Here is a 130,915-nt window from a genome sequence, read left to right as displayed (position 1 = left end):
CAGTAGGCACTTGCAAAAAAAAAAACTGATCTCATCCAGAGAAGGTATTGGTATTTCTCCACCAAGAGTGTCTTTCACTTCAGTGATCTTTCACTATTGACTCCAGGGGAAGTCTGGATGACCAGTTTCAACCAGATCTCTAACTTTTGCATGGTTTTATTTATCTGAAATACATTCTCTGGTGAAGTTAGGGCTATAAAATCTATTTAAGTACATGTGACAGATTTTAATATAATCAGTTACAAGCCAATAAATGTTTGCTTCAAATGTTCGGGTTATAAAAACCATTTCAACATCTGTGACAGAAAAATATTTTAAAATGTTCAGTTACAGGCAAAAAAAATTTGGTATTACTCTGTGAACTCTCCGCATTATAATGGTCACAAGTCAATATTACAGCAATGATGAGAGAAAAAAGGGTCATAATTATGGTTCTTTATTTACCTCATGGTTTTTGTACCTATTGTCAGAGTTTTTCTAAATAACCATAATGGATAGAGATGGCCTAGAATTTGCCCTTCTGAATGAACATAGTTTCTCTCTTGATGAGGATACAGAGTCTACAAACAAACAAACAAACAAACAAACAAACAATGTTGCAATGCAGACTGAATGGAAAATGCAGTTCCTCTTCCAGATAAGCCCAAGTGGGTGATGGGGACCTTTCTTCCCCATGTCCTGATCCAGGTTCAGTAAGCTCCCAGCACCAAACCTCATGAAATTCAATGTGGCCATGTGCAAGATGCTGCACCTGGGCCAGGAAAACCCCTGGTATCAACCCAGAGAGTGGATTGAGAGCAGCCCTGCCGAGGAGGACTTGGGGGTGATGCTCAATGAAAAGGTGGGCAGGATTCAGCAATGACTGGTCACTTCTTGCACTTGCAGCCCAAAAAGCCAACTGTGACCTGGGCTGCATCAAAACCAGCCTGGGCAGTGGGTCAAGGGAGGGGATTCTCTCTCTCTCTCTCTCTCTCTCTGCTTTGCTCTTGGGATATTTCACCTGGAGTGCTGCATCCAGCTCTGGGGGCACCAACACAGAAAAGACAGGGACATGTTGGAGCAGGTCCATAGGGGGACACAAAGATGCTCCAAGGGCTGGAGCCAGGCTGGGAGAGCTGGGGATGTTCACCTGGAGAAGAGAAGGCTCTGGAAGACCTCAGAGCCCCTTCCAGTGCCTAAAGGGAGCTTCCAAGAAAGCCAAAAAGGGATTTTTTTAGAAGGGTATTTAGTGACAGGACAGGGAACAACAGCTTCAGACTGACAGGATTTATATTTGGGTTAAATATCAGGAAGAAATTCTTCCCTGTCAGGCCTTGGCACAGGGTGCCCAGAGAAGCTGTGGCTGCCCCATCCCTGGAAGCGTCCAAGGCCAGGTTGGACGGGGCTTGGAGCAACCTGAGATAGTGGAAGGTGTCCCTGCCCATGGCAGGGGCTGAAATGAAATGAGCTTCAAGGTTCCATCCAACTCAAACCATTCTGTTCCCATTAATGTGTGACAGTGATTTAGAGGATATCAAGAAGAAAGCTTTTATTTGCATCCATAGTTCATTCCTGGGGCATTAAAGCACAGAATGATTTAATCCCTGGCCAAAGAGCAGTGACAGGAAGACTGTGGCAAGGCAAAGATCTGAACCCAGAATGCCCCAGGGCCCTCACCACAAGCCTTTTTTTTCTGAGGGTACGTTCATCTCCATTTTTTCAGTGTAATTGAGTGCAGGAGGTATTCACAGTCACTGCTGCTGTTTTTGAGCACAGTCTATTAGAGAATAATATGAACCAGCCTCTAGAAACAAAACAATACTTTTCAGATGTACAGAAGATAACATGAGCAGCAAAGGAATTGATGTCATCCCTACCTGAGATGAAGGAGGATGGAGTGATGCTTTTCTGAGGCCCTTCCTTGTCTTATGAGTTTTTCACTGTAGAGTGGCCCTGGGAAGGCAAGCAGAGGGATAATTCAGTATTAGCAACACAAACTGGGCACTGTGTAAACATGGGGAAAGAGCTGGAAGTTTTTCTCTGTGAATGCAGGGAATGTTCACTAAATATGTAACTTACTCCCACTTTTGTTTCCTGTCAGGTATCAAGAGCAATGAGCAGAGGACCTGGCTGCAAGTCAATGACACTTGTGGGATTAATTTTTTGCAAGTTTAATGATCTCTTATATCCCTGCAAAGGGTGTTTCACACCACTTCAAAGGAATGAAGTGCAAAGAAGTAAAACCTAAAGCACTTTAGAAGGTGTGGAAAATGCTCTCTGAAAGCAACCTGTCGCTGCAGTTCAGTTAACCATGAAAACTCAAGCAATTAAGATGCTAGTGACTAAGAAATAATAATTTTGAGAAAGTAGTTTTTCTTCTTTCCCTCACAGTCCTGCTCTATGCCATATTTACAGCCGTCTTGAGCTGGCAGTTTTGTACAGGGGGAATTAATCTCTTCTTGGCTTAAAGGGTCAAAAGACCTCAGAAAGGAAATCAGGACAGAACAGCTATGACTTCTCTCACTCATATGATTATAATCTGAAGGCTGGAAAAGAGACCTGAACATGATTTGATGAAGAAAATGACAGAGGGTCGACATGAGGCTTCTGGTGCTCTCCCTGCTGCCAGGGACCTTTAAATTCCAAGCAATATCTTTCACTGGAAGTTAAAATCCAAAGAAGTTGCCTTAGCAGTAGGTTGCTGTGATGGTTGTCAGTCAGGCAGCTCTGCTCAGTGCTGTCCTCAGCAGGGTCATTGTCAAAGAGCTGCTGATGCCACCACAGTTTATTGCAGAGCAGAAGCTTTGTCTTCCCCATTCTACCAAATAAGAGATTTGTTATCATCAAGCCTCTGTTTTGCCCTTGTTTCCCAATCTTTTTTCTTTCTCCATTAAACTCTGTGTTCCAGATTGAATAAGCAAACCTGCTCTTTTCCATCCAAGAGAAGCATCTTCATGAATTTCCACTCTTATCTGCCTCTATTTTTTACAGGATTCAGTCTCAGCTATTTTTCTTTTCTCTAAATAATAAGTTGTAATCCTGGCATTTTTGAATTCCCAGCATGAGTCCATTTAGAAATTAGTAAGAGTAATTCTAATATGAAAGAAAATTGGCCTTTTAAAACTATTGTTGTGTCACAATGGTGCTGAGAGGCACAAACCAACAACGACACTGCTTTGTTATTGAAGTGAAGGGGAGAACGACCATCCTGGTAATGCATCGAAGTCCAACTTTATTGATCAATCAATCACCTTAAATAACAGTGCTAACGAACGCCATGAATATTCTGTAATCCAATGTCATGATAGGCTAACAGAGAAATTTCTAACCACTCCCTTTGTTTTAGAATACCTACAATTGTTTATTAAAGACAGAAACCAAAACAGAAACCAGAAACTAAAACAGAAACTAGTGTTCCCAAAACCTCTACATCTGTTCTCAGGATAACAGGCCTTCCCAAGGATGGTGTTCTGCTTGCCATGGGAAGACAAGCTGAGAACTTTATTGTTTATAGAATGATGCCTGAGAGAGTCTAATTGTTTATACAAATCAGAAGGCTGAGAACTGTTAGAAACGGCCTTACTTTTCCCTTATACTTTTCTCTCAATTTTATGTCTCATGGCCTTTTCTTTAGGTCATTCTCCGACATTTCCCCCGTTTTTTCTTTTTAAGAAAGGAGGTTAGTTTGCAGGTTTTTTCTATTATCTTACTATTTTTTGAATGCAACAAGGTAAGATAATGGTGAAGTTTTTCCTCATAGAAACTCTTGTGGAGGAGGCATTACCAGATGTCAAGAGAAGTGCAGACCCCACTCTGCCAGGGCTCAGCTGCACCAAAGGCCTGAGGATAAACAGGACACTCAGTGTCAGAAATGTGATCCTGTGGAGAAGGATCAGAACCAGTGCTCAGAGGTGGAATAATGATAACTTGCTTAAATAACAAGATCCACCCTGCGCCTGGGCTGGTATTCCATTCCAGGCTCTATCTCCACAAATTAAAAATATCTTAGGTGTCATAATAGTAGAGCCTTTACACTGGTTATAAAGCTGTTTGGACACTATTTCCAGGTTTAGAGATGAATCCAGAGTAGCCCATGTCTGTTTATGCTGACTCATCCTTTGGAAATTAGAGTAATCAAAGCTGAACTGCAATTATCTAATGCTTGATTGGGATCTCTTCTTATAGGGCCTACAACAGAATGTTGTGTTAAAGGCACCAGTTTTCTACACCTTATTGAGGCTATATATGAAGCACTTTGATCTTTAACCTTTTTCAAAATACACTGTACCTCCCATCGATAATAAGCTAAGATTTTTGCTCATGAGATTTATAAAGGTCTGAAGCTGAAGCAGTGTTTAGCCTTGTCTAATTCCGTAGTGCCTGCTCCCAATTATGTTCCCAGATGTGCCTATAATTACAGGTGTGGCACCATAAATGAAAAAGTAACAACTGATCACAACTCCCACAAAACAGTGCAACCCAAGCAGCACAATTTAGGCTGTGATATTCAAAACAGTCCTCTTTTGCCAGTCCTCGTATATGTAAAGATGATAATGATTCAATAATGTCAATCAGTTCTCTGGTCGTCCAGCAACGGCGTGTTAAGGCCTTATCAGGCATTGCACAACAGGTGGTAATTGGACTAAGAAAAGAAAGCTGTTAACTGTTTTCATTCATGCGAACCTGGAGAGAAGGTGAAAAAGCCTGAAAATGATTCTTTCTGTCCTTGAAGTTATCACATCCACCTTTTTTCATGAGCTTCCCAGAAATGTTCAAAGTCAGTTTTCAGTTTGTAATCCTTTAGTCATTTGGCTCAAATGGCATCAACTGGGTGATTCTCAGTCCTTTGTTAATTTGGAGTGGTGAAAAGATAGTATGCATTTAAGGCACTTAAAATATTTAACTTAACAGACTTATTTGCAAATCATGTAAAATCACTTAAATCTCATTCAAACTTAACAGAATCTAACTTAACTTACTTAATAATACTTAACAAAATTTAATTTTCTTTAAATCTCACACAACTCAAACCTATATATAATTTAAACTTAGCAGACCTCGAACCCAACCGAAAACAAGCTCAACAAACTTAACCTTAACATTTAATGGCACTTAATTGATAACTTAACTTAAACTACTTAATAACAGATAAAACTTACTATAGAAATAATATATAACATTTACTATCACTCACTCACAGGCCTGACTCCAAAACACTCAACCAAAACAACCTTTCTCACGTCTTTGCTGCAGCATTTATACCAAAAACACACTCACAACATCTCACTCATACAATCAATCCAACACATCTCAACATTTTTAAATTTTTCAAAACACAGCTTTAAAGTCTAATGTTCCACCGGCCCAGCCATCCGGGCTTCTAATGTTTAAAGTCTCTGGTAATACAGATGTTTCCAAGACAGCATAACCAATGCCGAGCCAAATCGGCCTTTACGCTGATTTCTGCTTTACAGTCTGTGCTGGGGAGAACAAAAGATCTCTCTAACTTAGGTGAAAAACATCCTGACAGCAATAGTCCTTGGTGTTGTTTGTTTAGTTTCACTAGTCTTTTAATTGCAATAGGAATCTTTTCTTTTGTTGACAAGAGTCACAGTTATTACGGCTGTTAGATCTTAAACTGTAGCTTTTGCCGGCTACGGGGCAGAGGGAGAAACGCTCCCGCTCGAAAAAGCACTCTGAAGTCGGAATCCGCTAAGGAGTGTGTAACTAGCCCTGAAAATGGATGGCGCTGGACACTCATCAGAGCCCAGAAAAGATGTTGGTCGATCTAAACAGCAGGACGAAAACTATCAATGCACAGCATGATTGCTCCTCCATCACCTGCTCTCTGATGTCCAGTCACTGTTCCCAAGCAGCAACTGGCCGCCCGTGGACATCTGGCCCCCAGTTCACACATGAGGGCGATGCGGCTCCGGTCGCTCCCCCCGCGATGCTCTTTGATCACTTCCGGCGCGGCTCTCGGGGTGGCACGGCTTGGTTTCTGCGGCAGCGGCTCCGCTCTCGGGGCGGCGCGGCCACTCCCGCGCGGCGGCTCCTGCGGCGGCGGCTTTTGATCTTCCCGCCGCTGCCTCCGGCGCGCCCATGCCGAGTTCGGAGTAGCACAGCACTGCAATTCTACCATAAATCACCGAATTCACACATTTCCATTAATCCGTAAACCATATGGAAAATCCCTTTACCGTAACTATAAGTCCAAAGTCCTGTTAAGTCCTTTTGCCAATTCATCTCTGCTTTGCGCTGCGGGTCACTCCCTTCGCGGCGGTTCTGCTTCTCCCGCGGCGGCTTCCTGTGGTGTCGGGTTGAAGGCTTCCTGTTGCGGGGGATTAGGGGCAGGAAAAGGTACCGATGATGCAGCGATGACTTCTGTTGGTGCTTGGCATTCCCGGCGCAAGCGGCCCGTGCCTTCGCAGCATTTCGTGCGGCCCTCTTTATTTGATGTTGCAAACGCAGCGGACGTTTGAAGAGGTGCAAAAGCGGCTAACACCTGACTCTGAGAGGACCTTGCCTGTTCTTGCAAACCTATTCCTATCTGTTTAAGTGCATCTACCACAAAAGCCTGCTGGCCAGTAGGAATGAGCGCCATTCTTTCTAATGCTTCCTCGATAGTCCAATTTGCACCTAAGGTGTTAAGTATGTTTCTAGTAGCAGAGTTACAGTTTTGAATACAACACTGTTTAAGGAGAGCCTCGCGCATAAATTCTGCTACTCCGGCTCTCTCAATTGCAGCCGCAGCTCTATCAACAAAAGCGCCAAAGGTCTCATCTTTGCCTTGCTTAATTCCCATATACACTGGTACCCCTCCTGGTTCCTTTACCTTATCTATCGCGAGTCTGACTAACCGCATTGCCTCCCGGCACTTTTCTTGGCCTATTAAGGCTTGTGCTTCAGTACGAAGAAAAGGCCCCAGCCCCATAAGCTCATTAATAGTGATACCATGCAAGGGATCCCCCGGCTGTCTTTGAACTGCCACACACTCATTAGCTAAAGCTTGCCAGTGGGCGTTAAACAGCAATTGTTGATGGTAGGTAAAAATTAATTTAACTATCCCACGACAATCATTAACAAGAAGGATACTGGTGTCAAAAATATAATCGAGCATTTGCTTAGCTGGTTCACTCTTAAAGCCAAACTGACTAACAGTAGCTCGCAACTGAGATAACAGCTTCCAGTCAAGAGCGCTAATTGTGGCTTGAAAACCTCCTCCAGGCTGGGGGTTAAAGACAACCGGACAAGCCAATTCTCGAGCCGAACTTATCAGCTCTTGATCTCCCTTGTCAATTGCATCTTTGGCCAGGGCAGCCCACGCGTCCCGTCTTTCCCTCGCAATCGCCGCCGCCAAGCCGATTTCCGACCCAGGGACCGGCTGATTGCTTGTCGGGAACGGAGTACACGTATCTGGCCCCAGCTGCTGAGACGCAGCAGGTACGGGAGAGTCAGAGGTGCTCTGTGTAGCCTGCGGCAAAGCAGACAACAGGGCACCCCGCGGAGCTTGGCTCGTTAGGGGGGGCTGCGCGGCGGGCAGCGAGGCGGACTGCGCCTGGCTCATAGTGTGACTCATAGCCTGGCTTTCCGAGGGAGGCGGTGAAGCAGGTAATAAAACTGTCCGCGTCGCGGGACCAAGAGGAATTCCCGCGTTCTTATCAAATTCCCTATCTTGATCGCATTCTTTGTTACGATCGTAAGCGGCAGTAGCCTGGTGAGCAGCCCTTTTTTCAGCTTGAATCCGCAACAGTTCGGTGTTAACGACCCGCCATAATTTACCCCACTTCTTAGCAGTTTTATCATCATCTAACGTAGCCTGCCACAATAAATCACCAAATTTACGCCACTCAGACAATTCGTGAACTGTGTGAGGATTTATAAAGATCCCCCTTTCTAGGCCATACGCTAAAAGACCCGGTAAATCTTTCTGTAAATCTATTCCCTTAATTTGCCGTTTTTGCAAAAGGGTAATAAAAAGTTCATATGCGGCTTGCCTTTCCATACCTATGTGCGCACGTTGCAGCTCTTCAAATCAAGGTCGCGGCCGCATGTCTCGGACGAGCCTATCTGTATAGTCGCTCGCAGCGCGGCGCGGGCCGGCGGGTTACCCTCCGCTTTGTCCTCCGCGCTTCTTCGCCGTTCCGGCTGCAGTTTCGATCTTACGGAACCCGAACCTGTCTTCACTTCGCGTGGCGTTCGCTTCCCCGTGGTGTTCGCTATCACGGTCGGAGGTCACCATATATTGAAGTGAAGGGGAGAACGACCATCCTGGTAATGCATCGAAGTCCAACTTTATTGATCAATCAATCACCTTAAATAACAGTGCTAACGAACGCCATGAATATTCTGTAATCCAATGTCATGATAGGCTAACAGAGAAATTTCTAACCACTCCCTTTGTTTTAGAATACCTACAATTGTTTATTAAAGACAGAAACCAAAACAGAAACCAGAAACTAAAACAGAAACTAGTGTTCCCAAAACCTCTACATCTGTTCTCAGGATAACAGGCCTTCCCAAGGATGGTGTTCTGCTTGCCATGGGAAGACAAGCTGAGAACTTTATTGTTTATAGAATGATGCCTGAGAGAGTCTAATTGTTTATACAAATCAGAAGGCTGAGAACTGTTAGAAACGGCCTTACTTTTCCCTTATACTTTTCTCTCAATTTTATGTCTCATGGCCTTTTCTTTAGGTCATTCTCCGACACTTTGTTACCAGGCACTGGGCAGAAATAGCTGGAGATCAGTCAGACCTTGGGAAATGTACAATTTCAGAGGGTCAATCAGAGGCAGCAAGAGGAAGGAAGTGACTTGAGGAGTGTCACACAGTAGGTAGCAGCAGAGCCAGGGCAGTGACACTGAGTCCATCTGTAATGCCATAGGATTGCACCCTTGAACATCCCCACTGTCTGTGTGGGATACACAGCCATGCCTACACTGGGATCACATCCCTGGGCTGCTCTATGCCTGCCTTGGCAGGGAAACTGGAACAGGGAATAGAGCTGGGTGCACCCAAACAGTGTTCAGAGAGCCCATGGTGTCAACACAACGGGGTTACACCATTGGGGTAAAGATTATCAGTATATAATCAACTCTGATCCAAAGGTTGTATAAACACCCTGATCTCATCTTCCACTCTGGTAACCTCTGACTACCTTTAAATAAATGTAAAAATTTTCCCTCAAAACAAATCCCCTTTCCCCTCTTCAGTGAAGCAAGGAACAACACCACCAGCTGCAGCCAGTGAGCTCTTTTAGAGGCAGCACTGGGAGGATTTCAGTGTCCTCATGCCAGTGTCCAGGAGGGCCCTGCAGTGTTTGCTGTCCCATGTCACCCTGCATCCCAAACATTCCATCACAGCCTGCTTTGTCCTGTCTCCATTCTGTGAGATCCTAGTCCTGCTATCAAAGTAAGGAGCAAAGAGAAGAACCAGTTTCACCTGTGCTGCTGGAGGGATGGTCCCTCAGCATGGTTATGGATTTCCTACAAAAAGGAGAGGATTGAGTTTTGTTATTCAAAAGAGAAAGGTGTGAGCACAAATCAGCACTAAGTCAAATGAAAAAAATGTGAAGGAGCAGAGCTGGGATTAGTCCTGGAGCTGGGCAGACTTCTGCAGAGCTGGCCTTGCTGCTCCGGTGCTGCTGGAGGAATCTGGGCAGGTTTGATCCCAACCCCACACACTATGATCCCTTGTCTCCCTGTCCTGTTTGCTGTTTTGCTGCTTCCAGAACACCTCTGATCTTAGGATCACAGACAAGCACATCCTTGTTGCCATCATGCTACAGTAACACAAAACTGGAGAATCTTAAATGATCCAATCTATTGAATCTGGCTTTTCAGAGGGTAGAGTGTGCTCCATTCTACAAATTGTGGGGTTTTTTTCCCATTGTTTGAATGACACAAATGAATCTTGAATAAATGGAGTGCAGGACCAAAATGCAAAGGAAAAGCCAGTGGAGCTTGCTACCAAAACCTACAAGGTCAATAAATGGTTGGAAAAAAACTGTAAGAGAGTGTCCCTGTGTGATTATTTGTGCAATATCCAGCATGTTCTGATAAACAGAGCATGGTTTTGTCTTTGAGCCCTTGAAAATGAGAGTTATTGCTGTTCATACCAATGTTAAACTGTGGTCTGGGAAAATGGTCATCATATTAAATATGAGCTGTTGGCAATGTCAAATTCCATACCATGGGCAATACATTTTATTCTTCTCTTTTCTTGACACAGTAGTAGCTTTCATTTTATTTTAGCACCTATGGTGCCATTTCCTTTCCACTCTTAGTGCATTAATGTCTGTCTTCTCACACCTCTGAAACAACTGTAGTGTGCTTCGTACTTTAATATTGAATTAACCTCCAATCTCTCCCTTCCCATCTCCTGCTGTGTTTCTCCTTTGCCTTGTTTACTCAAATTAGAACCTTTCATTACAAATTTGGGATGCTGGGGAGGAAAAAAAATTGTCCCTGAGAGGGCAGCCTATTTCCCAGTTGAAAAGAGCTGGTTTGTCACGTCAGGGACATCTTTACTCCATGTGTGACTTTCCTCACTGCATACCTGGTATTTTTTTCACCATTGCAGCATGAATATCATGGTTACAAGAAATAATGACTTTGTTTATTAAATGTGAGCTTCTGACTTCAGTTCCACAAGCTTTCCCCTGCTCCATTGCTCTTCCCTAGACACACTCCAGCCCGTCAATGTCTTTTCTGTCCTGAAGGGGCCCAAAATTGATCACAGCAATTGAGTTGTAGCCTCAGCAGTGCCCAGCACAGGGGACAATCCCTGCCCTGGCCCTGCTGCCACACCATGGCTGGTACAGCCCAGGTGCCTTTGGCCTTCTTGCCCACCTGGGCACACCTGGCTCATGTTCAGCTGCTGTCCCCAGCACCTTCAGGTCGTTTTCCAGCTTTCCAGACACTTTCTCCAGCCTGCAGCACTGCAGGAGTTGTTGTGACCCAGGTTACTCACTTGGACTGGGTTTACCAACACCCAAGTTTTATGTATTAAACTGGTTGTAGTAAAAGAGCAAAATGTATTGATCAAAGTGGATTCTTCAGGTCCTGCCAAGGGAAGTTAGGGAGTTTAGTGTCCCTAGGCTGAATTTAGACTTTGTAAATAACCCCTCAGGCAATAACATGCAAGTCAGCGCGGGCAGCCAGAAGAAAACAATTTAAAAATTACTGTGCTTGAGGTTGCAAATGCCAGCTTAAACAAGATTTAGTTGTTGAAAACATACAACTTCATCAGGAGACTGAGAATTCCACTTAAATGGTGTTCTGATTTTCATAAATAGAGGTGAAAGCTAGAGAAGCTCAGCTAAAGGTCTCAGCTCAAAGATGAGCTTCAGAGGTAAAACTGCAGAAATAAACAAATGTTTAAAAGGAAAGAAGTTGTAGGAATTCCTGGAGAATGCAATGAAGTTGTCCTCTCCAAGGAGTTTGGAAAAGATGGCATTTTTTAATCAAAAAGCCTGAGCTGTGCGCCATGGCAGATGTGTTGTGCAGCAAGGAGAGGGCACTCAAAAGGGCCTGTCCCCACAGACTGCACACTCTCTGCTCACTTGAGATCTCAGAGTCTTTGCAAAGACAAGATCTGGACAGAGCAGCCAGAGATAAACAGGAATAACAAAGTCACATCCTCCTCTGAATGATACAGGACTATTTTTGATAGACATTTCTGATAAGGACCCAGATTCGTAGCCCTCCCCACATGTCAGGAAATATCAGTAATTTTGGTATATGGTACCAAACACAACCCAGTATTCATGTCCCAAACAGCTCCACACATTGAGGCATTTTATCTTTCAAAATGAACCCCTACACAGTGGCAAACTGATAATTCAGAGCAATTCCCTTGTTCCTACAGATTCAGAATATTCTTTATGTTTTTCCCTGTGGAAAGTAAAAATAAACTCATAGGACATTCTCACTTGGAAGCATCAAGTAATTCCTCAACTCATACCCTGTTTTATGCCAACAATGGGAACTTATTTTAATATGTATGTCCATATTTACATCCAGGATGTATTATAGTTTCATGATGAGTTCATTTTTTGCTTGAAATTTCACATAACCTGTCAGAAAGGAGAAGGTATCAAATTCATCCTTCATCTGCCTCATTTCATGACTGCTTTATTAAATCAAAAGTTTCACAAAACAATTCTAAAATATGATCCCACCCCCAAATCTGGGTCTGTCAAGATGTATTAACTTGGGCTGTTGTGAACAGATCATATGGTTTGATCTGATGTGCAGGAAGATGGTGATGAGCACAACTTGCTATTGTTAAAGTACACATGAATAATGCACTGGGTTTGGGACCCGTCAGCTCTTCTGGTTTTAATCATTCATTTTCTTTTCTTCCATTTCGTAACTGGGCTGTTGATGTAATCCTACCCCATGTGAATGCTGAGCTGAGGGTTTCACAATAAATGAAATGCCATCTAAACCAGCGTGAAAGAGTCACACAGTGTAATCTAAGGTGCCCACAAGAGCTGGCAGAGGACCGGGCTCCTGATGTTGCCATTGGAGCCTCCAGTAATTAAATAATAATTAGCAATTAAATTATCAGCAGAACGTTTTAATCTTGCCCTTGGTCTCCTTGCTTGCCTGAAGAAAAGCAATATTTTATTTCAATAGAGAGAGGATGGACCATGAAACAAGTGGGAAAGCAGGAGATCTGGCTGGGACTGGGTGATATCAGGCTCCTTGAACTCAGCCCTCTGCCATGGTTTCACCGAAAAGACACATTAGGTGAGATGACTGCATAGGCCAGGAATTTTATCAAGAAAGGGTTTTATCAGAATTAAAAGCTCTATTTGAGAACTTTGAAACAGTCAGTCCTCATCCAATGGCTGCACCTTGACAATCTAAATGTTGACACTTAGGGTAAGAGCAAAACCCATGGACAACATCTGTGTCAGGGAACAAAACACTTTGTTTTCAAAGCTGATGATGTTACTGCTTGTGGGGAGCAATCCTGGGCTCATTTTAGCCAACCTGTGCCTGGGAAGGACAGGACAGTGCCTGGACAGTGCCAGCTGGCCCAGCCCAAATCAGTGCCAGGAGCTGTTCTGTGAATGTAGCAAGGTGAGCAGTCAGATTCCAGCCTCTTGTGGTGATCTGGCATTGTTTAATTTACCAATACCACGGGTTTGTATACTGGATTAAGGGACAGAATGTGGCAATTTTCTGCTTTCTGCCACAGGATTTGCATCTTTTGCTACACTAGCAGACATTTCTCCCTGTCCTGGTTCTGCCCAGGTGCTATGGAATCACCTCCAGGTCCTGGCCATGCCCCTCCTGGCCACTGTGAAATTCACCCTGTCCTGGTCAGAACCAGGACACTCCCTCAAAATGCTGTCAAATGCTAACCTCTCTTCCTTGCACAGACTGCACTGAATTGACCAAGCTGCTTGAAACTCTCCATTCTGAGCATGTTTTTGAGACATCACCTCTTCCCTTTCTTATTCCTTTTTGATAGAAGAACTTCCTGCTATGGTTAACACTGTATATATCCTGCTTTCCTAAATTGTGTCTTGCTTGTACACTCATGGCTCGAGAGCATTGCAGCAACCACCCACATTCTTTCAGCTGAATTTCCTCTGCTGAGGAATGCTCAGTGAAGGACACCTGCACTGAGCAGCTCGTGAGCAGCTGCTGGATTTCATGAGTTTGGTGGTGTCTTTGTTCCTGAACTGGGTGAGAATTAGAGCAAAAAGGAGCTGGAACAACTGTTGTGGAGTCTCCATTCTCAGAGATATACAAACCCTGCTGAAACTGAAGGCTTTTAAAGTCTCCCAGATTCCTAAATTTAGGCTGTTACCGCTATACTTGAGCACCTAAATTCCACCTAAATCACACCTGAGATGCCTCAATGCTCTTGTGAATTTTAAAATCCCTTATCACAGAATCACAGAATGGTTTGGGCTGGAAGGGACCTTAAAGGCCATCTCGTTCCAACCCCCTGCCATGGGCAGAGATGCCACCACTAAACCAGGTTGCTCATTATGACGATCTTAGGCTCAGATATTATAAGGAGAAGGAAAACACAGAGGTGAGGTGTTCCTGTGCCTGCTGGCCAAGTCAGATCTCTGGAGTGTCACAGAGTGACCTCAGAGGTTGCTTCTCTTCTGTTAGACTGCACTGGATGGAGCATCCTCTAGTTCTGCACTGGAGCAGCTCGGACATTCCTGCCTCCAGCAGACTTTGAGCCTGCTGAGCCCCTGCAGCAAACACCTTTCCTCTAACACTTCCACTCAGAGCCTCCTGCCCCAACCTCGTGCCTCCCACACTCAGCCATAAAGCTGGAAAACAAAACTTCCTTCCAACCTTCCTTCCCTTGCCTGCCTTCTCAGCCTGGCTTTATTTCCCAGGGCTGCTGATGGTTGAAGAACAATTGGGCTTTTGCTCATCTGAGGGGATTTGCATTGTGAATCTTCCCGACAAGCCAAGGAGCAAAAGGGTGGGAGAGAAGGGGTGGGAGGAGAGGTGCTCTGCCAGCCAGGCAGGCGGGGTCGCGCTGGCAGCAGCTCTGCCTGGCTCTCACTCTGCCTCCCGGCGAAAAACCCTTCCTGTCACTGCAGGCTGCTGCCCTGACACACCACAGGCAGGCAAGGAGGCAGCAGAAGGGTCCCTGCCCTGCCAGCACCCAGCACCAGCCCTCACCTGCAGCAGGCAAACCATGAGGACGAGCTCTGTGCTCCTGCAGCGCCTTCACCTTTGATGGAAAACCTTCAGCCACCTCCCCACGGGACCATGGAGGAGCAGTACATTTCCAAACTCCACCCAGTAGTGGATTATGGAGCTGGGGTCTTTCTTCTCATCATAGGTGAGTTCACAGCCTGCTGGTTTGCTTGGAGCCAGGGAAAAGGATACAGGGATTCCCTGTTTGTGCCATGGTCAGGCAGCAGAACCTGGAGGGAAATGGCAGCAATTATTTCCCCACAGGTTCTCCTGGAGTTAGTTAGCAGCCAGGATTCATCTCCGCTCTTGGATTTGGAATCTTGTTTTGATGCTGAAGAATGGCCAGCACAAATTTGCCTCTGTGGCATCACAAGTATTTGAAATAAGTTGTGTGTCACTTTCTGTGGCATCTGAGCCCTGAGAACTGAGCCAGAGCAGCTCAGTCCATGGGACTGCTCAGGAGAAGCAGCTGTGGGCTGGCCCTGGGTGGGAGAGGTGTCATTCTGCTGTGTCTGGGCAGGATGCACTGCTACAGAACAGCAAAGGGTGTCCAAATAGCAGTTCTGGGCTTTGCAGCAGCCTGTTTGCCCTGCTGCAGGCAGATTGAAAATGAAATAAAAGTGGGGATAGCTACCAGCCCATGGCTTCAGTTAAGTGTGTCCTTCCTTGTTTGCTTCTTGCATGTACACAGGCATTTGTTTTCTCCCTTCATAGATTTGGAGAGGAGTGCAACTTGTTTAGGCATGCCTTCCACCTGAATTTTTGCTAAGATTTCTTCCCTCAGCTCTCTTGAAAACTCAATTTGACATAAGAAAGTCAAGCCTATATTTTCATGTGCTTTAATACTGAGGCTCTGGCAGAAGTGCTTGACTTTAGCACTTCTTATTTCCTCTTGTTCTGCACAGCAGAGCACAACTCAGAGAGAGAAAATTCCTGTTTACAAAAAATGAAGGACTTTTTCAAGTCAGGGTGTCAGCTCCCATCACTCAGAAATGCAAATACACGGATGCAGTTAAGGCACAATGGGAAGGGGCAGCAAAGAAAGGCTGGGGGCTGTAGCTCCCCATGTTTGTGTTCCACCACGCTGCAGTCCCACACGTCTCCTAAAGGACTCTGAGGCACTGAAACGCCAGGCACAGCTTCCAGCAGGGATCCAGAGCCCTGTGAGGCAGCCAGGTTCACTGCATCCTGCAGGGACTCAGAAATAAAGCAGTGAGCTGAGCTGGAATCAGGTGCTGTATTTATCCATAGCTTTGCCACTCACTGGGGCTGCAGGTTTGTGCCCTGAAGTGATGTTTTTCATTAGGAACAAGGGCAGGGCATGGGTGGCAGCATTCACCACCAGCTGTTTGGTTACTGTCCCACGGTTATGGGTCTGCCCTGTGCCAGCCAGGCTGTGGGATGGAGGGGAAGAGCTCCCGTCAAGGGGAAGGAGAGGCTGGGCCTGGGTGTCACCTCTGAGGGCAAAGCTGCTTCCTGCATCTGGTACAAGGGCTGGGCTCTTACCAAAGAAAGTGAATTGGGTTCTTTTTCCCTCATGAAACCTGAGGATATTCTGTTTTGGGAGCCTCGCTGCAAGAAACAGAATGAGGGGCTGGAGTGACTCCAGGGAAGGGAACAGAGCTGGGGAAGGGGCTGGAGCACCAAGAGGGGCTGAGGGAGCTGGAAAGGGGCTCAGCCTGGAGAAAAGGAGGCTCAGGGGGACCTTGTGGCTCTGCACAACTCCTGACAGGAGGGGACAGCTGGGGGGATCGGGCTCTGCTCCCAGGGAACAAGTAACAGGACAAGAAGAAATTGCCTAGAGTTGCACCAGGGCAGCTTTAAATTGGATTTTAGGAGTCATTTCTTCATGGAAAGGACTGTGAAGTATAGGAACAGGCTGCCCAGGGCAGTGGTGGAGTCACCATCCCTGGGAGGATTTAAAAGCTGTGTGGATGTGGCATTTGGGGACGTGCTTTAGAGGTGGCCTGGTCAGTGCTGGGGAATGGCTGGACCTGATGATCTTAGAGGTGTTTTCCAATCCAAAGGATTCCATGGTTCCATGTTTCCATGTCCCAGCCTGTGGAGAGAGCTCTGCCCTCTGAGCCTCAGGTTGCTCTGCCCGCCAAGCCCCCATGGGCATCATCCCTGTGTGCAGACACAGAGATCTGAGAGCTCAGGAGCCCTTCAAGGGCATCCAGAAGTGGCAAGTGAAGGTGTGGGGTCAGAAAGGGAATGGAGGGACACAGGGCCTCAGATTTGTGTCCCCATTTCAGTTCAGCCTTCCTCTTGACACCTTTGAGGATTTTGTACTTATGCCAATAGATTTATTCCATTTTATTGCATGTGCCTCTATTAAGTCCTCTGTAGGCACTTTAAGTGGTACCTGTGAGCAAATGCAGCCTTCCTGCATTCACAGCCACAAGGGAACAGCACAGAATCTTTTCCTGTCTCCCTCTTCACATCTGACTTTAGAGAACTCCTTCTCAGGAAAACCTTTCATCAAAATGTTGCTCCAGCACCATGTTCACTCAAAAGAAGAGAGAAAATGAGTTGTTTGGTGAGTGTACTTCTGACACTGCTGTCACCAGCACTTTGAGGCCCTGTGGCACACCTGAATTATGTATGTGTGACAGCTCCTTTTGCAAAGCAAGCTCTGGGTCTGTTGCATGCCCCTGGCTAAACAACTCCCATGGTGCCACTTGTTGGAGCGTCGGGGTGGGATGGTCGGGATGGACAGAGATGAGAGATCTCTGCAGCCAGGTCAGGAACTTGGGGTTTAGTGCAAAGGGCCTGGGGGCAGGGCCCTGCTGGGAGCTGCCAGCCACAGCTCAGAGCAGGCCTGAGAGAAGAGAGGGGGAGAGAGGATGAGAGAGGGAGAGGGTAAGAGCATAAGGGAGTAAAATGGTAAGAGAGTAAAAAGGGTAAAGGCATAAAAGGGTAAGAGAGCGAGGTTCCTGTTACAATACCATAAATCTTCTTCTGTGCTGAATATTCTGATTCTCCCTAACCAGTCTAGTACAAGATACAAATCCTATAGCATTTACATACAGCCTATAAGAATCATTACATTACCATACAGTGTTACATTTTAAACCTTAAAAACTCCTCTTTGGGCCCCTTCTGGAAAGTTAGTAGGGTCTGCTCTGACCCTTGGGCCTGTCTGCAAGCAGAGGATGTTGTTTTATCAAAAGGGGATTACCTTCAGCTGGCCATGCCCTTGTTTTCCAGTTGTTCAGTAACTCAAAGCTTGCTTTCATTTCAATCTCGCTTATAATTTCTATATTCTCAAAATCTTTTGCCAGGCAATCATATTTATAAGGCTTTCCTGTTTCATCTCCCCCAACACCACTGCTCTCAGAGACCCCCAGAACAGCCATGCTAACTTTTAGGGACCAGCAAGGACTCTGAGCTGCCCAGGCAGCACCAGCCAGGCAGCTCAGAGCCCAGTGCTGGGGCTCCATTGGAGGTGAGGGAGGTCACACAGAGGCAAGGCTTTGGGAAGTGCAGGGGACAGGTGGCCAGGAAGGCTGGAGTGCTTCAGCAGAAAGGAGAAGGGAGGAGATTCTTTCTCAGTGCAAGAAATCCGTGGAGCTGCTAGAGTGGGTCCAGAGGAGGCCACAAAGATGCTCTGAGGGCTGAAGCACCTTTGCTCTGGAGACAGGCTGTGAGAGCTTGGGTGTTCTCTCTGGAAAAGGCTACAGGGAGACCTCATTTTGGCCTTCCAGCACTTAAAGGGAACTTATAAAAAAGACAGAAAGTGACTTTTCACATGGGCAGGCAGTGACAGGACATTCCAAACCCTGCCATGGGCAGAGACACCTTCCACTATCCCAGGTTGCTCCAAGCCTGTCCTCCTGGCCTTGGACACTTCCAGGGATGGAGAAGTCACAGCTTGTCTGGGCACCCTGTGCCAGGGCCTCCCCACCCTCACAGGGAAGAACACCTAATATCAAATCTAAACCTGCTCTCTTCCAGTTTAAAGCCATTCCCCCTTATCACTACATAATCTTGTAAGAGGTCCATCCTCAGCTCCGTTGTAGCCCCTCTCAGGCACTTCACATCCTTCCAGTGGATTTCCCAGGTCTGTTAACCGTGTGATATTCCTGTCTGTGCTGGTCCTTCCCTTTCAGCCATCCTGACAATCCTTGGGAATTCAGCCGTCCTTGCCACGGCTGTGAGACGCTCGTCCCTGCTGAAGCCGCCGGAGCTGCTCACAGTGAACCTGGCGGTGGCAGACATTGGCATGGCCCTCAGCATGTACCCCCTGGCCATTGCCTCTGCCTGGAGCCACGCCTGGCTGGGGGGAGACACCTCCTGTGTCTACTATGCCCTGATGGGTTTCCTCTTCGGGGTCTGCAGCATGATGACCCTGTGTGCCATGGCCGTGATTCGATTCCTCGTCACCAACTCATCCAAATCCAACAGTGAGTAAATCACCTGTTGTCCTGGTTTAGGGCAAATTTGGTAGAGAATCTCCAAACTGGGGCCCCTCCAGAAAGCAAACCCACTCAGCCCCTCCCCTCAACTGGTTCAGAAAGAATTCCTGGGGGAGAAGTGGAAAGAACCTGTTTATCTAACAGGCACAGTACCCCCAGCACACAAAATGAACAATATTGGATGACACCACTCTTTCACTGCTCTGAAAAGATGAAAAATTCAGAAATTCTCTCTGGGAGTGGTCACTCTGTTATCAGTCCCTCCTGTGTTGGGGCAGCTGCTGCAGCCACAGGGTGCAAACTCTCGGTGTTCCCAGGTCCCAGTCCAGAGCAGGTTCGAGTAGGGCCAAAAAAAGACAAAGGAGAAACACTTCAGGAAGAAATTTGGACTGTTTAGCTAAAGTAGCTTATTATCAGAAGCAAAAGCAAGAAGAAGCAAAGCAGAAGCGAAAGAGCAAAGTGAAAAGCAAAAGCAGCACTGTGTACTGCCCTGTCTGTGTGTTCTGCCAGGCTGATAAGAAAACCCAAACAAAACTTTCACTGTTCAGAGCCGGTCTTAAAGTCACAGAACATAATATCCAGCATAAAGAGAACACATGAATGGGAATACAAGCATCATAACGTCACCCTAGGACACCTATATTGTCACCTGGTGCTGCTGTATTCGGGCTGGGCTGCTCTGAGAGGTGCTTTGTGCAATGTGGCATCGATTATCAGGTATATAACAGCAGAATAAGCCTCAACTTTTAGTGTAGTATCAAATCCTGGTGTTCCCAGAAGGACCTGATTAAATTCTGTATGAAACAGTGAGGTTTTTCACTTCTCACTTTTACCAAGTGAAACTACCTGGAAATGGAGAGCACAAATGTTTCCTGGACCACACTGCCTTCCCTTCCTATTTGTATCCAAGCAGATACACTGGAATTTAAAAGGAAGGAATATTCTTCTGGCATTCCCGGGCTGGGACCACAGCACATTTAAGGTGAAATTGATCTGGTAAAGCTCCCTGCCTTACAAAGCTCCAGATGAGCATTGAGGGCTGTGTTCAGGTCTCACCCAATCCTCTGACACTGTTTCTCTAGATGCCCCAAGGTTAGGGACCTGCAGCAGCAGCCCAGGTGAGTCTGGAGCCACCATCCTTCTGTCTAAGGAGAATTATGACAAAATAACTTCCCTTGTGGCTGGGATGGGATCCATCCATGCTTGCTCTTCCTCTTTCTTGCAGGTAACAAAATCACCAAGAGCACTGTCTGCATCCTGATTGCTTTTATCTGGCTCTACTCCTTGCTCTGGGCCATCCTGCCCTTGGTGGGCTGGGGCTACTACGGCCCTGAGCCCTTTGGCATCTCCTGTACCATAGCCTGGAGCAAATTCCACAACTCCTCCAATGGTTTCTCCTTCATCCTGAGCATGTTCCTCCTGTGCACGGTGCTGCCTGCGCTGACCATCGTGGCCTGTTACCTGGGGATTGCCTGGAAGGTTCATAAGGCATACCAAGAGATCCAGAATATTGACAGGATCCCAAATGCAGCCAAACTGGAGAAGAAGCTGACCCTGGTGAGTTATCCCTGTGATGGGAAGAGTGTGCAGTAATCAGGAGCTGGCAGAGAGCTGGCTCTGCTCATGCACAGCTCACAGAATCATGGGATTAGCGACCTATGCAGAAATTCTGTGTGGAAACAGGATTTAAACCTATTAATATTAATATATTATTTCTTTTCCAAATATGGACTTTGAAATGAAGTTGTTAATTTCTTGTGGAAAAGCAGAATTGATCCAAGCTTTCTAGAGGCCAGTCATAGAATCACTGAATCATTATGGTTGGAAAAGGTTTCTGAGATCATCAGGTCCAACGATTAATTCAGCACTGACAGGTCCACCATTTAACCATGCCCCTAAGCACCACAGCAACACATTTTTTTTTAATATTGCTAATGACAGTGACTCCATCAATGCCCTGGGCAGTCTGTCCCAATGACTGCCAACTCCTCTTGTGAAGAAATGCTCCCTAATATCCAATCTAAACATCCCCTGGTGCAACCTGAGGGCATCTCCTCTTGCTCTAGCATCCAGGGAGTTGTAGGGAGTGATAAGGTCCTCCTGAGTCTCCTTTTCTCCAGGCTGAGCTCCCCCAGTGTAGGAGCATCAGGGCTAGGACAGTTGGGATGGACAGAGATGAGAGATCTCTGAAGCCAGGTCATGGAACTTGGGGTTTATTGCAAAGGGCCTGGGTGCAGGGCCCTGCTGGGAGCTGCCAGCCACAGCTCAGAGCAGGCCTGAGAGAAGAGAGGATGAGAGGGTGAGAGAGTGAGAGGGTAAGAGAGCAAAAAGTGTAAGAGAGGGAGCTCATTACAATACAATAAATCTTCTGTGTTGAATATTCTAATTCTCCCTAACCAATCTAGTACAAGATACAAATCCTATAGCATTTACATACAGGCTATAAGAATCATTATATTACCATACTGTGTTACATTTTAAACCCTAAAATCTCCTCTTTGGACCCCCTCTGCTAAGCTCTAGGGTCTGCTCTGACCCTTGGACCTGTCTACAAGCAGAGGATGTTGATTCATCAAAAGGGGATCACCTTCAGTCCGGCCACATCATTGTTTTCCTGTTGTTCAGTAACTGAGGGATCTCAAAGCTTGCTTTCATTTCAATCTCGCTTATAGTTTCTATATTCTCAAAATCCTTTGCCAGGCAATCATATTTATAAGGCTTTCCTGTTTCATCTTCCCCAACATCCCAGCTGCTCCTCATCAGACGTGTGCTCCAGACCCTTTCCCAGCTCAGTTCCCTTCCCTGGACACACTCCAGCCCCTCAATGTCTCTCTTGTCACGAGGGCCCAGCAAGCACAGCTTTGGCTGTTGCACTTCAGGTGTGTCCCACAGGCATCCAGCCCTGTCTGTCCAGCTGCAATGAGCTCTGTTCCCTTACAGATGGCCGTGCTCATCTCGGTGGGATTCCTGAGCTCCTGGACTCCCTATGCAGCCACCAGCTTCTGGTCCATCTTTAACTCCAGCGACTCCCTGCAGCCCGTGGTGACGCTGCTGCCCTGCCTGTTTGCCAAGTCCTCCACGGCCTACAACCCCTTCATCTACTACGTCTTCAGCAAGACGTTCCGCTGCGAGGTGAGGAAGCTGCAGTGCTGCTGTGCCTGGAGGGTTCCCTACTTCAGCTCTGACAACTCCATGGAGAATGCCGTGTCCACCATGTGGAGCGGGAGGGACAACGTCCGTCTGTCTGCGGCGCCGAGGGTGCAGAACCCGGCGGCTGCAGCTCCCTGAAGAGCAGCGGTGGGGTCAGCCTGGCCTCACCCCCAGGGATGCAGCAAATGAGGTTGTCACTGCCTATCTCATGTCATTGCAGAGGTTTAAGTACGTATTTTTAAGCAGCTCTCAAATATTGTCTGTAAGCCTCATAGAAAAAAAAAAATTAAAAAATCTATTTTTTCCCCAAGAAATTCCATTTTAGGGGAAATAGATTTATGTACCAAACATAAAATCATGTAAATTAAACTTATTTTCAGGTAAAAAGAGAATTATTATTTTTGTTGGCATTTTTTTCCTATAGTTTTGCCTTTTTTTAATGCAATCTATCTGCCAACTGTTGGCCTTACCAGTAAAACAGCCATCAGTGAAAACCATAGGTTGCACACAGTGTTACCAAATAAACACAGCTGAGTGTGTGGTTTTCCAGCAATTCAGACTGAAAACCATTTGGGGAGCAAGAAATGTTCACTGCCAGGAAAAGGTGGGAATGTGGCTACTCCCAAAATGATACGGAGATCTCAGGTTCCATGGAGATCTCAGGTTCCATAGAGATCTCAGGTTCCTTGTTGTCTCAGAGGTGCAGCTCCAACTCCTCCAAGCACAAGTCCAAGGAGCTGAGCAGCCTTGGTTGGATGAGGTTTGGTGAGGTGGCAGTGAGTGAAGGATGTGTGTCCCAAATGGCACAGGGAAGGGAAGGGAAGGGAAGGGAAGGGAAGGGAAGGGAAGGGAAGGGAAGGGAAGGGAAGGGAAGGGAAGGGAAGGGAAGGGAAGGGAAGGGAAGGGAAGGGAAAGGAGCTCTTCTGCCACAGAAGCTGTTGGAGCACTTTAGGATGGGAATTGTTAAGGTTGGAAAAGACCTTTTAAATCATGTCCAACCACCAACTCATCTCCACCGTATTCAGCACTAAACCATGTCCTCCAGTGCCACATCCACGTATTTTGGGAACACTTCCAGGGATGGTGAGTCCATCACTTCCCTGGGCAGCCTGTTCCAGTGCTTTACCCTTCCTCTGCAGCTGCTCTCTGTACAGGATGACACAGGGCATTCTCCAAGTGACCTTCCTAGCAGGGACACCCTGCAGATGTAGTCCTGGCTCTCATGGCTTCCAGGGAAGCTCCTGAGATCCCAAATTCCCCCCTGGCTAGAGCACTGACATGACTGCAACTGAGAACAGAGTTTGCTGATTCAGTACAACCATCACACCTGGCCTGTTTGGTTGTTGTTTTAAGTTTTGAGAAGGTAATTTATGATCACATTACAATTCCATGGTTATTTCCTACCCAGCCCTGGACTGTGCTGTCTTTTCAGGATGCAAGCACTGAGTTCAGGAGTGAGTCTGGGCACCTCATGTTTGCAATCACCACTGCAACCACCTCAATACAAACAGAAATTTGATCTCAAAACCCCAACAGGTCAGACCTCTCACATATTAGGAGTTATCTCACCACTCACACACGAGGTTTACAATGCAGACACTCAACCTGAGCCAGCCACCTTTGGCTTCTCTCTTTCCACTGAAGATAAATGGAGCTCCCTGGTTAGATGATGACATAAAGTTAGATAACACAACTAAAACTCTGATTTGTATTAAAATAAGTTCAATTTCAATGCCTTACTTTGAAAATCTTGTAGGCAGCCTCTGGCTATTGAGGCATAGGAATAACTTACAGATTTTTTAGAGAAAATTTCTGTTAATGGTCAATTTTCCATCTGTAAAATTAAATGTGACTCACTTCAGGACAAAGATCAATTATTTGAGAGAGATCATTATTCCAGAAGTTAGAGCACAAAGATAACACTGCAAAGGCTTGGATTCCACCCCATTGGTTTGCCAGTAACACTGTGCAACTTACTTGGGTTCTTCTCTCATCCACATAACAGATACAGTTTTGCTGCTCATGCATGTAAAACACAAATTGTTTGATGAACAACTTCATAAAATCACAAAACACCAAATCAGAGAGTGGTTTGGGCTGGAAGGGATCTGAAAGACCATCTTGTTCCAACTGCCTTCCACAATCCCAGGTTGCTCCAAGCCCCATCCAACCTGGCCTTGAACACTTCCAGGGATGGGGCAGCAATAATATAACTCTCTTTATAAAGCTATAGGTAGATAAACCATCACTTTTGAATTTCATGGCTGAGTAAGATACAAATGGTGTAGATGGCAGTAGCCTGTATAGGAGCACTGTGCACTGTGCCCTGTTCCCATCACTGCCCTTCCCTGAGAAGCCACCATTTCCCAAACCAAAGTGCTGCTGGGGTCAATCCCATCTCTGCTGAATAAGTGATCCTGCCTGAAGACTTCTTGATCTACTATAACAGCCAAAAAAATTCAAAACAAGTTCTCTGCATGCAAAAGAGATCAGGCAAAAGAGACCATCCAAAGAGCTGCAGCAGTTATTTTATTTATCAGTATATCTGGAAAAAAAACCCAAACACACTTATTTGAATTCCCTTCACTACCTGATATAATAGTTTTAGAGATAATTTTTTTTTTGTGGGTATCTACATAAATAATCCTCAAATAGAACAAGCAGAGAGTTTAGAACTTTCTTAGAAAGCACAAAACAAGAGGCCAGGGGGCAGTGGGAGCAGAGGTTTGTGGTTGGCCATCCCTTGCTGACAATCAAGTGGTCAGTGTAAGGCTGCTGAGCTGTGACATTTCAGAGTCACATGGATTGCTGCCTCTTCTCCAGGCACTTCTCAATGTCATCCAACACCTGCACTGCTGCTTTTGGAATGCGAGTGCCTGGACCAAACACATTGGCAACACCAGCTTCGTACAGGAAGTCATAATCCTGTTGGAAAAAAAATTAATAATTTAAATCTATAGTTTTAATTAATTTAAATCTATAGTTAATAGTGAAACAGAAAATTGGTAATTGATTTATAACTGGTGCATACTCTGTCCTCTGTGCTGGCCCTGAGAAAGCAACAAGTCCCAGACAGGGGCAGCACAGCTTCAAGGAAATGAGATATGGGTGGAAGTGAGAAGGTAGGAAAAAATTACTAATATACATAGGAAAGGGTTTATTTATTTAGAGTCAGACTAATGGCAGTCCTTGGAAAGTACTCAAAAGTCAACTGTATATGAGTCCGAATAACCCAACCTAAATTTGATCTAACTTCTAATTTTGAAAATACTACTTTAAACAAGGGCTTGGAGCAGATGACTGCCATTGGTCTCTTGCAATCTAGAGTAAATTGAATTTCATGACTGCCCTGAAATTTCAAAAAGACTTGGGAAGCAGCTCTGTATTCTCTCTTTCTTCTACATAGGATAAATTACACCTTTACCAACCACAGGGTAGTGGCATCCCATTGAGAGGTAATGGACAGAACACAAACTGTCTCCTAGAAAAATACTGTGATTTTTGTTTGCTCAGTTTAGAATTCTGTCATTCCCAAATAGTTACTTGACTGTCTAGAAAAGGGAGAGGTGTGGAAAAAGGGAATACCAGGAGATTTATGTGCAAAATCAGTTTGGATCACTATAGACAGGGGATGGCTGTAAGGTGGTGGAGACAGGCAGATTGTGCATGAGCTAAGGAACATTTAAAGATGAAAGCACAGATCTGGCTGCCAGGGAATTTAACAAACTGCTCAACAGTTTAGGAGAAAGAGAGGGAATGAGAAGCAACACCTGCCTGATGATGGGGAAGGTGAGGAAAGGCTAAAAAGTGAGTGAGATGTGCAGCCTAGGGGTGATGGGACCTGCCAAGGGCCTTTGTCACTGGCTGTGGCTCTTCCCAACCATTGCTGGAAGTCAAAAGGCCTCTTAAGACAGAATCCAGCCTGGTGGCCAGCAAGGACTGGTGATATGATACAACAGAGCATAAAGAACATCTCCCTGAAGCTCATCTTTTCACAACACAGCTCCATATTCCATCCCACAAGCACTCTAAGTTAAACCAGGGCATGCTGTACAGAAAATCAGATTGGGGGATCCCACCTTAAAGAACATAAGAAACAGCTCAGCAGCTCAGACAGAGATAAATCAGTCTCTTAGCTTGATGGAAATGTGTGGAGACCCTGGGGGGCATTCCCTGGTCTAGGGAGCCACAAGAAGCTTCCCTCAAAAAGCTGTTAGACCCCATTGGCTCCTTCCCCGGTTCCTATGTCCCTGAGCCACTCCCCCCCAGTTCCCTGATTGTCCCTCAGCTTTGTACTGCCCCGAGACCAGGGTCAGCCCCTAGGGTCGGGTAGAGAGAAAGTGTGGGTGTAGAGAGGGGGCTGGGACCTGATCATCTCACTGTGGTTGAATCAAACACCTGTGGATATTATGCAAAGATCCTTTTTCCTTCCTCACCCTGGGCGATGCCAGCAGCAATGAGATGCTGCCCGTACCTGAGGGGGGATGACTCCTCCACACATGACCAGGATGTCGGGCCGGCCCAGGGCACTGAGCTCCTTGATGAGTTCGGGCACCAGGGTTTTGTGTCCCGCGGCGAGCGTGCTCACCCCGACACAGTGCACGTCTGCGTCCACGGCCTGCTGCGCCACCTCCCGCGGGGTCTGTGAGTGACAGGGGAGGGACAGGGCGTGGGACACGGGCCTGACACGCCCCCAGGGAGAAGGGATGCAAAGGGAAGGAATGAATGAATGAATGCTGCTGGGTGCTGCTCAGCCCCACCTGGAAGAGAGGCCCTATGTCCACGTCGAAGCCGATGTCGGCGAATCCCGTAGCGATGACTTTGGCCCCTCTGTCGTGGCCATCCTGGCCCATCTTGGCAACGAGGATACGAGGCCGGCGGCCCTCACGGTCCATGAACTTGTCAACTCTGGTGGGAAACACACATTCTGTCAGTGCAAGTCCCTGAGAATCCTTGGAAGTATTTCCACACATAAAAAAAAAAAAAATTGCCGCAAGTGTAGTGTAATTTCATCAAATAAAAAGGTTTTCTAAGTCCTGGTTTGGCTGTGCAGCCTGCACACTATGTTAATATTCATGTTATGCTATTACTATCTCACTTCTTGTACTCATCAGATTCAAAAATAAAATATTCTTTATTTTAAAAAATCTTCCCTTATTCTTTTGTTTTCTGACAGGTAAAATACTGAATTCTCTGAGGGTTTAACAAGATGAATTACAACTCACCAAAACATATTTTTTAGTTTTTAAGAATAATTATGACCTATTATTTCAAAAGTACTTGCACAGAGATGGGTCCTGGACATCACATTGTGCATTATAATTCCACTGGGTAAAAATCTGTCCATGGAAGGATTATAGTATCTCCTATTTTGTGCACTCATTCCACTGCCTCTCTTTTTTTGGATACTGGCAGTTCATATTTCTGTTGTATTGATGCTACTGTGCAATCACAGCCTCACATATTAACCTGCTCATTATTCAAATTCCACCAGGATCTGTTTGTGGTTACAGGCTGGACTCACTGATCTTAAAAGTCTTTTCCAACCTAAATGATTCCGTGATTCTATGTAAGAAAGGGAGCTACATCTTGATTTTCAAGGGGTTAGTTCAGTTCTCTTTCACATAAAAGCATAACTAAAAATAGTTAAATTTAAATAGTTAAAAGAAAAGAACAGTGGTGACATTTCCTAGCACAACTAATTTCAAGACAGTCTAATCATCAAAACCATCAGTAATTCCCTCTCAGGAGAGCCTGAGCTCTGAAATGGGTAAACCCCAACACAGCAGGAACTGATTTGTGCTGCATCATCTCCCACAGCAGCAATTCAGGCTCTGTACCCCTGAGGGCAGCAGTAAAGGCAGAAGCTGAGAAAAGACCTAAAAGGCAACTGTTTTCACACATACCAACATCGTGGGATGCCTTCTCCACTGGGGTATGAGTAATACCCAAAGACTGGAGGCTGTATGTGGATATCCAGACAGATTTTAGCAAGTTTTAGCAACAGTGAGAGTGAAATTGCAGGAACAATTTATGGGTAGATCAAAACAAGGTTTTGTAGTGTGAACTGCTGGAATTATTTTAAAGATGACTATTACACAGCCTTTAAAAGAAGCAACCCAATGTACAGGGATTTCAGGCAATTTCTCAGCTCCTTAATCCTGTGACTTAGGCTATTTGAACAAAACCCTCAAATCATAACTCCACCTCAGTGAATTCTGTTTGTAAGCAAATACAATTTCAATTAAATTCTGACTTTGTCTTATTGTACTTAATCCTTGTTATTCTACTTCCCTGCTCACGAAGTGCTTTTGCAGGTGCAGGGATTCCCCAGGGATGTCACCCAGGTTTGGGAAATGTTTTTTTATGGCACAGTCAGTAGCACATGTACCTCCTGGGTTAAATGTGAGGCTATTACATGTTTGGCTATCTGGGAAGAGTTCTCACCTCTTGATGGCATGAAGGATTTCATCACTCTCCCCGAACTCCTGGCGATAAGCCCCGCTCACCATGCGGTCGCTGGCTTTGTGCTCCCCGAACACTTTCTTCATGGCATCTGTTATCTCCCCCACAGTGCACCTGAGACAGACAAAAACCGTCCTGTTATCAGCAGGCTGACATGAAAACAGGACACAGACATTGCTGGCACTGGCCATTTGCCTTACTGTTGGACAAATTTACTTACATTGGTTTCCCTTTCAGTGCTGCAACTCAGAAAATCCAGCTTACCCCACTGCCAGAACATGCAAAGGCGTTTTTAAGAAAATACTTTATTGCTCATGTGAGAATTGATTTACAATTGGCAAGGCAATAGAGAATGGCAAAATGCTTCAGAAGATTAAATCATATTTTCTGAATGGGGATTTTTTGGGGGGGGGGCTCAGACTGAAAGAACCTGCATTGGGATTCATGCCAAAATAAAAAATATAAATCAAGAGGGGACGAAAAAGGGAAGAACACACAGAAGAGACTGAAACCTAACATTTTAACATCTATTTGCCCTTCCCTTGATGCTTTTATTTTAGTGTTTGCTCTTCTCCTCTACTCCTGACACAGCTCCTTTGCCGACTAGATGCAGAAGGATCTGGGAAATTTATTTATGTGTAAGTTACAAGTTTTGTTTGTTACTGTTTACTGCTTGTGAAGGGTGAATGTATTAAGTTTGAAACCTTTTCCCATGTTGCCCCCAACAGGAAGGCTCCCTGTACATGTTCCCAGAGCTCACAATCCTCCTTCAAACACTCTGTATCAGATGCCACAACAGTTTCTTCCTGTGGTCACATCCCATATATAATTTTGGGGCAGAATTAAGTTCTGTGTTTGGAACTTACAAAGTGAATCTTCAGTCTATTAATGTTTTTACAATTAGCAAAAATGAGGTCACCAAGGAGAGAAACTAGGAGTTAACTGGTTAATTTTGATACAGAAGATATGAATCCCTTGTAAATCCAACACTGCCCTCCTGTGACCTCCCTAGTCCCAAGACAAATGTAACATACTGCTGGAGATTCCTGCCAGGCTCTGGCTAAATGGATTTAAAATACAGTTATTAAGTATTCTAAGAATGGGAATGAAGGAATTTGAGGTGTGGCAGTAAAACAGAGCAGCACCCCAATAAGGAGTGAATTTGGTTTGCTCATATTTGGGCCATTTAGTTAATTAAGGAACAGACAGACAGGATTTATTCTAGAGACTGATGCTGACCTTGAAACAGGAAAGAAAACAGCCTCAAAAGCACCTTGGCTGAAAAAAAGAACTGTTCCACTGGACTCTAAGGATGTCTCACACTGCTCAAGAACATTTCTTACAACTTTGCCTGACTAAGCAAACTGATTTCTCCTTCAGCCAAAAAATGTTTTCACACCAATCTGTGGTGCAAGGAGAGAGGAAGCAACAGAGCATGATAAGACTGTGAATATCCATTTTCACATCTCAGACACTTCTTAAACTCCTTCACCCATGAAACAGCTGAGTGACAGAGAAACTCAATTATGCCCTAGAACTGGTAAGAATATGAGTTGTAAACAGCAGAATGTGTACAAACAGCCTAATTTCATATCAGTTTCTTTATATCAGTAATGTTCCTTGTGAGAAATCAAAGCATAGCCTTAAGAAGCTGTAATATAATAATAGTGTGTCTTACAATGTGAAACTGCAGTCATTATTTACTTCTACTTCTAAAAAAACCCCCAAAACTCCAATCTTGCTGACACCACACCCAAGAAAAGTTAAAAGGTGAAAATGAACCATCAATTTTTAAATAAGAATTGGCTGTTCAACGCCACCCCCAGTACCTGGCACGTGCTGCTTCCACTGCCAGAGCAAGTAAGTTGCCTTCCCCAGTGGCAGCACATTGTGTGAGAGCAGCCAGGGACTGCTGGGCTGCTGCTTGGTCTCTGCTGGCTTTCACCTAAGGTGCAGGAGAGAGACATTCAGCTCAAGGAAATCACAAAGTGAAATGGGAAGTGTGGAAGACTAATTTCAAATATTTTATTCTGGATGTGGAATTGTCAATATCCACTTCCTATTTCAATGAGATTAGAAATCAAAAGGCAATGTGTACAAGTGTACAAGTCCATAACATAACACAAACCAATTTTATCTATGTTTTCACTGATTATGAAAGTGGATGTTGATTTCTGGTTCTGTAACCCTCAGCAGCACTGGACAAGAAGCCCCCAACAGTGAGTGATTAAGCAATGTCACAGGCTTTTAGAGCAAAACATTGCAGAGATGGTTTATATCTTATTTTCAGAACATGTAAAGCTCTCAATTTTTAAAGGTTGGACATACAGATATATATGCCAGTTTCTCCACTAATGACCAGAGTGGACTCTCAGAAATTGGAAGGTAAACTTCTTGAAAGCTGCCTTTTCTCAGTCTGTCTGCAGTTACAATGAGATTAATTTTTAAAGATTGTTCTCACCTTGTTGATTTTCTCAATCTGCTTGGCACGGACTACAGAGTTATCAATGGCCAGAACTTCCACTGTCTCCTCTTTCTCTAGCTGGTGCTTGTTCACTCCAACAATCACTTCAGACCCTATTTCCAGTGGAAACACCAGAAACTCAGAACACATTTGCAAACTACTGTGAAAAGACACAATGTTAACAGGACAAGAAGATTTTGAGCATTATTATGCATTGCTTTGCTTATATAACCACACAAATTTCAAACATGTAAAATCTGCTCTAATAGAATGGATTTAAGTCTGTATTTTCCAGATTTTATGATGGAAGATTAAATGCATAAAGATTCAACTCAGTGAATACTGCAGCAGAAAAAAAACTGAAATAGAACACTATTTATCTTGCAAAAATTTAGCAATGAGTCCCTAAAATAGATTGTCTATTTTTCTCTTTTTAAGCTTACATAAGTGTGTCTGACAGAACTAAGCAGAAGTGCTGGTCTCCTGCTCTGCATTTACTTTTCTGATTTAACAGATCAGAAAGTGAAGTTCCTACCTAAAACTACTCCATGTGCATAAAAGTTAATTATCATGTTGGAAAATTATATTTTAGGTTTGAATCGTTAAGGACTTATCAGATATTTTTATTTGCAGTGCCTAATAACATTAACACACTCTTTGTAGCAACATTAAGTAATTTACCTTATGAGAAAAAACCACAGAACTTTACTGATTACTCTTTATTGGTCTTAATTAAGATCTCCTTCAAATTTATCCTCCATAGACAGAAGTCCATATAACTTCTTTGGAGTTATCCCTAATTTCTGTTCCTGGATTACTACTGGAATGCAGATTACAAAAAGTGGAATAGAGTTTTAAGCACACATGTATAAACATCTCCACAAATACTTACTCTATGAGTACATACACATATGTGCAGCAAACAAGGAGCTGTATCATCCTCTGCTATGATCTGATCATTCAGGAAAAACGGGCAGCTCTCCAGAAAGCCCAGGAATTTGGCCAGCTACGGTGAGTATCGCCATCTGGTGGCATTTCTGCTTTTAGACTCAGGAATCACAGCTTAAAGCTCCTATCAGACATCAAGCCATTCACTACTGAAGGCTCCAAATACTCTTTTAAAATGCTGTTTCTACTGCTTTGTCTAACCTAATCTTGGGCATGTCAAGCAAGACTTTTCACACTGGTACTGTATTTTGTACACTCTGTCTCTTTCCAGAGCTTTCAGTGACATAAAACCATCACCATTTATTCTAGCACTCACAATCTGCTACTCCTAAACAGAGAAATAAAAAACCACAATGAACATGTGTGTAAAAAGCCTTTATACTGAAGTATTGTACTGGAAATTTTCCCTTCTATCATCCCCCTGCTCTTACCAGAGTCAATCCTGGCTTGTCTCCGGGCTGCACACTCTTCAATACGAAGTTTGGGGATCCCCTCAGCAACAGCTTTGGCCATTCCACCCATTTCTTCTATCTCCTCAATAAGCTGAGAAATGAAGAGGATTGAGACAGTGAGTAGTAGCAAGGTTTAAAAATTGAGCTTTGTACCTGTGCTACCACCCACATTTTCATTAAACTTTTATTATACAGTTTTGTGCTCTAAACTGTGTTTTGTAAAATTTATTTACAAAGACATCACTGAAGTGTAAAATAATTCCTTGATTAGAAGTTACCAATTTATCAAACAAAGAAGACATTAGAAGTTTTTCCTTTGAAAGACATTTCTAAAAACTCCTGTCCCTACAATTTTCCCAGAGAAGGTTTTGCAAACTGACCTTTAAAGCAGCATCATAGACTTCGTTGGTGAGGCACTCCATGAGGTAAGACCCCCCCCAGGGATCTGCCACTTTGGGGATCCCTGATTCCTCCTGGATTATGATCTGTGTGTTGCGGGCAATGCGAGCACTCTTCACCGTGGGCAGCCCCAAGGCCTCATCGTAGGAGTTGGTGTGCAGGGACTGCGTCCCCCCGAACACCGCGGCCATGGCCTCGATGGTGGTGCGGATCACGTTGTTGAAGGGATCCTGCAAGGAAAAGGGGAGCTCTGAGGCTCAGTGGTTCTGCCACGGGGCTGAGGCAGGTTAGTCATTATTGCAAAGAAACAAAAATCCCCACTGAAATACTGTAATCAGAACAAAAACTGAAAAAAACCCAAACTGATTTATCACTTGTCGGTATCTTAACAAAGAGATTAATCCATAAAGAAAGCCAAAACGATCACTGTGCCAGTAAACTGCTCACAGTAACAAATCAAAGCCTAATTTATATTTAGTGGTGTTTCTAAGAATTTAGTGAACTCAAATCAGAGAGGATGGAACAGTAGGCCTGATGTCTTCCATCCTCCAAATCCAGAATTCTTGGAGCAGTGAACAGTACATGTGCCAGACAAATTAATAGTCAAGATGTGTTTTGGAATTAAATGTGCTTAAATATTTTCATTGATGACAGCATCATATAAGGTAATTACAGAAAACTGTGATTTGGATAGGCAAGAATGTAAAACATAATTTATGAGTAGAAAGGCATGTTAAGTATATTTGCCCTCTGAAACCTACAAGGAGAAAATACTGCACACTGAGAAGCTACACTAAGATAAACTACATTGTTTAGACAAAGAATTATGATCTAGCCAGAAATATATTTACCCTGAACACTGGAAGACAATCGAATTGAAGTTTTGGTAATAATAACATTTTTGCACTCCCACAATACTTTTAATTGAAGGACGCACAAAGGTCACTGTTCAGAAAATTCCATTGTTTTAGTTGTAATGCAAGTAAACATTACATTGTGTTGTTGTAATGTAAGTAAACATTACATTTACTTCAAGACAAAACAAAAAAAAGCCCATGGCACAGAAGTCAACAATGCTTACAATCACAACCTAAAAATAACTCCTCTTACATGACTTTGATTAAGCAGCAGGCCTTGAGATCACACTGGAACCCAGCTCTGACCTCACTTGGGAAACTGTATGCACTCCATTGATTTATCTCCTTGCTGCAAGGTAAATCAGCAGGAGGAGCAGAGAGTGCACCCAGTTTCAAAGGATCAGATGAGCTGTAACCATTACACTGAATGTCAGGGGTGTGAAAGACTCCCTGGGCTGCTGAAATGAATTCTCAAGCCAGTGATCCTGAGAAAAAAGTGCCTCTACTTGCTGACTGCCCTGCATTTTGGAAGGATAACTCACAGGACAAATCGTAAGAGAGCTTCACCCTCAGAGTCCTGAATTGACATGAAGGTGTATCCAGTGCCACTGTGTGCATTTGTCAGTGACAGGACAGCTGCTGCACCTTTGTGAGTAGCACCAGCAGCTCCCTTTAAGACACACACCACAAGAACAGCCTTTAAGTAAGGAGGTTGATGAGAGTCCAATTTCTAACCTGCTCAGTGAGTGACCAGCCCGAAGTCTGACAATGAGCTCTCAGCAGAAGAGATTTGGAATTCTTGGGCTTAAACATTTTCTCAATCAAGTGAGCCCACAGCCGCCTCCCAGCTCTCATCTTCGCTATTTCCATATAGAAGTTCATGCCAATTCCCCAGAAGAAAGAGAGCCTGTAATAGGAGAACATGATTAGAATGTAACATTGAATCATTCAGATAACTCTGGATCAGTAATAGAAAAGCCTGACAGCAAGGTCTCTGATTAAGGTACTTTCACAGATGATGTGTAAAAATACTGAATTTGGTGTTAAACTCTATAGAAGTTTTACCAAAAGTGAGTTCTTGAGCTCACCTAGGTGCAAATTCATCAATAGTGAGGCCAGCTTTAAGGCCAGTTCTGCAGTACTCCAAGCCATCTGCTATGGTATAAGCTAATTCCAGGATGGCATCAGCTCCTGCCTCTTGCATGTGGTACCCGCTGATGGAAATGGAATTAAATTTTGGCATATACTGCAAAAAAAAAAAACAAAAAAAACCCCAAAAGATACAACAGGATATAACAGCAGAAGAGAGGATCAAATACTTGTTCTATCACATTAACACAGAATCACAGAATGGTTTGAGCTGGAAGGGAGTTAAAGGTCATCTGGTTTCAACATCCCCTGCCATGGGCAGGGACACCTTCCACTATCCCAGGTTGCTCCAAGCCCCTCCAACCTGGCCTTGGACACTTCCAGGGATGGGGCAGCCACAGCTTCTCTGGGCACCCTGTGCCAGGGTCTCCCCATCCTCACAGGGAAGGAAGTTGTCACTATTGGTGTAAAAGTTTGCTCTCAATCTATTTTATAAACCCCTCCTTAGGTACTGAAAGGCTACAATGAGGTTTTCCTGGAGCCTTCTCTGGGCTGAACACCCCCAGCTCTCTCAGCCTGTCTCCAGCCCATTCTCTGACTTCCTTGTTGACTGTAAATACATCTCTACAAAGATGTGTTTGAGTTGTGGTGCTTGAAATTTGAAGTTTGACTCAAACTTCAAATTTATATTTTAAATTATGTTGGATCTTAACTTTTACTGGGCCTTTCCACAACCCTATTACTCTTCTCTTGACATGCCTTCCAATCTTTTCTTTGTTCTCCAAAGTGCCTCATAAACACCCTAATAATAGAAGTTATATATTTAAACAATGCATACCTTTGAGGTGTACTGGAAGATGTCAGCAATGATCCTCATGGATGGTTCTGGGGGGAAAATGTAGGTGTTTCTGACCATGAACTCCTTCAGGATGTCATTCTGGATTGTCCCTGTCAGCTTGGCCTGAGGAACTCCCTGCTCTTCCCCAGTCACAATGAACGTAGCCAGCACAGGAATGACTGCCCCGTTCATTGTCATGGAAACTGACATTTTCTCCAAAGGAATTCCATCAAAAAGGATTTTGGTGTCTTCCACTGTGTCGATGGCAACTCCAGCCATTCCAACGTCTCCTCGAACCCGGGGATTGTCTGAATCATAACCACGGTGGGTGGCTAAATCAAAAGCAACTGATAATCCCTGCTGGCCAGCTACATGAAAAAGAAAGGAAAAACCCCAAAAAACAACAAAGAGGGATAGTTAGAGGTGTTGAACAGACTTGTATTAGGATGGGATTTAAATTTATTAACTCTATCATACCTGATTCAGGCTTGAATGGCAAACTAAATTTTGATGTTAAACATTGTTCCCTCCCCAAACCCGTTTAGTAGTTTAGGTTTAGTAGTCTTAAACTTCAAATGAAGAAGTTTTTAACCGGGAAAAAGACCACCCAAAAAAGGTAGACCTTACTGTGCTTTAAAAATTGCTAAATAACAGCTCACACACAAGTTAAAAATGCACCTAGATAGGCAGCATAAGAGCTTAAATCAGCTTGGCTTAGCTGGGAGCAGAAGCGTCATAAACTCTGTCACATTACCTTCTCTTTATCACAAACTAAACACCACAGACTGTTCCCTGGCTCTACTGACACATGTCGTTATTTGCAAAGCTGCAGTAAGAGAAAATTATTCATATAAAGCAGGGAACAGGATAGCCAGACCTCCTGTTGCTGCAACCTGAAAGCAGAACCCAAAACTCTGCTGTCCCCAGGCATTCCCCCCTCTGACCAGAGACTGGGCTGTGCTACCAGCTAAGCCAGGTAACCACTTCTGCTTCAGCTCCATGATCTCAGCTGCCTGAACCCTGGCATGGATGCAAATTATGTCTATGTGTTAAGGTGCAATAACTAAAATGAGCATTTAACATATTCATTCTCCACAGCAAAATGAAACAAAGGCACTTCCACAAACAATTCAATTTCCCAGTAATAAAGAAAGACAGTGCCACTGGGAAGACCTTATCAGAAATCCAGACTCACGGTGCAGAATAATCACATCTGCCATGTAACTGACTGAATTCATGTCCCCCATTGCCTCACAAGGCACTGTTGTTTCCCAGACCCCACCTTTGATGTTGTCCTTGTAGAACTTGTTGCTCTCCTCCACTGTACTGAACCCGGCGTACTGGCGGATGGTCCACGGCCTGTACGTGTACATGGTGGGGTAGGGCCCTCGAGTGAAAGGCTTCATCCCTGGCAGCTCCTCGGGGAACTCCTCCGTGTCCCTTCTGGAGTATAAAGGCTTGATGTCGATCCCCTCTGGGGTGTGCCAGATTAAATCCTGTGGGTTCTTGCCTTTCAGCTGCTTCTGGGCCAGGGCAGCCCACTCGGGGTGCAGGGGCTGCCTGTGCAGGGCGCGCCGGGCCAGGAGCGCGCAGCGGCGCGGCCGCAGCCGCAGGACGGCGTCCCCGGCCCTCAGCATGGCTCTGCTCACGGGCTGGGACACGCTGGACAAAACAAAAACGTGCACTTTGTGTTATCATGTGCACCTAACATAGCAGATGTGAGGATGGAGAGGTCATGCAGTTTGCTAAACCCAAAACAAACTCTCAGGAGAAAAATGAAAAGTGTTACGCACTGATTTAACAGACAGCCCTTCCTCTTGCCTTTCAACCAGGAAGAAAGGCAAAATTCAGGAAAAATCCTACATTTTCATCTAACCAAGGAAAACATTCCCTCAACTTATCTACATCCACATCTGAGATGTGTAACTTATCTCAGTCCCTCAGCATCGTCATCATTAATCAGTCACTGAAAAGCCAGTGTGAGGCATGAAGATGGCATGGCCAGCTACCCCCTCACCTTCACATCTCTCTCATATGGGAATTCCTTCATGTCAAAGAGTGATGCTCTTCCAGGGATGGGGCAGCTACAGCTTCTCTGAGCAACCTGTGCCAGTGCCTCACCAGTCTCACAGAATTTCTTCCCAGTATCCAACATCAAGGAGGCACTCTGCAGGAAGTGAGCTGTCAGAAAATTGCTGATATAAGCATACACTTTGGAAAAGATGGCTTGGGCTGGATGGAAACTAGAGATAGGTTGGAAAAGAAAGGAGAAGAAAAAATGTAGTATGTGAGAACACAGGGACAATACAAGCTGCAGAGCTTGGCCCACCATGCATGAGACTGACAGGGCAACAATGTGAACAATTCCCTGTGAGGGTGGTGAGGCCCTGGCACAGGCTGCCCAGAGATGCTGTGGCTGCCCAATCCCTGGAAGTGTCCAAGGACAGATTAGATGGGGTTTGGAGCACCCTGTGATAATGGAAGATGTCCCTGCCCATGGCGGGGGTTGGAATGAGATGATCTTTCAGGTCCTTTCCAACTCAAACCAGTCTGTGAGTTCAGTAACTCCTAAAAGCTGTAAACACCTTTGCTTCTGCTCTCCATACCCTATCCTTGCACTTACAAAAACAAAACCTTTACAGCTTAGCTCCAAGGGTCAGTCACTTCCTCACTCTCTCATCTCTTTCACAACTCCCAAGAAATACAAACTTCCCTGACAGCTTTATGAGAAACCCTCTACAAGATACAGGAAAGCACCTCTATCACTGCAGCAACACCGTCCAAACCTTTGCTTTAATAATATATATGTTGAGTGTGGTATAACCTGAGCGGCACAGAGGAGCTCCCGAGGAGCACTCATGCCCTGCGGGGATGTGATGCTGCAGCCAGGATGGAAGGCAATCTGTGCCCACACCCCTGCATGGGTCACAGGATGAGTCAGGCTGGAAAGGACCACAGTGGCTCATCTGATCCAACCTCCCTGCTCAAGCAGGGTCATCCCAGAGCACAGGGCACAGGATTGTGTACAGACAATTCTGGAATACCCCCAGAGAGGGAGACTCCACAGCCTCTCTGGTCTCTGTTCAGTGCTCAGTCACTGCACAGGAAAGAAGTTCTGCCTCCTGTCCAGGTGGAACTTGCTGGGCTCAGTCCGTGCCCGTGGCTCTGGTGCCATTGCTGGGCCCTGGAGCAGAGCCTGGGCCCTGCTCTGCCCCTCCCTGCACACAGGGACACCCAGGGCTGAGGGCCCCTCTCAGCTGTGCCTCCTCTCCAGGCTGAACAGCCCCAGCTCCCTCAGCCTTTCCCTGTCAGGGAGATGCTCCAGTCCCTCCATTACAGGAGCTCCATGTGTGTCTTGTCCTGAGGAGCCCAGAACTGCACACAGCACCCCAGATGTGCCTCAGCAGGGCGGAGCAGAGGGGCAGGATCCCCTTCCTCCTTGCAATGCTCTTCCTAACCCCGCCGGAATTATTCCTTTCCCTGAGCCGGACGCTGCATTTACCCGCGTTCAGTTTCAGACAATTCCTCTGTGCCCATCTCGCCCTGTCAGCCCCTCTCCACACCTCTTTCTCCTCAGCACCCACAGCCGGACACGAACACTCCGCTCTCCTCCGCCCCGGGACAGCGCCCGCCGCCACCGCCCGCCCCCAACACGCCCCTCAGGCGGCCAATGGGGACCGAGGGCCGGGCCGGGAGCTGGGACAGGGGATAAGGACAAGGACAGGGGCAGGGCTGGGGGCTGCGGACACGGACGGGGCCATGGAAAGGGATCGGGATGAGGACAGGGATGGAATCCCTCCCGTTACCTGCCACCGGCCCCTCCGTCGGCCGCGGCCCCCGCGCACGCGCGGTGGGCGGGAGCGGCGTTGCGCGTGCGCCGCGGCAAGCGCGGGTTTGGTAACGTCCCGGCGGGCTGAGGCGGGGCCGGCGGCAGCGCTGAGGCGGGGAAGGCTGCGCCGGGAAGGTGACGCTGCACCGAGAAGGTGAGGCTCGGGGCGACATGAGCCGGGAGGAGCGGAAGGAGTTTGTGGAGATGTTGTCCATGATGCTATCCGGCAGCACCGGGGAGCGAGCACTGGGGATGTGAGGATAAATGGGTGAGGACTACAACTCCCAGCATGCACCGCGATGGAGGAGAAGCTCCTAGGCTGCGGTGGGGAGCGATGCATGCTGGGAGCTGTAGTCCATACCTTACTTGCTGTCTGCTGTGAAAGCTGTCCCGCAACATGGGCAGTTATGGAGGAGGGGACATGCAGGGCTTATTTGCTTGTTTTAGGGCTTATTTAGCTGGTGTGGAGTTTGTTTACCTGGCATGTGGTTTATTTACCTGTTTTAGGCCTCAGTAACCCTGCCGGAGCCTATTTGTCTACTGTCAATTTCGATACTTGCCTGGCGAGAAGTGACAGGACCTGAGTGAGGAGAGAGTGGCCAGAGGGGGTGAGTGAAAAGCTGAATAAATCTGAGTCGTGGTGCTTGAGAGACGAGAAGGTTGGTGGCCTTTGTGGCTATTCCCTTCCTTGTGACAGCTTTTTCCTCTTTCTCTATAGTAAGAAAAACTGTGAATTTAAACTGCATCAGAGACCACTAGTACTTATGTGCTAAGGTAAAAAGTTCTGCTAATTGGATGACTGCGTTGAAAATTAGAAAAATGAATCACAGAATGGTTTGGGTTGGAAGAGACCTTAAAGATCATCTATTTCCAACTGCCTGCCATGGGCAGAGACATCTTCCTAATGGCGATGCTTTTTTAGTGGTTCTACATTTCTACATTTTGGTAAATTTATAGGATTTTGGCTCTAAGTTAGTAAATATGCAAACATTTTTTTCTCATTTAGGCTCATTTGGGGCTTATTGGGTTGAGCCCAATTTCCATTTTTTTTTAATAGGGTATGGTTTGCACTGTATGGGTTATAATTGCTGGATTTTAATTTTGTCTTTGTTTCCTCCTGTTCCCATTGGTTTACAGACAATGAAACCCTGCCACACACCTTCCAATAAAATGGGGAAGACAGCTGGTGGGAGATCAGCAAAAAATCCTTCTAAATCACAAAATCAACAAGGGCCTTCTAGCAAAAAAAGGGGAGCAGATGAACAAGGAAGAAAACAAGGTCAAAAAAGACAGGTATTAATTTTTTTGGAAGGGGAAGGGGAACGAGGTATTTTCTCCCATTTTTTAAATTAGAATTTATAGAGAATACTTCATTAGCTAAGAATAGTCCTCTTGAGGAAATGCCCAGTGTGAAGAGTTCTTTTGAGAAGTCTTCAATAAAGCTTTTTGGGGCTTTTTGTGCTCAAAGACTTTTGTCAGACACTGGCATAGTGAGTTCACAGGAATAGATGAATGATTGCACAGCTGAGGATGTCTCAAAATTGCCACATTTACTGTAAATTTTTCCCTTCAGCAGGTCCCTCAGAAAGGCAAAAGGGGAGTTAAGGAACTGAAGGACTCTTCCCCTGCAGGTAGGGTTCTGTTCTTTGCTGTTAAATCTGAGCTGTTTTACACCTTTGACTCCAGTGTGACTGAATTGAGTCACAAAGCTCTCTGTCCAGGTTTGACAAGTCATAGTTCCCTTTTTTCCTTTGTGACAACAGGAGAAAATGGTTCTTCAAAAACAATGAAGCTGTCCAGTGCTGCAATAAGATCTTGGCAGCCTCTCTCAGAGAACAGCAGGCTCTTCCTGGAAAATATAGTGGATTCAGTAGTACTGTAAGTGCCAAATACCCTGGTGGTTTTTCTTTATTTCCTCAATGAACAAGTAAAAATCATAGTATTACTTGAACTGGAAGTCAGTGTGGTTTTTGATGTGTTCTCTGTGCTTGCACTCTTTGTGATGGAAATTTTGCCTGTGTTTTCTTTCCAGATCTGTTTTGTCCCAACAGAGGGAGGGAAAAGATGATGTTCAGAAGCACCTCAATGTACTGAAAAACAGGTAAGAAATTATAAATTGAAAGGAAAGAGGGAGAGAAAAGATTTCTTCTACCCAGTTGTTTTGGATCGTACTTTGAGGGTGAACTAAAACTCTCCTCTGACATTTACCTATCTAAATATTTAGATTTAGATATATGGAGAAAGCTATATATTATGCTTCATAAAAGCATTTCCAGGTTTTACTAAAATGATCATCATTTGGAAGCAGTTAAAAATCCTCCTCTTAGAACTTAATTTGAAAAGCAGAAGGGTCAGAACTGGGAAAATATTAAGAAAATATTAATTAATGTCAGGTTATAGTCAGGAGTGTAGAGGTCTTGTGTGGAATATAAACCACACAAGGTCAGTGCAATAGCAAACATGGGAATTTTGGGATTGCTTGTTCCTGGTTCTTTCCTCGGACACCTACTCCACATGGTTTTAAAAACAATTCAAGGCAGTTTTCTTTCCCTCTGCTGCCATTTACTTCACTGGCAGCACTTAAGTTTAAAACCATAATGAGATTAGTTTTTCCCCAGAATTTTCTTTTTGCTTTGCGAAGAACTCCAAACAAGTCATACTTTCCTTTTTCTGTAATTAAAGGGTGCTGAAAAGTTTCAAGACTTTAAATGTGCCTCCAGGGAAGCTGGGCAACCTGAAGAATATCCTGGGCCTTCAAATGGCAGAGAAGCAAATGCTTGAGACAAATGAGGAGTCTTTGGTACAACTGCAGGTATGAAAAACAAGGAAGAGAAGAAATTACCTTACCACGCTGCTGATCAGGCCTGTGCTGTTGTGAAGGAGTGTCTAAGTGTTCATCATTGTCAGCCACCTTTGCTGCACAGCTCTGTCTCTTTTTGGATGTTTTTTCAGTGACTCATTGTGTTCTGTGGGAAAGATTCACCATTTCTAAAGCAAATTTTCTTCTGGTTTTGTCTTGGTTTTGTTTTAGGAAGAAATAAATGAAGCAGAGAGATCGGCAGAGCGCATTGAGGAAAATATACAGCAGCTGAAGTACAAAATCCAGGTGCTCAAAAACCAGTTAGAGAAAGATGAAAAAGAGGCCAGGAAGGTATAAAATAATAAATAAATATAAATAAATATATAAAATAATTACTTGTGTACTCCTATAATTTAGAGGAATGGGCTGACTTGAGAGCTTTTTCAAACAAGCTGTTTCTCAGGCAGTGCCATTTAAGGAAGACCTCGTGTGCTTTTGGGAATGGATTTTCTTAATCTTTCCAACTTAAGTTGCAGAATTAAGTTTGGTTTCAGAAGTTGGATAATGACAGTTTATTGTCATACTTGTGTGCCTGATATTTGGAGATTTGGATTGTTTGTTCATTCTCTTCTTCTTTCTCTAGGTATTCCAGGAAAACGGCAGTGGAGCGCTCCAGCTTCCAGAACTCCCCAAGCGCAGTTTTCAGGCACCCACTTTGCAGGTGAGTGTGGAATAAATATTTGTCTTTTCAGAGACACTTTGGTTATGAGGAAGAAGGCAACAGAATGTGCTATTACCCCTTAACCTCTGCCAGAGGGGGCAATTCTGAAAATTCAGAAAATTTGAATAGATTTTCATTTTCTGTGTTATATTTTTGTTCTTTTCATTGAGAACTAAATACTTCTGATTTAAAACCAGGACAAACCTCTAAAAACCCTCCTCATCCCTGGAAGTGTTCAAGGCCAGGGTGGATGGGGCTCTAAGCAGCCTGGGATAGTGGAACCTTGTGGGAGGTGGCCCTGCCCATGGCAGGGGCTTAGAACAAGCTGATCTTTGAGGTCTCTTCCAACCCAAATAATTCAGTGATCTTATGATTTAAAACATCACCTGTCTTTTCCTAGAAACTCTATGGCCCTAGGGAACTTGCAATTTGTGAAATATATCTATAATGGCTGGAGGGAAGACTCATTCTGTGACTTTGAATCATTTTTTGTTTAAGCTATAGCTGGGCTGCATGAAGGTGAAATTCCTGTTGGGCTAGAGAAAAGCTGGTTTTTTTAATTTGTTATCTATGATTCTTTCCTTCTTTAGGAGGAAATTTTGAAAGTAAAGAATCAGAAGGACCTTTTAAAGGATATGAATGCTATTCAGCAGTCAGCTGACTTGAAGAACTTGTTAACCCTTGCTGAAAAGGCCTATGAGAAAGTGGATTTGCTTTGAGAAATCAAAATATGTGGAGTCTCCATGCTGAGTTTGGATGGAATCTGCTTTCTCCCTAATGGCCTTCCTCTTGTGACTGCTGCATTTCTGTTAAAACATTTTCTATTAACATTGGTATATAAATTTGTAGATACATTTTGGAACTCAAGTGATTTAAGTCATCTCTCAAGATTTTTTGGGATTTTTTTGATCTGTGATGACTTCTAATGATGATATATCCTGTCATAGGAAAAGGGAGGGAAATGGATCCTGGGTTATTTGGGTGTTTTTACAGAATGAGGGAACTATTCCATTCTATTTGCACTCCTTTAGCTGTAAATCACTGAAGGCTGTGTCTTCTACCAAAGTAGTTTTTATTTGGGAGTTACAGCCTGAAACAGGTAGTAAAAATAAGCTTATCTAATACTCACTTATAAATCCCCTGTTCAACTTTCTTACTATTTTTTAACAAAAATCCTCAATTGAAGAAAATGGAATAATTTTAATCAAATTAAAAATTTTTTTTTACATTTTCATTACTCAATACGAAAACCAACATCAAACAACATGAAATACCTTCTCTGGTAAATTACCTGGTGAAAGATAGCAGTGCTCTTTACACTGACTTGCTTCATGAACTCTTGTTCTGCTGTTTACAAGCTGCTGCTACTCTTAATGAGACAAAAGCTAATTATCTCTCTTCTGTGAGGGCTTGAAGGCCTCTCTGGAGTTAGAATCATGGAATATCTCAAGTTGGAATGAACCTGTAAGGATCTCTGAGTCCAGCTTTCTACTCCTCACAGGATTACCTAAACCATGTAAGATCAGGAAAACCAGACTAAGTATTTGCTTTATACTGAACCATAGGGAAAGGAATATAATTATTTAGAAGTATTTCTCAAATTTGTGATCACTTGGCAAGGAGAGCATTTACTGATATAACCATTACCCCAAAATAATTGAATCCAGAGCATGGGTTAAAGATTTTCTTGCATGCTAGGAAAAGGTTAAGTAAAGATATACTCCTTTGCTTTCGTTAAGGGTGATTTATTATGTGGGTTTTGAACTTCCTGAACCACATAGAGACCTTTGCCTTTTTGAAAGCTTTTTATTTTTAAAAGAAAGTGTGGAGAAGGGCAGTGAGTAGGAGTCAAATTCAGCTTCCACACAAGGAAGTTGAAATAATAACTGAAGAATGAGCTGCTGCATTACAGTGCTGGATAGATACAGAGGCAAGCCATAATTAATTTAATTTTTTTCCCGAACACTGGGTGATTTCTGATAGGCTGGCTGTGGGTGTTGTTACTTTGGGGTTGTCATGCACACATAAACAGGGTAACATGAACCAGGGAACATAAATCCAGACATCTAGGAGATGGTCTTAGCTCTACTTGACGGTGGATGCTCTTGGACAGAGCTGCAGAATGATCAGATGGTTGGTTTTGATGAGATTTGAGGCCTCTTCCAGAAGGTTCACTGTTGATCTGTATGTGTGGAGCTGTGGCCACAGCTGTGGGATTTGACCTGGGAGCTCCTGAAACTTCAATTTCACAAACCTTGGCTTTAAGTAGGTAAGACATTTTCTTGTGTGTGTATGCTTTATGTACTGAGTTTATCCAGTTAAGGAATACTCAGGGAAAATCTTAAAGAACTTCTGGATTCAGGTCAGCTTGGTTGAAGGTTTTTCCTCAGAGGTGATCTACAAGTACAGAACTGTGATTTCTTTGCACATGGAACTGGAGTGGGGAGAAGAGCCAAGGGAAGAAGCTGCACTGGGGCACTGGGGGACATCAGGAAATCCAGTCCAGCTTCAAACCCAGCTGCCTGCCAAGGTCAAACATCCCTTCTGTTCTGACAGCCTCAAACTCTGAACATCCTGCATTTATCTCCTTGTACAACCTAAGCACAGCTTCATAGCCCATATGTCTTTGGGAAAGACCTGGACTTGGGAGCATTTTTTGAGATATGCTTTCAACAAACAGTGAACATGGCAGCAAGAATAGGAAAGCTGAAGACCTGTATTATTTAACCAAGATTAGGTGATCTAAGAGATTAATCCATGAGCCATCAGTTACTTCACACTTCTGGTCCATTTCTGCCCTCTCCCAAAAAATAAAAGAACACCACTTTGGTTTAGAAGTACTGGAAACTTAATTGAAATATGGATTATTATTTTGGTAAAAGAATTAAGAAGACAGATGCCATGGAAAAGTGATTTAAACATTTTAGCAACACAGTGGATTAGAGCTCTAGGAACGTGCTACAGCACACATTTTATAGGGTTTGGGGATGACATTAAATGAAACGGCAGGACTGAGGTCCAGGTCTGAGTTGGAAACTCCAGGTGGAGGGAGGAAGTTGAACCTCTGCAGGAGACTGGTGAAGAAGAGGAAGAGCTCCATTTTGGCAAGAGTCTCCCCAGCACAGATCCTCCGCCCTGGAACAAAAGGCAAAAGGACCACAAGAGAATCAGTGAGCTGCTTCTTCAGTATTGGAAGAAAAAAAACCCTTTTATCAGCTCTTGACCTGAAAAAGGTCAGTGGGAATCCAGAACATTTGAATGTTATGTCCTAGGTATGAATAAAGAACACAGATTTTAAAACTCTTTTGGGTACAAGTTAACAAAGAGGAATTTTGATCTTCAGAAGTACCGTACCAAAGCCAGCTGGTGATGGTTTTTATTTTCCTTTGTCTAAATGCTTGCATTTGGAGAGAAATGTATGAAAATGTAGTCTGAATTCCTTAACTCCAGTTTTCAATTAAATCTGAATTTTTACTTCATTTTCACAATTTTCTTCTAGTTGGCTGAATTTTTGCATTCCAAACCAACTGGTTTAGTCTAGACTTTAGGTCTATTAGTCAACTCATAGGCAATTTTTTATACGAAAATTTGTCAGCAAATTCCTTGAAGATTCACAAATGCTGGCCAGAGTGGGGTGAGGAGCCAGGTGGAGGAGATATTCTATGAATATTCAAAAGTGCTGTAAATATAAGTCCTGTGAAATCCAGTAGCTAGTAAGCTGCTTTATTCATAGCATGATGATTCAAGGCCAGAACTAACAAAAAGCTGAACTAAAATTTGGTTTTAACACCCTTGTGTGACTGAAAATGGCTGTGATATGAAATAAACTCTCCAGGGAATGCCCAGACCTGACATTCCCTGGATGTGCTTCAGCTGGGACATCTAGGCTTAAGTCTGGAAAAGAAGACCTGGGAACTGGAAGTGTCATAAGCTCTTCTAAAAAGAAAGAAGATAAAGAAAGAAAAAAATAAAATGTACTGGATGGTGAGTGTGACAAGAAAAAATCTTATTCAAAGATCATACAGAGTTGAAAATATACAAATAGGGTTGATTAAAAAAAATGGAGAGTGTTGTGGATATGACAGATAAATTAGCCAGAGACTGATGTATGGGAACTTGAGGAGAGCAATTACAGAGCTTGCAAAGCAGGAGAAATGCCAGAGAAGGAGCAGGATTGGAATCTCCCATGATTTGGGAAATCGTGTAGGTGTATAAATTCAGGTGAATGTCACACTGGGGAAGCCTCAAAGGGCAAGCCCCTTCTGTCCTTTGATTTTACACGGAATTTTGGGATTTTTTGTTGTCACACTTTATGAAAACTTGACCCAGCTGACATTTTTTGTGACTTTTTAAAAGGAACATGGAAAAAGGAAGCAGGAATGCACAGAATCATCTTTGCTGTGTGTTCTGTGTAAATGTAAAAGAGAAAGCACCTGCTGAGAAAGGTATGAAAGCATCTTTCTTCACAAATTTCCCATTGGCATCAAGGAAGTGCTCAGGGTAGAACATGTCTGGTTTCTCCCACTGTGACTCGTCTTTCAGGACTGAGGTCAGTAAAGGGATGATGTAGGTTCCCTGCAAAATAGGACAGTGGCATGAATTCGTGGACAAATTCAGAAAGAAGAGATGTTAAAAGAAGCAATCCTGTAGGCATCTCACCTTGGGGATGAAGTAGCCTTGGAGGGTGACATCTGCAGCAGTCTCATGAGGCAAATCCAGTGGCAGGATATTGGCAAACCTCTGAATTTCATGGATGACAGCGTCTGTGTATGGCATCTGAGCTCGGTGCTCGATCCGCGGGGGGTTGGATCCTATCACTTGCTCTATCTCGGCTTGGACCTTTTCTGAAGAAAGAATCAACTCTTAAGATGCAAGGACTCATTCACCCCTGAGACACAGTGTGCTTTACTGATGTAAAGTATAATAGATCTGGAGTTAAAATCATACATTCTCCAAAAACCTTTTTTTCCTTTCAGAAATAATGGGAGGTGAACAGGACGACAGTGTTTGATTGATTCTTTATCAACAAGAAACCTAAAGACTTTTTTTCTCTTCTGTCTAAAAATCTATTTTCTTCTGTCATCTCTTCTGTCTAAAGATCTATTGTCTGCCCAAGGGTTGTCTCAAAAACCCCATTTGACTCCAAACAACCCTGTGCCATCAGCTGGAATGGAGCTGCCAGACAAAGGCAATTCCATGAATCCTCTCAGGCCCCTAAAGCCTTAGTACAATTCATTTAACATCTGCACAGACCTTTGGTTTATTGACAGATCCTGAGGGAAACTTGGAATAGAATCATTGGCCAACACAGGACAACTCTTTACTTACTAATTAATGAGATTTCCCTAAGCAGAGGGCCTGGCCTGTATGAACTCTGCCCCACTGGGTCTGAACCAGAGGGCACAGAGACAATAATTGGCTAGAAATCTCAGCTTTTTGTAACTTGGCCTATTAACAGATGTGTTGATCCTCCAGGTTCCTGTTTGGTCACTAATTCCCTGAGTGTAACAGTATCTATCATTAAACCACTTACTCTGGATTTCAGGGTACTTTAGCATCAGCAGAAAGCCCCAGTTTAGTGTGGTGGAAATGGTCTCAACACCAGCAGTAAACAAATTGCTCACCAAGCTTAGCAAGTTGCCATTATGGAAATACCCATTGGTAGTGGATTTCTCCTGAAAAAAGTTGTTGAGATAAAAGGTTGAAAACTCAAATCTTTCCCATGTAAAAATGCAATTTATGTAGAGGAATATTTGCTAAGATATAAATCCTATATTTTAAAGAAGTGTGAAAGACAAGGAAGAGCTTTGGGCTTGTGCCTGGAGAAGAGTGCTGACATATCTTTGTATTTACTGGGACCATCTGCAAAGGGATCTGCCTTCCCCATGGGGAAGGTGACCCAGCCATATCAGTGACCCCAAATAAGTCCCACTAAAGCCCAGGTAGTGATTCCATTCTGTAATGTGTTATGTATTCAAAAGACCCAGAAGAACTTGGACAGCAGAGAGAGCAGATAAAAAGATGCAGCCTTGGTAAATATATTTATACAGTCTGAAGAAAATAAATAAGGATAAATGTTCACTGATTAAAAGAGGTTGGAATTTCAACAACATGAAGTATCTGTTCAACTCTACCACTTTGTCATATGTATTTTCTCAAAGACAGCTTCCCTAAAGAAATTCAGCTGTAATTGTAAGGACTGAAAGAAAATTCCAAATGTCTTCATAGAATCATAAGAGATGGAATCAACAATAAAATACTCAGTTACCTCCTGCTGTTTAACCAGGAAGGCATCAATAAAACTTCTTTGGTCATTTTTGTCCAGGTTTTTGAGGTACTCTACAAAAGTAACCCGTACAAAATCATGGAATTCATCTCTGTTTCGAAGGAGAGCCTTGTTTGCCCTTAGGAGGAATCCAAGGTATGGGAAGATATTGTATATCTACGAGAGTGGAAGTTGTTAGAGAGAGTTTATCAGCCAGAGCTCTGAAAACACTACAGAAACAAATTAACAACATTTGGCCTTCCTTGCAGATACAAAGTCAAAAACTTATGATTTATATTTTGTTTTTAGGAATGTGAAAAACTGAGTGGATGAATTGTGGTAGAAAATTCATCAAGGACCACCAAATAGATGTAAAAATCTTGTAAAATTACTATTTTTCTGGCGTAGCGCAGGTGTCAGGCTCAAACAGCTTCAAGCTGCCACCAGGCAGATGGAAATGTTGGCCAGCAACTTTTTTTATTGTTTTGGCCGCTCTTCCACTAACATTTTTTTTTTCTTTTTCAAGACCTAGATAAACATAAATCAATCCAGGGTGTGGCAGCATTGCATGCAAACATACAAAGGTATTTTTCACTCACTAGGACTCTTCAAACTCTATCTTGAATATGTTTTTGAGAGACTGGGGGCTTGATTGTTGACTTCATGATTCCCAAACTGTCTCTCAAAGGTTTTTTGTCTAAGAAAGTGCTTTGTAAACCAATTATCTCTCAAAGTCTCAGATTTTCCTGTTTAATAGAAGAAACTGATCACCAGTATTGCTATTGGCATGCAGTGGAACAGCAACATAAACATGTGAATCATTACCGTGACCAAAGGTTTCCCAGCAAGCCTCATGTTTTCATTGGTCATAGTTACAAGTCTCACAAATCTGGGGTCTTTGTAGTCAAATCGTTTTCCAAGCAATATTGACACAATTATATTAGCAACTGCTGCATTAATTATTTTGCTGGCATCAATGGGATTTCCTAGACAAGGAACAAGAGAATTTGTTACATTGTAATAAAGAGATGTAATTTGTAAATATAAATTTATTATTAAATATAGCTATTTGTTTATGATTGATTGCTAACACTGATTATTATCCAATGTCAGAATGCCATAGCAGGACACAAAAATGCCAGAGGAGCCAAATTCATCAAACTGGTGTACATTTCCTAAAAAGATCTGAACTTGAGAAGGCTCAAAAAGCCTTTGCATACTTGGACAAAACCTTAAAGGTACTGATGCCCTGGCACAGGCTGCCCAGAGAAGCTGTGGCTGCTTCACTCCTGGAGGTGTTCCAGGCCAGGCTGGACAGGGCTGGGAGCAGCCTAGGTAAGGGAAGGTGTCCCTGCGCATGGAAGGGGCTGGATGAGCTTTAAGGTCCCTTTGAACCCAAATCATTCTGTGATGCCATGGGTTTGCAGAATGAATAGCCCACCTGTTGGAACCCAGGAAGTTCCTCTGGCTGCCCTGGAGGACTCGAGACCCTGCCCGGGGGGCTCAGAGACCTTGGCACAGAGCCCAGGACACCTGTGCCTTTGATCTTGACCCATGGAAAAACAATTACTAACCTTTATATGAAGAATTACAAGACAAGAAAGTTTAAGTAGAATAATACTTAAGTTTGTCACGGGGTGAAAAACAGATTTTTGGGGTTTTTAGAATGGGGCTTCAGAAGCCAAGATGGAGGAATCTGGGCGTGTCCAGCCTTTCTCCTTCTTCTTCTTCTTGGCCTCCATCTTCTGCTGTGATGGTGACACTTCTGGGTTGGTTTAAGGTAGAAACTCACTGTCTAACATAGGTGATAGGGATTGGGAAGTTATGGTAAATAATGTACATGTAATTTTTTATATAAAATGTTAACACTGTCCCAAGGCAATCAGTGTGCCTCAACCCAACCTGCCAGACAGACCTCAGCGGGTCGGAGAAAGAATGTTATAGATAAAAAATAAAAATAATAAACAACCTTGAGAACGAGAACAAAAGAATCCTGACTGCTCCTTTGACAGCCATGCTGGGAAAGAGAAGCTTGTGCATATCTCAGAGTCGCTGTGACCAGCAGAGGTGCTGAGAGCCACCCACCTTCCTGGGAGGCAATGGACTCTGCCAGGTGCCCATACTCCTCCACGATCCGATCCTCAATGGCCTTTTTGCCCATCCCAAAGTCTCGCAGGGCTGTGAGGGTAAACCTTCTCATCACCTTCCAGTTTTCACCATGGGCAAAAACAACCCCTGAAACCAAGATAACATTTCAATAGAGCAGAAGATTTTAAATAATTTTGTAAGCATAGAATGGAGCTGTTTAGTCGCAGTCATTTTTAAAACAAATTGCATCCAGATGAGGAAAACCACACAACTGTGCCTTAAGTATTTTCAATCCTCAGCAATAGGTTCATTACACAAGCAAAGAATAAATATTTAAGGTTTATTTAATCAATCTTAAGAAGAATATATATCCTCAAAGACACTTGTCACTGAAAGAAAGCAGACATTGGAAATTCAAGTTCAAACTGCTGGTCATCATAGTTTGGAAGAGGAATTGAGCTAACATCTCTGATGATGGCAGGAAAAAAATTAAGTAGGAAAATATGTCTTAGAAAATTAGGTAATGTCTTAAAACCTCCACCATCAATTTTTTTCACTGTATTTTTTTCACACAATTTCTTTTCATTTAACTGATGGCCTCAACTATGTTTTTTTCCCAAATTAATAAAAAAAGTAAAAAGTAAGCTTCTATGCAATAATATGATCAAAAGATACAGCTGTTAAAATGTTCACAGAATTATTCCTGATTTTTTCCAAGGATCTTTGGAGACATAAATATGAAATTCTTATGCTAAATTAGAATGAAGTTTGGGTGTGAAATTCTTATTTTTGAAATCCAGCTCATTAGAGAGTATTTCCCTTTTTAAAATAAATCCACAGTTCTCTATGTGCTACATGCTGTCTATTGTCACATTCTGAATTTAAAAACACTATTTACCGCTGAAATGATGAGCAACAGTAGAATTTTAGTTTCAGAAAAGGTTTTTCTATGATAAGCCCAAAACCCCACGAGTTCAGAGCCATATCATGAGAGCTAGAAATGCTTTTCTGGCAAGGATGCCCTGTTCTGGACCCTGGAAGTGTGTCACTGTCCATTTTATGTTGCTGTAGTTATTTTTAAGGTTATGGTTGTTTTGTTGCCACTGTCAACACTGAATAAGTGTGCTAAAGTCAATGAAATTTCTCCCTATTTCCAATGCCTTTTGTGATCTCTGATCCAAAAACACATCTCTGATCTGTTGTTCCAGCTCCTGCTTTTTCTACAGGGGAAAAAAAAATAGGTCAAGTTGATTAGGAAGAATAAGACCAACTTACCATTTCCTTTAGTCAAATCTTCAAAGATTGGGATTTTAGGTCTCTCTGCAAATGCATCTGCTTGGTTTACAAGAGCTTCCTTCACTGTCTCATAGCCAGAAATCACTACAACTTTCCTGTGCCCCATCTGAACGCTGAAGACTGGACCATATTTTTTGGACAGCTGTCAGGAGAAGAGAACAGTGATTTACAACTTTTACAGGCTACAGAGAAATTCATCATCTGTTCCAGTGCTGCTTATTTTCCAGTCCTGCCTCTAGGTTACTCACATGGTGGATATTTTCCTAACTACAGGGAAAGGCACCAGGTTTAAATGATGGGAACGTGCCAGACATTGTGGTGGAACAGTTGGGAGAAGAGTTCCATTGTGCCAAACTGAGCAGAAGTATCAACAGCTGAAACCCCAAGTCAGCAAAGGATTGCACTGAGAGTTCTGTCTGCCCTCAGAAACCCTTGTAAATTCAATTTTCACACTTAGCTCCATGCTATTGTTTCTTTTGTGCACAGACTATGCTGAACAACCTGTTCAAGTGTTTGGTACCATTATTTTATTAAAAATAAATCCATTTGTTTCTTGGCCAGGATTTAGCATTAGATACATTCAAACTTTTTATACATGATTACATTCACCATGAATCTGTCTCAGAGACAATGTGGCAGTTTTTTAGCCAATACAGATAGATTTATTTTTATGTAACTTGGTGTTCCTGATTTTTCTGACAACTGGTGAGGGGTTTCCTGACTGCACTCATTTTCTAATGGGTTTGCAGAGAGAAACAGAAGGCATCTATTTAGCATCAAGATGCAAAATGTTCAGCAAGTGGTGAGCAGGTACAGCCAGCTGAAACAACAGGAGCAGTGACACATATCTGAATTGTGCTCAAGTCAGAGAGCCAGTATCCAGCACCAGAAAGGAATCACTGAATTACAGCAGATACATGTTGGTTCTGCTGGCCTGAAAACAGATGGAACTTGCTTTTGCCAACACGACTGGACTGTGTGGGAGAGCTGCAGTGATATTCCAGATATTGCATCCTAGCAGTCTTCTGATTTGTGGGTACAACATCCATATAGGTTTGTTGGTGCAAATATGCCTTTCAAAATCATCAGCAGGGAAGATGTGTAATTTTAATGTCTAAACAGAAAAAAACTCTAAGAAAAGGAGCAGGTTCATAGAACTCTTCTAACTCAAAGTCAGCAAAGCTCTGCAATAAGCTAAGTAAAGAAAGCACTAGAAGAAAACTGAAAGATTTAATATTTTGGCAAAGGTTGGCCCTGAATATTAAGAGTATATAGTTATATCATCAACTTTTGGGGAAGAAAAGAGGAAAGGGAGATGAGAATGCTGATAAATCAGTGAAGTCAAGATGCTGCAGTCACAGCTCCAGGTACATCAATCAGCTGAAGGCAGAGAGGGTTACACCACATATCAAAATCATTCCTTATTCTGTTATCTTTTTCTCAAAATTACCACCAAAATAAGGTGGATGCTTGCTATTAATTTGAAAGTTGTTGAAGGCTGAAACCTGGATAAAATATTACAGTCAAGAAACCATGCTGCATTCAACATTTTCTGCTCAAATAACCATCTCTGGGTCCCTTGCTGAAGGCTCATGCATGGATGCAATACATTGGGTGCAATAGGAGAAACTCTCTGACATCTTGGACTATGGGGCTTCCTTGATAGGACCAACAGAAAAGAAAATGAGTACCTCTAGATAAGTTCTGTAGGGTCTCTTCAAGTCAAACAAAAGAAGGTTTCCAATTATAGGTAATGGTCTTGGACCTGGAGGAAAGTTCTGTCTTCGGTCATTGTTCCAGAAACCTGCTGTTTTCAGAATGGAGAGAAAAGCCAGGATCAACACTAAAACAATGGAAGTGCTGCTGTTCCAGAAACCTGCTGTTTTCAGAATGGAGAGAAAAGCCAGGATGAACACAAAACCAATGGAAGTGCTGCTGTTCCAGCCCATCTCTATTCAGCCAAGTATTTGTCACAGAAAAGAGAAAATGTGGACTCTGGATCTCTGTCCTCCTGAAATAATTGTGCTTGAGAGGCTCTTGTGTTAGTCCATAAAACTTTTTCTATAGAAGGATGTCTTTTATTCTTGTTCTTTTCCCATGTGCTTCCTAATGAACTCTCAGAAGGCTACAGGAGCATATATATGTTTGCTAGCCAATGTAACTGGGTGAGTATGGGTCACTGGGCAAGTGTGAAAGTCCAAGAACAGGGATAACTTCAGGTCATCAACCTGACATTTGCCATAAAAGCCATAAATTCTGCACGCTGTGTAGGTTACTGATTAATCATGTTTTTGCCTTTAGCACAGATATCCTTGATACCCCTGAGGAATCAAAATTCCACTGCCCAGGGGTGTAGTGCAAAGAGATTAATTTTTTTTTAAAGTGTGTGATGTATGAATGTGAGACTCACAAGGTGAGAGCAGATGCATCTGTTTTTACACAGTTAAAACAGTACTCACACACTTAGTGTGAGAATCTCTGTTCAGTTCTTCACACATAACCCAGTTGCAGGCCTCTAATAAACCCATCAGCCTGACAGTCTGTTTTTTTTTCTCAAGGTTTGAGGAAACAGGACACCTTTCCTGTTTTCAGATTGTGCAATTGCTTTCTCCCATGCTTCCCAGGCCTTTTCACAGAACTGTTTATGGGTAGCATCACTTTGATTCCGTTGAATTCATTGGGAATTTGAAATCACAGAATTACAGAATTATTGAGGTTGGAGGGGATTCTGGAATTTGTCCGGTCCAATCCCCCTTTCAAGCTGGGTCACCAAGAGCCATTTGCCCCAGCCTATGTCCAGACAGGTTTTGAACAATTCCAAGGACCTATAAAATTATATGATCCTAAGAAGGGGGATGCCACATATTCTGGGCAACCTGTGCCAGTGCTTAGTCACTCTCACAATATAAAAGTGTTTCCTGATGTTCAGAGCTGAACCTTCTGAAAATTCCTGAAACCTCCTGTGTTTTAGTGTGTGCCCGTGGCCTCTGGTCCTGGCACTGGGCACACACTGAGGAGAGTCTGGCTCTGATTTATTTGATCCTCCCCCCAGGTGTTTATACTGATAAGATCCTGCTGAGTCTTCCCTCCTCTAGGCTGAACTCCCACCTCTCTGTTTCCTCATGTGAGAGATGTTGCAATCACTCCAGTACCTTTGTGGCCCTTTGCTGGACTCTCTCCAGTCTGTCCATATCTCTTTGGTACTGGAGATATGGACTGGACACAGAACTGGACACAGCACTGGGAAAAGATGTCCTCTGTTGGCTGAGTAAAGGGGGCTGAGGTACAGCCTATCTCAGGTGTCTCAGAGAGGGAACAGCAGAGCAGGAAGTGTTGAAAGAGCAAGCCAAGGGGAAGACTGGACAAAGAAGTTGAGTCACAGTCCGTAGAACAATGTTTGGAAGAGTTTTCCAGCAGAAATCTTGAACATGAAGTTTCATGTGGCCCTGAGGCCAGAACCTGAAGCTTGTGTAAGGTGCAGTGCCTCAAAGCTGAGCCCTTTGTCCTCCTCTCCCAAAGGTGTCAGGGTCCCTGCAGAGACATGGCCAGAGGCAGAGGAGAGGAGGGAATGGGGGAATTCCCCAGGGAATGGGGCAGCAGAGACCCAGAGGAAAAGAGCCCTGGCACATGGCTGGGAGACTGGGAGAGGGGTTTGAGCAAACCTGGGAGTGGGGCCTTGAGCAAGGCTGGGAGTGGGACCTGAGCCAGGCTGGGAGAGTGTAGGAGCATCAGGGGGTAGCACAGTCGGGACGGACGGAGACGAGAGATCTCTGAAGCCAGATCATGGAACTTGGGGTTTATTGCAAAGGGCCTGGGTGCAGGGCCCTGCTGGGAGCTGCCAGCCACAGCTTGGAGCAGGCCCGAGAGAAGAAAGGAGCAGAGAGGATGAGAGGGTAAGAATGTAAAAGCATAAGAGAGTAAAAGGGGTAAGAGCATAAAAAAGTAAGAGCTAAGAGGCAAGAGCTAAGAGAGTGAGGTTCCCGTTTCAATACAATAAATCATCCTCTGTGTTGAATATTCTGATTCTCACTAGCCAATCTAGTACAATATACAAATCCTACAGCATTTCCATACAGGCTATAAGAATCATTACATTACCATACTGTGTCACATTTTAAACTCTAAAAACTCCTCTTTGGACCCCTTCTGCCAAGCTGGTAGGGTCTACTCTGACCCTTGGGCCTGTCTGCAAGCAGAGGGTATTGTTTCAGCAAAAGGGGATTACCTTCAGCTGGCCATACCATTGTTTTCCACTTGTTCAGTAACTGAGGGATCTCAAAGCTTGCTTCATTTCAATTTCGCTTACAGTTTCTATATTCTCAAAATCTTTTGCCAGACAATCATATTTATAAGGCATTCCTGTTTCATCTTCCCCAACAGAGAGGGACCTGAGCAAAGCCGCTCTTGGCCTGGCTCACCCTGAGCCTGGTGCTGATTCCAGGGGCTCCAGAGGAGAGACCAGGACATCTCACCCACCTGGAAGATATCCTGGAAAAAGTCCATGGCCAGCATTCAGCTGTGCTCCAGTTTGCCTGATTCTACTTCACTTTTCCAGAGTGGGTAAAAAGGCACTGAGTATGTAAAATTTTCCACATATATCTGGAATTTAACCAATAGCAAGGAAATGAGAGGAAGCTGAAAGGTAAACAGTTTGCAGGGGGCTTAGAAGAACAGGAAGAGCTCTTCTTTGGCAAGACGAGACATATTTTGTTATATATATTTTGATAAATAATATATACAGAATATTATATTTGAGATAATATATTTGAGAATATATTTTGAGAAAAGGTTGATCCCAGTAAGAGACAAAGAAGACATCCCCAAGAAATGTCAAATAAATACAGTTGGTCATCTGATCATTCAATTAACGCATTTATTCAGCAGCAGATTTTAGCACAAATGTTAAAATAAATTTTGTAAGCAAATATTCAGCCAATGGCTTTCAAATACATTTCCTTTTCAGTAATGAAATACAAAGATACTGCTCTGACAGAGGTACAAATGGAGAATTATACAACAGCCTTCAAAGCTATGGTCACCCACTGGTAGTCTAAAAAGGGCTGACAAGTAAGCTTGACCTTTAGTTAATTTAAAGTAAGTTTGACCTTTAGTTAGTTTAAAGAAGATATCATTGAAGTTTTACTCATTAAAAAAAAAAAAAACAAAAAACCTCAAAACCCTAAAAAACCCCCACTCTACAATGCCTTATATAAACTCTCTTAATGTAAAAAATGTCAAAGTGAGAACAAAGGTAAGACAGGAAGAGTGTTGGGTGGTTGTTGGAAGGGATAAAACATTGCCAGTCTTTTATGAGAAAGAAGAGAAATGCTGATGATCATGAGCCTCAAATTTAGGCTAGTTGTACTTTAACTTTTGTTTACTTTTCAGTCCCATCCTTTAAGCTCATCCTTCACTCCATGTCTTGTTTAACTCTTCACTTTCTTTTCCTGCAAGTATAAGGCTTCCTCATGGAAGAACAAAAGGGTTTTTAGTAAAATAATTTCAACTTTTGTCTTTTAAGCATCCAGTCATGTATTGCACAGAAGTTGTAACTGATTATTTATGAAGCTCTGCTGATTCAAAGTTTTGACTAATTGGGAAATAAGCAACCAAAGAAAATGCCATAAGCCAGAGAACCAAATGCCACTGGCATCGGCAATGCGGGAATGAGCAATTAGGGTAAAAACCTTTGGAGAAAGAAGTTGTATACTTCAAGCTGAATGGAAAAAAAATAGCATTTCAAGTTCTGGTAAAGCAAAGGGATTTATCTCCTTACTCTGTTTTTTGAGAGACCCTAAGGGACTGATTTCTCTGGGAGAGGAATATTCTGAAAAAGAAGTTTGGGGGACAATGAATACTGAGAGGATGAGGGTATGGATTACTATGGAAAGATTACAAGGAGAGCTACAAAACAAAAATGTATAGTTCATTTTTTCCCTTTTGGATTTTAAAAGAACCCCTACATGTTATTATTGAAGGCATCAATCACCAGGGAAGGTTTAGGTTGGATATTAGGAAAAAATTCTTTACTGGAAGAGAGGTTAAACACTGGAACAGGCTCCCCAGGGAAGCAGGAGAGTCACCATCCCTGGAAGTGTTCCAAAAGTGAGTAGACATGACATTCTCAATGGGATTTACTGGCCATGATGATAATCCCTCCAAGGTTGGACTTGATGATCTTGGATGTATTTTCCAACCAATTCAAATTATTAATTGCTGTAATTCAAATTATGAATTTACTGCCAGTGGGTGATGCTTCCTCACTCAGGTGTTCCTGTGTGGTCAACACTCAAAACTAGTGAAATTACCTCACCTGCTTTAAGGTAAATGAATGACCCTCTGAACTCCCAAGCAGGAATTTGAGGGGTGAAATTCATGTATTGAAGATAAGATTTTTACAGGCTGATCAGACATGAATATTTTTCAAGTACTTCAACATTTCATAAATTATGCACAAAATACTTCTAAAATTTTTACAAATGCAATATTTACATTGCTAAATGCTTCCCCAATTTTTACAAAAATGAATGTGTGACACCTTTGAGAGGATAAAGGTCATCTTACAGCCAACAAGGTAGAAGAGAGTCAGTCATTGAACATTTGCAAAAGAGCTTATCTGAACTAGAGTGTGATACAACAAATGTATTTTTATTCATGGATAGAAATCTGACATATGTAGCAGTATACAGCAGGTATAACATATGGGACAGCCCTACCTATATCTTTCTAAAGATTTTCAAGGAAAAATACATCAGCAGAAATTAAAATGTATGTGCTATTTTATATGAGAGGAGTTTTCCCCTAAGTTTGATAAGTAAGACTTGAAATAAGATCCTAGTATTAAAAAAAAAGGTTGAAAGTTCACCCTCTTTGGCTTGTTATTCAGACATCAGCAGTAACTTTCCATGAATGATGGATTGCGGCACTGTGTTCCTGCTGCTTGAGTTCCACTTCCCATCCATTGTCTCTCAATGGATTATCCTGTGCAGGAAGGCACTTCATGGAATTCCTTCAGCTGCCTCAATTTTTGTCTCCGGACTGAGCAGCCACTGTCATCACTTCTCTGATGAAGTTAATTTCCCTCAATTTAGCTTGAGTTTTCTTCTTTTTGCTTTCACTTCTTTTAGAAGAAAGTGATTTCAGAGTCAGTGACTCGCCCCATGAAAGCTCTCTGCCGAGTCTTCTGCAGGTTGAACATAATTTCTTTCCAATCAGTTCCAAACAATTCATGTTTTTCTGGAGCTGGCATTAGTCCAGGCTATATTTCTTGCCATTAACTATTGTAAATCAAAGGTGACTCCAATGAGGGGGTGAGAGAATGATGCCTCTGACTCCATCATCAGAGGGCTAAGGAATTGCTTTATTATACTATACTATGTACATTTTATCTAAACTGGATCTGCCATGCACTCACTCTTGCTCACAACTGCTCACACTGCACTCATCTCTGATTCTCTCTCCCATTACAGTCTGACACACACACACATTTCTTGGCCCTGATAGGCCCAGGGAACAAAACATCCTCACTTTGGGTAAACAATCTCCACATTGCATTCTACTTTAGCACAAAACAGGCACAGCAAGTGAGATAAGAATTGTGTTTTCCTTTTTCTCTGCTTGTCTCACAGCTTCTCTCTGTTCAGAGGGCATGTGAATACCACAATTAACATTGCTACAATCCACTTATTACTGTTGAATAGAATAAAACCTATTATGCAATCACTTGGTTTTCATAGCTCCTACTCAGTTCCCTTATTATGTCCTTGAAACTAACTAAATCTATGACAATAAATAAATAGATCTATGACAATAATGATTTTTTTACAATTTCACTTTCTTTTCCCTTTCAAAAAACATATTAACAATGAATCTTGATACTCATATTACCTTATCAATCACTGTATTCTGTTCTTTGCCATAAGAATTATTTCAACATTTTGCTTCCTGTCATAATCAAGCTTCAAAATACAGCATGTTTTGTCCTCCATCAGAAAACAGGACAACACACTCTCTCAAAAATTTAAGCTGGGGTACTCTGGTGAAAAGTTTTTTCAAATCCATATAAAAAATATCAATTAATTTCTTTTTTATTACCCCTATACAGTTGAAGTATGTAACTCAGAAATCTCTCAATCAAATATATTGTCCTGTAATAATCTTGAAACTCAAAATTTATTACAACAGCTATATTGTTGTCAGTGACAACAAAAGATAATATATAGATAATTTTAAAGAGCAATTTGTGGTGCCTTTTTCTGATGAACAAATATATTAGAAAGACCTAATTTATTCGCCTGAGCTTGGCATAATGACTAAGTAATCTAAAATAAAACTTGTTTTCTTTTACAAAAATATACACATCTTCAGCCTTTTCTTGAAAACCTGGTGTGGTTGGGACAATACTTGGATGTTGTTTCTTAGCATTGGAAACGGAAAAGAGCATCATTAGGACAAATACTGCAGATTAATAATTTTTCTACATGGCAGCTTCAAATCTGCTGTGCTCATCACGGTGGCTGGAGTGAATTTCAGGCACTGTCTCCTCCTCTGGAACCTGCCATGAAAAACAAAGAAGAGCTCAATTAAGGATATATAGATTTGCTTTTGCCATAAAAGAAGACTAAAATGTGCCAAAAATTGAATTCTATTTATATATAATGTACGTCTGTTTATTAACATTGATGCAGCCTGACATGAGCCATCAATTCTGTATACTGAGGGATGAACTCAGGGTTTTCTTAATAGAAAAAGTGTTTAATTTATTGAAGAAAATGAATAAAATTTCCTTTAACTTCACATTTTATTTACAAGGAATGTATATTATTTGGGTTTGTCCTGGCATAAAACAATAAAGTTTATATTGACAAAATTAAGAATATGCTATCAGTTTCTGATAAGGAAGAGGATACCTGATACAGTGAGCACATAAGAGAGAGATAAAGGCCTCCACTGTGATATCAATTTGTTGTGTCTTTTTCTGCTTTTCGTTCAATGTGAGTCCAATGAGAAAGGCATGATTACCTAAGAAGGCCAAAAGTTATCCTGAAGGTGGCCTGGCCTTGATAAATTCACAGCCTGAGGTAGAGCAGGATTTTGAATTTTTGAATTTTGAACAGGCAGCCTTTCTGACTCATGTGTGCAAACCACAAAGCCCAGGAGAGTGAGGCTGCAGTGGCTGTACATCCTCCAATATAATGAAAATGAAAGGAGTTGCATCTTACCTCCCAATAAGCAGAGTCATCAAAGCAGTTCTGGTCAGATACTTGTCCCAAGAAAGGGATCTTTAGAATAGCACCTGCAGGAAAACCAGAGGTTTAAAAAAATGAAGACAATTACCAAATTAATGTCCCTCAGATGTGCCCTAGACATCCAGCTAAGTTTTCTGACTGATTTCCTCCTCTACAGAAATGCTCAACCATCCTGGGATATCAGGTCAATTATTGTGAGAGGTGATGCTGATTTCTTCATACAAACATAAATAAGAGCATAAATAAGAGCTTGCTTTTATTTGACCAGATTTCAGACCAAAATTTTCTGTTTCAGCCTGATTTTCTGTTTGTTTGTTTGGAAGTTTTCACAAACACATGGAAACATGTGACACCTCATTGAGTAGGTCTTGATCTCAGACTAGTTTCTGTTCAGAATTTGAAGTGTCTGAATCTGGAGAAGAATTCCTTCCAGAAAAACACCTTATTATTCCTATAGGTATAAAACTCAGTATCTTTGGAGCATGTTTACAGTGAGATATACAGAATCACAGAATCACAGAAACATTTAGGTTGGAAAAAACCTCCAAGATCATCAGGTCCAATCCTGGATCAAAGAACATCTTTGTCAACCAGACCAGAGCCCTGAGTGCCACATCCCATCACTCCTTGGACACCTCCAGGGATGGGGACTCCACCACCTCCCAGGGAAGCCCCTTCCAATGCCTGACCACCCTTTCAGAGAAGAAATTCTTCCTGACAAACCTGAACTTAATTTGAAGACAAAAACATTGGAAAAATGTTTTTCCATATTTGAGTTTCTGACACTGGGGCCCATTCTTTCAATTTTTTTATTATTCACACAAAATTGTTGACACATTCAAGTTCTCCATGGAGAAACCTCTAAATTAATATATTTTTTTAGTCACTATAAGCATCACACTGACCTGTGAGTGCTCCTCCCACAATTGCAATTGCAAGTGTACTTCCCAGGGCAGCAGCCTGCATGGCAGGAGTCAGCTCGTGACCATTCCTGAAAAGAGTAAAAAACAAAACCTTTGCCCATCAAACAATTGTTACACTTTGAGACTGATGATCAGTCTTACAACTTGTACTTGCTGCATGCTGGACAAGGTGATTGATAGGAAAATATCCTAGAATCTTTATGGTTGGAAAAGATCTCCAAGAACATTGAGTCCAACAAATCCTGCCATTGCCGTGTACTGGAAGGAACTCACGACTTTAATTTAACTTTCTTTTAGGCTACAGTTGAAAACAAGTTCTTTGAGAAGGTTATTAATGTCCTGTAAGCCATTAGAGAATACTCCCTTTTGTCAAAACAACCAGCATTTTATCTTTTTAGAGTCTTAGGAAATAGTGGAAAAAAGCCATTTTGCCTTTTTTTTTTAAATCTTACAAATACCAACAGCGCAATTGTGGAGTCATAATAAGGGTTGTTCTATGTTTGAATGGTTCAGTGTGCTGTTTCTTTGTGATGTTTTAATTTATTTATTTTTATTTGAGCTTTTAATCTCTAACAAGCTTGGCATTTAAACAGTGTGTTAAAGGCAAAAGATCAAGAAGAACCCAAATTAAATGAGAATACAATGCCTGACATCAAATCAATAATGCATTTCTGAAAAAAAGTCATAATCCAAATTAGGTAGCAAATTATAACAGACCTTCAAAAATAAAAAATCTTTTCTCTCTTCTCTCTATAACTCACCTAATTTCTGTTTTTATCGCAGTCACTACGATGCCAGCAATACCCCCCAGAATTCCAGGTAAACCATGTAAGTTATGAACTCCACAAGTGTCTTGAATTCTCAACTTGGATGCCATCACAGGCTGAAACGAGGGGAAATAGGAAGTTTATAGTGAGTTAATGGTTTTCCATGATCTCTAGATGGTATGCAAAAGAAAGAGCAGAAGTACGAGAATCAAATTATTAATAAAAGTCACCATTACCTGGATTTACTGTATCTATCCTCCCTTTGTAGCAAACCAAGGGAGCTCCAGGAATGCCAAAGAGAAATAAAAAATGGGAGCAGAGCTGGGTCCCCAATACTTACAGTCAGGAACTGGAACCCAAGGACAGAGACAATTCCAGCAATGACCCCAATGAACATGGCAGAGAAAGGGTGGATTTCCAGGTCAGCACAGGTACCCACTGCTACTCCTCCTGCCAGGGTGGCATTTTGAATGAGAACCTGCAGAGGGGACACAGAGCAAGGCAGAGGTGGCACAGGAGGAGCAGCGGCTTGTTTTAGGGCTGAGAGCCTCTCAAGGCTCCCTTGCACATGCTGGGCTCAAACAACTGCAGCTGCTGGAAAGGGGTGGGTGCACACTGAGATGGATTTTAGGGCAAGGGGACAGAAGCTGGTTTGGTTTTGTCTGTTGTGGAGTGTCACGGACATATTTTCTGAAAAATCCTTTTGCTAGGATTTTTCTCCTGAGAAGCTGAGAGACCTCAGAAACAAAATGTAAACAATGATTATCTGCTGCTGTGGAATGTGACAGGTGGATCTGTGATTGGTCTCATGTGCTTGTTTTTAATTAATGGCCAATCACAGTCCAGCTGTCTTGGACTGTCTGGTCAGTCACAAGATTTTATTGTCATTCCATTCCTTTCCTTGCTAGCCTTCTGATGAAATCCTTTCTTCTATTCTTTTAGTATAGTTTTAATATATAATTTTCTTTTAATATAATATATATAATAAAATAATAAATCAGCCTTCTGAAACATGGAGTCAAGATTCTTGTCTCTTCTCTCATCCTGGGACCCCTGAGAACACCACCACAGTGAAGATGCACTGAGATTTCCAGGGAATGGCTCATTTCCTTGAGAGACCTATTTTTGGCTGCTGTAATAAGGAAACTCAAGTAGGAACTTTGGAATAAGATTCAAAAGTCCACCTGAACACTGGACTAATGTCTCTGTGGTCCAGCAGGTTCTGTGAATGAGAGAGAATCATCACAGAATCATTAAGGCTGGAAGAGGCCTTTGAGATTAATAAATCCAACCATTAAACCAGTACAAACAACATATTCCCAATCCACTACACTGCTTTCCAACCCTTTCTGTGAAGAAATTTCTCCTAATACTCAGTCTAAACCAGCCCTGATGCAACTTGAGGCCGTTTCCTCTCATGCTGTCACTTGGTATTTGAAGAGACCAAGCCCCACCTGGTTGAACCTTTCCTCCTCAGGGAGTTGTAGAGAGTGAAAAGATCCTCCCTGTGCCTCCTTTTCTCTTAAGCCCCCACAGCTCTCTCAGCCATTTCTCATCAGACTTTATAGGTTTTACAAGTATAATACCTCTAATTCTGGCCATAGTATGGGGAAAGGCTCCAGATAGGCTGGACAGATGGATGGGCACTGGGAATCTGCCTACTCATCCTTATTGCAGAGGGTTGACTCGATTTAACAAGGGTTATGGTGTGATTCTTACCATACTGAATTTGCCTCTTTTATCCACCAAGCTGGACAGGGCGAATGTTACGATGGTACAGGCAGCCAAGGAGTAGTACGTGTTGATAATGGCTGTAACCTGGGCTTCTGCAATGGCAGAGTTAAAACTGGGCCAAAAAAGCCAAAGGAACAGGGTACCTGGATCAACAGAAGTCAAAACAAAGCAAAAACTGTTTAGTCACAAGGGCAAATACACCAGAGCTACAAAGAAATGAGGACGACGATTAATGAGAAACATGGAATAGCCACAATTCTGGAAGAAATAATAGAATACGCAGAAGCTTTTCTGACACTGGCAGCTGGGATTTTGACACATGGTCTCTTTTCAAGTCTTACTGGAAGGCTTTGATGACCCCTTGTCATGCCCCTCTCACTGTTAGAGCTCACCAGCACTGTGAAACCCCAGCCAGAGCAGGAGGCACAGGAAACACAACTCACATGCAAATCCTCTATCTATCAATACAACTTAAAGTTTTAGCTGGTGAATTGGTCTATGAACAGTTCTCATAGACAGATAGATATATGGTTTCTGGTATTCATTACCCTGACAGGCACAAATCAATCCAATAATTATGGACAATTGCTTTGGAAATACTGCTGAAAAGTAAAAGATTTAACAGAAAGGAAGTCACCACTAATGCACAGTGAAAACACATATTTTATTTGATCTTTCCATCCTTGGAAGCAAGGAAAAACTGTAAAAATATGGACAATTGCTTTGGAAATACTGCTGAAAAGTAAAAGATTTAACAGAAAGGAAGTCACCACTAATGTACAGTGAAAACACATATTTTATTTGATCTTTCCATCCTTGGAAGCAAGGAAAAACTGTAAAAATATGTGTGCCACTGAAAATGAATTAATGGTGAATTAATGAGACTAAAGGGAATTTGCCTCCAGAAGTGTACTTAGGAAAATTAATGTAGCATAATAATAGGCAATCAGAAAAAAATAGAGATGGGGGAGGGATGAACAGCTGGTCAACTTCTGATATTCCTTCACTTACCAATCATGGCAAACATGTCCGAGTGATAGGTGGATTCATCATTGTCATGTTTGTTTGTCAGACCAGGACGATACAAGACGAAAGCTGCAGCCAAACCAAAATAAGCTCCAAAAGCATGGATAGTCATGGAAGCTCCAACATCTGTGGCCTGTAACAGGGACCCAAAATAATGCCAGAGACTTTATACAGCATAAAGACAAGGGTCTGATGAATGAGAAGTCTGGAGGACTTAATAGTTTAATTCTGTGGTAGAAATCAGAGCCTAGACTAAGCAAACTGGAAGTATTAAAAAGTGAAAGGATTTGTTATAAAGAGAAAACAATGATTGCTAAATAGCTGTACCTTGAATACTTTGGTAACTAGGTGTTCATTGCCTGCCTGTGAAAGGATTTGTTATAAAGAGAAAACAAGGATTGCTAAATAGTTGTACCTTGAATACTTTGGTAACTAGGTGTTCATTGCATGCAAACATGGTGATCTCCAGGAGAGTCAGGATCAGCATCTGAATGGGACTTGTTTTCCCCAGGAGTGCTCCAAACGAAATCAAAGCAGTTGCTGTACTGAAGTCTGCATTTATCATGCTGAAGGTAAGAAAAAGAAAACAAAAACCCAAAACAGAAAAATAAAAGAAAATCAGTTCAAAAGCTGTTTAATATCCAACATGACATTAAAATGATATCATTAAAATTATAGAGCTTTAACTCTTTGGGTAAAACGTTTTCAAGTTCATCTCCATGGATAAAAATTAAATCAAACCTTTCCAGATGGATTTGTAAGGATCTTACCAGCTAATGAAAAGTAAGTGTAGAAGGTTTTCTTCTGCTTACACCATATATGTGCTTAGCTAGTTGGAATTATGATGAAAAGGCAGATGAGAAGTGTATGGGGATGTACTGGGATGTCATGGAGTCACAGAATAATTTAGACTGGAAAAGGTCTCTTGGACCATTGCGTCCAATCACAGAATCATTTAGATTAGAAAAGGTCTTTAAGACCATTTTACCCTTCATTGACAAGGCTGCCACTAAACTAAGTCCCTCAATGCCACCTCTGCAGGTTTTTAAAAACACTTCCAGGGCTGATGACTCCACAGCTTCCCTGGGCAGCCTGTTCCAATGCCTGACCACCCTTTCTGTGAAGAGATCTTTCCTAATATCCAATCTTGGTGTGATTTCTTTTTGTCACTTCAGGCTATTTCTACTTGTCCTGTCGCTCATTTGTGCAGAGGGAGCAGAGCCTGACCCCACCTGGCTGTCCCCTCCTGTCAGGAGCTGTGCAGAGCCTGAATATCCCCCCGAGCCTCCTTTTCTCCAGGCCGAGCCCCTTTCCAGCTCCCTCAGCTGCTCCTCCTCAGACCTGTGCTCCAGACTCTTTTCCAGCTCTAGACATGTTCCAGCCTCTCAATTTCCAGCCCTGACTGCCACCTAGGCTTCAAAGATGACAGAGAGGTCTTTGTTCAGATGGTTTATATAATCCTGGAAGCCTTGCACACCTGTCTGTGCACCATCTTTGCATGAGCTGTCAGGCAGGACCAGTGTTAATGTGTTTTGGGGATTGGCAAAGGTAAATAAAACCAGAAATTGATCAAAAACTTAGGGCATAGAGAGGCACTAACCTGTGGGTCCCTCTGAAGGTGCCTGCCTATAAGCATGAGGGAACTACTTGTATCATTCCTGCTTTCCCCTCAGTAATGTTTGGATGCTGTTCATTTCAAAATTGTTTACCAGTCGTCTCAGAAAACAGAACTGTAGATGTGGAAAACACTCTGAGACCTTGGTAGAGGCAGGACAGGTGAAGAGGAGGGGCATTAAATGTGATTAGAGACGTTGCCATGAGGTCTCTTATTCTGTGATTGGTGTTCAGACCCTGCTGGAGAATGATGCTCATGGACATCATTCCTTGGGAAGTAAGAGAAAACCTTGTGAGTGCACAGACATGCTGCTCCAGCCTTTCTTCTGTGACCCCATGTGTCATGGAAAGACAGATCCTTCCATGCCTGCTGGGTGCAGGATGTGCTGTGCTACTGCTGGGGATCTTCCAGCTTCCACAGCTTCAGAGATTCAGAGCAACCTCTCACAGGACCCACACCTCCCACACACAAGGTAGCACCCCAAATTTCTTCACCAACTTTGGCCCAGTGCACCAGGAGTGGCCCCCTCAGAGGTAAAGGGCAGAAGGATAGAAGAGAGGAAGACAGTAAGGCTTAACGAAATTTAGGTTTAATTTAGGCTGACCCCATAGATGTTGTGATTTATGGCTTCTCCTGGTATCTTTAGGGATTTTTGTGAATTAAGACAATTTTTGTGAATTAACACATACCTTTCAATGTTAACAGAAATTTTCCCACTTTCCATATGCCAAAATCCTTGCATCAGGATTCCCCACTGGAGACCGAAGGCGGCAATAAGCATGTTGAAACCAACACTGCTGAATCCATATTTCTTCAGAAAGGTCATCAGGAAGCCAAATCCAACAAATATCATCACATGGACATCCTGAAAGTCTGAAGGGAAAACACATTTATGTAGAGACTGAAGAGTGACTGAGAAGGGTGAAATTCTGGGGACAAAGGCAGCTTGAGTAGAGAAGAGTTCCAAACTCCAGTAATGCATGTAATCCATTCTTCCCACTTCATGAGAATGAAAACAGAATGTCTGGAGAATGCCACACCTGATTATTGATTGTATTGATTCCTATATCATTATGGAAAGTCACTGGATCTCTATACTTGCAAATTTACTTGTGTCTGGCACTGTCCACTCTTTGTGCAGCTACCTGGAACATCATCACAGTTCATGTCCTTACAGAAAAGTTTTGTTCCTCTTCCAGTCAAGGTGGTCAGAGCCAGTGTGCTCTGACTGACTCCAAAATTGTACATGGGATTTGTTTGGGTGAGTGCTAGGTGTCCCAGTGCAAAGGAATCCTTGGGATCCCTAAAAATTACTGTCTGAGACATTTATCATTTTTACATGGATAAGAGAAAAGTTAATTTTAAGGCAAAGTTTAAACTTTAGAATGAATATATTTAGTCAGCATACCATTAGTCTTTCTTCAAATATTTGGTTGTTTTCTGAAATATTAATTTTGTTAAAATATGGTTATTTCTTTTTCTACTTTTTAAAGTTATTACTTTAATTTTGATTTTTATGCTTTTAATATAAACTGAGTCTATCATCACAACATGGGTATTTTATATTTTAAAGTATTGTTTTACTTTTGAGTTTTATGTGATTTAATTGACTCTAAACCAGACAGGTTTGAGTCCAATTACAGGACATTTTTTTAATTGCAACTTTTTCTATTGCAACTTTTTTTCTGATTTCACTATTAGTAAGAACCTCCAGTGTAGAGATACTGTTTTTAAAAATTTGTATTTAATTGCTCTTGCATGCCAATAAGCATGAAAAACATGATCTGGTTAGTGTAACATTTGGCTTGAAGTTGCAATTCCCATTACTTGAAGTACTCCTCAGTTTTGCATTACCAGGTTTGGCCAAAAGAGGGCCCAGAAGTATAAGGATTTACTGGGGATTCCTAATAAATTCTTTTATATTTGCAGTGTCATATTCCAGCCCTGCCCTAGCACTGAAATAGCAGTAAGAGCCTTTACTTTGCATTTAAGAAACAACATTGTTAGTTGGCTTGGGATTAGGTGATAAACTTTCAGGTCCTTTCCAACTCAGGCCATTCTGTGATTCTATAGAAGTGCAGGTGGTTCACAAACACCTCCAACCCTTTTGCTTCCTCTTCAGGCTGGACATTTTAAAGCTGTCTGGAATTATTCACACAAATGGTTTAAAGTCCTGGCTAAAACTAGGTGAATTAATGGGTGTTGAGGACAAATTCCTTCTAGTTTATCCTGTACCTTGAACTTTAACTATCTTTTGTGTATTATTTTAAAGAGAAGGTCTAGAGTGACTTTAAATAATGAAGAAAGCAGATTATTTGAACTGAACTGTTTCAACAACTAATCGTGTTTGGCAAAGCATCTCTCTTCTGGGAGAGAGGAAAATAAAGATTGGGAAAAGCACTCCAGCAGATCCTGGACAAAGCCACCACACAGAATTCTGCAATGCTGGCCAAGACCAGGATATTACCTCCCCTGCAAGGTGGTCAGTCTCAACACAAAGATGCTTGTGACATACTCTAGAACTGATCTTCCTTGGCCTAGAGTTGTAAACCCTAGAACCCTGAACAAGAGGGATGCATAAGTTTTCCTAAGCCAGGAGTCATGGATGCTCACAGGTCAATGCAAACAGGATGCCAATACAAGAGAAATCCTCTCGCAGTGCTCTAAGAACCATCCCACCCCCTTGTTCTCCCATTCCATTGGCACAACACACCTGAAATTGTCCATCCAATTTGCCATGCCAGTATCCACCAGAAATAGATAAAATGCAAAGCTATGCTTTGGGAATGATCTCAGCTCAGCCCTCCTTATCTGAGTGCAAAGCTATTCTGATCCTCCACTATTATTTTCATTTTTCTTCTGTCCAAAACCACTGAAACAGCTTGAATTCATAGTGCTGAGGTGTCTAAGGCATACAAAATAAGGCCTTGCACTGTAGTCCTGAGAGTATAAATTACATCCTGGATGAAAGAACTAAATATCTGAGGTACAGATGGGATAACATCCTAAGGCATAGTATGGGAAGCAGTTTGAACCCATCATTTTGGGGACTCAAGGGAAGTCCTGGCTCAAGATGTTTCCTAATACACCTAAACAACCATAGCATCAAATTTCTGCTAAGTCTTCAGGCAAAGTATACTTTTGTTTGCACTTTGTACAGGTAAATTTGAGAGTAAGAGGTCCTAAAAGTAAAAATATAGGTATTGTGAAAATCTACTTTTTTCCCCAGTCTTTAATGGGAATGACCTCTTTGAGGCCAGCATCTAAAAATTCAATATGACATCAGTGGTGTTTGCTTGATTTATGTCTCTACTGGCAATCTGAACAGCCAGGCCAAAAGAAATACATGTTCTTCTCTCCTAAAACACTGTTCCCACCTTAAAGTAGTCCCTTATCCATGCTATTCCTAAAGCCATGCCTGCCAGGAGGTCAAGGGGCCAGTTTGCAGGAGCCCAAACCATTCCAGAAGGCTGCTCACAGGTCAGTGGTGTGGGCAGCTAAGGGACAAGTGTGCAGGAATAACACAGTCACACATAGGGAGGCGTAGGAGACAGCAGGAAATTCCTCCCACACTTTTTAGACACTGATACTAATGAAGAAATAAGCATAGGTGATCTCTAGCTGGGTAAGTTACATTTGAAGATCTATATTGTAGCATTAGTAAAATTAATTACCTGTGCTGTCAAATAATTCATGTGGGTTTTGGCATAACTTTTGCCTAGGCCAACAATCACCTCCTGGGTGACAGTGGACCAAGAGTAATTCCCAATACACTGTCTAGACTTAATTTAGGAACTTGGATAGTTCAGTACAACTGGGATAGTTTAATATGACACCAGCTAAGAGAGCAGCATTTGTTCAGCCTGGAGAAGAGAAGGCTGTGGGGAGACCTTTTAAAGCACCTTGTAGTACTTAAGGGGCTTATGACAAAGTGGGAGAGTGGCTTCTTAAATGGGCAGATAAAGATAGGACAAGAGGGAAAATTTTTAAATTAAAAAGATGAGAGAATTACATTGTGTATTATGAAGAAATTCTTCTCTGTGAGGGTGGAGAGACCCTGGTAGAGGTTTTCCAGAGAAGCTGTGGCTGCCTCATCCCTGAAGTGTCCATGCCAGGTTGGATGGGGCTTGGAGCAATCTGGGATAGTGGAAGGTGTCCCTACCTGTGGCAGGAGGTTGGAATGAAGTGATTTGTAAGATCCCTTCCAACCCAAACTTTCTTTTGGCTCTATGAACATCATTGACATGGCCAAACTCTGTCATAGAGAGTGGCCACAGCCCAAGGTACCATAGGTCAGGGATACTGCCACATCCCAGTGGATCTAACCTAAATGTGAGTAATTAGCCCCTGATGTCCATCAGCAGACTTGCATCTGGAGCTGAATAATACCCTCATTTGCTGTTCTCTGACCCAGACAATGCTCTCTGTGAGAATACATAGCACATGTTTACTCCAACCTGATTTCACATGCGCCTGTAACAGCCACTGAAAGGAGGGTTAGGATGAGAGAAAAAAGAGGGTTCAAAATTACAAAATTACATTCAAAATTATACAGGCAGGGAGTTCTGTACTCTATGATCCTCATCAAGCACATTGCAATCATGGCTACAAGTCATTGAGGCCTCAGAGCCAAAAAACTGAACAGCAAACCTTCAATACCACCAGGAAAACACAGTTTGCAGCTCTGCAAACTTTGTTTTCTGTTAATTCACAATAGTCTTTGCACAAGAGAAGTGAGTAAGTACTTCTCAGGCCAGGAGCTTTTTCTGATCTTCACCAAGTATTTGCAGAGCAATGAATCAAGAGAAGAATTTTCAGGCTAAACCATTGCTCCCTAATGGAGCCACTTCTTTGGAAGATAGCAGGGGCTTATCCACCTTGTCACCAAAACTGTGGCCCTTTTGGAGTCCAGGTTTCACAAACATTTTATAGCAATGGTGCATATGCAGCTCAATTTCCATGTTCTCATAAGCTACCTTTTCCAAACCTGGATGGTAGCAATGAAACATTCTATTAATTTTAATTATTTAATACATTAATCAGAATAGAAGGTTTGGCAAGAAACACCCCCATCTGTCTCTGGAAAATGCTGGACTCTTTCAAAGCAATACACAATTCTCCAAGTCTTAACCTGCTGTGCAAACACCAGAATTATTTCTCAGGTTCTTCTCTCCCAGAAAAGTAAACTTCTCAGCAGTGAGGTGCTTGCAGAATTTTGTATCTGCTCAATTTGGATTTGTCTTTGAAGCCTGCTGCTTTCACATCTCAGAAAAATGTGTTTGCCTAAAAACACAACTTTCTTTTCCAGCTTTATCAGTAGGTCTCATAGGTTATTCAGAAATCTTGCTAAGGATCACTTTAAAGAAATTTCAGCTTCTATAGATCTTAGACAGAAATACTTACGTGGGTATAACGCTCTAGAATGATCTGAGCCATAATCCACAAATATCCCAAACAAAATGATGACAATCACTTCCAGAAGAAGCGCCAGGATCGAGAACTTAAACTTCATGTTGGTGTCAAAGTCTGGAGGCATTGCTGGAGAGCAGGTGGCTGTGAGAGCTTGATAATGGGTGTTTGCCTTCAGAGGAGCTGGCTAATTCCGTGGATCTGGGTGATATAGTAAAAAAAAAAGAAACAGAGACGTGAGCACGCCGTCCCACCCACTATGGGAGGGAAAAAGTACAGGTCAATATAGTGATTTCAATTTTCCAGGGTGCTCCTGTGTCTGAAATACTGGATTGCATGTGGTTTTTTCCAGTTTGTAATACAAACCAGCTCATTCAGCCACAGACGTACTTCTCACTGCCTACATGTATTTTAAACATTTAAGAAAATCTCACAGATCCTGGTTTGCTGCACATAGTAAGGAGCAGTGACTTTCAATTGTGTTGCCTGTAGTCAAGTTGTAACTCTTCTTCCAAAAAGTAAATAATTTTGCATTGCAAATAAAACATGGAAAATCACCTCTCTTCGTATAGGCTGTGATAAGCAAAGAGAATCTCTTTCAACAACCTGAATACATGTTTTTTTATTTTGCAGTGAAGTACTCATTCTCAGAGCACAAGTTCTCATTGTAAACTTTTATTTAAAAAGGAAATTATTGTACTTATTTAAATGTAAAAAGGATATTCATAGCTCTTAAAAAGGAAAGCTGCAATTACTAAAAAGAGGAATTTGAAGAGAGTAACTCCATTTTTCATTGTTAATGGTTGCTTTTTTTTTAACATTCCCCTTAGCTCAGACAATGGAAATAGGTATGAGACCAAATCTATTACATGGTTTAAAAAGTTTAGTTTCTAAACTTTCTCACAAATGGAGGAGAAAAGAGTTTACTGTTGGATGATCTCTTGCTCTTGAGAGTCTAATTGCTTCTCTAATATAGAGTTAGATCATTATCCAAACTAAGTTCAAAGTTCTTACATCTTTTTCTCCCTGGAAATGAGTCTTTGCATTTGGAAGGGAAACCAAAGTATTTAGCAAGAAAACTCTTGTCTATCACATAATTAAGCCTGCAAGTGGCAAAGCTAAAATAAGCACATATGTGTTTTTTCCTTCATAGCAACTGTATTTCATCTGAGCAGCTCAAAGAGAGGAAACAGAGCTTTGTTGAAAAGTGATCATTCATCCTTATTGCACCACAGGATAGGACACACAGCCAGCTTTGATTGTGAGGACCTGTGAGCTCCTACATTTGCTCAGGAGGTGATTAAAAAAGGACAAACTCATGAGCAAAGTTCATTGTTTTTTTTTACTCATAGCTCAGCCTTGACTATCCTGTGTATTCATTGAATAGAGGTTTTCCTAGTGAAGACTTCACATGACATACATTCAATCCTTTTTGCACCTTAAGATGTTTTAGGGGTGCAGAAAAGTTTCCTTGCTGAAATGTTATCAGGAGAAGAGCCTTTTAATAGTGTTTAGAATTTAAAATGGGTCAAGTGCATTCAATCAGGATTTTTTCTGAGGTTATTATTTTATGTCTTAAATCTCATGCAGGTATCTACACATACAGAGGCACACTATCCGTATTGGAAGAGTATTTATCCATGTCTTTTTCCTTTTTCCTTGGTCAGGAAGAATAACTTAGCTATTTTCCCAGTGAGGTCCAGCAGCCACATATCCCTATTTGTGTGTAAGTCCCCTAGACACGTACAGGTGACTTACACACAAAGAGGGATACTGACGAAATTATTTTCCAATATTTTGGCACTCTAAAATTTGTTCTGAATAAATGCAATATTTCTCTCTCATCACTAACAAGGCTGAATCTATCACAAATTATCTTCAGATATTGCCAACTTTAAGCTAAAAGGACTGACAACACAAACTTCCAGGAAGAAGATGCTTTATCCAAGGGTTGGAGCTGGACTGTTTTCCTCACTGGACCTTTTGGGAAAACCCAGTTTGGCCTGAATTACTGCCCCAGTTTCTGCTTGCTGAGAATGGTGAATATCCATACCCTGGGTATACACACACCCAGCCACACCACTGTGGAGAGCACAGAATGTCTGTCTTGTTAAATCATGAAAACAAGGTCTGGATCTTTCAGCCCTACATCATACTGGAAATTTTGTACGTAGAAGGTCCTAAATTTTGGTCTGATGTATTTCCCAGCAGAATCAACTGCCATGTCATTCCCATTTTTTTTCCTGAGGTCATTCCCATTTTTTCCTGTTTGCCTTGTTTCTGACACAGGCTTTCCAGGTGATGGGGTGCAGCCACTTCCAACATCTCCTTTCAAATGCCTTCGTGTGTCCATCCAGCTGCTGCATAGGGCAATCAAAATGCACACATCTTGAACTGTTCCTCTTTAGGAAATACCCTTATGTCTCCTTAATTGCTTTATCCTAATCCTGCTGGCAATTAATGCAAAGGAGTGAGGGCGTTTGACAAATATTGTTGCACACCTTTGTCTACTAAATAACTTTACCTATTTGTCATTTAAATAGCTGCTGGGTTTTTATTTATTTTTTTTTTTACGCAGCTTTCCATCTAAATAGGGTGTTAGTGACATATGAAAATCTTTATGTAAATAAATGTGAACATTTATGGCAGAGTTTTGAGCTTCTGAAATGATAAAAATAAAAAATAAGGGGTTGCTTGGGCAGTATTTTACCTAAAGAATAAGAAAGAATGTGCATTTAATAATCTTCTTACAGAATGCCCTCAAGCATCATTAGGAGGGGTATTCAACTGACCAGACACACTCTGTGCATTTCTGTACCTGATCTCACCTGCAGTGTTTTCCTTTTAAATCATGGACTCAGGGAATCATTAAGATTGGAAAAGAACCTCCAAGACTCTGAAGTCCCACCATTAACCCAGCACTGGCAGGTTCACCACTAGACCAGCATCACCAACTGTACTCCCTCAGCACCATATATAAAAGTGTTTTCTATTTATTTTCTAGAAGAAATAGAAACTTGTAAGAGCAATTGTTTTCATGTTAAAGTAAGTTACCTAAAATACCTGGCTAAATAGGCCAGGTGAATGGACGTGCCCTTTTTGGTCATGTTTGTTGGCTAACACAGGTTAAATCAGGTTCAGGGTGTCTCCTAGAAGAGGCTGATATTATTTAAGACTCTGAGCTCAGTTCACTGAAGTCTGAGCTACAAGGATTCCTCAGTCAGTGTGGATTTACAAAGCGTGACTTGGGTGCACACTAATCTTCAATTTTCTTTCTTGGTGTGTGCTCTTCTCTTAGCCACAGCTGTGGAGACCAGGGAGGTGGAATAAGGTGCATATTGCCTTCACACTGGGACAGAAATATTTCTTAGATCTCCTGAACTTTGAGCCAAGTTTTCTTGAGAACATTGACATTTATCCCATTTCTGCAGTGTTGCGGAAGAAACATTTTTTTCATTAAACATTAACCTTAATTCTTTAAGTCAGCAGACCCCTGTCTCTCCTCAAGTTGAAAGCTCATCCAAGAAAACACAGTTTGTCCATGCAGTCCTTAAATAGCCTCCTTCCCCTTTAAGACAGAAGTAATATTCAGTAGATTTTCTGACTCCTTAGATAGCAACAATAAGAATCACAGAATGGGTCAGGCTGGAAGGGACCACAGTGGCTCCCATCTCCTTGCTCAGGCAGGGTCATCCCAGAGCACAGGGCACAGGATTGTGTCCAGGCAGTTCTGGAATATCCCCAGTGAGGGAGACTCCACAGCCTCTCTGGACAATCCACTCCAGGTCTCAGTCACTGCACAGGGAAGGAGTTCTGCCTCCTGTTCATGTGGAACTTTCTGTGCATCCATTTCTGCCCATTGCCCCTTTGCCTTGACTGTATCCATATCACCCCCACCAGCCTCTTAGCTGATTTCTTGTAAATGTGGGTTGATATTGCAGTGTCTCTTTCTGAAATTAATGTGGTTTTTTTTTCCATTTGATATCTCACAGACTTTGTTCTCTAAGACCTTACTTGATTACTAGACAGTATTTTTAATCTTTCCAGTACACAAAGAACATCAATAGAAGGTAACACTAGAAGGAATGAGCTTCTTTTCTTTCCTCTAAATAGAATAGGCCAAATAATTACATCCAGTTAGGCTATGTTCAGCTAAAGCATGACTTGTTGAAGAGGAGCATGTTTCACTTAAAAAGTTCACTCTTTCATTTCTGCTTTTATTGCATGAGTGTTGCAAAACAGGGGTTAAATGCTGAAACAGAAACTTTTGGTGGAGGTGTATCCCAAAGTTGCAAGAAGACTGTTTACTAGAGATAACAGGGTTCTGCTCCCTTCTGCAAGGGCCAGTGGGCCTGTCTGAACTGCTCTTGTGATAATAAGGAACCTCAGCTAAGATGGATGCTTTGCATAACACCTAGAAACTCTGCCAATTATTTTATGAAAGCAATAAGAAATAATTAGATGTCTGTGTTTCAGTCTCAGACGGTGTGAGTGGTGAATCATGTATTTTTATTGACTTTTCTTATGTTAATGTGTTTCTCTTGCTCCCCATCAGTCCCCTGTGCTTACTTGTAAGAGGACATCTGATGTGGCTGTTCCTGCCCATGTGAAATCCCTCACAGAGTCTGGTTCTAAAGGCAACCTGGTCTTAAGCTTCTGAAAAAGCACAAGGAGATGATTTCAGACATGGCAGGGAATCATCTCAATTATCTTTCCTTACAGAGGACTATCTACCTCTAGGTTTCAAAATCTACTCCACAGCTGTGAGTACTCCTGGATTTTTGTTCACTCTTTGCATCACATCAGAAGAGCACTAGGAAAGAACACTTATAAAGGAAGATTGTCACCCTTGAGCCAGAAATGACACAAATTCACTTAAAGGCTGGTTTGCAGGAGAAGCATGTTTAACACGAAAAATCCTCTCTTTTATCGATTCAACACATTCTACTTGATTGGCTAACAAAAACATCTTTCTCACAAACAAATCTTGCAAAGAGTAGAAAAGCAGAGTAGGAAAACACCACCTGCAGGTTGGTTATACTAACAAGCTATCATCGTTTTTCTACAACTCCCTAAAAGGTCTCACAAGTCCTCTGTGAGAAAATGAAGCCTGTTTTCTCTTTTTCTGATCAGGCTGCTGTATCCACAGACGGTGAAGAGAATTGTGTTGGATATTTGTAAGAGATTTTTCCCTGTAAGGGTGCTGAGGCCCTGGCACAGGTTCCCAGAGAAGCTGTGGCTGCTCCATCCCTGGAATTGTCCAAATCCAGGCTGGACAGGGCTTGGAGCAGCCCTGGGTAGTGGAAGGTGTCCCTGCCCATGGGAAGGCGTTGGAAATGGGTGTTATTTTAGGTCCCTCCCAATCCCAACCATTTTGTAATTCTGGATTCTATGATTCCATAAGTCTTTTGTTCCTCAGCGACCTTTCATGATGCATTCCTTACTGAAATCAGCAGGCACAAACAGAGGTCAATCTGAGCAATCCCAGAAAACCTCCTGCTAAGAGTGGCTCTTCCATCATTTGTACAACCATCAGCCTCTGGAGGCTGAGCTGGGATGTTCTCAGTGGTACAGCATCAGGGGGTGGTTTAATGGTAGCATGAAATAGTTGGTCGGATCCACACAAAAATCTGTCAAGCCAGAGAGACAGTAAATATAAAATTTCTATGACTCAGTGAGTGCTGTAAACTCTGAGCCACAGCACAGGTTAAACCCCAACATAAACTGTGCCTTTTGTCCATGTGTTCACACTGACCCAGAAATTCTAATAATTTTGACCTTGGCACAAGTTGCAAATGTGGGTAGAACAATTAGTACATAACAAACTCCTATAAGAAACTCCCATATTGTTTGTTTTTCCTGCATACAACTTACATCTCCTCCAGCTGGCTGAGGAGGTTAGGCAAGTGGAGACTTCTTTGTTTGCAGCTTGAATGCTGACCTGATGGGAGACATGATTTGTCACCTTCATTATTAATTTACATGACTGTTTTTTAATTGTCAGGAAGTAGGTGCTAAATCACTGAATATCCCAAAGTAGTCCTGTGCTATTGAACTGACAAGATGAATTTATTATTTCCTCACAATGGGCCAAGGACAAATTCAATGAACAACTACAACTCAACTTACTATCTAAAACACAACACCCCTTCCGGGACAAGCCAACACAGGAGGTACTACATTGAATTGGGAGCAAATAAATATGAGTATGGAAGGGAAAATTACCTCAGTGGAAAAATCCAGTCTCTGAAATGTTTATATCAGGCTGTGAGAGGTAGAAATTTTTGTACTATAGCCCATTAGATGCTACATTCTCCTTAAATACCTCTCATTTACCTCTAAAATATGCAGAAAATGTTAAATAACTCATATAAAGCTGGATAAAAATCTTTACACTGGTTTGCACAACTGATCTGTCTAGATCTGCAATGACTCTTAGTGCAAGGCTACTGGAATAACCTAAGATACAAAGATTTAAGCTTGGTTTATGACACATTATGGTTAATGTTATATCAAAATGGTCTGGATTGTTTTTCTGTTTACAATGTACCCATTCTTATATTTATTGATAACAGAAAAGATGGTCCAAGGCTCATCCAGGCTGGTCAAAAAGCAAGACCAGAGGCAGATTGAGCCAAAAAGGTGCTCCTGGGCCATGGGCAGGTGGCAGGAGAGGCTTCAAGGAGGCTAAAACCTCCTCAGTGCTCATTGTTAAATACTAGATTTGGACAATTGTTGATATTTCTGGCTATTTTTACCTGCCCAGCCAATTTCCACATCTTTGGGTGGTTTCTCCCTTATCACAAGGTTTGTCTCCCTGCCTTCAGACTCTACATCTCATTTGCATTTCACCTTTCCCCTCCAGGTTCTTTACACATTTCTTTACCTTTGCCATTTTTCTCCTTTCCCATTTATAAACTGATTTCCTCATGAACACTGAGCCACTGCTATCTGTGGAAGAAGCATGATCACTGCTTCCAACACCTAATCTATTGTGACTGACATTTTTTTGTCTCTTCAAACACCCAGCATTTGTCTCTTCAGGAGCATGGAATTTTTAGGTCATTGAGGACTTTTCCTGCAATTGTAGATAGGTTACCACATGATACCTTCAAGAAATCTTTTGCTTTCTATTTGTAAAATTTTTATGTCCTTCTTCATTCGGGTGGAAGGCTCCTGCTGACCTTTCTAGTTTTAATGGTTAGAAATTGACTTCACTAAATTTCTTAATGAATTATATATATACACACACGCACATATATATGTATATATTTCTTCGTTTTGTGCAGAAAATAAAGATTAAAATGCAAGATGTTGAGAAATATCTCCTGCCATAAGAAATAGTGGCCCCTGCACAGGAGCCGATCCTAGAAAAAGACATCAACCTATGTTCTCTTTGAGGAGATATTTCCTGGTATGTTGTTGAGTGAGCATGGAAAATCACCTCCATCGTCTGACTGGAGTTACACAGTCATACTTACAGTACAGGTGAATACATTCTTGGGTTGAATTTACAGAAATTCTGTAATTTCTGTGCTTCAGAAAATGCCCCTGACTCCTCAGTGTGTCAGTCCTGTGCAAAAATCACAAGGGCTACAGTTCCATTTTTGCTGAAATAAGCCTCTTTTGACCCTTCAGCAATCACTTTGTGGGAAACTTATCATATATGCTTGCACAAAGAATGCTGTCACTAAATAAAAATAAGGCATTTAATATACGATAACACTTCCTTTGTTATCTTTAGTGTAGTTTTCTGGAATTTACTTTGGGAGAAGTCTTTTAAATAAGGTAGGTGAATGGTTTTGAGCGCCCTAAAAAATCTCTGGGGGTTTAAAGTCAGTACTTAAAATAAAAAATCTTCTGGTTCATGCAACAAAATAAATAAGAGTCACAATTTGATTTTAGTGTGGCATACAGGGCTTTTCTCTTTTACTTCTAGCACTTCATGGAGCAGTGGGAAAAGAGAGGAAAGCAGAGGATTGTTAATGATGCAAAGCATCAAGTGAAAAATATAATTTGATTTCAAATGGTCATTTTTGTGGAGAAAAATCCAAGAATCTGATAATAATGATGTTAAAGAATAATTTCCAATTACATATGTTGAGGCTTTGATGCTCCATTAGTGACTAAATGAATGTTTAACATCGCCCTTTTCCATGCCAGCTTGCTACCTCAACTTTTCCTAAAATTTGCTTTTCTTCCAGCATTGTTATTGCTGCTGGTGCCAGAGTATCTGTCAGTCCTGGGGAGCAGCCTGGGGCTGGCATTTCACAGAGCCCAGGGCAGAGGGCTGAGCCAGTGACCAGCCCATGAACCTCAGACATCACCGTGGGTCAGGAGGGAGTGTCACGTCCTCCCCTCTATCTCCCACTGCCCCCTGTCCCCTTTGCCTCGTGGTTAAACTGAGATATAATTATGCTGGAGGTGTGGCTATCAAATGTGATATTATAATTTTGAGGCCCTAGTGCTTTGTGGGCTCTTTCTCAGCGTTCACTAATTAATCTTCCTTGCCCTGGCTGTGTGGGTTTATCTCTGCCTTGCAGTCGGTGAGGCCGAAGCTCGCAGGTCAAATGTCTTGCTTGGGGGTTAAAAGTCTTGCTCACAACCTAGAGTGGAGACAGGAGCTGTCAAGAAAGTTCTTAATCAGAGTTCATCTCCTGTTTTTCACAGTTTAGCCATGGCCTTTACATTTAGAGGAATCCCATTTTTGGCAGCTCAGCCTGGAGTGATGGGAGCAGTCCAGGGGTGGGGAACATCCTCTCCTGTCCCTGCTCTGAGGGACCTTTTCTGCTTGGGCTGGCTCAAACATCTTGCCATGAATTTATTCTATGGGAATAAATTGGATATTATGACAATACAAATTTCTAATTTCATGCGAAGGTTTCCAACTCTTGCCTTCTTTTTAGTATGAGATTTTGAGGGTGTAGCCTCAAGTTGTGCCAAGGAAGGTTTAGATAGGGTATGAGGAATAATTTCTTCATGGGAGGGGCTGTCAAACATTGGAATGGACTGTCCTGGGAAGTGCTGAAGTCACCAACCCAGGAGGTGTTTAAAAGGCGATGTGGAAGTGGCACTGGAGGTCATGGTTTAATGGTGAAAGTCTTTTCCAGCCTTAATAATTCTGTAATTTCATCTTAACCTGTTGGAAAGATTTGTCAAGAACAAAAGTGAGGGTAGTTTTGTGAAAGATTTCTTCTAAAGTAGCAATAGATGGAGAAAAACAAGGGAGATACTGGCCTATGACACTCAGCAAGACATTGGGTTACTGAGAGCGATGACCTTCCCTTTAGCCCTGAGGCCAAATTTGGCCATGGAACTGCTGCAGTTGGTGCATTTTAAATATCAAAAATATTCTTTCTTCAGAAACTGTTAGACTGTTAGGTTACTTCATAACCTTTGTTCAAAACTGTGTTTAAGGCCCTTGTCATGTGAGCTAACAGCTGAAGAGCTCTTACACCCTTCTCCACAGATAAGGCCTAGACTTGTTCTGTAGTAGCTGCTCTTATCATCTCTCAGCACATGTGCTTCTTCTGAACCAGAATAGAAATTGAAGAAATTCCTGCTGTTATTTGCTACTGGCCTGGACTAACACCTAAAAGGTAGCACAATTCAGCACAAACCAAAAAGCACATCCTAGTGTCAAAAATGAAGCCACTGTCAAGACATCAGTATGAAAAATAACTTTGTGACAACACAGGCAAGTAACAGAGAGAAAAGTCATTTGACATGCTGGATCCCAGCAAATGTCATATTGCTTTTACCCCCTCTGAGTGTGATGAAGCCATATTCATGAGCATCTCAGCTTTCACAGGGCCATGAAGTATCTCAAGCACTTCTTGATGCCAGCTCTGAGAAACAGGAACAGCCAGGCAGCATTTCCAGCCTTTCATCTCACCTCCTCTTTGTTCTGTTCCACATCAGTAGGGAAGCAGAACCTTTTGAAATCTCCTGCAAAAGCACAGAGGTTGTGCCTGGATACCCTGCAGTAACCCAGAAGGGAGCCTGGTGCTCCAAGGTGGCAACTCAAGTTTCAGGACATCCCTTCCAGCTCCTGCTGATGCGCTCAAACATCATAGCTGGATACCCAGAGCTTGCAACTTGGCTCTCTGGGGGGGAAACTCTATCAGAAATCTCTGATAATAAACTAATTCCTTGTTATATATTCATTGGCCCAGATAAAAGGGGAGGAAAGAGGAAAAACTTGCAAAATAACCCAGAAAAAACCTGAGAGTTTTGCCAAAATTGTATCCCTCCATAAGAGGATTGGGGTTTTACAGGTTAGTGTTTTCTGAGGAAAACACAGGTTTTTCAAGGAAAATTTCACTGGTTTTAGTTTGAATTACTCTCTAAAAATAACATAATCAAAGTTTAGGTTGGAAGGCAGCTTAAAGATCATCTTGTTCCACCCCCTGCTATGGGGAGGGACAACTTCCACTATCCCAGGGTACTCCAAGCCCCATCCAGCCCGGCCTTGGGCACTGCCAGGGATGGGGCAACCACAGCTTCTCTGGGCACCCTAGGCCAGGGCCTCACCACCCTCAAAGCAGAGAATTTCTTCCTAATATCCAATTTAACCCTGCTCTCTCTCAGTTTGAAGCTATTTGCCCTTGTCCTACTGCTCCATGCCATTGTAAAAAGTCTCTCCAGCTTCTTTGGAGCCTTGCACAGTGGCAGTGGTCATGAGGGTGAAACTGAGCTGCAGGAAGGTACAAAATCAAGGCTACCAGAATTAATTTATGTCCTGGAAACCATAAATTTCCCTAATTCGGCACTCTCAATTGTTTTAACATGGTGGTAATTTGACCAGCAGAAACAGGGTGAAACAATAGAGGGGAAGAAACCACTGCCAAACTGTGTCTATATGTTTTAATTATTTATTGAGCTAATATTAGCTAAGAAACTTTGTGCAAGCTTTGTGTGAGACTAGGCCCAGAACTTTAATATCTAATAAAAAGGAATATCCTTTATACAGGTAGAAATTTGAAAAAGCAGTGCAGGTTCATGTCTGGGTATGGCTCACCCTCTTGTGTCTTTATCTAGAACTGCAGTCTTGTGGAGAAAATTATTTTTACTGGTCTGAAATAAGAAGGGAAATTGGTGAGTTCTGTCCTGCTCAATGCTGGATTATGTGATTAGAGGGCTGTGGAAAACCAGGACCCTTTCAGGAGCAGCTGGAGCTCTGGTGGGACACCTAGTGTGATGCAAGGTCAGTGGGAAAGAGCCACAGCAATAAATTTATCATTTATCACCTTAGTTATCATTTATCACCTGCAGGCAGATGTAGCAGGACTTTTGTGATTAGGTCAGAGAAAAAGTTGCCTCTTATTTTGCCTGTATAAAAAATTGCCTCCCTTTGTGCTTTGTACTTCTTTTCCTTTCTCATCCACTCTCACATGAAGTATAAAAGAACTTGAAAATATCCATAAGGAATTTTTCAAATAAAAAACCCCACTCCTTTATTTATAAATAAATTTAATTAAAAGCTCTGTTTGTGAACTGGTGGTAGATCATGTGTTTATTTAGCAGGAAGACATTTCACTGATAATGAAAAAAAGTTAACAGAAAAAATATTAGAGGCATCTAACAAATTATGCAAAAAACCTGAAGTGTTTTAAAATTCCCTGTTAAAAAGAAATAAATCAGTGGCAGATCCACTTCAAAGAAAGACACAAGGTAACACATTAGTAGCTTAAAACATGATTTCTACAAAACCTAAAATAACATGAGGGGCTACTTTGAGCTACTAGTCTCATTTAAGACTGAAATAATGGTCAGATTTCAGATAAAATTATTACTTACAGGTCAACCTGAGCTGATGCACTGAGAGTGAATACATAATACACTTTACAGTGGGTTCTACACTTTCCTTATAATCTCTCAGCAGCTATAATGACAGCCAGCAGGATTTTAGATGATTTGAGTGGTGCATTTGCAGCTTGCAGGACACTTCTTCTTCACCAGTGAGTGGCTGCAGCCAAACAACATTTTCAGATTTTTGCAGTTTCCAAGGAGGTCCTGGTACTTGCAAGGGTTGGCTGAAATAAAAGAGAAGGAAGAAAACACATGAAATATTATGTGGAAACTCTGGTTTGATGATTCTGCATTTTCCAGAAATTCCTGTTGTCCATGTCTATATAAACTTTGTACTTATTCTCTGCTATTAAAATGGCTTGAATATTATAGAATGTGTTTTTTTCAAGGAGAATGGAGTGACTTACTGCAAAGTCCTTTGTCACAGTGGCCAGGACAGTCAGCACATTTTGGTCCACTTCTGTAAGGCATAGCTATTTGCATTGGGTTATTTCCTCTGCAATTTGAAAGAATTACAAGAAAAAACAAGATCAACATGAAGCTCTGAGCCATTAACAGCAGTTCGTTATTTATTGCACTAAAAAGTATCCAGAAGTTTTTGGATAAAAATATTTTCCTAGGCAGTCATGTTTTAGTTTCAGATATTTACAACATACAAAAAAAAAAAAAGATTTTAAGTAAGAGGGACAATAAGGTTTAGAGAAAAAAAATGAATTGATTGATTGTACATGTATAAAATTATCTGTTAAAAAAAAAGTATGTGCTTCCTAACTCTGCTTCTGTGATAGATTTCAACTGATTGAGGAAATCATAAAATCACAGAATCACAGACTGCTTTGGGTTGGAGGGGACCTTAGAGATCACTTAGCTCCAACACCTTCCACCAGACCAGGTTGCTCCAAACCTCAGCAAAACCCTTCTGAAATACAGTCCTTTACCTCTGGGAATATTCATTTGCTGTTGGCTTCCACTTTACATCTGATTTTCTCCTTTGTGGTCAAAACTACAGCATGATTTGTGCCTGATGCCTGATTCTGACAGAGACAAACCCTTGTTCATCTGCTAAAATTTCCCTAATATCTCTTTCAATGTGAAATAAAACAAATATTGATATTCAGCATGCTGCTAAACCCACAATTCACATTGCTATTTTCAAAAATCTAAATGGTTAAAGTAGATGGCAATTATTTTATCCTATAGCCAAGGATGTTTTGGTAATATATCCATAATCACCATAGCTGAGTAAGAAGGTAGTACGTACGCAGGGCAGTATTGGCAAACATAAAAGTACTTGTAGGAGCCTGTGGGACAGTAGGAAACTCCACATCCCACCTTGTAACTGTTGTACCAGATTAGCTGCAGATTAAAAAACAAGCACATTATTTCAGGGTGAATTCTTGTTAAAAAAAACCTCAAAACTCACAAAAAACTCACAGACACTCTGAAACCCACTCATATATACAAGATGCTTTTTCTGCACCTCATAAGAATCAAAAGTAACAGAACCAGGAAATATTTTTTTTCTTTCATGTTGTTTTCTAGTCAGCTTTTAAATTTAATCTATCATAAAGAATACATAGAAAAATGAATTTCCTCCAATTTCCAAATGTTTTTGAACACAGTTTCTGGCAGGACACTGAAATTGAAATTCAAATATTTTCATCATAGTTATTATGCTTTGACACTTCTTAATCACTTCTTTGACACTTCTTAATAGATATTTCTATCTCTGTATAGAATATATTTTTTCTAAATTAAAGTTTTCTCGACAGACTAATATTTCCTTTCTGGACAGCTCTTCCAAAATACTGGTCCCATTGCCTCCTAATTAGATGGAAAAGACTTTTAGCTTATAATTAATTTTTGGATCGGAATATGAATTATAGATAATAGTTTGATGACATTGATGATTTTCTCCTGATTATAAATAGCTCCCAGCTGGCTTAAGTGTACTCCTGTGATTCTGGTGTATCCCCCTGCAGTTTGTTTCAAGTCTCCATACCTGAGTGTAGCTCTCAACATTGATATTTTTTGAGATTGCTCCATATCCATACTTGAAATTGGAGGACTGACTGTACCACACTTGAATTGCATCAGCCCATGTCCTTGGGTAGGCTGACAGTAACACATTCTCACCACAAGCGACACCTGGAATAGAAGTAAATCTAATTTATTAAGAGAGAAGCAAAGTAAAGGGCAGGAGGTGGGTCAGAGGGGCTGTAGGTATATGCTAAAATAAATGCCTATGATGCCATTCCCTTTGCCCTGTGATTTTAAGGACTTGTAAAAAGTTGTCTTTCAGAGTGTTCATCTGACAAAAATGATGCTTTTGTGTTTAATAATCACAGAATCATAGAATGATTTGGGTTGGAAGGGACCTAAAGATCATCTTGTTCCAACCCCCCTGACATGTACAGGGACACCTTCCATCTAATAATCCTGAAAAGCTCTTCTACAACAGATTAAAGTCATCCTTATTTCTATTTCACATTCACAGGGGTCATCTGCAAACTGCCATTAACCCATCAGCTCAGGCTCCATGCTTGTCAGTACCATTAATAACTCTCTTGTCTCTTGGGCTGACTTTCATCCCACACTGATTTGCCCATTTCTGAGCATTTTTGGCAGTTTTCTCACTCCACACCTGAAAGACACAAAGGAAGAAGTATCCAGGTCACAGATAGGTTAGTGCAGCCCATGAGAAGGCAAAAAATAGAAATAGGGAATTGCAGCGGGAATGGCTTGGGTGTTGAGCACTGAATTCTCCCATGGCCCTCAACAGAAAGGAGTTGTGCTGATTTACTGTCCTGGGGCACAGAAATCACATTTCTTCAACTCTTAAAGGTTTCAGAGCAGGTTATCCTGCACAGTTCTATCACACAGCCCTGATCTCCAGATGGTGCTGATTAAAAGGGTTTTTATAACATACTACTGCTTTCCTTCAGCTTTGTGTCTGAATGAACACTTCAGGGTGCACTGGACTAAGTGGTATAAATCTGATTTTCAGCCCAGGTGAAGCTGAGCTGTGGTGATTAATCTCAGCTGGGCTTTGAACCTGGGGAATGTTTCAGGCCTTGCTATGCAGGATTTTAACCACAAAGTACTGACCAGCTCAGCTGCTCATGGGACAGGGATAACCAGGACATCAGGGGAGACAGGGATGGGAGAAGTTTTGCAGATCTAGGTCTCCCTCGCCTTCCTGACAGTGTGAGATTCAGAAGCTGCAGCTCCCCCTTTGCTTTGCAAGACCTTTCCTTTATCCAGGGTTTGTTTCTCTTGTTAGATTCAGAGAATCAGAGATAGTTTGGGCTGGAATGGACCTTGAGGGGCCATTTAATCTAAACCCTGGGCAACGAGCAGGGACATCTGCAACCAGACCAGGTTTCTCAGAGCCCCATCCAGCCTGGTCGTGACACATCCAGGGATGGAGCAGCCACAACTTCTCTGGGCAACCTGTGCCAGGGCCTCCCCACCCTTATCATAAATTTTTCCTATATCTAATTTTAATCTACCTGCTTTTAACTGGAAACAATTAGCCCTTGTGCTATTCCAAGAGGCCTTCATACAGTGTTTTTCCTCATTCCTATAGTGCCTTTAGTGCCCTGGAAAAGGCTCCAAAGTCCTTTTGGATCCTTCTCTTCCCCAGGCTGAACACTCCCAGCTCTCCCAGCCTGGCTCCAGCCCTTGGAGCATCTTTCTGGCTCATGCTGAGTTTCTCATCCATGAACCTCTCCAAGTCCTTCTCATCAGGCTGCTCTTAATCCCTTCATCCCACAGCTTCCTTTGATACTGGGTTTGTCCCATCATTTCCTTTAAGGGAAAAGCAGGCTGGCTGCAATTCATAGCTCACCATCTTCAGCATGTTCCTGGCTGTGGGAATTACAGATCTCCGTATTTCATTGTGCAGCTCAACAATCTGTTTTTCATTTGGAGACTTAAAATGAGGAAAGGAGAAAGATTTCACACTTCTAAATGGAAGACCCTGGAAAAAATAACAGGGAAGGTCCCAGTTAACAAAAGTATAATAAACAATATAAATTATGATTTTCTTGTCACTTTTGTTTGGTCAACCCCAATAATTGGTCTCATAAAACTTGTTTAACTTAAGACACTTATGGTGGTAGAAATAACACCTCAGCCAGTAGTTTTAGTCTGCAGCTATACTCAGGAAAAGGAAAGTATCAACTTCCAGCATGGTTCACCTCAGATTTATTGAAGAAAATGATAATTTTGTTTCCTAAAGTACTTGTTTCTTTTCATTCATTAATAAGAAGATCTTGATAAATAGCTCTCATGCAAGTACCTGCATAGCAGATATCTTACAAACCTTATCCTCTCTAGGAGATTTATGAATCATATTTCTAAATCTTAAATTATTATGAAAAATGTCTTTTTAAAATTAACTCCATGAAGGGAATTTTGACAGGCAGAATGATTTGGGTTGGAGTTTCAAAGAGCCAGTAGCTCTGAAGGCCCTGTCTTATACAGGGACACCTTCCACTAGACCAGGCTGCTTACTACTACTACTACTACTACTACTACTATTACTACTACTACTAGTACTTCTACTACTACTACTACTACTACTACTACTACTACTACTAATATCTGCACAATATTAGAGTTCATCTTCAACATTTTTCATTAACATATTAACAATAGTTTCACCCCATAATTCTAAATCTCTAGAGACCACAAGACCAGACTATATCAGGTCAGATTTCTATACAGAAGAGTCAGATATGGGCACTTTGCAAAGATGAATGATCCTACCTGTCCATCAGATTGGTGTAACAAAGCAGCCAGGAGAATAATTGCAGTTAGTAGATCCATTTCTACAGGGGGAAAAAAACAAAAAACAAACCCCCAAAATCCATTAGTCTCCGTTGCATACATTTTACGGTACAATGTGATATGTGAGCAAGATAAAAAGCTTTTGCAAAGTAAAGCCTGCACAAAGAAGTTTATTTTAGTTGATCCTGAATATGGATGTGCTAAAACTGTGCATGGGCACCACTGCCTCCTACAGAGAGAAGACTCCACCTTGCATGCAGGCAGGGACTGTAAATAGCAAAAAGTTGTGTGGTATTTGGAATAGATGGATCAGCCTCCTTTTGACTCCTTTATTCAAGATATCTTAAATTTTTAGCATTTCCTTCATGTCTGCCTCCCTGTATATAAAAAAGCCCATTAATGTGTTCAGTACTGACACATCAGAGTCTTTCTCAAGCCTCATCCATAGTGAGATTTGGTGTTTTGGAGTGGGGCACTGAACACATGGACTATAGTCTCCATTTCTTTCCCACTTCCCTGTTTCCTCATTAAATCAGCATCATAAAGGCTCAGTCAAATGGTGGTGAACACCTCATGGTTCATCTGACACCTAGACATAAAGAAAACCTTCAAATATGATGTTATTAACAAATAACGTTGGTTACTGCACTCTGACTCCTGAGGCACCTCATGCAGCTGTACACAGACACTCTGAAATCCATTCATATACACAGGATGCTATTCCAGAACATCAAAAGAATTAAAAGTTTTATGTCTTTGTATTGATGAGGATATATGTGGGGAAAGGTCTTTTTGGTTATTAAAAAGAGGTGGCAAAATCCCAAGGAACACTAGCTTTGAGTCAGCAGGTTGCCTTAAATCCAGACAGGCAAGAGGGAAATAAAGATAACAAAACCCAACAAATATAAAATGCTTTAGAGCTGGCCTCTCAGAAAAATCCATGGTGTGAGCAGGACAGGTCAATAGAAATCTAGGAAATTCTGCTTGATAGGGAAATTATCATTGTAAAAAAAAATTAAAAAAAAAATTCCCCCCTTTTAATTTAGAATCACTACCCCTTGTCCTGTCATGTCATTCAGATATTCAGTCTTCATCTTGTTTTCCTGTGATTTCATGAGGAAATCATTTGCGTGAGGTAGAGGCAGGGATCTCACTGGTATCAATGAAGAATAAATCCTTAACCTGCAGGGATGTTTTTAGACACAGAGGAGTTGTCTTGCCCTCCTGTACACACAGAAAGAAAATTTTTTGGGACTTCCCAGATTAAATACTGCAACAGGAAACATAAAATATTTCTAGATCCACAGTTAAAGCTGATTAAATACTACTGCACATCCTCAACTGCAGACTCTACCATCACATCTGTCTCTTGGACTAAATGTGTTGGAACCATCATCAAAGGATGAGGGTTCCCAGATAGAATTATCCTTTTCTGTCAATAGTGCTCAATCCACTAAATCACTTCTATGCTTCTGAAAAACAAACGGCAGCAATGCACTTTTAGGCAGCTCTACTTGAAAACCTGAGGTTTCACGAAAATTTGATTGAGTGTAAAAACTAATAAAATAAACACTGATACCTTCAAAACTGCAAACAAATTTCTAAGTGAAAAATATGGTCTTTATGTTTAACCCTGGTGTTTCATTGCTCAGTAGAACTTTTCTCCTGCCATCTGATACATCTTTCAGGGCATAGCAAGTATGAAAGTTTAGCAGAGTGGGAATATTTGTCTTTTCAGTTATTTTCATATATTTTCCCTCTACCTTCTCTGACTTTATCTCTTTAAATTTCATTAAAGTAATAAATTCACTTTGCATTAAGAAAAGGTAATCAGCTTATTACATACTATAATATATATTAGACATTTCAGCAGCATATATACCTGAAAGTTTGGACAGATATTTCACATTTCGAGATGACAAAATTCTGAGTTCAGCTGTACTGATCCCAATACTCATGTGAAATAAATTTAACACCAAAGCAATTCAAAAGACATTAGAAAAGCATTTCCCATGACTGATAACCCCATGAAAAATGCAAAAATTTTTTTATGTTCACATTTGTAGGAAGAAGCAAGTGGGTCCAAGTGTTACATTTTGATCTAAAGAAATACAACAATTAGACTCCACTGAATCAACTTTTCATCCCTACTAATAGAAGGTGTTTTTCAGAGAAGATATGTTTTATTTTACATTCTTTCTCTGAGATATTATAAATATAAATTTTCTTTCAATTATCACATTATCAATTATTGGTAAAATTCAGCTATTAACTCCACTAAAATCTGTAGCACAATGAACAAGACACTGTATGGATAAAATCTCTGAGGCTGAAATTCAGTTCTGCATACATTACCTTCATCCACCAGAATCCTCCTGTACCTGAGGAAGTGGCAGCAGAGTGAAAGGCTCTCCCCAGTCCAGGGTTGTATATATATATACATTTCCTCTTTTTTCCTTGTCAATATTTATTGCTGATAAATGACATCAGCTTTGGGGCTGCCCATTGTGCAAAGAAGAACTTTCCTTGAGGAACAGGTGACTGAAAATCAACCAATCCAACTGAATTGTTCTGGATTTTTTTCCTTGTCTCCAGGGTAAGGAAAAAGAGAAGACAGAAGACCTGTCCTTTTGCAGAGCTTCAATTTGTAGTCTGATCTAGCTACAGTGCCAATGTGTTCACAAAATAAAAGCTGAGTTCTGAGCGGGTTGTTTTGCAGTTGTCTTTCCTGTTTCTGGCAAAAGAGCGGCATAAATATTTTGAGGCAGAGACATAAGTGAGCATCTTATCTGTACACAGAATGACTTGTGCTGTGAGCAACCCAGTGTTGTTTTATTCTAAGTGGTTCCTGAACTTCCTTTTGCTGAATAAAACTTTTATTCCATTAGCTCACTGAGGCTGTGGCACTGGGCATCACATTTTACCAGCACATGTAGTGATAGGACAAAGGGGGATGACTTTAAACTGAAAGGGGGCAGGTTTTGAATAGATATTAGGAAGAAATTCTGGACTATGAGTGTAATGAGACACTGGAAGAAGCTGTCCAGAGAAGCTGTGGCTGCCCCATCCCTGGAAATGTTCAAGACAAAGTTGAATGGGGCTCTGAGTAATCTGGTCTAGTGGAAGGTGTCGCTGCCCAAACACAAGGTGATCTTACAACCCAAACTATTCTGTGATTCTGTGATTCTGTGGTTATTGTACACATAACTCACCCCAGATGTTGCTCAAGATTAAGTTACTGCAGAATGGCTGCAGATGTTTCATGTCTTCAGTGGGGAGAGATGTGTGGCATGTGCTCTGCTCTAGAGCAGCATAAAACGGTCAGGGTTGGAAAAGACCTTTAAGATCTCCAAGTTCCAACCCCCTGCCATGAGCAGGGACACCTTCCACTAGTCCAGGTTGCTCCAAGCCCTATCCAACCTGGCATCACTCTCTGCTCATCCTTCCTTCTTGCAGAATCTTTGTTTGCACTTTCTTATAAGGTAAAATATCACAAAGGCAGCTTCGACAGGTCCCCATTGCTCAAATACAACCTTTCTTACTTCCTTCCATGCAGTCTGTTGGCTATCAGAAGGCATAAAGCATCTGCACATCCCTTATTCCTTTCTTGATTCCCTTCCCCATCCTTGCCTTTGCTGTGGTGTGCTGCACACTGAGCACCCTCCTCACCACACTGGGTGCAGGCTGCTGCCCATGCTGCAAGTCAATATTGCCTCACTGTTTCCAGATTTCTGCAGAATTCCTGCAGCTGCCTGCTGTTGCCAGAACTCCAATATTGTATTATAACCCCTGTTGGAAAACAGAGCTGCCTTTGTTCTTCCTTTGTACAGCGGGCAGCACTCACAGGAAGTTGCCTCTGATAAGGTCTCCCATATCCTTCCATGTTCTGAGATAAGGGCACAATTACTTTCTTTTCTGAAGGGCTTGTGGCGCTTGATTTTTATCTGAAGTGCTTGTGGCACTTGAATTTTGATGAGACCAGGGTTATCATCATCAGAAAGCCTCATGAGACACCTACCATAGTTATTGACTGCATTTATATTGAGAGGAGGCAGTCCAGCAGCTCCAGATTCCCAATGCCCTGGGAGATACTTCCATTCTTTTACCTCATCCACTCTACTCAACAATTTGAGTAGGCTGGATGAGGTAAAGAATGGAAGTATCATTCATTCATTCACTACAGTCACCTGAGCTTTATTTGTACTGTTAAAATGAAATTATGATACTTAAAGTATTTCTTTAAAGCGTGCCCCACCTGTTTGAATAGTGAAAAACAATTTGTTCTCTAAAGAATGACTGTCAGATATGTTACATTTCATGGTCTGTGGGTGAAATAATTGGGAAGAAAGAAAAGATTAATAAAACTGACATCCGGAACCACGGTACAAAGAACAATTTAGCATAGCAATTCCCACTTCCTCATCTGGATTACCTGAAGGGGTGGGGAAGTTCAATTAAAAAAATAAATTAAGAATTTATTCCATGAAGTTCTGCAAATGTTTGTATATTTTTAAAGATAAATCTATGGAAAGTTCTTTAAAAAAAAATCAGCTTGAGTGATTTGACAGTGGAAGTTCTCCTCCGGGCCTTGTGAACTGCAGGAATCTGATTTATCTCAAACAATGAAGACAAAAATCCACTTTCTTCAATTATTTATTTCCACTGAAGTTAATGAGAGTAGAAGCAGCACTTTAGATTAAAATCCATGCAGTTCTGTGTGGTTCAGAACTTTGAACAGATCTTTTTCTTGGCTGTCAGAACAGCTTGCAGATCTAACTTTGTTTGGCAAATAGGAACATTACTGATTTCGTCCAGACAACCCAACTCATCTTTCACTTCAGATTTTTATTGTTATTATTATTATTAGAGAGAGAAGCAACAGAGTCAATTAATCAAAAATTTGCTGTCAGAGTAACTGTACATAAGCAGAATACAATGGAATAATGAAAAAAAATGTCATCCAGAAACTTTTAGAGGCCTAGTCCTTCTCTTGTGCTCCTAGATATTGATCTGTAAAATATAGGCTGCTCCTTAGAGTTGTTTTGCTATATGTTTCTAGAAAGTTTGCAACAAGGAGATTTCATAGTTTCCTCAGGTGATGAATATCATTCTTTCATGGTGCTATTATTCCAGAGAGCTTTTAAAGTCTAACACATAAAATTGCAGGAGGGATTTTGTGTATCTGTGTGAAAGTCATTCTCATGAAGCCCAAAATGGATTAGCAAATAATTCAATCAGAACAATCATACACTTCTCATATCAAAGTTCAATACGTGCCTGTGTTCTTTTCAATCTTTGCAGAAATGTGGCAAAGCTGAGCACTGTAAAAATGCATAATTGTCCTTTTTTAAGCATATAGGAATTGTTAATTCAGCTTCCCTTTAGATCTAGTAAGTCACTAGAAACATTTTCTAAATCTCTGCTATGGAACAAAAGACTGACTCCAGAAAGGAAATCTGGGGTAAAGCTCATTCCATCTCCTGGGAAAACCCAATAGTGAAAGCACTTGCATTTCAGCTCATGTTCTTCTTGCAAATAGATAAAACACACCTCTGAAGTCACCTTTGGGAAGCAACATATCTAACATATTTAAAATGTTAGATTAGAATGAGAGAAAATAGACACAGATCAATGAGAGAGATGAGGTTCATCCCTCTAGTCATTACTCCCACAAACCAAATAAACCAATGCCTGCTGTAAGTGTGGAAAGATACACAAAAAGTGAACAGAGAAGAATTTTGTGTGGAAACCATTAGAACAACACAATTTTTTTCAGATATGTCTTTCTCTGTGAGAGTCAGGTGTAACCAAACCAAAGCCCAGCTGATTCTCTAGAACAAATCCCTTATTTGAACTAAATCTGGCCAACAGGAAACAGAGCAAACAAACCATAATGACTTCTCTTAGAATTCAAACTGACTTTTGATATAGGTGATTTATTAATTTTTATTGTTATTTAAAGGAAGTGAGAATACACCCCTTCCTCTCTAACAACAGTGAAAGACACAAAGCAATGCAGACTCAAACTATCACAGATATCTCAAATGTAATGATCACCTGGAGGCATTTGTTTATTACTCATGAATAAAACAGGTTTTATGTTCAATTTACATGGTTAATAACTTCAGACATACTTGTCTGAGCAATACAGGCTACACAAATTGAAGTTTTTCATGAACACCCCTTTATTTGCTGCATGTATTTTCTGGAAAAAGATTTTCTGTAATTTAGCAGTAGTGACAATGTAGGGCCTTTTACTGTGAAGTCTTTTAAAAAATGTGGGTGGAAATTAATTCCTTAAAATGCTCATATTTCTTAAATTCTTATATATAAGCATTTTAGTCTTTTCATGCATCTGGCATAAAAGTAAACCAGAGTTGTAGAGAGAAGGTTGATCTTCTTGTAGTGGTGTCCAGTTGGTAAAAAATACTTTGAACCTGTTGCAAAAAGTAATGTTAAAATGTGTTAGAAAACAGGAAAACCTTATTTCCAAGTCAGTGAATCTCACACAAAGCATTCTATTGGACTGGCTGCAGTAAGTAAATGAGAAATATTTGGAGCTGTAAAAAGATTTATAGAAACTCCACTTAAAATCGTAGCTTGAAGAATCATTTAGAATTTATATTGCTGATTAAATGCATTTTGACTTGTAATAATTCCTGAACCAACTGCAATTGGCCACAGCCAAGCTTCTTTTTGGAGTGACTTCTCACCTTTTTTTACAGTCTGAAGCTGGAAATTACTTGATAGAAGATGAATAGAAGCTACACAACGAGAGGGTATTTTAAATACCCATTCAAAGCATATCTTGACTGAGGGGCCTTTCCCCCCACTTTGGTGAGGCTGAGCCTTTCCATAGCTTGACTTCCAGAGCTGCTGACAGGGAGAAAGGGAAGAGGGGGCATTTATTTGCTGGAAAAGGCCCTGAGAAAAATTGCTGCAAAGGCAGACACAGATTCCTGGTTTCTGCATCCTGCAATATTTTTCCCTTTAGAGAGATGTCATGTGATAGAAAATGTAAACACAGTCCAGAAAGATGAACCTAGAACACATTGTTCTGTAATGATCAGCAGAAAAATAATTGCTAAGGAAAAAAATATTTCCTGGTTGAAACTGATACACAATTTTTACAGCTTTCTGCTTTTGGAAAGTATCCAGTTGTTCACATGAGTATCAATGGTATCTCAGTATGCATGCCTATGTTGGTGCTTTTCTATGGTCAGGGAAAAGTAAATACAGTGCTGTTCTTTATGAATCAATGAACAAACTCTTTTGAGGTAAGTCATAAAACACAACTGAATTATACAGCTGTCTAACTAAAAGAGGGTACCTAAAATGTAGGTTTTTCCTACATTTTCTACGTACATCTAATAAGTTCTCCCACCAGAAGGAGGGAGATCTTCTAGGTTAGTGAAGACCTAAATCTCAAAGTAGCAGCCCATAAAGAGACACTTGGCACCACTTCATATAAACCAAGACACCTTTGCAGTGCTAAGGAGATTGCAAGTGCGTGTGGAAGAGTTGTGCCTTTCCAGATTTTATCTGGAGCCCTGGCAGGATACCCTGGGGAATGTCAGGAAGTTGCAGACTCACAGCTGAACTAAAGGCTTTGAGAAATGTGAAAAGCTGAGAGAATTGGGATTGTTCACTCTGGAGAACAGAAGGCTCCAGGGAGACCTTAGACCTTTCAGCACCTAAAGGGGAGCCAAGAGAGAGGGACTTTGGGCAAGGGCAGGGAGTGACAGGACAAGGAGGAATGGCTTCAAACTGACTGAGGGCAGGGTTAGATTGGATGTTAGGAAGAAATTCTTTACTCAGGGTGGGGAGGCCCTGGAACAGGTTGCCCAGAGGAAATGTGGCTGCCACATCACTGGAAGTGTCCAAGGCCAGGTTGAACAGGGCTGGAGCAACCTGGGATAGTGGAAGGTGTCCCTGCCCATGGCAGTGGGTGGAATGAGGTGAGCTTTAAAGTCCTTTTCAACCCAAACCATTCTGTGATTCAGCAATTCTGTGATTCTTGATGTATTAATTCGCTGCTATGCAGGCATTTATGTGCAACCATGAAGCTATTAATTATATCTCTGAAATGCAAATTGAGATTTAGGTCCACTTTCAAATACAATTCTATAAATACTGTGACCCAGTTCTATTCCCCTCACCCAGACACTGATCTTATGAAAAGGATGTTGGATTTCACAGTGGGTGACCCTCAGCTGTCCAAAGGTTGGCATCATTGATGTCTGTGCATGTCCCCTTATTGCCAGATAATTCACTTCCTAATGTTCTCTGATTCTATTCCTCATTCTCCCATTTTCTGAGTTACAGCCCATCCCCTCCCTACCCTCTCACCCCATTATTTCCTTTCCTAGTTCCATATCCCCCTCTGAACCTAGTTTTGCTTCCAGTCTATCCAAACCATGATATTTCTGAGTGTTCCTGTGGCAATCTTGTCCATAAATGGCATTACTGACACAGCAAGTGTGAGTCACTGCAACCCAAACCTGCTCTGCCATTTTCCATGCCATATTTATTTTATTTACTTTACCATACCCAGCCAATTGATGCAGTTATTCTATTTCAGCCTTGATTCTTTCAGCTGAACACAAGAAGTTTGGCAGCAGTTTGCATACTAGAGCAGCAGAGTAACAGTTTCACATTTCTGCTTTGGGTATGTAAAGAGAAATGTGAAAGTTCCCTTTTAAGGACTTTGCTGCCATGAGGCCTTTTCATCTTACAGGCTTGCTTGATGGAAGTTTGAAATATTAGATGTGTTTTGCCATCAGCACAGCTTCCATGGATTTATGCATTACTTTTTCAATAATTTGATCCACAGTTTTTCCCTGAATCAGAGGAGGTCAGTAATTCAAATGCTCCCTTGGTTCCCTTTTTGGCCAGAAGTTCCATATCCATCGTCCCAATTCTCTAAATGACTTTTGTGTGATGATTGTCTTCATGAAGGTGGATGTTAGAATCACAGAATCACAGAATTGCAAGGGACCTTAAAGACCATATAGTTCCAATAGGCAGGGATGAGACCCACTAGAACAGGCTGCTTAGAGCCTCATCCAGCCTTGCCTTGAACCTTGATCATGGTTCAAAGATTTATTAAATTGCTTCTTTAAGTATTGGTGTAGAATTTCACCAGCCTTGACTCCCCCTCTGTCATCCCACTGTTCTATTGTAGTGAACAACATTTACATGGACTTTTATTGCATTTCCCTGTGTATAAAAAGGGGTTAAAATTTCACTGCCTGGATTATCTCCATGTCTGTGTGGCTTTAGAAGATAAATATTAAAAGTTTTTACATTGTGGCATTCTCATATGACAGACCTGCAGATTTCAGTCTCACAGACCTTTTTCTTGCTTGTCCTTGGCTCTGTGGAAAGCAAACACTCTGGGTCAGTGAAGTACCACTCACACAGAGCCAGAGAGTGTTTACCAGGAAACTTGCCATTTGCCAAAGTAATTTTTCTTTAATATTCCATATTGCAAAAGCAGGACATTTTTTCATCCGCTCCAAGGATACTTTTAGTGCCAAGCAACAAATCAAAAGCTCAGTTCAGGTTGTCAAATAATCAAGTTAATGTATATTTACCTTAAAAGAACGTCATCATCTGAGAGCCTGAGTTTTTAGCAAATTACTACTCCTTTACTTGATTCTTTTCTTTACTTGATTCTTTTCTTTTCTCTTTTCTTTTTTCTTTTCTTTTCTTTTCTTTTCTTTTCTTTTCTTTTCTTTTCTTTTCTTTTCTTTTCTTTTCTTTTCTTTTCTTTTCTTTTCTTTTTTCTCTCTGCTGTGATACCAATTTCCATCATCTCTGTGGACACACATGGCTTTGACAGCACACCCAAAAACCTGAGGGTTCCCAATAAGCTCCTAATCTAATTCCATGGCTTTTGAAAATATTGTTTTCCTTTTTACATTTAAATGTTGATTTTTTTCCTTTTTAAATCATTGAGCTACTAATACACAAATCTCAACAGTACTTAATTTCTCTGTTTTTACTTTGCAGACCCTCTGCAAATTTTCCTATTGTATTTGAGTTTCCCCCCAGACAAAGGAAGGAATGAATCTGACTCCATGTTCTCAGAAGGCTAATTTATTATTTGATGATATGATATGATATGATATGAAATGATATGATATGATATGAAATGAAATGATATTAAAGAATGCTGTACTAAACTATACCAAAGAATACAGAAAGGATATTTACAGAAGGCTAAAAGGATAATAATGAAAATTCGTGACTCTTTCCAGAGTCCCGACACAGCTTGGACCCAACTGGACATTGAGATAAAACAACTTACACCAGAATCCAATGAAGCAATCACCTGTGGGTAAACAATCTCCAAACACATTCCAGAGCAGCAAAACACAGGAGAAGCAAATGAGATAATTATTGTTTTACTTTTTCTCTGAGGCTTCTCAGCTTCCCAGGAGAAAAATCCTGGGTGAAGGGATTTTTCCAGAAAATGCGAATGCCACACTTTCTATCTGCTCCTTCCCTGTAGCAGGAGTCAAGTGTGAATGCTTCAGCCCTGGGAGTCAGGAACAGAGGCAGCCAAGCCCTGGCACACATCTGGATGGAGCTCCAGATTGCAGAACAATGAGATTAAACTCAATCTTAGAGGAAAACCCAAAGCTGGCACAGGGTGCCCAAAGAAGCTGTATCTGCCCCATCCCTGGCAGTGTCCAAGGCCAGGCTGGACAGGGCTTGGAGCAGCCTGGAACAGTGGAAGGTGTCCCTGCCCATGGCAGGGGGTTGGAACCAGGTGATCTTTCTGGGTTCTTCCGACCCAAACCATTCCTCTGATATTTTCACCAAACCACCGCTCCTGGTTGGAACACCTGGAGCCTCAGGGCTCTGAAGAATTCCTTGCAGAATGACAAAGCACAAAATTATGAATCTGGCCTTGAAATATTCAGTGATGTAATTAAGACCTTTTGGTGTACCAGCAAGAAATTGATATTTTAGTTTGAGGAAATTGCTTATTTTTAGTGACACCAGAGCTTCATCTGCTCAGTTTTCCACCAGAGGGCACTCCTACATTTTCAATGAAGGCAACGTTGGGAACAGGACTGAGCAGGTTTGTGTGTGCAGTACAATTCCAGCTGTGACAGGGCAACGGGAAAAATGCAGGAGCAGAATGACCTTGTTGCACATCTGCCAGCACTGTCCATCATCTGGGACCCTCCAGTGCCACCTGATGGGGCACAGCCAGGCTTCAGAGCCCCCTGTGTGTGCCAGGCTGATGCACACAAAATAAATAACCAGCTCACACACACAGTGTTTGATATGGCCCAGTTTAATTAAGGGATCTGTGGCTTCCTCCTGAGGAGCATCAAGGCCACTTGTGTCACCAGATCTGGTACCAGATTTCAGTATTTTCCATGGAATATTCCATCTCATTCACAGTCCTGTGGTTTTATCTTTGCTCATAAAAATACTCATTGTTATAAAAATTAAATCACATCCACAGTTGATGCAGCTTGGGTTGATTGTGTAGTTTTGGTATTCAGGAATTTACATCAAAATACAATGCAAAAACTATCTGCAGTCAAATCTGTAAACACTGAAGAATCTGTTGGTTTAGCTGGACTGTGTCCCTGTCAAGATATATATTATGTATATCCCTATGTGTGTGTGAATGTGTATACCCCTATAATATATTAACGAGTTGTTTAAACTATTTTTTAGCTTTTTTAACTTAGAGTGATTTTTAGGAATTAAGGTAATGTACACAAATGAAGAAAATCCAGGCACTTTGTTTATTGATGGCAGGAGAGAAAGCATAATTTTGTGGAGATAAAAAACCCAAGGCTCTGAATAAAATGTTTCAGAAAATTAGTATTTTGCTTTATAGTAGTATGGTAGTATAGTAGTAGTAGTATAGTATTTTATTAGTGGTTTGTATACAAGGGTAAACCAAATTTCTGAATAGGTTCTCTCAAGTCTGAATTACTTCCTAAATATGTATTTAATCAAGTTCATTCTTTAGTCACTGCAATAGTTGGAAAAGGCAGTTTAAGGAGGAAATAAGATTTTCTGGTAATTCAACCAAAATATAGATGAACAGGGTAAACAGAGATTGGAATTATGATGCATTGAGCAGTTTAGAGGTTCTAGCACCTAAAAGTGACAGATTCTCACAGCTACTCATAAACTGATCAGGTAAACACCTTTCCCTTCCTCTTAAGTCGGAGAGGAGCAACCGCCTGAAATCAGCTCTGCTCCAAGGAAACATCTCTGTTAAACTGCACCCAGATGAGACAACTGAGGGCAGAGCCAGGCTGAGCTAACCCAGGTGTAAGCATGTGTAATTTTCCAATCCTTCCTTCTCACTTGTATTTTTCCTATGAATGCCTTTGGCACGGTTCTTGTCTGCCCCAGGTCTTTTTTCCCCTCCAGTTGATTACATCTCTGCATTCCATGGCTGTATAAAGGGGACTTTGGCTGCCTGGTTATGTGGTGACTCCTCACCCCTGTGCTCCAGCAAATTCATCAGCCACTGTCTCCTCTGGCCAAATCCATCATTCCTAATGTAATCAGAGATCAAGAATATGGATCTCTTGTGAATATGTGGTGTAGCAAATGATCTCTGTGCCTTCAGGATTTGGATGTGGGCAAACTGGTTCATCTAATGGAAACTGATTCACTTCAATTCTCTGCAGTGTTTCGTGACTACTTATCTTAAATACTTCTTAAACTTCTTTTGACCCACTGGAGAAAATGTCTCAGTGCTTAACTGACTGCATCTCCACCATTCACTTCCTGGCTTTTGATCCAGAAAACTTGACCCTCACCTTCCAGCACCACCCCAGCCAGGCCTGCTGTCATCAAAACCAACCTCACTATCGCTACAGGTCTCTTGAACCTGCAGGTGGTGAGGAAAAACTGTCACTGCCAGAGCATGATCCAGACTGCTAGAGTGGCATTCATCTCACCAAAGCTCTGCTTCAAAGCCATTCTCCTTGTGCTGCCTTTAGAGGTAATAGAGGTACTTCTACACCTGTAGGTCTGTATTTCACCTTTTCTTCTTAGAGCAGATACCTGAGACAGGCTGGATGAGCAGATAAGGTAAATAAGACTGCCTTGACATCATCAAGAATTTTTTAAGAAGCATTATATGAGTCAAGTCAGTCACTATTCTATATCTCTTTCCAGGTAAGGTTGAGGAAAACAGTTGTTGGGGGAGATGTAATAATATGGATGGTACAATTTGTCTATGATAACTTTTTGGGTCTTAAGGCCACTGGTTTGGCTCTGATCAGGAGAGATGAACTCTGCTTCTTGAACCACGTTTTCAAAGATGCTAAAGGTCCCTTGGCATTATTAACCTGTCAGACATACCAAGGCTTTTCTGGAAGGCAATGCTATTTGGTCTACGAAAAAATTGTGTCAAGGACTAAGATTATAAAGACACAGAAAACCTCTTCAGTGCTCAGACCTGTGTTCTGACTCTGTGTAACCTGTCACTACAGACAGACATGAAAAAAAAAATGGATGGAAAGGTTTCAGAGGAAAACCTATTAAAAAAAGCCTGAAATTAGGAGTTGATTCAGGTCATGCCATGGAGAAAGCATTTACTTGTCCTACTGCAATCACCTGTTGGTAAACAATGTCCAAACACTTTCCAAAGCAGAAAAATACAGGAGAAGCAAATCAGATAATTATTTTTTTCCTTTTTCTCTGAGGCTTCTCTGCTTCCCACAAGAAAAATCCTGGACCTGTTTTCTGGTCATGAGGAGGGTCAACAGTGCACACACCATATGTATTCCGTACATGTGGAATATTCAGGCATGCTGCACACACCATATGTATTCCATACATGCGGAACATTCAGGCATGCTGCACAATTGCTCTTTTATCTTAGAAATGTGGCTGCTGCTTCCCCAGAAATTAGTGGAGCCACTCATTTATTTTGATATTCCTGAGGTTTTTATGGGTGTGGTGTTGTGAGGTCCCCAGGACGAGGTGAGAGATGAGAATTTGACTCTAAGTTCTCAGAAGGCTGATATATTAATTCTATTCTATTCTATTCTATTCTATTCTATTCTGTTCTGTTCTAAAACTATACTAAAGAAAGAGAAAGGCTACATCAGAAGGCCAAACAAGAATGAATAATAAAAAACCCATGACTGACCAGAGTCCTGACACAGCTGGACTGGATTGGTCATTAAGTTAAAACAATTCACTTGCAGGGTAAATTCTCCAAATCACATTCCAAAGCAGCAAAACAGTGAGAAGCTGAAGCTTCCCAGCTTCCCAGGAGAAGAAATCCTGGTGAAGGGATTTTTCATAAAATATCACTTGACACATGGGCAAACTCATTTGCTTTTGTTGAGCCCAGCAGCTGTGTGGTCCATCTTAGCTAAGCAGAGCCTTCAGTGCTCAACCTGTACAATCTTGTTTCATTCCTGTTAACTGGCAATGGGTGGGCTAGCTGGCAATTATGGTTTAGCCTAAATGGCCTTGTCATTTGCTGCTATTTCCTTAAATTGAGCAGAAAGGCATCCTTTGCATTGTGTATCTCCTCCTGGCAGGATGAGCCTCTTGCTCCCACCCACTGGCAGCAGAGCAGGTCTGATGCTGCAGTTGCTGAAGTGAACAAAGCCAGCAGGGGCTCAGGGGAGATGCTTTATGCAGAGGATAAGATCAGGCTCAGACACCGAGCTGCTTGGGGCGATGCATTATTAAATGCTATCTACTGCTATGCTCCTTCTGTAGAAGCCGATTAATGACATCCCACTTTATTATTCCTTATCTTTTATCTCCACCTTGTTTCACAGATGTAGCCAGCAGTACTCAGCACTAAGCAGAGACCCGTGGCACTCATTAGATGGTGGCTGCTCCTCACAAGTGCCATCAGATGTGCAATTCCCATCCCTGCTTTTGCTAACGATGCTGGTTAACATTTTGCTGCGTCGCTGTTCAGGCAACCTAGACAACATGGTCTTGTCAGTCTCAAACTAGCTTATCTTTTACTTCTTGTTTCCTTTGACACCCTTCTCTGATAAATTGGGAGATAAACACATGACAGATCCTGCAATGTATTCCCCTGGCACTAAAATCTTAGCAGTAGCTCTGTAGAGGGGCTTCATCTAATGAGTGCTTTTTTGACCTGTTTTCTATTTTATTCAAGCGTTGCGGCTGCAGATCTTAAGGCACATTTAAACCAGAAACACAATCTTGTTTAGCTGCTCTCTGTACCTCAGGAAGTGTTGTCTCTTTGTGTGAATGTGGGTATTTAATTCCAGAAGCTACATAGTACAGGAAAGTCAAGCACATCCAGTTGCCTAAGGTCCTGCTTTTAGCTTTGATGCTGTGATGAGAGGAGAGCAGTTACCCCTCGAGGAGAAAACTGACCAGAGGACATAATTCAGGCCCTGTCCCAGAGCAGCCAGCTCTCTGCAAGGAGCTCACTCAGGAGTAGGTGAGAAGGAGGAATGGAGAATAATCCCTTTTCTGCTGGGTTAGTGTCCTGGTTTATATGCGCAAGAGTTAATCAGGCACAAGGACACTTTTCTTGTAGATAAATAAAACTGCCTTGGTTACTTATCACAACCAGATATGGATTTGGTGAGGAGGGAGAAAAGGGCTGGAATAGGGAAAGGTAGCATCTTCTTAGTATTGGTGTCAATTGTGTGAGTCCTGTGTGATCAAAGACTCAAGTTCTGTCCCTCATCCTGAGGCTGCACCCGATCCTGGGAGCTCTATGTTCACCACCAAACCATGGCCCTAAGCACCACATCTTCACATATTTTTGTGATTCCATCATTTCCCTGGACAGTCTGTTCCAATGCCTGACCTCTCGTTCAGTCAAGAAATTTTTCCCAATATCTAATCTAAACCTACTCTGCACAACTTAACATTTCCTCTTGTCCTGAATTGTCTTGAATCATTTCTTTCTTTCCTGCTTTTAGCTTTGATGCTGTGATTAGAGGAGAGCAGTTACCCCCTCTAAAAGAAAACTGACCAGAGGAATATCTTTCTGCTGGGTTAGTGTCCTGGTTTATGTCAGAAAGAGTTAATGAGATACAAGGACACTTTTCTTGAAGACAGATAAAACTGCCTTGGTTACTTATCACAACCAGATATGAATTTGGTGAGAAGGGAGAAAAAGGGGGGATTAGGGAAAGGTAGCATCTTCTTAGTACTGATGGCAATGGTGTGAGTCCTTGTGTGACCAGACTCAAGGTCTATCCCTCATCCTGAGGCTGCGCCTGATCCTGGGAGCTCTATGTTCACCACCAAACCATGGCTCTAAGCACCACATCTTCACATATTTTTGTGATTCCATCATTTCCCTGGGCAGTCTGTTCCAATGCCTGACCTCTTGTTCAGTCAATAAAATTTTCCCAATATCTAATCTAAACCTACTCTGGCACAACTTGACAACATTTCCTCTTGTCCTGAATTGTCCTGAATTATTTCTTTCTGTGGCTGTCTGTCTCAGTACCAGCCAGGCTGTGCATCATTTTCTGCCAGGTTAGGAAGTGAGGTCAGTTCAGTAAGGAGAAAATGTAGTGATGGCACTGGGAATGATCCTCTTCCAACCTGTGCAACCCACCTCAGGTAACTCCAATTCTATGGTGAGCATTAACAGCAAAACTTATGGGAAAATTGAGAGCAATTTTTTGATACTAAATGGTAACTCCAGCAAACTATGGGCAAATGTTTTATAGGCAGAGTAATAAACAGGCAGTTCCTGACACTTTAAGCTGAGAAAGTAAGAGGGTTTTTATTAACATATTACAGCAAGTGCTGGTTTGTGGACAGGCTGAGACTGAGATTAAAGGATCCCAACAGACAGCTCAGGGAGAAATACAGCTGCTTAAATCCAAATGTGTGGTCCTAAATGCCTCTGATAGCACTCTGCCATGCCTAGGGAAATCTTTAACCCTTGTGTATACCCCAGCATGGAAGGAGGAGGAGGATTAAAACTTTGATTCTTATTAAATTGAAATCGGTCACTTCTTGCTCAGTCATTTGTTGCAATTAGCATGTTGCAATTAGCATCTAATTTGGAGACACTTTCCTGTCGTGTAAATCACTGTGTGGGCAGCCTGGGTGCCAAACAGAGGATTGTGGGTGCCACAGATGGATTTCAGGGTGCAAACCATCAGGTTCTGGATCATTTCTTGTATCAGCTGGGGCACAAATGTTCTTAGGCCCCTCTATGATCTTGACATGCATCTCCTGAGAAACTTGATGTTTTCTTTACCAGCTACAAAATGACAAAATTATAAGCTACAAACATATAAAACTATCTATAGATTATTTCTGTTTTCTTTAAATTTTATCTTTCTTACCTATTCAGCAATCTGATACAGCAGAGCAGATGAACAATGACAAAAAGTCAGGAAATCCATCTGAAAATGGCCCAGTTAGAGCGAGTAAAATGTTAATTTCTTCATTGTATAACACATGTCTGAAAAGCTTATCTGTGGTTAAATGCTGCAGAGAAAATCAATAAGGATTATCTCCATACAAGTAGAAAAGGCAGCACCTTTCTGCTCAGGTGATTAATATTTCAAGTGCAACAGTCCCATTTTTTTAAGGTCATTGTAAAGGACACCAAATCTAGAGGAAGAAGAAATTCAGGTCTGCCTGCCACAAGATTTTCCAGCTGCCAATAAGGGACCTTCCCTTCGTAATGGCAAGAGACAGGACACTGCTTTAGCTGAGCTGTCCATATCACCATCTCCCTCTTAAACCACTGCACAAGTGAGATGATTCTTGCACTCAAAGAACTTATTCCAAACTAATCTTTGGTCAGGAAGTTGCACTAGGTAGGTCTCCTCTAACTGAATTTATCCTATCCTATCCTATCCTGTCCTACCCTATCCTATCCTATCCTACCCTATCCTATCCATCATGTGTTCTTTTCCACAATGAACCAGGAAGTCCATCATGCAGGACGTAATTCAGGCCCTGTCCCCGAGCAGCCAGCTCTCTGCAAGGAGCTTCCTCAGGAGTAGGTGAGGAGGAGGAATGGGGAATAATCCCTTTCCAGAAGCCTTCCCATGTCATGTCCTTGTTTGCTCTGGATCCTTGCTAAAGGTAGGCAGGGTTATCAAGGGTTTCTCCTAGAAAGGTGGAAGGAAGCAGGAACAGGATGTGCTAGGAGGAAAACTGCTCTGCTGTGGGGATCTCAGGGATGACAGCAGATGTCAGAGACAAGGAAAACGGCCTTCTAATATGTTAGGAAGTGTATGTTATAATGACTTTTAAGTCTTTTACCAGCACTGATTGCAACATGGCCCTTTGGTGTCATAGTCAGTCACTATCTATTTCTCATGCCCTAGAAACATCAATAGCTGGGCCTCACATAAAGCAGTGGTTTTAGAGCACAGGGCACAAGATTGTGTCTCCACACATTTATGGAATATCTCCAGCGAGGGAGACTCCACAGCCTCTCTGGTCTCTGTTCAGTGCTCAGTCACTGCACAGGAAAGAAGTTCTGCCTCCTGTCCAGGTGGAACTTGCTGGGCTCAGTCCCTGCCCGTGGCTCTGGTGCCATTGCTGGGCCCTGGAGCAGAGCCTGGGCCCTGCTCTGCCCCTCCCTGCACACAGGGACACCCAGGGCTGAGGGCCCCTCTCAGCTGTGCCTCCTCTCCAGGCTGAACAGCCCCAGCTCCCTCAGCCTTTCCCTGTCAGGGAGATGCTCCAGTCCCTCCATCATCTTTGCCACCCAGCACTGGGCCCACTCCAGGAGCTCCATGTCTCTCTTGCCCTGAGGAGCCCAGAACTGGACACAGTACCCCAGATGTGCCTCATCGTGTCTCCTTGCTCACAGAGCACACTCCTGGGTCATGGATGTGTGTCCAGCTGCATGGATGTGCCGCGCTTCAGTACTTTCATCTGTACCACACCTCCCAAGTTTGTTACTTACGCCATCACAACATCCTCTCATCTGAGTGACTCTCTGAAAAGACTTTGTTTTGGCAAGATCAGTTCATGAAGGATCCATGCTGATATTTAATACTCTACTGGTTACAAAATTATAGGGAAAAAATTGTTCCATTATCTTCCTGGAGATCTAAATTAGGCTTAGGAACCTTTATGCCCTGGGTCAGATGTATGATGATTGCTTTTTATCTTATTGCACTACTTTTTTCCTCTTATGAGGAATGAATTCTTGTGGTTTGGCTTGCAGAAATCACTGCAGGAAAGATATTGAGGGACTGGAGCGTGTCCAGGGAAGGGAACAGAGCTGGGGAAGGCTCTGGAGCCCAGGTCTGAGGAGCAGCTGAGGGAATCTGAAAAGGGGACCTGGAGAAAAGGAGGCTCTGGGGGGATTTTCTGGCTCTCCACAACTCCCTATAAAGAGGTTGTGGCCATGTGGAGGTCAGTCTCTGCTCCCAGGTAACAAACAATAGGACAAGAGGAAATTACTTCAAGCTGTGCCAAGGGAGGTTTAGATTGGACATTGGCAAAAAATTTCTCCACAGAAGGGGTGGGGTTGTCAAGCATTGGAACAGGCTACTCAGGGAAGTGTTGGAGTCACCATCCCTGGAAGCGCTCAGGAAATGTGCAGTTCTGGTGCTTAGGGACATGGTTTAGTGATGGACGTAGCAGTGATAGGTAAATGTTTGGACTCGATGCTCTTGGAGGTCTTTTCCAGCCTTAATGATTCTATGATTTCTTGACCCATCATTCTTGGTAAAGGAGTCTCTTGTGAGTGAGGGCAATGGTTCTGCCCACTTCCTTATTGATAACAACCCTGGATTAACTATTGAAACATAATCATTCTTACTTGGACCTGCGCTAATTATTTCAGAGCATAGTAAGTCATGTTCCAGCATTCACACCTCTGCCTTGGCATTGCTTAATTTACTTTTAGAGCTGTCTCCAGCTGAGAGGGCAGTGTGCCATGGAAGGGAAAATGGTGGAGATGAATGAGGAAAAAAATCCCAACCCAAATAATAAGCACGTTGATTTGTGAAATTGAACTTTTAAATTAATACTTGTCTTTCACACTAGAAGAAACGCCACTGGAATGAAGGAGTCAAATGTGTGATGAAATTATTCTGTGCCTAGGGCTCTGGGACTTGCAATCCTAATTATGACAGCAGCTTCCTTACTAAAAGGGGACTGGAATGTGCAACCTTTCTAAGGTGAGACTGAAATAATATTTAACCCCATTGCTAACTGCACAGAAAAATGCCAGTATCCCAAAGGTCACCAATTGGGGATTGCAGATTATTAATACTAATTTTTATTTCTTTCTGAAAGGGAGTCTGACGGAGGGTTGCTTGCCTGACTTCTGTTTTTGCTTAGGAAATCTTCTCACATAACCTGATTTTGCTCATGCTGCTAAATATTTAGGTTCCCTTCAACACCTAATGCTAATAAAATCACAACTTTGGTGAAGTTTAGAGAATTTTATTTCATGGTGATAAGAAAGAATGAAAATTATGATGAAATGGTCAGTGTGGAATGAGTAATTTAATGACTGATACAGTGAAAGAACATATTAAAAAAAATTGTCTACTTGTTATGAAAAATAAAGTTTCCAAATGCAGGGACCTTCCCCCTTTTGACTATCTGTTACTGTGAATTAAGCCCTTTTCTCAGACAGTACTTTTTCTTTACAAGGCAGGTTTAGTTACCTGTATTTAAATGCAATCTTACACTATAAACAGGATTCTTAATTTAAATTAACTACATTTGGTGTGTTTTTGGGGTTTTTTTTTGTGTTTTTTTCACAACTGAGCATTTTACAGCAGAACATATGTCAGCAACAGATTCTAAACCAGAATAGATCTACAGGAAACTGCTCTGCTCTCCTAATTTCTTATAAGAATTACATATTTCAAGCAATCCTGTTGATCTTCTGGTCCTGTTAACAGTACAATAGTTTAAATTTTCAATCAAGTTAAAAGCAGTTACATGACCAAGCACTATCCATCTATTCCAAGAACATAATAAACATATGGAACCACAGACCTTTTAAAAATGTTTATTCGATAACATTTTGGGAAAAGAAAGATGATAAAAGCTAATAATTAAATATATCTGGCAAACAAACAACAAATTTAAATTACGATTTCTACCATGTTCTGGACCAATATATAAATAGAATATGTACATCACCTACAGATTTTTTTTTGTGTAAGTCACTGTACTGAAGTCAGTCCTTCTGCATATGTTGGAGAGGCAGGATGGAATCAGTGTTTGTGGAAGAATTCATTAAGGAGATGGATATCCAGGAAGGTAAAAATTGAGCCTGTTCTTTTATTCCAGTTTTGCATTGACAGAAGCAGAGCAGTGGACTTGACCAAGCTCTGGGCACACCCTGGACACTTTGCCAAGAATTTGGGACAAAAGTCTCTTCAAACTTTCAAGGCTTGGCTGAAAATGATTTGAAACATAAAATTAATCATGAGTGGGAAGTGAAAACCTGCACTATGTCCTTTCAGAATAATTTTTCATCAACATTATTTTCTCTCTAATGTTTTCTTCTCTGTTTCCATTTACTCCCCAGCAGCATCTTGGCCAGTAATTTGATCACACAGAGAAAAGAAGTGGCTTTCTCAAGGAGATTTCTTACTTATTCATAAAGGTGTTTTAAAGCTTTCTTTATGTTACAGCCTGTGATGAGAATTTGGTTAATTCAATAACAGAAGATATTAATTAAATCTTGCATTGTGAGACTCAGCCCATATGTTTTTATTTCCTACCAGAATTCTAAAAACTAATGTTTGCCACTTGCTCTTATCAAATGTGTTGCTATTTCCATTTAATCTGCCACCATTGTTTAGGGGATGAAGAAGCAAAAAAAAAAAAGGTAAAGAAGTCCCCTGCTTCCCTAGAATTTCTTAGGTTAAGGATGAGATTTATCTCTCCTGGGCATGGAAAAGTGTTATCTCACCTAGGTAAAGCAGACAGCATGGTGAAATGTGATTTCTGATAGTGCTTTTGGCCTAGTATTTCAGCATTTTTTTAAAATTCAGTTTGCATAAATTAGTTGTTACTTAGGGGGTTGTTTAACCATCAACTTTACCTAGGTCACAATTAAAATGCTTGGAACTTGCTGCATAGTCCATCCTCACAAGCATTGGGACAATCCCCACAGGGCTCTCCTTCCTTGTAGGGTGTCTTCATTGAACCTATTAGGTTTCCCCTGAAACATCAATATTACCAACATCAGCTTTGAAGTCACTACACCGTATCTGAGAGGAAAAATAAGTTATAAAGACATCTAGATTTACTCTCAGTTACTTCTGTAACTTACTGTTACATTTATGCTGGGACCTTGGTTATATGTCAATTTTTACACGTGTGCTGGGTTTATTTAGAAATGCTTGGGAGTGGGCAGAAAGGGGGAGGAATTCAGAAATTTCAGGGGTGGCCTTTTTGAGAAGACACCAGAGGCTGTCTCTGTTCCAGACAGGGCCAGTGCTGGCCACTCCAATTTGGACCCCTGTGATGGAGATTGTGGCTCTGTGATAACACATTCAAGGGAGGGTAAATTCTGCATGCAACAGCAACCAGAATAAAGGAGTGAGAATATGGGAGAGAAATCACCTGCAGACATCCAGGTCAGTGCAGAAGGAGAGGGAGGAGCTTCCCCAGGCATTTGAGCTGAGGTTCCCTGGTGCAGCCCATGGAGAGGCACCAGGAGCTGCCCATGGATATCCATGGGGATGCAAAGATCCACCTGCAACCTGTGGAGCAGGAGGATGCCTGGAGGAGGCTGTGATCCCATAGGAAGCCCTCACTGGATCAGGCTCCTGACTGGATTTGTGACCAGTGTGGGGGACTCAGATTGCAGCAGTCCAATCCTGAGGGAATGGAAGCATGGAAGGAATCCATGCTGGAGCAGCTCAGGAGGAAGTGCAGCCTGTGGGAAGGACCCACACTGAAGTTCATGGAGATCTCTCCAGTGAGAAGGACCCACAATGGGGTGGGGGAAGAGCACGGGGAGGAAGGAGTGGCAGAAATGGCTCAAGATGAACCGAGCAGATGCCCCCAGTCCCATCCCATCGTGCTGCTGAGGGGGAGGAGGCAGAGAAAACCAGGAGTCAAGCTGGTCGAGCTGAGCTTTGGAAGAAGGTGAGGGCTAGTAGAAGGCACTTTAGGTTTGGTTTTACTTCTTATTATCCTAGTCTGATCTGATTAGTAATAAATTAAGTTAATTTTCCTAAGCTGAGTCTCTTTTTTCCATGACGGTAAGTGGTGAGTGAACTCCCCTGACCTCATCCTGACCCATGAACTTTTTGCCATATTTTTTAATTACTCCATCCTGTTGGATGGAGTTGGATGTAATTTTGGAATTAATTATAGTCTTCACTGTACTGTACATATTGGTACGCCTTTCTGAACTGACATTTCAAGTAGAATGTGCAAAATATTTATTTCTAATTAACTATTATGAAAATTAGGATTTTTAGGCAAGAGACATTTAATTTAAAATCAGTGTCCCTTTAATATATTTTATGCTTTTCTTGTTTGACAACTCTTTTCATAAGTATGTTTCTGTCCTTTCATATTCCTAATACAGTCTTCCAACCTGTTTCTCAGCTATTGGTGATGTGCCCTGATACAAATATCTCTAGCTCCTGACTAATTTTGATGATGTAACAAGTACCAAAATCAAATCAATACGTACGCAGGGCAGTACTGGCAGACATAAAAGTAACTGTACGTAGTGTTGCTGCAGAAAGCAAAACCACATCCAATTTTATAAGAATTGTGCCAAACCATCTGTAGGTATAAGAATAAAAATAACGGGAGTATGGAAAATATACATTTGAAAATCATTTAAATACAATATCTATCACAGAAATGTTTGCAATGAGATTAAGTCACTTTATTTACCCTTTATAGTAAAAATATGAGCCCCATGTTACTGAAAATCTGCTTTCACCCCTATTCAACCAAATAATATTGGGGATATAACAAGAATAATTCAAGACACATGTTTATAAAAGCTTTGATTTTGCATTTATGTCTTCATTCAATTACAACTGTTAATGTAGGAATGATGATGTAAAATTTTGTATCCTGTTTTTTGTGCAGGTACTGGAGAAGTTAAGGATAAGCCATTGCCCAACTCCTCTGAGTCAAAAGAACTCTGTTGACTGCAGCAAACCTATTTATATTTCCTTGTTGATACTTTAATAACCCTGTTTTTCCACCTTCTGGGCAATTCCCAGATGTTAAACAAGTTGCTGCTTCCTGAAGCCTTGAAATACCAGTATCTTTACTCTTTACTCCTACGTATACTCAGGCTATTATTTTCATTTTAATCTTGTTACTTTACATATTATTTTCATTCTAATTCTGTTTCTTTAGAAGTTTTCATCTTGTTTTGTTAGAATAACTCTCATATCTCCCCCCGTATTTATGTCCTTAAAGATGAGAGGGTAAAACTTGCTTAGCTAACATTTATTTGTTCAGCCTGAAATATAAATATCTATATTAAAAACACATCTACCTGAGTATAATGGCCAAACATAGCACCTTTTGGTTTTGCCCCAGTTCCATATTCAAAATTTTTCTCCTCATTGTACCAGGCCTGAAGAACATCTGACCATGAGAACGGGGCAGAGGACATGAAGAGATTTTCACCACACTGTACATCTGAAAAGAGAATGGTGCTGAGAAATGCACAGAGAATACACACATGAGAAAAAAACCCCAACAAAACAAACTAGCAAAAGCTGGGATGATTTCCACAGAAATTTTCATCCTAAATGGGGCAGCAGGATATTGATTTTTTCCTAGTTGAGTGACATCACCCTTTTTAAATACTGAAGGTGTCACTTGGCCAGTTTGCAGCTTGGCCTGTTTGGCCAGTGGTTGGTTGTTGCAGACATTCTGTATGAACACCTGCACAGGTGCATTGCAGGTTCATGGCTGTAATTTTGCTATTTGGAAGTTGCCAACATAATCATTACCCAGGTTACAACCTTGGGAAAATCCCAATAATTCAAATTTTACTCCTGGAACCTACAGAAGTGTCTCTACTGCCCTTATCTTCTGTTTTTATTCAGGTCTAACCCCACTGCATTGGTTCTCAAATGGGATTCACCATTTGAGGCAAAAAACCAGAGGATTTGGGTTTTAGGAAAAAATATTGACAGGGCTGTCCACATCTTAGATAGGGTGTGGGTAGAAGTCAATCAGCAACACACTGGGCTGTTAACATGGTACAGCTGTAAATTCAATATCCAGTGACTGACTAAGTGTTAATCTGAACCTCAGAGACAGTTTTAGGTTGCAATTTGCCGGGGGATTTAAAAACTCTTAAGTCTGGTCTGAGAAACCATGCTTAGCACCACCAGCCAGTTTTACACCTTTGCCTTTTGCCCTTTTCTTCCCAGACATTTCAAACCAGCACAGGTAAACTGGTTTCTGCATTAGCTGGCTCTAGATCTCTAGATTCCCTTTTTTCTGATGGATATTTTAGGAGAATATGCTTTATCACTATGATTTAATTTTTTTCATCTGCTGTAGAAATGGAATATATCTATGTAAAACTGGGATGAGAATGGGATTTAATTTTTCTTGCTCACTGGGCAGATTTCTACCTAGAAATTTCCATTTGTGAAATGTGACAAAAAAAAATAATTTGGAATTAAAACTGCATCTCATTTCCCCCCAAACAAGCAAAACCCCAAAGTGGCCACATCAATAAGTTGCGATGTGATTCAGCTCCACTCATGCTGCACTTACTGGTTCTCCTCAGGTTAGGAGGACTGTGCCTTAAAGCACATTTATTGGCCCAGTTTTGGGCATTCTCTGCAGCTGCAGGACACCATTCCTTAATGAAAGAAGAAAATATCTGTCACACACCCATGAATAACCCCTCATGCATACCCCTCATAAAGGAGCAACATTTAGAAATTACATTTAAATGAGGAAAAATGTCAAATGCAAAATCCTTTTCATCCCATTATTTGAGGGGAGAGGGAGGTAGGAGCAAAGTTACTGTGCACGAAGGGAATAGAAACTGTGAAGCCTGATGAGGAATGCATCACAAAGAAATTAATTATGCTATGGATCTTTCTCCTCCTTTTAATTTTACTTCAAAAGAGACATTACTGCTGATACACCACCAAATTTTCCAGTTTTTTTCTTCCACCTGCCCAGCCTTATGTTTCTCTTGGTGCTGGCTGTGCTCAATCCTTAGGAAAGGTCTGGAGAAGGAATTTGTGGCTAAATAAAATAATGTGACCCCGCATACAGTCTTGTATCTCTCATATAGTCCACCACTCATTAAAAATAAATTTACAGCACACAACTTACCATCTTCATCATGTTGCTGGCAGTTGGTTTTACTCCTCTCCTGAGGGCATTATGTCTGTCAACAATCAACTTCTGCTGCTCTGCTCTGCTGCTTGACAGAGCACTGAGAGCTGCAGTTTCCTAAATTGAAAAAAAAAAAAAAAGAAAAAAAACTGTATTTCTGTTTTATTTGAATTTTACTAAATCCTGCATCCTGTGTAGGAAATATTAAAATACCAAAATTTTATTATCAACCAAGGAGATAATCCCTGTTGGGGAGGAAGGACTGTGGTCCTCTTTGTCTCCTAAGTGTCTCTTCCATGTGGAGCAGCATTTCAGTGGTTCCACAGTGCAGAGCTAAGCCATAATAACACAGATTCCTGTATTGTATCTCCCAACCCTCTGTGGAGGACTGGGATATTCTGGAATGCCTCTATGCCTGTAGACTCACATCTAGGCAACAGAACCAGACTTATTTACCAATATTATAATTTCCTAATGAGGTTTTGTGTAAAGAGGATCTACAAATCATCAGAATATATGAATTGTGTTTATGATATGTTTCTCTTCTAGTTTTAAACTTCTTTATCAATGTTTTTCTATTGAAGAAATCTGTTGTTTAATCACAGGATCATCTCGGGCTTCTTGTGGTATTTCATCAGGACTGAACAGAAATGCTTAAATACCACTGAACAGAAAATGTTTATACCTTTCATGCCATAGATCTTCTTCCAATTCTGTCATAATTCTGATAAAATTTCTCATGCTTTTCGCATGTTCTCTAATTAAAAAATAGACACGCGAGGAACTCAGCCTCCTCTTTACATCCATTCTCAATTAGTCTGGACTACAGCATGGAGAGGAGAAATTGAGGAATTAGGGGGAAATGCAGTCAAGCCATCAGTCATGTGATGGAGAAGTAGCAAACTACACATTTCAGACTAATTTTGGGTTGGGAGGAACCACTCTGTGAGTGCATTCAGGGTGTTAATTTAGCTGTTTGAGGGAAATCAGGGATATGGGCTGAGTGGATGGGACTGTGAGCAAAGAGAGAGGCAATACCTCAGGACCTGTAGGATGAGAAAGGATGAGAGGTAAGTAAATGATATCTGTAAACCTGTGTGGAATTCATGGGAAAAGTGCTTGATCTTTAGGAGGTCCAGATTATTGGATTTGTGTATGGAAACTTCTGGAAAATACAGCTGTCTCTGAGCCAACTTACAAGTACATCTTTAGATGTTTTTTTGTGCAAATGTAGAACCAGAAAACTGCTTTGAAATGAAGCAGATACTTCAAGGATAAATGCTTTCCAGATCCTATATCTATTACTTCAAGAATAAATACTTTCCAGATCCTAAATATCTCATCAGACTCTTTCTGCATATGTTTGGTGTACACAGAAAAAACCATATTCAGTTGGTCTACAAGTGCCTCAGGGCCCACCCAAATTTTAAAAATAAGAGATTTGTATTCTACCTGTCCGGTGGATGGAGGCAGCACAGCTGTGAGACACAGGAACACTGCTGGCAGAATCATCTCTGCAAAGGTGAGAATGAGGAATTAATTTTCTTTTTACAGAGTTTTCATTTCTCTGAATACAAAATACATCTTTATCCTGTGTGTTTGCTGGCTTTTGCTTTTCCTTCCTTCCTTCCTCCCTCCCTTCCTTCCTCCCCTTTCTTCCCTTCCCTTCCTTCCCTTCCTTCCTATCAATTTTTAACTAAAATAATAAAATTAATTCTACCTCTATTTCCAAATTTCTGTGAATCAGCTGCTTTTTACAACTCACACTTCCTGCTGTAGCCCTGATGGAATATCTCCACAGGTATTTGCAGATAATTTTGCTGCACTTCTTGCAGGAAGCCTATTGCTTATTTTCAAACAGGAGAATGGGATGGGATGCTGCTCTTAGCCTGTTACTGTGTGTAGGTGAATCTGAAATTCCCTTGCTCCCCTTTGCCTGCTCTGCCTGGCGTGCTTTGGTTGAGGGGGAATTAGACACTGAGCCCATCTGATCTCTACTGTTGGGTGTAGGAATCAATATTCAAAACCTGCTCAAAGCTTGGTGACCAGCACTATGAAATCTTGCATGTGAGCTGGGGCAGAACTGGGAAAGATCTGTTTCAGGAAAATTTTTTTTTGTTTTATTTGTTTTAAGACAAGTCTTGATTATGTTACAAGTAATAAGAAATGACAACAGAAATTGGAGCCCTCTCTAACATTGCGATTCTTCGTATTTCCTATGCAGGGCCAGGAGTAGGACTTTGATGATCCTTGTGAGTCCCATCCAACTCAGGTTATTCTACAAATATCTGATTCTAATTGAAGAAGCATCCTCCAGACCTTGGACTCCAAGACTCCACTTGCCTGGGAGGCTCAAACACCACTCCAGTGACCAAGGAGGTCACAGCAAAGTTCAGGTATCTGCAATCAGCCACACGAGTTACACTTAGCTGGTTTCTGCTCACCTACCTCTGGCAGGCAAGCAGGTGACTGGAGTGGAATTTACTTGTCCTGGCAATTTTCCCAGCCTCCCACTCTGAGGGAATTTATGGGTATGTTACCACAGAGGTATATTATTAGCTTACCTTGTTTGGTTTTGAGGGGCTGCTGATTTTAGTTTTAAATTATTCTTGGGGAGAGGCCAGTAGGGTTTGCTGATCCTTTCATATTCAGCAAAGCCCCTTTGCCTCGAGGCAACCAGTTCATATAAAACACAGGGTGCTCTGGAGAACACTGGTACTTGTGGAGAACACGTGGTTAAGAATAAATATTCTTTTCCAGGTGCTACAGCAAGGCCCCAGCTCTTCACCAGGCTCTCACCTTGCTCTGGGGGTGACCCACAGTGCCCAGCCTGAGGCAGGGATGCTGCTCCAGCTCTGCTGAACAACAGAGCCCATGCACTGTGACTGCGGGCAGCTGGAGCTCAGAGGCCAAAAAACTGGAAAGACTGGTCACTTCTGTCCAATTAAACTCTCTCAGCCTTCAAAATAGGGTGGCTTACTCCAAGCACTTGTGTTTGAGGGAAGATCCAATTGATCCAGGGGGAAACATATGGATGATTAACAGAGTAAGTCATTATCTCATGTTCTTAGTACTGCTGTATGTCCCTTACTTTAAATTTTAACATCACCTGTGCCTCCTTGAAGTGCTTTAGAATCACAGAATGTTTTTCTTATTAATTTCTCTAACTCGTATTTCTCAGAGCTGTTACAAAACTTTGCACTTTGTCTGACTTAGGTGTTTAGCAACAAAAGATTATGCTCTCAATATTATGAAAAAATATGCTTTTCACTTAATTTCTAACTAGAAAGTAAATAGAATTTGGGCTATTTTTAGCTGTACTCAAGTTACAAGCAAAAATATGTCTTTTGAGTGCAAAATATGATGAGATGCAAGTATAAGGCAACGTTTTTTGAACATAAAACATATATTAAAGGAAAAAATTATTCACTGAAATGATGAAGCTTTCTCGTTTGCAAACCAATCCGAAGAAGCTGATTTAGAGACATGGGCAAAGTATTCATTCACTGTAATATTTTCTATGAATTAACTTACAATTAAATATAATTGGTAATTTAATACATGATACGAGTTTCAAAATGCCATTGGAATGCTTTCTAAGACCCAGTGGGTTTCCCACTCCAAGATATTAACATACTTTTGGCAATCCCACTGATTTCAACCAAATGCTTACAGTTTATGAGATGTAAATTTAATTGCTCTGCATTAATTTCTAGGCACCGGTCCTAAAATCAGTCTCTCTCTCCCCCTCCCCTGCTCCCCCTCAATCAAACATAAATCAGGACATGTGCCAAGTCTTACTGACTTTCCTGCAAATCCATCTGTATACCAGGATCTGCCACTGAAAGATGGTGCTTTAGCATCCCTAGTTTGTATGAGTTTGGCAAACTCATGAGAATATGTTTTTCCAGTCTCTCCTTCTAAAATAAAAAAATAAAAAGGTGTATCCTAAATTATTCATTTAATTGGACAACCATTAACAAAAAAAATCCCAATTATTGTTTATTATCCTTGAGAAAGACCTGAAATAGAATTAAGTCTCTGTCATTAACACTTGTAAAGCATAATTGCACAAAGGCTTCTTAGCAGCTACTTTGCAGAAGAGGGGTCAATTAAACAAGGTGGTAATTTTCCCACTCTGAAAATAGTTGGTGATAGAAACATGAACCAATAGAACGTACTAAACTGAATGTATATCCCATTCAATGTATTTTACTCGCTCTCTGTCTCTTTCTCTACATACAAATAATTTACCAAGATGCTGCTTTCTTGATACAGGTGGCTTTTCTAGTATTTTTGATTGTTCATCCATTTTCTCCACCTTTTTGTTTTAGCTTGTGTTACACTATTGCCTATATAATCCTTACTTTTCACTGAATAAAATCCTCTTCTGTCTAAATTTTTCAAGAAGTCTTCTGATGACAGGTTGTATTTTATACAGGAAAAAAAAAATAATTTAAGCCAACAAATCAAGGTGAATCCTACCTTTTGTTTCCATGAAGATCAGAAGTTTCTTCTGTCCTTTGTTGTGGTATTAATTCCAATAGTCCTTCATCAGGTAGTTGTAGAATTGGCTGGAGTTCTTCACTGGAGAGTGATTTATAGCTCTCCTGTTTCCTGATAGGACAAGGTGATTCAACGTCACAAGTATTACAAAGTTCATGTAGTGACCAGATAAAGCAACAGTATATTTTTCAAGCTTAAATTCATCCAAAAAAAGGAGGTTGTTTGCTTGTCTTCCATTTCAATTTCCTCTTCTTGTACTGGAATACATGGAATACTCTGAAATTATTTTTGGAAGTGTTACATCTTAAATTTGAAATTTGCAGTCCATGGGGAGGCCAGGTACAATGCTCTCTGTTAATGATTGACACATCCAGTTGTAGTAACATTTGATCCTGATCTCCAGCAATGCAAATAAACTCAGCTAGCTACTGACTTTATTATTATTATTATTATTATTATTATTATTATTGTTATTACTAATTAACAATGCCTCCAGACTGACATTGTTGTAACCAAGATGGAATCTTGCCCATTGATTTTTCCATGGGAGTTTAAGAAGCCATGGGCCGAGTTCCTGTTCATTCTATGGATTCTTTACATTGGTCCTATAGTGTAAAAGCCAAAAAAGGAGACAAGGATGTTTCTGTAATTTATCTTTTTAATGAATATTGGATAAAGATTGAAAGATTACCATGTGCATTAACATTAAAACCTGTATTTGTTTTGGCATTTCTGGGTACATGGGGTGAGATGGGATGGATGGGAACACTGACAGATCAGCAGGGATTTTATGCGTGCACTGATTGCTTGTGTCCATGTTCAATCCCCAGTAATTGCTGACCAGAGCAGCTGTCATTGTCTGCTTTTATATCAAATGTTGCTGGTTTATTTTATTTAAATTCAGATCTCCTGTCTTCCTAGCTCTCAGCTCCTCCCTGAGAACTCAGGTTGTGCCTTCAGAGCAGGCCTTTGCTGTTCCACACCTGGGAAAGAGCACCTTGGCTCTGCCAGATGAAATGACTGTGGAGTGGTTGATGGTTTGTAATTATGTGGAGAGAAACACACCCTCAGCAAGTTTGGGGTTGACACCAAACTGCAGGGAGCAGTCCACATGCTGGATAAAAAGGCCGTCATTTAGATGAATCCCAAAAAGCTAGAGCTGTGATTTGACAGATAAGATCTGAAAGCAAACAATTAAAGACACCAATTGTCGAGGGAACAGCTCTACTAAAATACATTAGGGGTTGGACTTGATCATAGAATGGTTTGGGTTGGAAGGGAGCTTAGAGATCATTTACTTCCAAGCCTCCCACCATGGGCAGGGATGATCTGAGAGGTCTTTTCCAGTGTAAATGATTCTATGAGAAGTTGCACAAGAGTCATCACGAACAATGAACCGTGCTGGATTGGCCACTGCACAGTGCATGAACTGAAAATAGTGATTAAACCCAATTTTGAGCAATTCTTAAATGGTGTTGGGACTGCTGTGCCCAGTTTTAGAGTCCCCAATAGAAGAAAGGCTGCAGCATAGTAAGCCCAGCAAAGGGCTGCTGTGTTGGAAAGGGAGAAGGCAGAGATTGACTCTTGTACAACACAGACTTGAGGCTGAACATGGTGTTGGACCAGATGAGCTTCAGAGATCCCGTGCAACCAAAATTGTTCTAAGGTTGTGTGATTTTTATGGTGCTTACACTGGAGAGGAACAAAGTGAAACCTGTCTTATTTTATTTATTGACAGATACAGCAGTTTGACACATTACAGTGGGAACCTCTAATTGCTGTATGAGAAAAGAAGTGTAATTAGCATAATCATTATAACCATTGCTAATGAAAAGCTCTATGCATGTGATCAGTGAGCAATGGATCATAAGGTATCCTATTATGTTTGTCAGTCATTCCTCTGCCTAATATACACTGAGACCTTGTGAATCAGCTCCCCACTCAAGAGCTGCCTAAAAACCCAAGAGAATGATTCACAACAACAACCTATCCCCCAACAACATTTCTGTGAATATTCTGTCATGACACCTCATAAGTTGTTCCCATAGTTTATTTTCATGGAATCACAGAACATCTCAGGTTGGAAGGGACCTCTAAAGATCATTCCTGCAGGCTGTTGAGGTCCCCATGAACAGCAGCTCCACCACCTGCTGTAGGAGCCCCTCCTTTCAGGTTTGCATCACCTGCAAACTGGCTGATTATGTAAACCTCACTCCTCTAGCAAATCCCATTAAGTGTAAATCAGGCATTTATAGTGACTCTTTTTGCCTGGCATTGATAATAAGAATAAAATTCCTTGTCTTTAAATTTTCATGCCAGCTCCATCTCATTAGTCATAAGCTACTGTTTCCATTTTTCAGGTATGTAGAGCTCTCTTTGTCTCCTGACATTCATCTTTCACCCAGTTTTCAGATTTTGACCATGACTCCTTCAGCACCTGGTGATGAATTTAACCTGTTAACTGGTATATTTTCAACATCTTTAGTTTTGTTATGGGAAAGTGATCAATAAACATTTGCAGTTTCTTCTGTATTTTCTTAGTTTTGATGCCTACAAAATATTTCAGTGAGTAAGCTGGATCTAGTCTGTGGATATTGCCTTATAACAGATCAAACCTATTTTGTTTTTATTTTCTCCATTTACTATCCCTATTTATCTGTACTCTTCTTTTATTTTGTATCCAGCCACCCAATATCTAGGAGAAAAAGCATCTACTCATTCTTATTTCTACAGCATTTTCTAGAGTTCCCAGAGCAGGGTCCCAGAACCTATCACAGCAAGAACAAAAAAAAAGCACTAATAAACTCTATAAAGAATTTAGATTCCTCTATCTTTAGATATCCAAATGATACATATCTAACACAATATAGGTGTCCAGATTCCCTCAATATTCGACAGAGACACTTTTCTGTTTTCCTGTCTTAGACTCCCATCTTAGTAAATTAACTTCTGAAACTATTTTTCTGTTCTTGTTGGCCACATAGTGACCCTGACTTAGAATAATGTCACAAAAGCCTCTGAAACTCCATTCTGCCAAGGTTTTTTTTGTATGTGGGAGGCAATCTCCAGATATCCAGATGCTCCTGGTATTTTCTGCTTTGTGGTTGTAGAGAGAGAATTACAGGTAGAAGAAATTAGCTTTTTTCCAGTGTAGGAAAAAACAATTTTTATCATAGATTAGGATTAAGCTAAACTAAATTTATCAATCTAAAAATTATTTTTAAGTCTTGAAAGTGGTGGATAACATCCAGATTCATCTTAAAGACCAACCTTGGGAGACGTCCCTGTTCAATGAATAAAGCAGAGACCTGAATTAAAGATGTCAAAACATTTGAGGTATTTGCCTTCACAACAGCATTCATCCTTTCTGTTCCTCAGTCCTAAATAGGTGGAGTTTTCTCATTTTCTGTCCACCGCAAACTGAAAACCCAGATACTCAGCTGGAGTTCCATTCCTGTTACACAAATGGGATGGTCAATAAATTTATTGCTCTTAAAGACTTTCTTGGCAGGTTTCCCACTATATAATCAGCCACATTCTTTTCTCGTATTCCATATGATAAGAATTTTCTCAATTATTAGAGCATATAATTTCTTTATTAGCCTGAACAAAAATGTGGCTTTTTCCTATGTATCATTTGCATTTATCTCAGGGAGGTAATTCAGTGCAGCCTCAGATTACATGGCTTGATAAATATTTTGAGTCCATTACGGAGATTCCAAACTATATTAATAATCCTTAAAGAAACTTAATGCCTCAGCTTTTATTTCTATCTCAGTTTTGTGTTTCCCAGGGTTTTAATTCTCCAAGGAAACTGATGGAAACACTGAAAACTTTGGAAAACAGCAGACTGAAGGCTCCACTCTGTATCTCTAGGAATAGACAGATTGCAAAGTCAATCACCGAGGTATGGTACTTCCATCCTAAAAATTACACTGGTTCTCCCAAGAGTCAATGGCTCTTTCATCCCTAATTTCAACTGAGGGCACAGACCCCAGGCTCTTCTCTAGCTCTTCCCAGAGCCAGTAACTCTAAGCCAGCAGGACTCTGAAGAAGATTAATTTTTCAGTATTTTCAGATTTCTGCCATAGCAAATGCATTTAGCAACAGTGCATTTATTTAGAAGGATTTTGTTTCAAGGATCGACTCGACCAGGCAATCACAAGAGAAATGCAGCTAAAAATGTAATTGAATTTGCATAATTTATCTGAAAAAAGTGTCTCTGTGTTTAGGGTGAGATGTTGTTTGCCACTCTCTTAGCAGTATAGCAAGGCTGTGTAACATCCTTATACCATACCACACTTTTCTATAATGTCTCCTTTAGATCTTTGATGCAGTTAATTCCCAGCATGTCTGCTGTTACCAATTCTGATTTTAAAATGTCAAGAAGAAAATGTTAGATGTCATGGAAGGCAAGGTTTATGATAAGGCTTTTGTGCCTGGGGAAAAAAAAAAAAAGAATAGAAACATTCTGTGGATTTTTATAAATGTCTGATGTATATTTCATACCCTTTTTGAGCATGGATCATTGCAATACATCCATGGAAAAGTTCCAAAATTCAGTTTCATATTTGATTGCTGCACTGGACTAGTGGAGTCCTTGTTTCTCTTCTTTCCAGTGCAATTTTTCAGGTCTTCAGCCTGATCAAACCCTGAGGTAGTCTAAGACAAGAGTCCTTACAGGAGCAGCAGTCTCATGTTTAAGAGTAGTGATGTACATTATAAAGAAAACAGAATTATATTTAAAAAATTTACTCTGATAAGGTGTCTAAGTGGCAGAAAACTTTGTTGCCAAGCTGTATTTCTGTTTTTCTTTATCCCAGTGTGTTTTTATTTAACTCTCCTTGACTTGGAGAAGAAAATGCACTGAACAGGGGGAATTTTGTTCACAGTGCAAATCTGTTTTTCCCCAGTACTTGTGGTTCTCCAGGCACTGAACACATTTAGGTCCTCCTTAACGCCAATGCAGAATTACACCTTGTGGCCTGCCACAGGAAAGGAAACCCCCAAAATCTTTTTGATCTGCCTCCCACCAAAAGGCCTTGTCCTAACACCATGCACAGGAAATGTTCATGCACAAATTTTCCACTGTTGAAGAGCTTAATAATTATTTCCTACTTCCAGTTTTATTGAGAAACCCCACAATATTTGGGACTAATTCCCCTTTCTTCTAAGTTTGAAATCATATCCTGCTATCAAGTACCTGGACATAATCCCAAATGGCTTTGAAGTAATATTGTCATGCTAAATCCTATGCATATATAGATAACAAAATATAAAACTTATTGGTCAGGTATTCTGTATTAACAGACACACAAAGTGCAATAAACTTGATCAACCTACAGATCTAAAGAACTTCTGTGTCAAAATTAAGTTATGATTACAATGTAAGGAAGAAATAGAGATAATTCTACCAAATTGTGCATTTTGATTTTTTTAAGAAGTAAGTATTTGCAATCTATATCTGTGGCCATATCCTATATTGATAGCTTATATAGACACATCCCTGTTGAATCCACTTAAATTTTACCAGGAAAGATGACAAGACATTCTGAAGGAAAGAATACTGCAAAGACCATCAAGATCATTTTATAAAGGTCAGTTATGCACCTGAAATGGATTTAATTTAAATAACCCTGGGCATCTACATTTGAGGAAGGCTCCTTTCACAGACTTTGAAAATTAACAGGTATTTTTGGGACATGTTTCATTTGATCCCAAAGTCAACATCTAAACAAATTTGTATGTTGTCTTAGAAGTATCTATAATCATAATATTATGATTATTCAATGGCCTTATTAAAGTCTCATATATTTTTAATTCTGTCTTTTTATTTTAATTATTTGTATTTAACTTATTAATGAAAAGGATACTAAAAGCTCACTTTATTGGGCTAAATAGAAGCAGAAGTTGAGAAAATTTTGGTGAAGGAAGAGAATAACTCATGAACGCCCCTGGAGAATTAATCTTTTCTGTTCTTCTCTTAACAGAGAAATTCTGCAGCTCCTCCCTTGTTTTTGTGGATTCTCAGGCTGGGGAAAGACATGACCACTTTTAAAGACAGACTGAGAAAAGTTAGAATTCAGTCAGAGTCAGAGCAAGGGGAAGAGAATACTAAATGCTAAATTGTGGAGGAGAAAGCAAACTATTATTACATGAAGGTTGAGTTTGTGGAGATGAACTGGGGCTTCTTGGTGCTCATCACAAAGTGAAAATAAGGAACAGAGAGGTGGAGAGAAGTGAGGAAGTTCAGCACTGTCAGGAGGAAACTGATTATTATCTCTCTGTCAAGAACCCCAAGGATTCTAAAAATTTCAGTGGTAAAGATATTTCTGGACATATTTGACAAGAATCAATGGATGTGCCCACTCAAGTAATCTCAGAAAAGGGGAAGTAATATTGATTACAGGATGAGATGGAAGGAAATAAGAAGAAAAAAGTTGGTTGTCACATGCAGGAAGGTTGTGGCTCAGTCACAAATGGAACTCAACTTCTGCACACAAATCCAGGATTCCCTTTCACCTTGTCTTGAAAAAAATGTCATTATGGGGAACTGCATGATGCAGATCTCAACCTGTATGCTGAACATGCACCAGAAGGGTCTGAGCATCCTCTCTGGATATGTCCTCAGCACTAAGTGTAGAGAACACCGAATAAGCTTGGATTATTTGCAAGAATCATAGAATCATAGAATTGATGTGATGGAAGTTGGAAAAGACCTCTCAGATCAACAACCAGCACTGCACTGAGTCTCTCAGTGCCATATCCTCACCTCTGTTAAATTCCTCTGGGCCTGGTGACCCCACAGCTTCTCTGGGCAGCCTGTTCCAAGGCCTGACCACCCTTCCAATGAAGAAGTTTTTCCTAATATCGAATCCTAACCTCTCCTGGCACAATTTGAAGCCATGTGCTGTTGTCCTGTTGCTGGTTACTTGGGAGAAGAAGCCGACCCCCTCATGGCTGGAAAAGAAGGAACAAATGTCTCCATGCATGGAGCCATGTGCTCCCACTGCCTGGGAACGAGGGTATCTTGGATGGCACACCAGACTGCACTGCTCTGTGCCATCACTGGCTGACACTCCTCTGTGCTATTTGGGTGACAACTCGCAAGGTGGGGGTCTCCAAATGCTCAGGGAAGTTGGAAGTGCAGGCGCAAGAGAGGATTTTGTTGCTGAAACATGGATGTCTGTTGCCAATTTTGCTGCAGCATATTTGAGACATATGCACGGTACTAACAGGTATTACACAGCACTTCAGGGAGACTCCCCTTCTGGAGTGTCAGATGGAGGCAAGGTAGGACATTCTGCAGTACTTAAAATAACCCTAAATGTCTACGTGGAGGTAAATTACTCACATTCCCATTATTTCATGTGTGGTAAATCAGATTTGCCTGGCCTCAGCTATGCTTCCAGCTCTGGGGATTTACCAGGCATTGTCTGCCAATTGCTTCCTTTTTCTGTTTGAGTATATCTAGGAGTAGTTCTGGTGTTTTTGCCTCCTTCCCCTTTTTTTTTTTGGGGTACATGATACTAAACACCAAAGTTTGGGAAGCTGAGTTTAGCCCACTGTCTGATTCAGTCACTTTCCTACAAACTTAATTTCATTTGTCTCCACTTCAGTGCCTGACATTGTCTTGAGATGCTGTAAAATATTCTGCCTCAACATTAGCTACTGGTTCAGAAAGTTAGAACTTCCCATTGATGTTTTTGCAATATCTGACAGCCCTGGGTGGCTGTCTCAGATTTGACAGGGCGTCTCAGAGAGCCAAGAATAACCCTCAGGGAGAGGAATGGACACTCAGCTGTCTAAATGGCAGCCATTTAGTCCACTTTAGGGCTCAATGAAGATGAAATTCAGACACTTCTATCAAATTTATATTTGACGTTTTTTCTCAATCTTAAAAAAGAATGAGCCATCCACTGCAGGTGCCTTAAACTCTGCAGTGGCAGGGAGTGAGCTGATGGCAGGATTCAAATTCACATGCCTAATTGTAAATGTCCACACTTGAAGAACATATCCTGACTCCTGTAATCTCTGTCAGTAAAATTCAGTTTTCTACAGGCATCCAGAGACATTAGGAATAGCTTTGAATATTAGACATACTCATGTGGGCCATGGTTTTTGTTTAGATTTATAAATTACACTGAAAGAGTCCTGCAGCCCAGGGGAAAAAATATCTCACTCAGAGTCAAAAAGAAACCAAGGAGTTTGTGTCACTTGTATACTCCAGCCCAGATGGTCTGTTTGGAGAGATTTTTAACAAAGAAAGCTTTTCAGGATCTGATCTTAGACTGGATCAACCTGGCAACTTTCCTTTGGTTTCTCTGAGTATTGCATTGTGTTTGCAGGGTGCTGTAGGAGAAGACAGCATCCTTTTGTTATTGTACAGGGCCCAGAGAGGATATTTCACTTGGAGCACAAACTAAGAAGTGATTTGGAATGACCCTGCTTGATCAGGGAGGTTGGAGGAGGTGACCCATTGTGACCCTTTCCAACCTCACCCATTGTGTCTGTGATTCTGTAAAAACCCTAAAATATGCCTTCTTTGTTTGCAAGATCTCAGACTTATATAGAAGCACTCTCTCCCTTGGGGTTTTTGGGGGGGTTTGGTGAGTTCTGTTGTTTTTTCCATGCTTGGACATGAGCAGTAGCCAGTGATGGCTGTTTCTCTCTCTATGTGTGTGTGTGTGTGTTTGTGAGCCCAATGCCATATTTGAAGTCTTTCACCTCATGCTTGTCTGACAGCTGACCAAGTACTGCAAGTGTCTGTCACAGACAGATTTTCAGTGCAGTTCACAGCTCACATAACAGAGGGAGAGGGGAGGGGAAAGACAGTTCACAAAATGTATGAGGAAACGTGTCGGGAAGATGCAGGATCTCTGTGCAGACAGAGTGTCTTTTGTCTCTCGGGCAGAATGACTCCCTGGCTCAAAGCCCACCGTGAAGCAAATAACAGAGCACATTCACCATGCCCTAATGTTGCTACATAGCTGTATGTTTGGGACTTGAATTATAGACAAAGGTGTGCTCTTTCATTATTAATTTTTTTGTAATCTCGCTTGCTGTTGTCTCACCATTCAATAGGTTCTTTGTACTGATCAGACCTGCACATGCAGCCCAAAATCACCTTACTCAAAATAAGTTACAATTGCACTGAAAACTGTTTCTTCATGTTAGTTTTCGCTCCATTTAGAAAAGAACAAGGGTTTATTACTGATTAGAGTCATGCAAAAGAGATGGTATTTTTCTTTTTTATATCAAAGGATAACATAACCATATTTAGGTATGAATGGTGAGATAATTTTTCAACAAAGCTTTCTTATTTTAAAGCCTGGTGTCTTGTCTAAGATAATCACATAGATGTCCTGTAGTGATAAGACTGAAAAAGACATAATTAAAGCAGGATTTAACCCACTTGGACAACTAAAGATCAGACCTACTGCTTTTGGAAATGCTTGCACTGCTACATTGATGGCAGAGCTCTTGGACACAAATGTCTGACACAAAATCACTGAAGTAAAAAACCATCATTTCTTCTGAATTCTCAAAATTTTAAATTTCAAATGAATTTTTTTCCTTCTACTTAGGTTTGGAGAGGTTTTGTTTGTACTTTTGTTTGGTTTTGCTAAACCCAGATGACACTCCTTTTTATAAATTTTTTTTCCTGTGTAATCAATTAAAACTTTGAACAAGGTTATGAAACAATCTGTAAACAGAGAAACAAAGAAAAATCACATACATATTAAATAATAGCGACAACAGTTTTTATAGCTATTTACCGGTGGAATGAAACATTTTCACCATTTTTCTAATCACTGTTTGTACCATTTCCATGCCAGTCCTGCCAGCACTGATAAATGCCCTCTTTTCTTCTGAGGTTCTTGACAATTTCTACACTTAATTATTTGCACAACCTTGTGTCATTCAGCTGCAATGTAACAGTGAATTATTTTAGGAAGCAGTGGGTCTGCTCAGAAATAGTTCATAGTTTCAGTAAGATAAATCTCCATGAGATTTGATATGTCAAGGGGAGCTCACTTGGTGTTACAACTCTTCCAGATGACTGA

The 130,915-nt window shown here is 41.6% G+C and overlaps 6 protein-coding genes across 6 annotated transcripts; 2 read left to right on the top strand and 4 right to left on the bottom strand.

The window, feature by feature from the left end:
* Nucleotides 1–14,707: 14,707 nt before the first annotated feature.
* On the top strand, nt 14,708–22,374 carry LOC128947487 (opsin-5-like). Its single transcript, XM_054291760.1, has 4 exons — nt 14,708–14,813; nt 18,781–19,074; nt 20,312–20,643; nt 22,027–22,374. Exons 1-4 carry the CDS (start codon nt 14,708–14,710, stop codon nt 22,372–22,374), a joined length of 1,080 nt encoding a protein of 359 aa, XP_054147735.1.
* A 2,372-nt stretch (nt 22,375–24,746) lies between these two features.
* Nucleotides 24,747–37,410, bottom strand: MMUT (methylmalonyl-CoA mutase). Its single transcript, XM_054291757.1, has 12 exons — nt 37,031–37,410; nt 35,749–36,116; nt 34,910–35,067; nt 34,557–34,728; nt 32,946–33,194; nt 32,545–32,656; nt 31,163–31,278; nt 30,531–30,646; nt 28,684–28,815; nt 26,997–27,144; nt 26,711–26,878; nt 24,747–25,161 (listed from the first exon to the last, which is right to left on the bottom strand). Exons 1-12 carry the CDS (start codon nt 37,383–37,385, stop codon nt 25,033–25,035), a joined length of 2,223 nt encoding a protein of 740 aa, XP_054147732.1. The 5' UTR covers nt 37,386–37,410; the 3' UTR covers nt 24,747–25,032.
* A 2,125-nt stretch (nt 37,411–39,535) lies between these two features.
* On the top strand, nt 39,536–46,021 carry CENPQ (centromere protein Q). Its single transcript, XM_054291762.1, is given in 11 exon segments — nt 39,536–39,641; nt 39,644–39,712; nt 40,085–40,140; nt 40,715–40,870; nt 41,151–41,208; nt 41,341–41,455; nt 41,610–41,678; nt 42,260–42,389; nt 42,609–42,728; nt 43,021–43,098; nt 43,689–46,021. Coding segments are annotated over 11 exon segments (1,086 nt in total). The 3' UTR covers nt 43,818–46,021.
* A 9-nt stretch (nt 46,022–46,030) lies between these two features.
* Nucleotides 46,031–54,696, bottom strand: LOC128947485 (cytochrome P450 2K6-like). The gene is made up of 10 exons (XM_054291758.1): nt 54,624–54,696; nt 54,439–54,551; nt 52,727–52,889; nt 51,449–51,598; nt 50,189–50,349; nt 49,367–49,540; nt 48,632–48,773; nt 47,758–47,942; nt 47,532–47,673; nt 46,031–46,233 (listed from the first exon to the last, which is right to left on the bottom strand). Exons 1-10 carry the CDS (start codon nt 54,694–54,696, stop codon nt 46,046–46,048), a joined length of 1,491 nt encoding a protein of 496 aa, XP_054147733.1. The 3' UTR covers nt 46,031–46,045.
* Nucleotides 54,697–59,464: 4,768 nt separating this feature from the next.
* Nucleotides 59,465–73,596, bottom strand: RHAG (Rh associated glycoprotein). The gene is made up of 10 exons (XM_054291759.1): nt 73,464–73,596; nt 68,750–68,933; nt 66,861–67,011; nt 66,431–66,578; nt 65,405–65,562; nt 64,026–64,163; nt 63,680–63,801; nt 62,901–62,986; nt 61,969–62,042; nt 59,465–61,301 (listed from the first exon to the last, which is right to left on the bottom strand). Exons 1-10 carry the CDS (start codon nt 73,594–73,596, stop codon nt 61,224–61,226), a joined length of 1,272 nt encoding a protein of 423 aa, XP_054147734.1. The 3' UTR covers nt 59,465–61,223.
* Nucleotides 73,597–85,376: 11,780 nt separating this feature from the next.
* On the bottom strand, nt 85,377–121,012 carry CRISP2 (cysteine rich secretory protein 2; the record flags this gene model as incomplete). Its single annotated transcript, XM_054291761.1, is given in 9 exon segments — nt 85,377–85,504; nt 112,121–112,209; nt 113,698–113,792; nt 114,526–114,671; nt 115,767–115,854; nt 116,340–116,459; nt 117,795–117,856; nt 120,828–120,891; nt 120,893–121,012. Coding segments are annotated over 9 exon segments (912 nt in total), but the record flags the coding sequence as incomplete, so codon positions are not given.
* Nucleotides 121,013–130,915: the final 9,903 nt, after the last annotated feature.

This window comes from Melozone crissalis, unplaced genomic scaffold (genome assembly GCF_028551555.1).
Source record: "Melozone crissalis strain CALT ecotype California unplaced genomic scaffold, PUWL_Pcris_2 ptg000106l_1, whole genome shotgun sequence".
NCBI lineage: Eukaryota > Metazoa > Chordata > Aves > Passeriformes > Passerellidae > Melozone > Melozone crissalis.
This window is presented reverse-complemented; position numbering and strand designations above follow the sequence as displayed.

Bases quoted from the DNA above. Each gene is read 5' to 3' on its own strand.
- LOC128947487 (XM_054291760.1), top strand. From the start codon at position 14,708: ATGGAAAACCTTCAGCCACCTCCCCACGGGACCATGGAGGAGCAGTAC. The intron at 14,814-18,780 runs GTGAGTTCACAG...CTTCCCTTTCAG, and splicing joins GGTCTTTCTTCTCATCATAG to CCATCCTGACAATCCTTGGG. The intron at 20,644-22,026 runs GTGAGTTATCCC...GTTCCCTTACAG, and splicing joins TGGAGAAGAAGCTGACCCTG to ATGGCCGTGCTCATCTCGGT.
- MMUT (XM_054291757.1), bottom strand. From the start codon at position 37,385: ATGCTGAGGGCCGGGGACGCCGTCCTGCGGCTGCGGCCGCGCCGCTGC. The intron at 34,729-34,909 runs GTGAGCTCAAGA...CTCCTATTACAG, and splicing joins ATTGATGAATTTGCACCTAG to GCTCTCTTTCTTCTGGGGAA. The intron at 31,279-32,544 runs GTAAGAGCAGGG...CACTGGAAATAG, and splicing joins ACAAGCCAGGATTGACTCTG to GGTCTGAAGTGATTGTTGGA.
- LOC128947485 (XM_054291758.1), bottom strand. From the start codon at position 54,696: ATGGGCTGGAACAGCAGCACTTCCATTGGTTTTGTGTTCATCCTGGCT. The intron at 51,599-52,726 runs GTAAGTTGGTCT...TCTTGGTTTCAG, and splicing joins AGATTTGACTAAAGGAAATG to GGGTTGTTTTTGCCCATGGT. The intron at 50,350-51,448 runs GTGGGTGGCTCT...TTCCTTGTCTAG, and splicing joins GTCCATTGCCTCCCAGGAAG to GAAATCCCATTGATGCCAGC.
- RHAG (XM_054291759.1), bottom strand. From the start codon at position 73,596: ATGCCTCCAGACTTTGACACCAACATGAAGTTTAAGTTCTCGATCCTG. The intron at 67,012-68,749 runs GTATGTGTTAAT...TCTTACCTTCAG, and splicing joins ATTTCTGTTAACATTGAAAG to CATGATAAATGCAGACTTCA. The intron at 62,043-62,900 runs GTCAGTGTGATG...GTTTTCCTGCAG, and splicing joins TGTGGGAGGAGCACTCACAG to GTGCTATTCTAAAGATCCCT.